The sequence below is a fragment of the Pteropus medius genome, unplaced genomic scaffold (assembly GCF_902729225.1).
Source record: "Pteropus medius unplaced genomic scaffold, Ma_sr-lr_union100, whole genome shotgun sequence".
In the NCBI taxonomy this organism is placed as follows: Eukaryota; Metazoa; Chordata; class Mammalia; order Chiroptera; family Pteropodidae; genus Pteropus; species Pteropus medius.
Genome location: NW_024344378.1, coordinates 17,468,314 through 17,612,492, shown reverse-complemented (window position 1 = coordinate 17,612,492; position 144,179 = coordinate 17,468,314). Strand labels below are relative to the sequence as shown.

General features: G+C 40.0%; 2 protein-coding genes and 1 pseudogene across 6 annotated transcripts in view; 1 reads left to right on the top strand and 2 right to left on the bottom strand.

Moving 5' to 3' along the window:
- The window catches only part of ITPRIP (inositol 1,4,5-trisphosphate receptor interacting protein), a 25,654-nt gene extending 13,736 nt beyond the window's left edge, over positions 1–11,918 (bottom strand). For 2 of the 5 annotated variants that reach the window (XM_039871267.1, XM_039871269.1), the window contains exon 1: positions 11,782–11,918. The gene's annotated coding sequence lies outside the window, so the exon portion shown is untranslated. The remainder of the gene's footprint in view (positions 1–11,781) is intronic. The other 3 variants (XM_039871268.1, XM_039871270.1, XM_039871266.1) reach the window with 2 other exon arrangements.
- Positions 11,919–25,698: 13,780 nt separating this feature from the next.
- On the top strand, positions 25,699–112,933 carry CFAP58 (cilia and flagella associated protein 58). The gene is made up of 18 exons (XM_039871264.1): positions 25,699–25,825; positions 28,718–28,999; positions 31,080–31,228; positions 33,801–33,957; positions 34,858–35,052; positions 37,536–37,673; positions 39,631–39,790; positions 43,213–43,295; positions 46,422–46,613; positions 55,719–55,880; positions 56,558–56,704; positions 62,401–62,541; positions 63,259–63,482; positions 66,001–66,112; positions 68,283–68,387; positions 106,287–106,406; positions 108,807–108,940; positions 112,472–112,933. The coding sequence occupies exons 1-18, from the start codon at positions 25,817–25,819 to the stop codon at positions 112,581–112,583; spliced, it is 2,622 nt and encodes an 873-aa protein (XP_039727198.1). The 5' UTR covers positions 25,699–25,816; the 3' UTR covers positions 112,584–112,933.
- A 9,534-nt stretch (positions 112,934–122,467) lies between these two features.
- Positions 122,468–122,586, bottom strand: LOC120609990 (uncharacterized; annotated as a pseudogene).
- Positions 122,587–144,179: the final 21,593 nt, after the last annotated feature.

The following is a 144,179-nucleotide window of genomic DNA, read 5'->3' as shown; positions in this document are numbered from 1 at the left end:
TGGGCCCTAAATCCAATAACAAGTGTGCTTATAAAGACACAGAAAGGGAGAAAACAGACCAAGAAGAGGAGGTGACAGAAGACGGAGGCGGAGGCTAGAGCAATGCTGCCGCAGCCCAGTTCTGAAGCCACCAGAAGCCGGGTGGGCTAAGGAAGGGTTCTTCCTTGGAGCGTTTGAAGGGACCCTGCAGGTGCCTTGATTTCAGGCTGGTGCCCTCCAGAACCGCGAGAGAATACGTTTGTGTTGTTTTAAGCCACCTAGTTCGTGGTATTTTGTTACCACAGCCCTAAGACTCACGCATCTCAAAGTACAACACATTCTCCCCACTCAGGCCTCCAACTGGACTTCCCACTTCTGCCGGGCACCTCCAGTCTCCCAGCCATCTCTGCCTTGGCTCGTGCTCTGCACCAGAGCCTTGGGATCCCACATTGATGGAGGTCCCCATCCCGGCCTGCGTGGTCCTTTGGAATCTGCTCCTCTGAGCTGTCCCTAATCCCAGGCACCCCAGGCCTAGAGGTCTCCCTTCCCCACTTCAGAGAGTTCCTGCTTCCACACTACACGGGACTGAGCTTTAAGACTAAAGTTTATGGCCTGGCTCCACCCAGCCTCAGGGACCCTCTGGTTTCCTTCCAGCCTACTGCTGCCACTCCAGATTATCGAATGTCTCCTGAACACCTCCTATACTTCTCCACCATTCTTTGCACCATGTCCATGCCTCATGCTTACAGCCCAAACCCTACCCAACAGTCCTCACAGCAAGCCCATCTCGGAAGTGGCTTCCAAGAGCCTTCCTGATCCCTCCCCACCCCAAACTCCCGAGACAAATCCTTCTTCCTTGAAAGGGTGAGAACAAAGATGAGATACTGGTGAAGTCCTCCGAGTGCAGGACATGCCTGGTGCCTTGTGCCGCATCCTGAGTTAGTTCTCTCACTTGTGCAGCAGTCCAGCTTCCCAGACAGGAGCGCAAGGCACTGAGAGGTTGAGCAATCGCTCAAGGCCACAGAAGTAGGATGAGAGCAGAGGAGCTGGAAGCCCCGCCAGGCCTGGGGCTCCAGACTCCGCCATTTCCCCAGTGATCCCACTCTGCCCTTGCATCAGAGTGAGCTGTTGAGTTCCTGTCTCATCCCACTGCTTTGCTCTGGCAGGGCCAGGCATGGCTTGTTTGTCTTGCCACTCTCCAGAGTGCCCGGCAGAGACCAAATGCTCATAGCACTAAGGACATGTGCGATCCCGAAGACCCACCAGCGTGCTCACACTCTGAACGCTGGACACACCCACTTTTAAAAGAAGGCCTGCTTCGACGCCCTCCATTCCTAGGAAAGATGCATTTCCTACACTGAGTGTGCACCGAAGGGCTTCTCTTAACCCCCGGAATTCCCATCTCAGATTTCTCATCTGAAATAACAGGGACGTGCTAACAATAGAACACTGTGCTAACCATTCCCACGGGGAAGCAGCCCTCATACGCTGTCAGACGTTGGCTTGGCGTCAGCTTGTATTTCTCACAGTTTCCCTGTCTGGGGGCCCCATAGCACCCACAAGAAGAGGTAGGGTTGACATCCACGTCAGGGCGGGCATGCCAGGGCGCCTCAAACATGTCCGTCTCTCCCTCCACCTTGTGTTCTCTGCACCTCCAGCCTCAAGCAGAGCAGTGAATGCTCAGGACCTGCACACTTCGCTGGGGGCAGGGAGGGCAGGCTGCAGGGACAGAAGGCAGGTTCCAGACAACAGAGAACACACTGGCTTGATGGGGAGGTGACATGAGGGGGTGGAGCGGGAACCAGAGAGTAAATAAATACAAAGGACAACAAAGGGGACACCCGCCGCCCCTCTCACAGATGAGCTAAGAATGGATGGAGTTAACTAGACTGCCATTCCCAGCAGCCACCTTCCTAGTTATCCCGGGATGGGAACAAAGAGAGACAAGCTCAGAAAGATAATCTGGCTTCTCTGCACAAAGATGGCCCCCAGGGTTTTTCCAAGGCCTCAGAAAAGCCAGTTTCCCCACCCTCCCCACCCTCCCACCTCTTACTCAAGTCCTGGCTTAGAGGGATTCTGGCCCCCACACAATGAAATCCCGGGCTGTTTTCCCACCCCCGTCTCCTGTGGCTTGGGTGGTACCTGACACAATGCCTGGGACCCAGGCCTGGGGAGAGGGAGAGGGGGTAGGGAAAGGGAAGAGCTGTGGGCCTCCTACAAACACACACACACACACACACACACACACACACACACATTTACTCACTCACTCACTCACACACTCCCTCCCACCCCTCCCGCTGTGCTCTGTGCCTGCAAAGATCTAAAACTCCTTTCATCTTAATAAAAGAGAACAGCAAGATACACAAAGGCAAGAAGGGGGAGGCCAAGCCAGTTGTAAAACACTTAAGAGCTTGTGGTCGACCTCTTGGCTTGTTTTCTCTGCTGCAGGGACCTGGGCTAAACAACGGAGCAGGGTATCTGCCTGCCCTCCCACACCAGGACTGCAAAACAATCAGGGCAAACCAGGTCTCCTCCTCCGGGAAAGCAGGTGGCCAGAGACTTGAAGGCCAGGAACAGTTAGTAAAATTACCTCCAGAATCATCTATGACTACAGAGTCACACTCCCTGTGAATTACACAAAATGACAACGACCTGCAACCACGGTCTATAACCACATTGTTTCCCAGACACAGGGATGGAGTGATGTCGAGTGATGCCTATGCTCTGCCCTAGCTTCTACCTGAGGTGGCACCTGGCACATAGTAGGTGTCCCTGAACCAATGACAGGTACACATTGGGTAGCCAGCAAGCAGCCAGCGATACTGCCATGCTCACCAGGACATATTCCTGCCCCAAGGCCACCAAGAAACAGCCAAAAGCTCTTCAGCTCAGAAGCGCTTAACACTTTGCAGCAGCTGAGCTATAGCAGCCAAGAGGCCAAACTCAGAAATCAGAAGGCCTGGGTTTGAATCCTGGCTCTCCAACTTGCTATAACAATAGCACTCACTTATGGCATGGAAGTCACATGGTAGTGCCCTGTAAAGGACACTATATTGGCACTGGTATTGGTTATAAGGCCAGGTCTCCCTTTTGATTTGTTAAATCCTGCTAGGTACATCTTAGGGACTCTTGTGGTAAGAGAGGGTGACTAACAGCCCTACAACATCTCCAGAAGTCTGGGGACATGGCTAAGTTGTCTCCCCTACCCCCTTGTTCTCTTCTAAAGACCCAAGGGGCTGCCACAGAGGGAGAGCAGGCACCTGGGAAGCTCACAGCGACCCCCTCCAGTCTGGCAGCATCAACTGAGAACTCCCCTACTCCTTCTGAGCTCCCAGAAGGACAAACCAGTGTTAGTCTCTGATGCCCAGCGTTAAAGGTATAGGCTTTATAAAAGCTTGCTGAATGAATGGATGGAGTCAAGACTAGGAAAGAACCTTACTGCCTCTACTCTTAGGAGTAGTAATCTGAAATGGGAGCAGAGTGGAAAGTCCTAGATGAAGTAACTTTTAAGATTTTTTTGCCTGGGAGGCACCCTGGGGTCAGAAAAGTAAAGCATCAACAGTGATCAGTACCATGGGAAATGTGAGCAAAATCCCTTCCAGACACAGCCCTGGAGACAGACCACAGCCTCTTTAGGTCTGGATGGCCTTCATCTAACTTCAGGCTGACTCACTGCCAACATTTACCAAGAAAGTGACCCAGGAATAAACCCTGACATCAGCTTATCTGACCTCCTTGCTCAAAAATGGACGGTAAATGGAGGATTACAGGGTTCAGTGCAATTTAGGTAAAAGAAGGAGCAGAGAAGCAACCCTCAGCGGAGTGACGAGCAAGTCCCACTTTCTGAAGAAAACCCAACAAGGCGCATGGTCCTGTCACCCCATGGGAAGGTTTAGTAAATAGCAAGCAACCTACCACATGTATTGAGATTTAGGCATTGTGCGAAATGCTTTATAATAAACCTCTTGAAGGAGACACTACCCCCATTTTATAGATCAGGAAATCGAGGCACAGAGAGGTGAGGCCACTCACTCAACATCTCAGAGCCAGATTCTAACCCAGGACTGTCTGACTTTCAAGTCTGCAGTCTTCCCATGATGCTGCTCATTGACCGGGTTTCTACGAAATATTAGATGTGCACCTATGGGCTTCCTCACCTGTACTGTTTAGGGAAATAAAGGTGACAATTTAGGTGAAATTTGGGCATGAAGCAGGGAATTAGATTTAATGAAGAGATTCTGGGAGTGTGACCTGGAATATGAGGTGGATTTTCAGCCAAAAGGATGGGAAAGCCTTCTCTGCAGTAGATTAGGAAAAGGGAGTGAGAGAAGTCTTCAGACACTGGGCAGTGTGTTTTGGGGTGAGGCTATAGAGAGGAAGCAGCATGGGTGCACTGGGGGCATTCTGGGACAGCACACAGGGGTACCAGGCATCCCCCATTCTCTTCACCTCCACCTCCTCCAGCCCAGGCATGCCGTGGTCCTTTTCAGTGTCTCTGGAACAAAGTCTCAGCAAACAAAGGACCCTTTCATGAACTTCAGGCGGGTCTCCTGTCTGCTACTAAGAAGGCTATTGAAATAGGCTCCCAGGAGAACAGTTTGTTATGAGCATGTGGTTTTGCACCAACAAGCAGGGCCAGAATTATGACAACGCCCTCCCTCTGGTTTGATTCAGGCTGGTAGGAGACTCTCCTGCACCCACTGCAGGAATGACCCGGAAGGAGAATGAGCAGCCCAGGACCACACCAAAGCTGAGCCCCTCTACCTGGGCAAGAGGAGTCCCGCTGTGTTATTTACCTGGAAGTGAGTCATTAGAAAATTGTGAGCTTTGTATTTTTTCTAGGGACTGGCATCTGAGGATCTCAAAGTGCTCTGAATATTATCTGATACTGGCTGCTACTATCCCCATTAAACAGACAGAGAAACTGAGCTCTGTCAGCTAATATCACAGAGTGCATCACAATAGGAAGGCACCTGGAGTTGGTGGTCTGCCTGTTGTCTTCTCACCTCTGACACTTAGATCGTATGGGATTTTAGATGCCACCTTCACTTTCACTGGGCCTAGATGTCCAGCAGAAGCCGGAGGCAGAAAGAGTCTAAGGTTCTTTGAGGCACAGATACCGGTTTGAATCCTGCCTCTGCTGTTTACAGCTCTGCAACTCTGGGCAAGTTGCCTGACCTCTCTGAGCCTGTTTCTTTACTTATAAAACTGCAATAATACCTACCTTGAAGGGCTGTTGTAAGGAAGAGAAATAAATATATGCAAAGTTCCTAAGATGAGGCTTTGCTCAGAGTAGGTGCTCAATGAACAAAGACATTATTTTTTTTTTACAGGCTGTTCTACTTTTATGAACAAAAGGTCATGATGACTAATGTGAGGACCAGATTTATAAACAGAAGCACAAGCTGCAAATAATATCCTCTGCTAACGATACTCTAATTTTCATTTATAACCCTGAAGGCTACATTCATACAAAAATTAGGGCAATTCCTTTAGCCACTGAAATGATGGACATCAGGGAAGCTGTGTTAGAGCATCTGAAGTTATGGCCGGTTACACAAAGCAAATACTTTCATCGGATACCTTCAAGTTGAAAGAAATGGTGATTCTTGTTCGGAAACTCTTTAGAGGGAGAGCTACCACGTCATCTAATTTTTCATCTTTCTTCAGAGCAAGTTCTTCATTTCCTGCATCTTTCACTTGTTGTTTTGGCATTTGACAATCCTTGCTTAGGAATTTCTATCTTAGGAAGAACAGAAGGCATCACCTTATGAAACTCGGCTGAAGCCACAGGTCGCCAAGTTAAGAGCATCAGAATTGCTGAGTTTGGCCTTATAAACAATGCTGTCCCCAGGGTTTCTCTTTGGCAAGACCAAGAAGTCACCCATGGCTGTTGTCTCTAATATCACTCCCAAAGTCTCGGGTATATCTCAGATACCTCTGAATTCCTGCATGAACTACTAGGGAGGAAGGGATTCCACAGGTTTAACTGAACCATCAGGAATTCCATGGGGAATGCTAGAGCTGGGTGACAGGTGACCAGTGAGACCTTGCTTCTCTTTCCAGCTGGTACTAAGTCCTGCGGCAATGGATTCCGAACATTCTTCCCCTGTGTGCATTTTATCACAAAGCTCTGTGTGGCCACTGAATCCCTAGTATAGCACCCTGCCTATAGTAGATGCACGATAAACACTCGTCCAATCAGAAAATGAAGGTTCTCTCTTAGCTTCCATTGTAAGGACATGGGCATCCTTGTTTCTTACTTTCTTTTGGGGGCGAGGGTGAAGAAGAAGGAAGCCACATTTCTGATCTTCCCATCCCTGCTCCAGCGTGCTCTTCCCCTCACCCTTTACAGATTCAGGCTGTAGGATGGGGGCCTAGCCCCATGGAAGCCACCAGAAGCCTCTGTAAGGAGTCACGCTCTTTGCTCCCATTTGCAGATCAGAGTACAAAACAAGACTGTAGCTATCAGCACTGTGCTCTATTCTCTTGGGCAAAATCTAAGGCCAGAAGACCCACCTCTAACCAGCTTACAGCTCAGATGTGGGACCTGCACCCCTCCTTCTTCCCTTTGCCCATTCTCTGAGAAACACACCTGTGGATGTTACCTCTTCTGTGCACGTTCCCATTAACATGCCTTACAGTTGGTTCTTGCTCCTCCCTGTTCACCTTACTTTAAGGTGGAAGTGTTGCCTTGGGCAACAGTGATGTCACCTGCAAGATGCTTCCATTCTGCTGATGTCACGGGGTGGGCCACAGGAATGGAGGGGGATGTGCTTTCTCCCGGAAAACATCACAGGTCCCAAACTGCTGAGGAGGAGCCTACAGACCTCGCAGCCACTCTCAAATCACCCTCTTCCTCTCCCAGAAACCTTTTTACCCTTCTCTCCCCTTTGGATGCCTGTGACAGGCAAAGCCTCAAACCTGACTTGCCCTCTCCCAGTGTTGGCTCAAAGGTCAGGATGAGCAGCTTTGCCCTCAGCTCTAACAAAGCCCATGCAAGGGCACCAATGATCTCCTTCTCACCATCAGGGACAGTCTGGGTCCCTGCAATCTTGCCCTTTGCCCAGACCTCAGAGGAGGGAGCAGTGGCACTAATGAGGAAGCTAGGGTCCCAGTTTGGCAGAGAATGTAGTTTCTCAGTTGACCTCTACCGTCTTCAAGGGCTCATACTAGCCAGACTGCTGGTCTGTGCCAGGCACTAGGCTCAGTCCTTTCTATACAAGCCCTATGAGGGGTTATTACCATTTTGCTGATGACCGAACTTGAGGCTTGGAAAAGTCTAGGCACTTACCCTAATAAAGAGAATATCCAACCACTGGGTAGTGGAGCCAAGACTTAACCCAAGTTTTCTCTCCTTGAAAGCCCACGTGGGTCACCCCTCTTGGCCTGGGCCACTTGGACACTGCAGCTTATTAAAGATGGGCCATGAGAGGGCCTGGACAGAGACCAGGGGGAACCCTTTAAGTTCAGAGAGGCCAGCTGAGCAGGCCAGGTGGCTGAGGGAGCCAAACGTGCACTGCCTTAGGACTGCCTGACCTCCATGCTCTCACACAGGGCTGCAGTAAGTAGCTAGTCCAGGCCCGGCTACCTCCCCAAGCAGTCATTTAAATTAGGAACCAGATTTCTTTGCTCTGTGCTTGGCTTCCTGTTGACCCATCCAGGCCTTCTGACTATCCTCTTGATTTGCATATAGCATGTAACCCTGAGGCCCAAACCTCCAACCCTGAAACTCTATAGTAGTTATTTAACTTCTGACAAATGCAACTCCATGTGGCTGGAGGCTAAAGCTTATAATGCTTTATCATAAAAGTCACTAAATTACAAAAGAGGAAAGGGAGAAATCCTACCAGGTAAACACTGACCTTGAGGCACTGACCAAGGAAGTATACAGAGCCAGGCTGACAGAGTACTGGTCTACCTGGCAGGTATTTCTCCATTGGTGAAAGGGCCACACAGGCGAACAGAGCCCTGTGCTAATGGACATCACTGCCCTTATACCGCACAGCTTCCCCACCCTGCCCTGACTCCAGCTTTGCTGAACACAAGCCGCCTTCTCATCTTTGGTTTCCCACGGGGCTTACCGAGGACATAGGGATCATCCAGTCTTTATCACAAAGTCTCCTTGCAAATTAATAAACTAGAATTCTGATTTGTATGCCTACTTTGGGGAGACTTCTTGAGGTGACACAATGGCCCAAGTTCAAACCACTCTGAAAATTGTAGAGATATTATTTCCCAGTGGGCACAACTGGGGGCCCGACCCGGAACAGGTGAGATGATCCAGGTAAACTCCACCTGCATGGGCACCAGCCAGCCCTTCCCAGAGGACATCAAGATATTGTGAATTCCTCATTAGCTGAGAAGCTCAGTTTGTTTAAAATACTGTCTATGTGTATGGATGTATGCATGCAGTAAAATGCTCGCTCCAGTTAATTAAGTGCTGAAATGTATAATGTGGAAAATAAGTGATCATAAAGATGAAGCTGCGAAGTGGGAGTTTTGGGAAAGGTTTCCTGAATGAGCTTGGGAAGGATGTTGCAGGTGAACAGGAACTGGACAGGGATGTTGGAAGTATCAGGACACTACGTTCAGATGCTCCTCATTTTGTTCCATTCTCTATCTAGGTCAGGGGACTGCATAGCTGTGGCCTTTTCTCTCTGCACCACACCCAGGTGGCACTTACTCATCACCCTCATGCCAAGCCCCAAACTGGATTAGCCACCTCACACCACCCAGCTACTGAGAAGGAAAGTCATTTGATGCTTGGGCCAGGCCTCGCATCAGCCTTCCAGGCCGGGCTTGCCTGCCTCTTTCTTTCCGTGCCTTCTGCTGCCAGATGGGCTTTCTATCCTTCTTCCATCTGAGCTGAGAGTGGGTATTTCTTCTTTTGACAAAGAAAAAGGCAGCTGCTCTTCCCTCCTTCCCATGCAAGCTCTCAAGCAAACCAGCTTTTTAAGCTTAATCTGCTTCTTGCTCTGGGACTGTTCAGTGACTAGGACTCAGCTTCTAGGCTCCCGAACACTTCGCTGTGCCTTAGTTTCCTTATCTATAAAACGGGGGTCACAACACCTACTTTATAGAACTACTGTGAAGATTGAATGAGTTAATATAGGCAAAGTAGTTTTGAAAAAAAAAAAAGGCTGGCAAATAGTAAGTCCTCAATAATTGTTGGTTATCAAGGCTGCTGTGTACGGTTGTGCAGGTGGCACACTGCTCTAGAACACCTGGCGGAGGGCGCTGTGAGGACGGATCTGGCTCACACGCTGCTTGCCCCGTTATGCGCCTTGGCTGTGTCCACTCAGCTGAGACTTCTTTTTCTAAATGGCAACAAGGTGCCATCTTGTTGCCTACAGGGAGCACCTTATTCTAAGTCACTCAAAGTGTGAAGCAGCAGCCCTGGAGGCTATTTTTATCAGCTTTCTGCATTCTCATAGGCTATGTCCTCCTTCCCAGCAAGACTGGATTAGAGGGGGGTCTGGGACCGACTGGTCTCAGCCATACATAAGGTCTTGCTCATCAGCACCCTAGCACTTGCCCCTCGCAGGATACTTCTCGGTTAAAGCCTTCTCCAAAAGCCCTGCAGGCTGCCCTACTACCTCATCCCTCCTGAGGGTAATCTCAGCCCCAAACATCGAGTTATAGAGTCTTAGACTCTGAAGGGACTCTCTCCTTCATAACTGTTGATGGCCACTTGTCTCTGCTGAGTGATGGGCAGCACATTACCTACGGAGGAGCTCTAGCTACTGGCAAGTGCCTTCTTACCTCTAGGTAAGACCCATCTCCCTGCTTCTCCTAACCAGTGACTCTCGGAGGCCAGACAGAGCAAGTCTTTCCTCAAGTGACAATGCTTGAGATTCTTAAAGGCCACAGCCCTGTGCCCTGAGGCCTCTCATCCTTAGGGGAAACACTGCCAGTTCATTCCCTTCTCCCTCACAAGCACAGTTTACAGATACAGGCCCTCCACGCCATCCTGCCTCCCTCCCCTGTACTCATTCCCATTTGGCGGTGCTGTCCACTGCAAGAAGAGGCGTTGAGAACAGGGCTCATGCCCTCCGTGGCCCAACTCTACTTCTCATGGGCTTCATGCCAAGGTGCAGGTCACTGCCTCCCACAGAGACGTGTACCCTCTCCATTGGACAAACTCCCCCACAGTCTTTCTCTTTATTGACCTCAGTGGGTCCAACAGTGAAAAAAACAAAGCAGGCCTCCTCCCAGACAATATCTTCTCAGGTGAGCAATTTTGCCAGAAGCCTCTAGCAAGAAGTTCCTCCGTGAACTTGCCCTAAAATGAAAGTTCACCCACATACCCTCTTCTTTGTTTCAACCGTTGCTGGGAAAGTGACAAGTTCTGGGATGATGGCAGCGGGTTAAAAGTTCAGATCCTTGCCCCCTAAAAGCCAGAGACTGAAATGGCTGCACCTTTGACAATTCTGGAGTTAGAGGATGGCACTTGAACAAAAAGCCTTTCCCTCCACCCAGGAGAGCAGAGTCAGTATAACCACTTCACCAGAAATAAGAGTTATACTGACTCTGCTCTCCACCCAGGAGAGCAGAGTCAGTATAACCACTTCACCAGAAATAAGAGGGCAGAATGGCCTGGAGCAGCAGCAGACACCCAGAATTAGCAAACAAGGAAAGCCATTTAGGCATGTAGGCTGGAAGGAGGACTCAAAAACACAGCCTATTAAATTATCAAAAAGGTGAATGGCAATTCTACCTACCTATGCCTGACACTTTCTCCGGGGTTAACCAGGACCTGTGACTGTCTCCCGCACAGATTAGCTTTACCTGGCAGCAGCCTCTCCAAGGTAGAACTGGTATGTAAAAGGGAAAGGCCCTGGGTCAAATCCAAATGAGGAACAAGAAAACAGAATACAACTCCAAAACTAATTTAGATCCAAAAGACCAGGGCCAGGATCCGCCAGTATCTGGTGCTCTTCTAGTTTTGAAGGGGACCCTTTCTCACACCAGGTGGAGGAGCAAAAGGCAAAGTTTAGTTCCTGAGAAGTTCAGTAAAATATTTCCCTTCCTGGGCAACAGCATTTTTTTTTTAAGGTAAGGAACATTTTGGAAGGAAAGCTCTGCCTTGGGGCTTCTGGGTCCCTTGGGCGGGCAGTCAGAGAGGTGGAGACACTGGGAAAGGAGTTAGTTGGGGAAGGAGTTAGGGGTCAGAGGGCAGAGACTATTTGCAGCCCCAAGAGAAAGTTCTGCATAGCGTGGGGTCTCCTCCACTGGTAGTCCCGAAAGTGGAAGCGGCGGGACTTTACCCGGCCCCAGCAACCTCATAGCTTCACTACCTTAAGCCGAGAATAAACAAGATCCCCTCCTATTCCCTCCTTCCAGCAGGAGAAAGAAGGCGGGAAGGAAGGTAGCTAAAGGGCTGCCACCCCTCGGCCGGCCTTTCTGCCCTAGCACTCTGCTCAGCCGGTTAAAGGAATGGATCATCGGGGCAGCAGGAACAAAGACGTGGTCTTGCTTCGGGCGCCTCCGGGAGGAGCAGCCCGCGGCGGGGGCCTGAGCGGAGAGTGGAACGCGGGACTTCGCGCGGCTCAAGGAGGAAGCGTGAACGCCCGACGGCGATGCGCCGCATCTTGCTACGAGCGCTGTAACGGGGTCTCGAGGGCCAGCCCTAACCTGCGGGGCCCAGCAGGCGCCCGGGATCCCCTTGCAGCCCCTGCGCCCCCGCCCCAAGACGCCATCTCGGGCGCAGCTCCGCCTCGTCTCGCGTCTCCACCGCGCTCTCCCTCCAGCCCACGAGGAGGACGCAGAGCCTCGCGGCTGCTGGCCCAGACTTACGTTTAGCCTCCGCTCTCGATCCCGGTCACGGGGAGTTCTGCGCGGACTCAGTCTGCACTCGCGGGTCCCCGGGCCGCACGCACCGTTGGGGGTCGGCGGCGGAGGGGCAATTAGTGAGTCGGGGGCGGCGACACCGCAGCCAGCTCCCGCCTTCTGGTCTCCATCAGCCCGGCTCTAAAGAGCTTCGGAGTTACTCATTTCCTGGATGTCACAGAAACTTTTCCTCCTTATAAGAACAAAACACCCGCCTCTACTCTCCGCGGGTGAAGCTCCTTAAGGAGGACCGTGCGAGTTAGGGGGACCGGACCCGGAGTCCGCCGCGGAGGGCTGCCCATTGACCGCCCCAGGAACTCCAGAGGGGACAGCAGAACGGGACGAAGACGGGGAGAATTGGGATCCGGCCACTGGAGTAAATTGGGGCTCCTGAACAGGAAGTCGGGGAGGACGCCCTTAAAAGTCGGTCCAGGCCGGCGGAATGGAGGGGGTTAAGTCACAGCTCGCCGACCGTGCGTTTTCCGCGGCGCGTTTTACAAGCCGCGGATTCCTGGGGCCACCTCTTTTGTCCCCTGGCAAGAAATAGAGATCAAGACACAACGCCGTCTCTTTTTCTCTTTTGCAACTTGAATGGATTAAAACAATTCAGATTTTATAGTAAATGAATGCATCCTTGCCTTTTCTCCCGGAGTAACGAGGCACAAAGGAAAATGATGACTTAAATGCTTTTATCTGTAGAGGGCGCTTTAGTTTCCAACGCCTGTTTACAGTTGTGATGTTAGTTAGACCCTCTATTATAGAGAGAGGAAATTGAGGCCAGGAGGGAGGCAGCACCATCTGGGTCGTACTTCACAGGTTATGAAATTCTTAACCTACCACCTTCTCTTTGTGACCTGCCTAGATTCCACAGCCAGTAAAAGTGGCCGGAAAGGGCTTAACTACATTAAGTTGCTTTGAGAGAGTCAAATGCCAGTGAGGGCACTTCGGGGGGAAAATTCTAAGAACACACTGTCCAAATGGTTATCACCATTGCTCCTCAAGTCAGAATAATAACGTTAACGTGTTATGGAAGACTTTGGGCTGGAGTCTGAAAGATAAACAGGCGATGAGGAAAAGTTCTAAAAATAGACCCCTTGGCCTTTGTCCGGAGTTACTGTTGTTTTCAACCTTCGAGCTTCTGCTGCAGCTCATAGCTCCTTCCTTACATCAGGCACGGTTACCGCAGAGTTTTGGGAGCTGGCGGGGAGGAGGGGTGGGGAATGGGGCCATGTGAGGAAACATTCTTGAAAGAACTATGTATTTACAAAATGTCTGCAAGTTGGACGAGTAGGGCATTCAAACCCAAAGCAGGCGAGGGAAATTCCTGGAAGGTGGGGACACAGGACTGAGCACCACTTCCCTTTTTTTCTAATCCTTGGGATAAGAGTTAAGGGAATTTGCTGGAATGCCAAGGTTAGTATTTGGATGCTTTCTGGGTTTTTCATCCTGCGTGCATAATTGTTTCAACAATTTCTAACTGGCTGCATATATTTATTTATGTAACAAACGTTTGTAAGATTTCTTTTTTTCTTTTTTTTTCAATCTAATGATTTCACTCTCTGTGACCTAATGGTCACCTTCATTGGCTTCCCTCTGCTCTCAGCATAAGGTCCACTGTCCTAACCTGGCACATGGGCCATTCATGAGCTGGCCTCTACTTATCTCACCAACCTCACGTCTCAGTCCATGTTCCACACCAACTCCTTGCAGTTCTTGGAACCTTTGCTCCTCAGAATATGATATGCATTCATTTTTGCTCCTTGGCTATTCACATGTGCTCTGCCTTCTGCCTGCAACCTTCGCCCACCTCTTTCTCAAACCTTCCTGTCACTCTCAATACACATACATACACACACACACACACACACACACACACACATATTTTTTTTCGGCTGTTAATGTGCTAAGATGTCACAGCCAGTCTTCCAGTCCAGGGGTCTTCCTTAAACATCCACACCCTAGGTGAGACCCCCAACCCCCTACCCCGCCCCAGGATGTGGTTTCCATAGCACCTTGCGCTTACTCTAGAAAGGGTTTTTAAAAAACAGAAAAGGACAAAGGATTCAACTTCTGGGAACATGAGAGGGCAAGAAGTCAGGTAACCTTGCATTCAAACACAGAAATGCTGGAAAAAAAATCAGCAATTGAAAGGGAGCTTCTCTAGGTATGAGACAGAAAGAGGGAACTCTAAGGCATATGGGGGTACTTGACATGAATATAAGCCCAAATGGCGAAGGACAGAGGTGAGTGCACACTTGGCTTTGGGTTCTAGAAAGGAGGAGAGCTGGACTTCAGACCCCTGCTTAAAGCTTGGACACTGGAAAAGCTCTTAGTGACTGGAGGATGGAGAAAGCAAATATTCCCACTGGTCCAGGGCCACAGCAAGGAAGTTTGTGGTTTTTCTGAGGCTCTGGATGAATTAAAAATGTTTGCTATAGGAACTAAAACCTCTAGCTTGACTATGCCATGCATTGGTATGAGGTCCCAATTTATACTGCCCAGGTGGTGAGGGAATCCTGAAGTCAACAAAGAATGTAAAAGCTGGTTCCAAGGTGACGAATCCCCTTGGCCTGTCAGAAGCAAATGCAAAACCCAGTTGTTCATGCTGACCTTTCACAGAATTAAGAAGTCCCATCGAAGATAAGTTTATAATTAGAAATTATAAACCACCTTTCAGCTGGAACCACCATCTTCCAGTAATTCACCAAAATGACCGACACAAAGGGAAAGAGGAGAGGCACCTGCTATATGTTCTTTAGGCCTTTTAGAAAACATGAGATTGTTCCTTTGGCGACATACATGAGAATCTATAAGAAAGATGATGTTGTAGACATCAAGGGAATGGGCACTTTTCAAAAAGGGATGCACCACCAATGTTACCATGGCAAAACTGGAAGGGTCTACAGTTACCCAGCATGTGGTTAGCATTGTTGTAAACAAAGAAGTTAAGGACAAGATTCTTGCCAAGAGAATTATATACATATTGAGCATATTAAGCAGTAATAAGAGCTGAGACAGCTTCTTGAAATGTGAGAAACAAAATTATCCAAAAAAGAAGGAAACCAACGAGAAAGTTACCTGGATTCAACTCAAGTGCCAGTCTGCTCCACCTAGAGATGCACACTTTGGGAGAACCAATGGAAAAGATCATGAGCTATGAGAACACATTCCGTATAAATTCGTGGTATGATAGGTGTAAAAAAAAAAAAAGACCTCTGATTGAGTAGAAGTGTGGTATTCCCTTCCTCAGAGAAATATTTAAAGAAAATTGTCCTAAAAAAAAAGAAATAATAAACCAAACTAGGAAATGAACCTCATGAGAGACTGGATCAATAACAGGAGGAAAGAACTTGGGACAATAGAACAATTTGAAAGAGACTATAAAATAGTTATGTTCAAAATAATTACAGAGTCAAAATGATAGAATGTAACTGTGAAAAAAGAATAGGCAAATTTGAAAAAGTAGAAATGCAGTATATAGAAATAAGTGTAGTCATCTATATTAAAAAAACCTCAGTGGTTAGGATTTTTTTTCATTAAGGCAGTAATAACATATTATTCAAAATTCCAATAACAATAACTCATTAAAAGGGGGAAAATAAAAGTAACATACTAATCCCATTTATAAATACTGTTTTAGAAATCCTTACTAAAATATTAACACAGATTCCCATCAGCACATGAAAAATATATATCATGAATAGATCAAAAAAGAAAAATTGAATGATCATCACCATAGATGCAGAAAAGCCATTAGATAAAATTCAGCATCCAAATATAAATAAATGCTTTTGCAGCATGATAAAAATGAAAGATGAAAAAGATGAAACTCAGTCCCAAAGCTAATATCATACTTAATGGGGAAATAATAGAAAACTTCATGTTTAAGTCAGTGCGAGATAAGAATATCCTCTTTTACCTTTTTTAAAAAGAAAACTTGTCAAGTAGGAATGTATTTGGTTGCAACTAGAATATCTGATTATAATTTTGCATATGTCTAAGACTACAAGAGACTTAAACAAACAGGGCTTTATTTCTAAGTCTGAAGATAGGTGACCGCTTTGGCTGAACGCTTTGATACTTTTGGGGCTGGTCAAAGGTTATGGACACTTACTGTTTTGATATATATTGTAAAATTGTCCTCCAAAGAAGTTTCACCAATTTCGACTCTCATCAATAAAGTCTTGGAATGCCTGTTTCCCTACATCTTTTTCAGCATTGACTATTTCCTAACTTTAATTTGTTTGTTTCTTTCACAGGTGAAAAAGGATATCCCAGTGTTTTGATTTGCATGTCTGTAACTTATAAGTGAGGCTGAACGGAGCAATATCACTGGCCATTTTTACTTCTCTATTTGTGAATAGGCAGTCATAACTTCACCTATTTTTCTGTTGACTTGTTTTCGTGTGTGTGTGTGTGTGTGTGTGTGTGTGTGTGTGTGTGTGAGTGTATCAGAGAGAGAGAGAGAGAGAGAGAGAGATTGAGAGAGAGAGAGAGTAAACGGAATTTTTCTCATGATTTTAGGTGCTAGATGTGGCTTCAAATTCTACAGTGGAAGGTGACGTGTGACAAACACTGGGCCAACTGTGAGGCAGCCTCACACTATATTACACAATCAGGAACACTGGCAATAAAAACCCAAAAACAAACATGGAGACAGATTTCCTGTTCATCCCCAGCTGCGGTTATCCCAGTATATGGAATAAAATACATGACAATGGGAGAGACAGGAAGCCAATGCTAGTCATTAAGAGTCTGATGAATGGAAAAAAAGAGCATTTTCCTTGATTTGGTCAATCTCTCACTATCCTGAATTCACCTTTGCATGCAATTTCGAGAGATAATAACAAGTTGGCTTACAGGATGTTTCATTGGAACAGGCTGCTTGGCTGAGACCTCAAAAGTATCAGTTGAACAGGACAGATGATTTGCGTTTGGCTATTTCTTTCCTTAAGGTCTGTCCTAGGAACCTGTCTACCGCTTCTAGGAACGTTAGAGCAAGCAGGGCCTGTAGAGATTACTTACCCACAAAATTGAATTCCAGAGAGGTTATGCCACATATTCAAGGTCTTATTTTTGCTTAGAGGCAGCATAATAATAGCTAAAGCTTATACTATGTACTAGGTATTACTCTAAGCACTTTATAAATAACAACTCATTTAATTCTCATAATAACCCCGTACAGTAGATATCATTAGCATTCCCATTTAACAGATGAAGAATTGAGAGGCTAAGTAACTTGTCCAAGGTTACACAATTAATAAGTGGCAGTTAGGATTGAACCAGAAACTTTGACTCCAGAATCTTGCCTTTAACTACAACTTTATATTTTTTTGTTCAAAGTAAATCCCCTTCAAATGCACAGTCACATTGAATTTCTTCAAGAATGAGACTACACTCATTTGAATGTTTTTCAAACTATTTTGAAAACACATTTTACCTCAGAACCCAATATACTTACATACATAACTGTGTTATAATCGAAAGACAGTCTCTTTGAAAACAATCCCTATGTTTACTACATGTGGTATATTCTGTATGTTTCCTCTTCTTTTTTCTATATACATCTCTTACTCTTTTTTGAAAAAAACAAAAACAAAAACAAAACAAAACTGCAGGCCACAATTACTAATGAGTCACATCCACCATTTAAAAAAAAAAATGCTTCTTTAAACCATCTTCTAGCTCACACCACTGTTACAAAAGCTGTTAGTGGTTTATGCATGTTAAATTTCCATCCACACACATTGCTCAGAATGGGAAATACTGTCGGATAATCTCTATCAAGCTTGTTTCTGGTCAGTAGGTATTTATTACTCTCTCTGTAGTTAATGTCTAAAGATGATACACAGAGGCTTTAAAACAAATCACCATGCTGTAACTTGAGGAAAATCTTCGTTCACTCACCCATTCAACCATCTATTCATTCAATAACTATTTGAGCACATACTATATGGCAGGCATTGTACTGAATTAGGAATTGACAAACTATGACTGGGAGGCCAGCTTCAGAGTACCACCTGTTTCTGTAAATAAAGTTTTATTGGATCACAACCATGCCCATTCATTTGAATATTGTCTGTGGCTGCTTTTGTGCTTTGAGGGCAGAGTTGAATAGCTGCTACGGAGACCATGTGGCCTATGAAATCCAAAATATCTCTTAATCTGATTCTTTACCAAAAAGTTGGCAGACTCTGGTATTAGTTAGTGGTGTTAGATTCTAAAATACAATGGTCTCTGCCATCCTGAATGTTTGAATTATCCTGCTTAGCTTAAATTGTGTTTACAGCTCCTTGAGGGAGAGGTGGGAATTGGGGTTGGTCCAGGCTTTTTGCCTCCCTAAAATTGCCTCGGAGAACACCTGTTCACAGTAGATGCTCAGCAGGCATTTTCTGCTGCTGAAATTATTCAGTATATCTGGCAGCAGATATTGGAAAGGAAGCAATCTATCTACAGGGTAGGAAAGAGAGTATATTTCTTTAACATAGCAAAATGTTTCATTTTATAGATGCCTATCTTTGCTGTCATGAGAAGCAGGGCATCAACTTTTACCAACTACCTCTGTGGGGAAAAAAGACTTGGTTCTTTGCCACTTGCATTAGAATGAGAAGAGAAATGAGATAAATGCATTTAATTTTAATTCTTAATACTTCTGTTTGGGGACCTGGTGTGTACTTGGAGATGCCTTTGTTTACCTATCTTAGAATCCTAAATGTTTGTGTTCCAATAGCTTTTAACTTCTCTTAGTCACTAATCACTCCCAGGAGTAATTACGGTGTCTGAGTGCATAAACTTATTGTGTTTCTTTGTTCCTTCTTTCTTTCTTTTTCCCTTCCTTTTCTTCTTTTCTCCCTTCCTTCCTTCCTTTCTTCATCGAACTTACTATTTTGAGTGCCTCTTATGTATCAGCACCATATATATATTAACAAAAAGACTGGTCTTTCCAGTCTTGTGGAAAGACATAAAAATAAACACACAATTACAATATACTGTATTGACAGAGGGACACTCAGATTTTCCAGCAAAACAGAAGAGGAGTGACTAACTGGGAAGACTTCCTGGAGGAGGTGATACTAAGCTGAGTTTTGAAAAGCTCACTGGATAAAGGATACAGACAAGAGACCAGAATATGTTAAGTCTAAAATATTTGAAAATATGGTGTTTTCGGAGGATAAGAGCATTGACCCATCATCAATGGGTCTTGACCCATCATCAGTGGGTCTTTGCTTTGATTTAAAACAATTTTATGTATTCATTCATTTGTTTATTCACTCACTTATTCAATATATTTATTTATTTATTCATTTACCTGTAGTGGGACCAGGTTATGTGGAGCCATTCAGTCTTTTTAACCAATCTGGTTAGATGGTTGGTTTGTATAAGTCACAACTAATTCTAGGTAGGACATCAAACTGTGACCTTGGTCTCTTGGGCAAGAAGTACCAACTAAATGAACTACCCTAGCTAGTCACATCCAAAAGTAATCTGACTGCAGTTGCCATTAAGCCAATAAAATTCCAGGGAGGTGATATATGACTGGGTGGTTGTGACAATGTCATCCTCTCCTGGTAAAAATGATCTCCTGTGGTGGCAGATTGTCCTCTGTTTCCTCCTCATGCCTGACCTTTCAGTCTTCCTAATAAATCTGCCCGAGCTTCATTGCCTCCTCTGGTATCAAGAGGGAAGTTTGTATGAAGACCCTTTGGGAACTGATGTCAAATGCTCCACAAATGTTCTGTTAAGTTAGCTCTGCAGCAGGCTGGAAACAGAGCAGATTAAAGGAATAAATATGGTTCGAACAGCTTTGGGAAGCACTAGCCAGCTGGGACTGTGCTCTGTCATCTAAGGTGAGCATGGGGTCAGCTGATAAATGATAACAATTTTCTGCAACATGTGGGCTTTTAATCTTCCCAATAGCCTGGAGGAGAAATGTTAGATATGACGATCTGAGCAGTTTTTACCCTGTTGTTTAAGGCCCCAAACACAGGTTTTAGATTTTATGGATACTAAATCCAAAGGTATCACAAGAATGCCTGTGCGAATAGGATCTGTGTCGGTCAGGGCTTTTGGTGATTTTTTCTTTTGGAGTGCGGGCAGGTATAAGTAATGGAAATTCTTTCATCCTGACTAAACAAATAAGATGACTTTGTTAGGAGGATGCAAAGTATCTAGCAGGACCTAAGAGAGCAGGTGTTGCGGGGCCTCCTCGGGGACTATAACCAGAATCTGAAAGGGCATCAACTCTCCTTTTCTCTCTTGGGCCTGTGGGTTCCCTCCTCCTCGTTCATCTGCTTTATTCTTCCATTTATGCAGCCTGCCTTTCTCTGCCTCTCCTAAGTTTCACACACTCAATTCAAGGCCCTACCACTGAGTGGCTTGCAACTCTTGGTCCCGACTATACATCCCCAGGAAAAATAATGAAATTGGCCTTACATGGCTCAGGTCTCCACTCCTGACCCTTCCAGCTATAGCCCTGGGGAGCAGGTAGGGCCGTGTAGAACATTTTGGCTTCAGGGAGAAATATATTTCTGGGTGGGAGTTACTGGTCTCACTATTACGATATCTTTACTAGTCTTACTAGAGGATTGTGGGCTGTGTAGACAAATTGCTTCTAGGACCTCTGTGATCCATTAGAGGGGTAGGTTCCTTTTAGGCCACAGTTGCTTTGCATTGAGGCTGGGATTTCCACGTAGGGCAGCATATCGGTGTTTCTTTCTGTTGTTCTGGAATTTCACTTTATATCCTCCCTGGGTGCTGTTGAAGAGGTGAGCACTGTGTACACAATGCTGTTCTTATTACCGAGTCACAGCACACAGCTTAGGCATCCTAGGAGGGTGCTATAGGAGACATTTATATCTGAATTCAAACAGGGAGCTTTACAGAGGTGTTACAGCTCATGATCATATATTCAGGTTATCTGGCAGAGTGAATGGGTGTGTCTGTGGCTGTCCCTGGTCTTTGAGTTTGCAGCCACTTCTTTGCTAGTCTTCCAAAACTCCACCATTCACCCACATCTTCTTATCAACATAGTGTCCACTGGCCCCTGATAGGGACCCCACCCTCCCTGTCAGGATTTTCGCTTTCTTGTCTTGGTATCCGCCCATTGCTATTCCTCATATTTAAAATTCCTTCTTTTTTCTTATATGTCTATAATTCGTTTGTATCATTTAAGGTCAAGTTCAAGGGCCATGTCTACCATGTACTTTTCACTAATAATGCCATCCTTCACTGGTCTTCCTTATTTTAGAACTCATTCAATAGTTATTCACTTAATAGTTACATATTGAGAGGAGTGATTATTTATATTATTTTTATATTAGTTTTTTTGTTATTTATATTATAGTTTTTTAAAAAAATTTATTTATATTAGTTTGCTGGGGCTGCCATAATGAAATTCCACAGGTTGGGTGGCTTAAACAACAGAACTTTGTTTGGTCACAGTTCAGGAGGCTAGAAGTCGAAGATCAAGGTGTTGTTGAGTTTGGTTTCTCCTGTGGCCTCTCTGACTGTCTTGCAGATGACTTCTTCTCATTGTGTCTTTCCTTTGTGTGCGTGCATCTCTGGTGTCTCTTTGTGCGTCCAAATTATCGTTTCTTATAAGGACATCAGTCAGATTGGATTAAATTGGCCTCGTTTTAACTTAATCATCTCTTTAAGGGTCCTATCTCCAAACAGTCAGATTCTGAAGTACTGGGGGTTAGGGTTTCAACATGTGAATTTTAGGGGGACACTATCAGCCCATAACACCAGGGGAGACAAAGGCTGAACAAGACATACATGATCCTTGTCCTCTTGTCGTTTGATAGTCTGGTAGAGAAGACAGATATTAAATGACCATTTCCATGAACACATAATTATTTCCATCGTGGGAAGGTCTAAGAAGTAGAACACGTGGTACTTGAAAAGGAAGTCTCGTGTTGGGGGGTTGGTCAGGAAAAGTCTCCTTGAAGAAGTGAGAAATGTAGAAAGGATGGATAGGCATCAGCCAGGTGAGGAGGGAGGGTGGGGCATTCTAGACAGAGAGATCAGCATTTGTGAATTCTAAGTAGTGTGAAAGAACATGACATATACGAGGAATTGAGGAATCGAGTGTGACAAGGAGTGAGTGGCAGAAAAGTCACCAGAAGTTCAAAAGGATCAGATTACACAGGATAGTATATCTTGACATCTTCATTTCAGTGCTTCCTACATCCTGCCTTGGACTGTTTAAAAATTTTTTTTTTGTAGGGGAGGGATGGCATGAATGTTTTGCTTCTCCTTCTGTTCCTTTGGGAAGAGGTGCTTTCAATTCCTTTATATCCTTCACAGTGTGCAGCATAGGGCTGAGAATATAGCAGGTGCTCAATAAATAAATTAAGTGGGTGTAGTGAGAAATAAGATTGAGAAAAGCACTTTTATTTGTCTAAATAAGAAGCTGACCTAATCTTGGTTGGGTGTTATTCCTAGAGGCTCTAACAGGTGAGGACTTTTGGTAGCATGATGCCACCTAGTGCTCCTTCGTATTACAACAACACAGGGGAGCGGGGTGGTGGGTATTCTTCAGTAATTTGAAAAATTAGAAATGGAGCATTTTATTTCATCAACATAAATTAGTGTATTCAACCACCGATATGCTCATCCATGTTGATGTTTACCTGAATCTCTTTTCTGTGAGCTGAACATCTCAAGTTCCTTTCAACTTCCTGTGGTTCCCTGATTTCCCATGTTTGGGTCTTTCTTTCCCCGCCTTGTAAGTAATTCTCTCAGGTATCAGTGTCTAGATTCCCTGAGCACTCATTATGATCTCTGTTGATATGGCATGTTTTAAATGATACCATCATCTCGTGTTAGAATTAATTGTAGTTTTTTCTTCCTTCCTTTCCTTCAATGCGAAGGGCAGTGACTTTGCCTTAGTCATCTCTGTGGTTCCTGTGCCAGCCCGTGCCTGCTCTGTAGCAGGTCCTTAAAAAAGTGTTTTTTGAATTGAGTTATTATCACCGTGGCAGATCACCTGCTTGTGCAATGGTCTGTTAAAAGATTCCTAGGAAATGAGAAGACACAGAGCCCCACAATTGACACTAGTACTTGATATGGGTGGCCAAGGTCCTCTAGGTCATTCTCTGATGTTATATGCTTTCAAGGAATGTTATGGAGTGTCTCTAGATCATGGTGCTCCCACAGCTGGTGGTCCCAGTGTGTAGTCAGGTTTCCGGTAAATGTACTCAGCAGCCTGAGTTGTGATGCCTGTCCCATCTCCACCTCATTTCTATTAGTTTGGCTTACAGTTCAGTTCAGACTGCTTCCTCAGTTTCAGCTGCTCCCTCTCCCACCACGTGCATGCCATTATGCCTCAGCCATATTTTGTTGTCCACCAGATAGACTGTCTCAGTTCATGAACGATTTATCATTTTATAAATGTTAATTTTCCCCAAATTTATTCATAAATTCGATGAAATTCCAATTAAAATTTCTCCTGAGGAACTTGAAAAACATCCTGAAAATTATATGGGATGATAGAGGTTCATGAATAGCTAATGTAATTTGGATAGAAGTAGGGATGGAGGCCTTGCCTACCAATCATGATGACTGGCTACAAAACTCTAGTAAAAAAATCTGTGGTACTGTCACAGAAACAAATCAGAGTGGTCAGAACAGACCCATGTATATTTAGGAACCAAGATGTTGAAAAGTTTTCTCATTCCATCAAGAAAAATAAAATCAGATCCTTATCTCACACCATATATAAAGGTGAACTCCAGAAGGATTGGAGAACTCAGTGTGAAAAGTAAAACTATGCTAATATAATATAACTATGCTAATATAATAAAAGAAGATGACAGAGGATACCTGAGAATATCTTTATGACCTTGGGTTGAGGACTTCTTAAATCATTTTGAAAAACATAAAAAATTTAAAAATGAAGGGTTACAAAATCAAGGATTACTGTTCTACAAAGGACATTGCAGGCAGTTTCCAGTCTTCAAAAGTAGATTAATGTCCAGACTTTACAGAGACCTCTTGCAAATCAAAAAGAAAAGATCAATAGAAAACTAGGCAAAGGCTATAAATAGACAATTCACAAATAGGGACCCCAGGTGGTTTATGAATGCATAAAGAAATGCTCAATTTCACTAGGAGTTAGAAAAATGCAAATTAAAACAGAAATGTGTTGACGCTATTAGATGATATTGACAGAAATTTAAAAATTGGCTAATTAGATGTCAGTATTTGTAAAGCACTTAGAATAGTATCTGACATTTGTTAAACACCAAGTGTTTATAAATAAATAACCACATGCTTGCAAGAATGAGAGTGGGGGAAAGAAACCCTTACACTATGCACTGGAGTGTAGTGTAGGGCTGCAGTTCTAGCGTACCATCTAGCAGTATTTGGTGAAGTTAAGTACCCAGGGCTTCCATCATGCTACTAGACACCTTTGTGTTATTAGAAAGTAGAATCCACCACTGGGCAGATGGATTTGAAATAAACTCTAGGTAGTCACAGCCTTCTAGATTCATTTTTGACTAGAGAACAGAGCTTTTGAGAGAAAAAAGGAGATATTTTTCTCCAGTAGGGCACATGACAGAGGAAAGAGAGTAGGGAGGACTCTTTTCAGCGCCCCAGCCTCCAGGCTGGGTGTCTTTGTGCAGGACAAGCTGCATAACCAAATGCAATAGCCCCATGCATCCTCTTTGACTTTAAGAATCTCTCTCCTAGGCATGTATTTTAGAGGAATTTGAACACAGGTCTATAAAGAACCATAGGCAGGGTGATCACCGCTGCAGTGACCGTGCTTTTGGAGATGTGGAGGCCGCCTTGGTATTCATCACTTGGGGATGGAAGTGAAATGTATGGATGTCCCATACAGGATAGTATGCAGCAATCAGAAGAGACAAACTGGGATTACAATACCAACTGCAACAGCAATAGGTCCTGAAAAAGAATCCTGAGTTAAAAAAAATTAGAAAATAAGATGATCCCTGAAGTCCAATACTATTATTAAACATTAAAAAAATGCACTAGTAAAAATGCTATGCATTTTTCAAAAATACATACTCAAGCACAGTAGCATGAATGCCAATGGGGCTGATGATGAGTGGATGTGGGGATGGGGCTAAAGGGGAAAAAATGAAACGAGAGGGGTCTTAAAATGTTTCACAAACCGAGGAGTTTAATTACTCCCGCTTACTGTACCCGAAGTTTAAAGGGTGTGGAGGCGAAGCGGGAGGAGGAGAGAGAGGGAGGAGAAGAAAGGGTCTTGGGAGAGGAGCCCCCATGCTAGGCAGATTTTCAGGATGTGGCTCCAAATACATTTTGCCGGGGTGCCTTGAGCTCTGCGCCCTGTTTTTCTCACCACTAGTGAACAAACCCTTTGAAGGCAGGACCTGTGTTTTTTCTACCTTTGTTTTCCCTGCCGGTGTCTTGCACAGTAACTGCTTCGTAAGGAACAGAACTGACTCTAACTGAGATCATTTCTGGTTCCCTGGAACGAGTCGCTTTGTCACAGAGGGCAGAGGATGGCTGCCGGTCCTTCCCTTATCCAGAATCGTCTGATCCACATTTCCTTGTAAGCGTTAGTCTTTGGCTCTCCTTTGCCAGCTTCCTGGTCTCCTCCATCATCTCTTTCTCAGTTGCCTCTTCTCATTTGCTCTCCTTTGTTTTTGGTGTTTCTAACTTCTGCGCACACCTTGGGACTCCGCCCAGCCTCTCGGGGCACCGCCCTCTTATTTTCTCGGTCCCTCCCCATTCAGGACATTTGCATATTCCTCCAAGGAACTTCTTCTGGGTGAGGCCTCAGGGGCTCCTCCCACTTCGAACGTAAGCAAGCGCCCTTACAGGGCGTGTCGGTTGCCAGGCGACGGGAGGACGCGCCGAGCGCAGAGTTTCGGCCCCCGGCGGGGAATAGAAATAACGTGGCGCTGTTTTAGACGCTGGGGGCAGTGCACAGCCCCTTCCTCAGACTCCGGCCCAGTTTCTGCGATCTCCACAGCAGCCTCTGAGGCCACCCCTAGAGAGCGTCAGGATGGCCGAGGTCAGGAGTCAGCGCCCTTCTCTCTGTCGCCTCTCGTTCGACCCCTTCCCATCGTCCTTCTCCTATCGACTTGTCCTCTGTCATAACCACTGATTCCAGTATTTTCCCCCATCAACATCCTAAGCCCACCTGCAGCCTAACCTCACCCCACTGCCCCAGTTGGCTCTGGCTCATTACCTTAGTCATTCCTTTGATTGGGAGCATACCTCCGAGCCCTACTATTAAATTGGCTATGTGCTAGCCGTTAGAAAGTTCATGACAGGCACCCACTCCTAGATTTTGAGCCGTAAGGTGATACCACAAGAGAGATACACATGGGCATATTGATGTCTCACTGACTGGGGGGACCTACAAGAAGGCTTCATAGACATCCACTGTTACCCCTGTTCACTGACCCTTGCCTGCCTGTCACACCATGATTCTCTGTCAACTGTTCACCTGCTTTGACACATCTTCATTAAGCCCTTCAGCCTATCACCACTGCCCTTTGTTACTGACCACTGTTACAATCTTTAGCCTCCATGCACACTCCCCCACATTGTAGTACACCCCATCTTCATCTTCATTGATGAGGGGTCATTCTTGCTACCCTTTAAAGATCCCCTGTCTGTCCATTAGCACCCTCATTTATAACTTGGACATCGGGTCCCCGTTATCACTTGCCATTCACAGTCCCCATCCACCATGATCCTACTCATATCCTTCAAGGCCCCATCAGAGCTCTCCCCCATTTCACTCATGATCAGCTACATAATGTGTGGGCTCAATAAAAAATGAAAATTTAGAGCCCCATTCTTAAAAATTATTGAGTTTCAAGATTTGACAACGGAACACTAAACTGACTGGGGGATGCGGCGCGTCTGAGCAAGGGGCCCTGTGCAACTGCGTAGGTCACATACCTATGAGGCCAGCCCTGGTCCCAGCTCCTGTCACCTCCATCATGCCCCCCACCCCTATTCCAGTTGCTTTTCTTGTCCCCTCTATACGATTCACATCCCCTCATCATTTTGTCTCTTCCGTACCCAGTCTTCTAGTCTCCCCTTCTAAACTATATCTTCCTCTAGTCAACAGCTTCCTTTCTTTATTATACAATCCCTTTCGTACCCTCTATCTTCCTTACTTCCCCAGCTCCATCACTCTCCTGTCTCTCTTATCTCCACACTGCTGGAGCCATTTTGCTTATCCCCAGTACCTACACTCATTCATGTCTCCTTTCTTCCTATTTCTTCCTCCTATTTCTTCTAATTTTTCTCCTTTGACCCCATCATTTGCTTTTGAGTATTTCCTCCTATTCTCTTCCACTAGTCATCTTGATTTATGTCATTCTTCCTCATTTTCTGTAATAAGCCCTAGATACCAATACTATGAAATAATTATTTCCTAATCTCCCTTCCTTTTCACTATCTCCCCTTATTTCTTCCCTCTTTTTCTTGTCACTTGATTTCAGCAAACTTTTTTCACCTCTGCTTTCATAAGTCTTCATTTTCCAATCTGGCCTCATTTTTCACTGCAACTCTCTTTTCCTTTTTCCTTTTCCTTCTCCCCACTGATTGGTATCCATAGCACCCAGAACAGTGCCTGGCAGATAATAAACACTCAATAGATAGGTGTTGAATGAAGGAGCATCACAGTTCCTCTCTGATTAGTTCATGTTGAAACCATGCTGCTGAAACAGATATGGTTATATGCTGTAATAGTGTACATACTGACTGGTTATTGGTCACAGCTAAGAGATAATTTTTGCTTTGCTTTTAATAGTAATATATTTTAAAATAGCAATATGAATAAATCTCTTCTGTTCATAAAAGTTTCTTTAAAACTTTTCTTTCTTTGATATTTTTCCATTTCTGTGCTAAGTGCCAGGTATATAGGGAAATCCTGGTCTGCCAACAAATCATTAGGCTGGTGTCAAATGTTGACGTTAATACCGTTTACAGGGATGGAACCGAGAACATTGCCGTGATATATTTTTCTGTGTGCTCATGTTTAGCATCAACAAGGGGAAAGCTCAGAGCAACAGCAGCTCCATATTTCCTTAATGTAATTTTTCTTTCTTTGTGGAATTGCTCTATTGTGATCTTTGCAATAATCTGCTTTTAGTCAGGAAGAAAACTTCTGGTGAATTTAACATTAGTACTAACATTGTTACACGAAATGTTATAGATATGCTTGTGATTTGACATCTATATTAAGATGTGGACTCTGTTTGGCTTGCATGTCACCTTCAGAAATTTTATACCTACAGCACCTGGTCTTCCTAGGTGGGCTTATATTTTTAAATAATTTGTTGTCCAGCTAAACATGGAAAGCAAATGTGGAAAAAGGCCCATGAGCATTGCACAGGGAGCATTTCAATATACTTATGGAGATGACCTAGCCTAATTTTCTTATGGAATAAAAATGATGAAACACCTATTCCATATTTCAGATGGGTTTCACTGTGAGTATATGTGATATTGTAATATGTTCACCAAGATGTTCTTAAGTCTGACCTCAACATGGCATGGGTTCCCTCTGCAATCCTGATACAGTAAGAAGTAGGGTGAAATGAAAAGAGATCAGGGCTTGGAATAATCATAACAGCTATCAGAATTTATTGAGCACCTACTATTTGTCAAGCACTTGGCTAAGTGTTTAATATGAATTTTCCCATTTGATCTAATCCGTAACAACACCATGTAATAGGATGTGTGTGTGTGTGTGTGTGTGTGTGTGTGTGTGAACTTCATATAGTTGTTCTCTTCCTATCCTATAGTCTTCAAATTTCTGCTTGTCAGCGGATTTTATTCTGCTTGTATGAAGGTCTTTTATTCATGGATATTAACAGTAATTCCTGAATGGTAATGGTGTAAATATTGCAATGCTCATTCCCATGCCTGCTCTTCTGCACAGGAAAAGGGTGATAAAACAGTGCTGGAAGAAACTGCATTCGAAGAAATCGAAAGGGATTTTCAGGAGGTTCTCAATGAACTTTCAGGAGACAAAAGCCTGGAGAGATTTAGGACTGAATATGAGAAGCTTCATGCTATCATGAAAAAGTCTTATGACAATGAAAAGCGTCTGATGGCCAAATGCAGAGAGCTAAATGCAGAGATTGTGGTTAATTCTGCAAAGGTCGCCACTGCCCTGAAGCTGTCTCAGGATGATCAGACCACCATTGCATCCCTGAAGAAGGTCAGTGATCTAGAAACAGGACCAGTGGAGAGCTGCCATAAATGCATCTTGTATTTAAAACATCATCCTTTCATTATTTTGGCAGCTTTGGGCTGGTAGTAAATGAGTTAGTAAGTAAAAATTTACATGATTTATATATTCATTAAACCTAGGGCATAATGTTCAATTTCAAAGAAAATAATTAGCCTGGGTAAATTTCACTATTCAGAAAATAATATAGAACTTTACTGACTTGGTTTCTAAGAAATATTGGCTTAGCAAAAAGAATTAGAGATAAGTAAGTGCAATATTGGGAATCTCAATACGTCTTGTTTTATATAAGATGAGTAGTAATTAAATATCTCATGGTGGTAGCTTGTTAAAGATATTTTCGTATTTCTACTTTTTCTACTGTTTTAGGAGAAATTGCCTTGGGAATTCCCAGATAGTAATATTCATGATATTTCTTCTTAGTATCGCTTTGCTTCTGCCTTGATCCTCCCAGTTCCTCGTAATGAGAGAACAGGGATTCAATCTAGGAGGGTTACTGGGGGAAACATAGCTTTGTTTTACACTTTATTTTTCCATCCTCAAGTGTGGTGCATTATCTTGAAGGTAAAACAAAAATGTTCCATGTTGATGTCAGGGTGATAAGAAGTTAAGACTTTTTAATTTGTAATTAAAACTCTAGTGATGAGAAATAATTCACAAACTTTTAAGATAATTTCCTTGATATCATGCAATTAAACATCAGCCAATTCAAATGAATTTCCGAGACCAGTGCAAAATATGACATTGTCTTAGAAATGACTTTTTTGAAGTATTATTTTCTCCCTATTGTCATTTTCTTCTCTTTGCTGAAAAACCAACATAAGAAGGCTTTAATTAATTTTATGAGGAAAAAACACTATTGTGAAGTTAAAAACTGGAAATGGAAGTCATAAATTGATTAAAATCTAAGTGGTGAAGTTGATTTGGACAAGTCTTCATGTAATCATATTTCCATTTAAATATCCTTTATTTGTTTTACTGAAAATAGTATATATGGTTGCTATAGAAAAACATATCCTATAAACTGACTTTTGTTTCAAATCACTGAATTATGTGTTGTAGTTACTTACCCAAGAGTCTTGTCTCTCTATTGTAACAGCATGAATTTATTTAGTTAAATTAAATACTTTCTTCCACTCATTTTATTTCTTGTCAACATGAAAGTGGAATATTTTTGCCTTAAGCTAATAGGTTTTTACCTGTATAAAGTACTCACATTCCACTCGATGAAATTTTGCAAGAAAATGAAGTGGCAGGGTAAAGCTCAGGGCTGTTGCAATATTTACTGTGCTTTCTTCATTTATTTGGATAGCTATAGTTCTCTTTTAAGTATTTATGTTAATATTCTACATTGCATTTCATAACAGTAGGGAAGCCTTAGCTGCTTGAATCATTGTTTCCATTCCCTGCTGTGGGTTTTGTTTCTCCCCTATAGGCATTTGATGAGAAAGCCTGGGTTTGAGTTTGTGAAAATGGAAATTACCAAGGCTGTTGTGTACAATTAGGTGACAACAAAGACCACTTTGCTATGAATTGTTCTAAGGCTCACATTGTCATCCAGTTGTTCACTTGGAACCTGAGAACAAAATACACTTTTTATTTGGAATCTATCAAGAACTTCACATTTTTGGCTTGGATCCAAGATCATTCCTTATGTGATAAAGCTTATTTTTAAAAAAAAATATCTGGACTTGGAAAGCACATAGACTTTCACTTTTAATTTTGTAAATCTATCTTAACGTTTTTATTAGAAATATCTTCCTAGTTATAGCAGCTCTTGCAGTATGTGAATCTCGTAGTCACACTCATCTACAGGAGAAAAAATATCCTTTCCAATACCCCGCCTAAAAACTGCTGTTCAGTATTGACGAGCTCATGTTGAACAATTCAGTAAGTCAATATAAATTTAATGCATAATTTGTTATATACATTCTTCTTTCCCCATAAATGACTATTATATTGTAGTTGTTTTATTATTCTGTTTGCTTGGTTTATCTTACATCTGGAACCTAGTTTGGTTTTTCTCATTGATGTCCTGTGGCCGACCTAGGAAATTGAAAAGGCTTGGAAGATGGTGGACTCAGCCTATGATAAAGAGCAGAAGGCAAAGGAGACGATTCTTGCCCTGAAAGAGGAAATAGTGAACCTAACCAAACTAGTCGAGCAAGGGTCTGGATTATCAATGGACCAGGACAGCAAGTAGGTATTGCCTTTTTGATACATGTTGGACTTGCCTTTGCAGAGGACTCCTTCAACAGGCAGCCTGGGGCTTGCCAGTGTCTCCTTTGTGATGTAAGACTCTCCTTTCTTGGTTTACCACACATTGTTTTCTGTCTATTGCCATTTTTAATTTTTAATAATCCCTTTCTCCATACTCAAGAACTGATTCATGGTTATATTAAACTTCTGGCTTTATAAGAATCAGTATTACAGTTTCAAAATGAGTAAAGGTTTTAGATTTATTTCTCTCAAACTTGTGTGGAATGGAACTGGCTGCTTTTCTGCCCAGATTTACAGCTCCTCTCATACTCCCCCTACCCGCCATGAAGTTGCATTATCATCCTTCCAACCTCTCAAGTTCTTGGCCAGAAAACAGAGTTGTGCTTCAACCCTGCCACTGCTTCCTCTCTTAAAACTTTGTCTTGTAGATTCAGTCTTCTAAACATCACTTCCATCTTTTCCTCCTCTCTATTGCCAACGCTACTTCCTTGATTTGAGCCTTTCACCCTCCGATGGATTTGGCAGTAGACTCCTAACTTGTCTCCCTGCCTTCAAGAAGACATCTTCCTTCTCTATATCTCCACATACCAAATTTATGATCCTGAAACATATACCTGCATGCTTCCATCTCCAGCATAAACACCTTTGATAGCTACTCATTCCCAAAGGATAAAGTCCAAAGTCTTGAACATGTCTTTCAGGGCTCTTCATAGATCTGCCCCAGTCAGCCTTACTAGACTCGTGTCTAGAACACCACACTTACTCATGCCTCCATACCTTTGAACATATTGTTCTATGCTAGGAATCTTTTTTCCTCCTTATCCACATAGTAAACAACTGTCCTTCAAGATCCACCTCAAGCACCATCTTGATCTCATCACAATCAGCATCTCAGTTCCAACCCCTTCCCCAGCCCCAGACCCAATGATCAAGCGGAAGAGTCACTGTGTTCTCTGTTTCCATAGGTCGCAACATCTACCTCAAGTATGGCACTGATTACATTGTATTGAAATTATTTGTTGATGTGCTTCTGTACTAATTAGGATGTGAATTCCCTGAAGAAAGATACCTTTAACTTCCCTCTAGGAGTCTAGCACTGTTCAAGCTATACAAAACCTTGCATTAATCAGGAATGAGTATATGTTTCCTCAGGCATCTTTAACCAAATCTACCTGTTGGTTAGGTTTCTTATGCTTTCTAGGTGCATTTAGCCAATATTGAGAGATAGTTCTAAGTGCAGGTATTGGGGGAAGCAATAGGAAAAACAAACAAACGATGCGATGTCCAGCATAATGAAGTCTGTTATGAAAGAAGTCAAACATAGTTATAGCAACTATTGAAGAGCCATGTGAGGGAACTGATTCAGTTAGGAGGTGTTTTAATGAGAATTGGCACATGGTTGAGGAGGAGAACTGAAGAAACTATCCAGCCCAGAATTTTATCATCAACAGTGCCCTTAGGTATAGCTTCTTTCTTCACAGTAACCTTAGAATTTGAGGTTTTGTTTCTGGAGAAGAGTTTCAATGTAGTTTTGAAGGTTCATTTATCTTATATCAAAATTGTTGGTAAATAAACACCATCAAATTATTGTGTTTCCAACAGTCATTTGGTGACTGTCAACTGCAAGGGCCTCAAATGCAAGTTGTCTGCTTTCTCAGCTCTGAAGTAGCTGCCTTGCTTTAGACTAATTCTGCTGCACAAGTCACATCAGATATAGCTTCTCTACTTTCAAAATGCTAATTCTGCAGAAAGTCACACCAAATTATATGTAATGGTTTTTGAAATGTGGAAGTAACTGGTTTATAATTCAGATCAACAAATATTATCACATACTCTCTGAAAACTGGCATCATGAATGATTTTCCAAATTTTGTTGTTGGAAACAATTTGTATGGGTTGGATTTCTTTGAGAAACTATATGAGTGAATGGATAGAAAAATGGCAACATGTATTATTTGCTTATGTTTATGCTTCACTTTAGACTTTATAGCTGTAATTAGAGCCCTCCAATGGATATATTAAACAAATAATTTCCTGATTTGACATATCCTTAGGGTTAATTACAAGAGTTGACAATAGCGATACAGTCTTATTGCAACAATTCAAAATAAAATGAAGGTGTGGAAACTAAAGAGTAAAAATCATTCCCCCTCACCAACTCTTCCACCCTAAATTCCACTTTTCAGAGATAATCAGTTAACAGTTTTGTGTTTATTTTTTGGATATCTCTAAAAAAAATGCCTATAAAATACGCGCGTGTGTGTGCGCGCGCACACACACACACACACACACACACACACACACACAGAAGCTGTAATTTCTTAAATATGATGAAAAGGGTTATATTATGCATGTTATTATTGGAACTTCTTTTTCAGTGAACGACTCACAAACAGCTCCCATGTCAGGGCATAAAGATCTTTCTCTTTCACACATGAATAGTGTTCATCCCTGACCCGAAGTTTTCCCATGAAAATGAGCTCAGGGGAAGCTAAGAAGGACTCCCGAGCAGATGGCCGTTTAGTCTGACTCCTCTGTTCTTCTTTTTCAGTATCCGAGATTTGCTGAAGTTCAAAGAAGAAGTGACAAAGGAGCGAGACCAGCTCTTGACAGAAGTGGTGAAATTACGAGAGTCCTTAGCTCAGATCACTGAACAGCAGCAGGAAATGGAGCGATGCAGAGAAGAAGCCGAGCAGACCATCAGTCAGGTCTGCTTTGTCATGGAGGGCACGATGAAGGAACATGACTTTCTAGAAGGATGTTTCAGTCTTCCCCAGTCTCCCTTTCCATCATGTTCCTCTCTCAAATTTACCCCCACTGCCCAAATGAAGCATCCACTGTTCTGTTTGTTTTTATGTTTTATTCTTACGAGAGCAATTTTATTTGAGTCACTCTTCTCAACATTCTCTTTCTGAGAAGTCACTAAAGTTGTGTATTGCTTTACAATTCTGGCCGAAGGAGGTGTCCTCTGTGAAGGCCAGGGTGACCTGCATCTGGGGATGGTGGAAATCATTCCCTTGACCCTTTTCCTTTGTAAGGAGGCCATCTAGCGTGACCCTTCTGAACAGTTTTATATCAAGCCAGAAGTCAAATAGATAATATATAAGTCCCCTGTCTAGGAGAAAACATGAGACTTCTTTGAGCATGAGATAAGAGAAAGGCCTTTTATAGAATCTGGACATTGTAATAAATCTATAGTGCTTTTTTTTTTTTAATAACAGTTCTCATGTAAAAAACAATTTCATATTTAGGGTAATTGGCTACATTTTATTTAGTTCCCATTGATGGAGAATTGGATGAATTCTTTTCATTTTTAACTTCTCTAGAATTCTGGGCTTCTATATTCAACTGGGTTTTATATCATCCTTTGTGGATTTGTTCCCACCATCAGGGAGAATGTTTGGTCTCAAGGCTCTGAAAAACAATACAGAATATTCTCGAAAAGTTTGAACATCGGGGTTCAAAGATGACTGTCGTACAGGAGAAATGCTACTACAGAGCGACCGCCCTAAAAATAAAGGGTCTCAGAGATGGGGAAGCGTGGCTGGTTGAGACTCGTCCTGGCAAAGAGTCCATCTCTTTCCTCCCTGTCCTTTCTTTGTCCATAGTTCCAACAAGAAATCCAGCAACGTCAGAACGAAACTTCCCGGGAGTCTCGGAAGAAGGAAAAACTGGAGAAAGAGCTCAGGCAGATTCAGACAGACATGGACACCAGGCAGACGGAAATTAAGGCCCTGCAGCAGTATGTGCAGAAGAGCAAGGAGGAGCTCCAGAAGCTGGAGCAGCAGCTGAAGGAGCAGAAGGTGTGCTGGGTGCAGGCTGCTCTGTGGGTCCTCGAAAAAACGAGAACGGTGTCTTTGATCGCGGCCCTTTGGGGCATTTTGAATTTTCTTTGGAAAGTAGCAAAAAAATCTCTTCAATAGAGATGTTGGTAACAAAACACTTGGCACTTTGAATGGATCTTCGAGGTAGATATGCCTCCTTTTTTTAATTTTCAGCTCCTAGAGGTTAATTAATTTATTTTTAACCTTTTATTGATGTATATTATGCCCACAGAAAAGTGTATAAGTCGCAAGTGCACAGCTTGATGAATTTTCTCCACTCGAACACATCTTGGTCACCTGCACCCAGCCCAAGAACCAGTATCCCAGAAACCCCCTTGTGGCCCTGTTCAAGTTACTTTTTCCCCTTAAAGGTCATCCCCATTCTGAATTCTAAGCAGAGATTAGTTTTGCCTATTTTTGTACTTCACAGAAATGAAACCATCCAGGATGTCCTATTTTGTGTCTCACTTCCTTTGCTCTATAATCTGCTCGTGACATTCATTTATGTTGCTGCCAGGCAGTTACGGGACTGCACTGTCCAATATGGTATTGACTGGCCACATGTGGCTATTTAAATTTAAGTTATTTAAAATTAAATAAAATTAAAAATTCAGTTCCTCGGTTGCACTAGCACCATTTCAAGTGCTCAGTAGCCACATGTGACTAGTAGATAACCTATTGGGCAGCCCAGATAGAGAACACTCCTGTCATTGTAGAAAGTCCTGTTGGACAGAACTCAATAGAGCATTCATTCTTATAGCTGTATAACATTTCATTGTGTGAACATATCATGATTTATTTTTAATAGGTTTATTTTCAAGTTTCAAGTTTAGGAAACCATACTCAGTCTTTACACATTTTAAATATGGTACTTGTTATTTATTTATTTATTTTTTTTAACATTTCGCCTGGAATAGTGGTTTAAAGCAACTCAGTAGTAATTCTAGTCTCTTTTCTCATTTCTTAAAGAAGTAATTCATGTAATCGAAAAAATTTATTTCTTGAAAATATTTTCTTGGAGGAAGTTTCCAAAGAATTGTCAAGCCATATAGCATTTTTCTATTTAAAAAATAGATATTAGAATACATTTCTTTGTCAGTAGCTTTGTTTTATATAAAGCCACACATAGATAATATATAATGTTCAGTATCCTTGAGAAAAACATGAAACTCCTTTGAACAGAAAATTTGAGAGATTTTTGGACATCACGATAAAACTATAGCGCTGTGTTTAGCAATATCCACGTCTTAGGTAAACAGTTTCATTTTTAGCATAGCTGGCTATATTTTATTTGATAGGAAATTGGATGATTTTTTTTTTTTCATGTTTAACTCTTGCTTGCATGTAAGTCGTATAGCTGACCCTTGAACTACAAGGGTTTGAACTGCGCGGGTCCACTGAGACGCAGATTTTTACCCAATAAATATACATTTGTCCCTCCTTATCTGCTGGTTTCACATCCGCAGATTCAACAAATCGTGGATCGAAAACAGCATTTAAGATCCATGGTTGGGAATCTGCGGCTGGGAATCGCAGATGTGAAGAGCTGCCCATACTATTGTTTGGCCGTCATTTTATATAAGGTACTTTAGTGTCCGTGGATGTTGGTATCCTCAGAGGTCCTGAAACCAATCCTCCAGTAGACAGCGAGGGATGACTATAGTTAAGTTTTGGGGGAATCAAGAGTTACACATGGGTTTTCAACTGTGTGGGAGGCTTGTGCTTCTAACCCTCGCATTGTTCAAGGGTCAACTATATTTTGGAGTAAGTTCTATCCTCTCTTTTTTCCCTTCAGTCCACTTGATATCCTTTTATCTCCCCAGTTGTCTCCCAATAGAAATGGCCCCTTAAAATATAATCTCTTTTTATAAAACCTATCATCAGGGTACGGAAGAGGAAAATCCTGCTGACACTGAGGTCAGGCAGGTAGAAGTCATTCCACACCTGTTCCATGGTTTTGACTGAAGTTAGATTAAAAGGGAGTTGTCTCTGTGTTGGTGTTGGCAAATGGTTCTGTTCCTGAAAATGTTGTAGGCATGTGAATGCAGGATTTGCTTCTGAAGATGTAGCTTCCTAGCCCCACAGCAGATAAAACTCGTTTGAATCTCTAGCTCATTTGCAATGATTATAGCAATTGTTGCGTATGCAAAGCCTGCCAAATGGCAAACAGGCATTAAAATATTTATCCACCACCTGTGAACAAGACTTCCCAAGGCTCTCGGAAAAAAAAAAAAAAAAACCTCTCTGTGTTATTCATTAGGAGTCATTTTCCTCAGCCATTTTAACATTCATCATGTTTGAGTGCGTTAGTGCTTTCACCGGGCATAAAGAACCATTTCCACAAAGACAAGAAAGTGTGGCTGCTGCGATTGTCTCAGGAGGTTTGCGGGGCCTCCTGTGTGGATATGCAGATATTGTAATCAGATTAAAAAGCAATAACCAGCTCCTTCTGCATCTTTCAGATATTGAATGAGAGAGCTGCAAAGGAACTGGAGCAGTTTCAGATGAGAAATTCTAAACTTCAGCAAGAGAACGAACAACACAGTTTGGTTTGTGAGCAGCTATCCCAGGAAAACCAACAGAAGGCATTGGAGCTTAAAGTAAACGCCAAGTGACATATCTGTTCCCTAGCACTCCCTCCCTCATTCCCTATTAATACAAGTTTGTCGTGCAGTCAGAGCCCTTAGTTCTATAACCTATATTAGCTGTGATATATCAGAGACAGATGCAAGCCTACTGCGATTGCTTCATGCCTGGAAGCAGACAGCGTAATAACTTCCATTCTTACTTATAAAATTGCAAACCTGATTATTGATCATATGATTATGCAAATGCTTTCTAAACTGAGCTCAGATGTTCATCTCTGTAATTCAGACTTGCAAGTAACCAGTTGCCTGGAGCTAGAAACTGTTTACATGAGCGAATAGCAAAGAAGTCAGATTATGTTTTATTACGTGTATAGAGAAGGTAGAATAGGAGGGTTGGAGGATGGACTGTTACTATTGGGTATTTATTTCCAGGATTGTAGAAGCTGGATTTTTACTCCCTCCACTGCAAATTTCAAGACAGGCCTCCTATTCTTCTCCCTTTCTTCCTTGAAGAGTGCTTGCAAATTAAGTTTGGATAACAGTTTTATACTGGGATACATATTTTATGCCTATATGAGCCACTTTATGTATATCACTGATTCTGAAAAATTGATAAACCCTACTCTGGTTATGTTAGAATACTGGGTATAAAATGAGTGACTGGTCAAGAATAATACATAGATTTGAGCAGTGAATCATACAGATTTTGCATCACAAGCCCTTTTGAGTATCAGATAAAAGCACATGCGCACACACATATGCACACGCGCACACATATGCACACGCACACACACTTGTTGCACATCTTGTATCTTGTGTTGCGTGCAGTCTCAGAGGTTTCTGGGATGTTTACGAAATCTAACCATGCGGTCTGGATTAATAACTACTGAATTAGAACTTCTTATTGTTCTAATTGAGAGGGAGCCTTAAGTCAACTAATTTGGTCCCTGTAGAACCTAAGGCTGAGGAACATTTTAAGCAGTTCATAATGGTCTGACTTGAAACTATTCTTCATGAGAATGCTGCAAGATGAAGCAGAAACGAAATGACTACTTAAGCCAAAATAAGATATTAGCCCCTAAGGTGAAATTAAAGTAAAAGTACTTCTGCCGTTAATTCTCTCCTTGGATAACATGAATGGGACACCTTGAAAGTTGATATATTTTTGTTATCAGACCCTGAAACTATGGGATTCTGCTTCTACCAATAATCTGAGGATAACATGCTCAGCTAAGTTCAGTCTCTTTATTGTCAAGAGCTGGGGATAATTGCTAACGTTTATTTGCCGAAGCATCACTAGTTGCTTTTCCAGTGAGTTCTAAGAATGGCAAAATTTGAAGAAATTAATTTGAATTTTAAAACATTCATAAAACTTCAAGTATATAGACAAAAATCTGGTGCTTTGCTAGAATTATTGCTTTGGTACATTTTGCCATTATGTAGACTTGCCCATTAATATTGCCCTGTCCACCTGTCTATATACATACCCATAGACTAACATTCTCTGAGGAAGGAGGACCCTTTCTCTAGTGTATGTAATTGCACTACAGTGGCCATGTGGGTCCAAAAGAGTATTTGAGTATTTTACGGCATGTTAATAACCTTCTGAGAGAGATCACTTTGTGAGTCCATGAAAATTGCTAATTGAATACAGCATTTGTACACAAAATCCACACATTTATGATACACGAAACTCAGCATTCTTATCTTGTTTGATTCAGCGTTCCGTTAGTGCCTTGAGACATCAGGTTTAATCAGTCTTTTCATTATTTTTAGTTTATATAGCCACATATTTTATTCAGAGAATAGAGTTTTTCAGTTTCCCTCAAAACCAGTGTGTGTGTTGATTTAATCCAATAGAACAACTTCACACTGGCATAGGAATAATTTTATTTTATTGGTTCTGAGTTTACCATCATTCAGGCTCTGGCCTTTTATTTAGTGGTTAATTCTCTCTCACTAATTATAGGCCAAAGAGGAAGAAGTCCATCAGATGCGCCTTGACATTGGGAAGCTCAACAAAATCAGAGAGCAAATCCACAAGAAATTGCACCAGATTGAAGATCAAAAGGCAGAAGTGGAACAGAACAAGGAAACTCTAAAAAATCAGATCTTGGGATTAGAGAGAGGTAAACCAAGAAATATTTTGTGCTATAAAAAATTCATTTATAAACATTTCATTGGAACTAGTGTCATTTGACAACCCTGGGCTTCATGCATACAAACAAAAATGCCAGATGAAATCAGCAAAACAACATTTAAACTGATAGGTAGGCAACATGGAAGGGGCATGGTTCTGAATACCTTAAAAAGTTATTCAACAGACTGTATTGGCACCATGTAAATCCAGCCCAAAATATTGCTTGGTATTTTTCAGTGGAGTAAATAATCTCTATACTGTTAGGTCTGGGTTCTACATGACTTTTAGCTTTAGTCCCGTTTCCCATAGAAGATAGGGGATAAATTAAAACGAATGTCCCCCATTGGCAGTATTTGAGACAATATTGTACCAAAAATCAGTGGGACAAAAATTAATGGCTTCTAATTTTTCTTCTGTTAGTACTTTACCATGTGGCGAACACTTATTTTACCAGCTCTTACATCGACTTGTGGAGGAAAAACTGGAAAAACTTAAGTGCCAGGGGAGGCTGTACAGCACAGAAAAACCATTAAGAATACAAATTCTGGAATCATGTCTGCCTGGGTTCAGATTCCACCTCCATCATATTTAGCTGCTGGGAGAATGTAATAAACCAACACACATAAAGCATGTGTGGACGTTGCATAGCACATACACAGACGGCTTACTAAATGCTGTCTATTATTACCCAGATATTACTATTTATATAAGTAATAAGATAGAATACTATCTCATTCTGAAAAGAATATAATTGAAAATAGGGTATGCTAGTCAAATCTGGCATGTCAGAAAAAGCTCTGGACATGGGGACAGAGGGTCTGGGTTTGAATTCTGACTACACCAGAGTGTGAGGTAGGGACTCTGCATTCACCTCACGAAGGCTACTGTGAGTTTTAAATCACTGTATGAGGTAACATACCTAAAAGCATGAGAACATACATCGCCTCACTAAAAATTAGGTGAGATATAATCTCAAGATAAGATTATTATAAATATTTGTCATGTAAACCTTTGAGAAGTGTAAATATTTTTCCTTCTACGATGCCAGGAAAAAATCACTTATTGAGGCACAGTTGCAGCTTATCTTGACAATTTTCCCATTCATTCATTCTTTCATTTGGAAAATTGGGTGCCTGTTATGTAAGGCATTGGCTACATGGAGGTCCCTGCCCTCAGGATGGTTACTGTCTAGCACAAGTTTATAATCTAATGTCTATAGTGACAGATATGAAGAAAAGGAACTTCTGGAGCTTGTTTTGTAACTGGCTTAGTGACTTTCAAAACACTCTCATATTTAAATTTCTGTATTTTTGATTGCAATATTTCTAAGTTTTGAGGAAAAAATATCTATTCAGTGTTGAACCCAATTCTTCATCCTTAAATCAGGTTTACAGAAGTCATCATGCTCTCTCTCTCTTCTTGTTATCTTATAGATATCGTTAACCGTTATTTCTCCTTAGGGGCCTCTTCCTTTTGATGTGCCTGATCAAAGAGTGGCATTGGACATAGTGGTTAGGAGGACGAGTCCTCCATATGTTTTTGCTATCACAAAACCCAAGAAACAAAGTGAAAAACTGCCAGAGCTAACGAGAGTTCAATAGGGTGGCGGGTTATAAAATAAATATATAGATAGTAATAGTATTTTTTTCGTTCAAAGAATCAGTTAGAATATATGATGGAAAAGCCTCTTTTAACAATAGCAACTAAAGTAATAAAATATCTATGAATAAAGTTACCAAAATATCTGCAAGACATATACATTAAAAGCGCTACAGAATGCTAGTGAGGGGACTTGAGAAATGAAGAGATATACCAAGTTCCTGAATGAGAAAACTTAATATGATAAAGATACAAATCTGTCTACATTAATCTATACATTTAATATTTCCAATAAAAATTTCAGTGAGTTATATGGCTGGGACTTGAAAACCGATTCTAGAGTTCCTTCAGAAGAATAAACATGATCACAGTCATAACATTCTGAAAAAGAAGAGGGATAAGGGAGCATTTTGTCTTACCAGGTGTTTAAGTGTATTACAAAGTTTCAGCAATTAAATAGTATAGTGAAGATGTCCGAATAAACAGATCAATGAAAAAGATAGAAAAGGCCACAGAAACATCCAAGATTATCATTTAAGATAAAGGTGTTGTTTCGTACCAGTGTACATGCAGTATAGGTTATTAAGAAAATGGTAGCATGACATTAAGCTACTTTTTGGGAGAAAAAGTTAACACCCATTGTAGAAACCATAAAGCCAAGATTGAGAAATTTAGTGAAATAAAAGCTAATTTTTTTTCTTATGTACCAAAGACAATCCATAAAGGCAAATTGACCAAAATATTGTCAGTCAAAGATTTAGTATCCTTATTATATGTAAAGAGTTCTTGCAAATCCTCAGAAAGGATAAACAATTCCTGAGAAAAATGAGCAAAGGGCAAGTGTGGCCAATTTGCAAAACAGAAATACAAATAAATGGTCATTAAGCATGAAAAAGTAGTCAACTTCCCTACTAATCAAAGAAATGTAAATGAAATACTAACATACTGGTTTTAATAATCTATCAGATTGTCAAGGATCAAAGACAATGTTAATACCCAGTGGTGGTTTGGGTGTGGGTTTAAATTGCTATTAATTTTCTGGAGAGAAATTTGGCAATAGAAGAGAAATTTCTAATCTACTTTGATCGAGGACTTCCTCTTCTAGAGTAATAAATAAAGAAGAACTTTCACAGAATTATTGCTTATAATTACAAATAAATAAATAAAATGGAAGCAACTTAAGGGTTAAGAAGGGGGATTGGCTAAGTTATACATTTTCATATAGTAAAATATGGAGTTGTTAAAAATTCTGATGTAGATGCACATTTATAGTATAAGAGGTAATTATTTTATGTCTGTTAATTATAAAAACAAGCTATGAAACAGTATGTATAGTATTTTCCCTTTTGATGTATATATATTTATGTGACTATATATATTTATAATTATATACACACATGTATTTGCATAGGAAAAGGTCAGGAAAGTTTCATATCAAAATCCTAAGTAGACTGTGGTTGATTTGAATTTTTCTTTCTGTTTATTTTTATTTCTTTTTGTATTCCTACTTACTTATATACTCAGATTTAAAAAGAGGAGAACTTTTTGGAGTCAGAGAACCGTGCTCCCAGTCTCAACCCTGTCAACCTCTTGTCTGCAGATCCTTGGCAGGTGGCTTAATCTCTCTAAGTTTCAGTTTCCATCTGTTTAGTGGGATAGGAAGATCTATCTGAGTTGTAATGAAGACTGGGTAACAGTTACTAAACACTTTTATAGCTATAGATGTACAAAGCAGTTTTTGTATCACTTTGTCTCTGGTAGATTCTCAGGTTAACTCTATATTTATTGTTATTTTTCTGCCTTGTGATTTAGAGGTAGAGGCTTCAAAGAAACAAGCAGAGCTTGATAAGAAAGCAATGGATGAGCTTCTGAGAGAAAGGGACATATTAAATAAGGTGAGTTCTTTACAGTAACACTAGGAAATAAATGCCTTTCTTTAGTGCTATAATATCTGCCTATAGCAGGTTATATGGGTAAAGAAAACTCTGAGGCAGACAAAAGTAGATTAGAATAAATAATAGTGCTCAGTTTTCCTCCAAGCAGCTGTTGCAGTCCAGCATTCACTGGCTGTGAATTGAAACCGCATTATCACCTGTGAGCACAAAAGAATTTTGGAGAATTATCATGTAAACTAGCAGAGGATTTCAGAGTGTTTGTGGATTCTGTTTTTATTGCTGGTTGTGTTATTTGGCATCCTCAACTGCCTAAGTTGGTCGAAATTTCTGAATTTGATATCTATAATCTGCAACTTCTGCTAATCCAGAAAATAGAAATGAATGCTAATGAATTTTTAACTTTGTTAGGTATAGGGGTGGCTGGCTGATTGATGCCATAAAACCAATCTCTACTCTTTCTTCCATCTTTTCAGGATTGTTGTAGGTTTTTGTTTTTGTTTTTTTTCCCCAGTCCTTATTTCTCCTAGTTTTTGAGCTCAATATGGCCTAAAGCTGAGAGAAGAGTTGGGAGAGCTTGAGGCCTGGAATCTTCCATGCAAGGCAGGACCCCTCCCCCGACCCTTCCTCTCCTTGCCCCTTCCAGAGGATTCCTTCCGTTGACAGTCACTCTTAGAGATTAACTACTTTTAAAGATATAAGGTAAACTTTCCTGCTCAAGGATTTCCTCCAGGGATGAAAAAATGATCAGCCAGGTGTAGAGTGGAGAGGCTGCTTCCAGAGCAGACAGCCTGATGGCTTTCGGCCAAGACAGCTTTATCTCGTCAAAGTAGGTGTTCGTTCTGACTTTTCATTATTTCTTTAGGTTTCTCAGAATTGAACAAATGTTAACAAAGTAGATTACCCTTCGTCTTAAAGTAGACTATTTAGGAAATCTCAGGAAATAGAAGATTAGATATCTTTGCATGCAGAGCCCTCCTTAAGAAAATCATTGATTTTTTTTGTTTTTTGCATAATCCTGGAAACTTTCTTTATTCTATAAATTTATATGTGTAAACAATATTATTGGATATAGATTTTTAATTTATTTTTAAGATGTACAATATTTAGTCCATTTATATTATATATATATGTGTATATATATATATATATATATATATGTGCATGCGTGCACGTGCGCGCGTGTGTGTGTGTGTGTATGTGTATATATATATATTTTGTGCCATGATAGTACACATATCATGTGTATGACGTTTTTACATTTACTTGTTAGGGCAGGGTATACTTTTATTTTTCTTTCCTGGCCATCGTATTCTTAGTGCCTAGCATAGTGTCCAACCTTCTGCAGGTATGCAATCAAACTTTATTGGTAATACATTCTTTCTTACTGACTTGAAACGCCACCTTTGTTGAATGAATGAGTGACATAGTTTAGGCAGGCAGCTATGTTAATATATTTTGGTTCTTTCAGTGTCATGTTGAAGTGGCGTTGTCTTTGACAGAGCACATGTTTAATTCAATACTTAAAAATAAAGTTGACCTTTTCCATTTTCTGCATTGTCACCTAGGCAAGGTTTAATGTACATTTTACCTGTTTATATTTCAGTGGTTTTCAGACCTGCCTGCAGGTCTGATTAGTTAGAGACGGGGAAGGGACTACGAGGTGTCTCATGAAACCCAAGGATGCAGCTGGGCCTCTGGAACTGATAGGAACCTGGCCTGGCATTCCCGGGATACCCAGAGAGCCCTCTTCCCACCACTAACCCTCCTGCTGAGTTTTTGCTTTATTCTCCTTTCAGTGAAGATTGTCTCACTCTGTTTCCCAGTCCATATGGCAGAAAAATGGCGATCACTAACAGCCCCCAAGTTTACATCTTATACTGAGGGGCAAAAATCTAAAGGCCCTATTTCAAAAGTCCCCGTGGGAAGGGTCAGGTGGTCCATTCAGCTGTGACCGACTCTCTTGCATGAGCATGACTGCACTGCTATTAACTGTGTTTCGGCCAACAGCCTGGCTTCTGGGGTCACCAACCCAAGGTATTTTCATTTTAGCGTCAGAAATCACCAGTGCAACTTTAAAAAGAAATGTCAGGTTCCATCCCAGTCCCACTGAGTCAGAATCTCTGGCACTGAGACATAGGCTTCTGCATTTAAAAAAAAAACTGAGTTATTTGTTTTTATTTTGGTAAAATACACGTAAGATGAAATTTACCATTAGCGACATTTAGTACATTCACAGTGTTGTGCAACTGTTACCACTGTCTAGTTCCAGAATATTCTCATTACCCCCAAATAAACCCCTGGACCTGTAAGTAGTTACTCCTCGCTTACCCCTTATTCCATTCCCTGGAAACTACTAATCTGCTTTCTGTTTCTATGGATTTAACTATTCTGGATACTTATATAACTGGAATTATATTTCATGTAGCTTTTCATATCTAACATCTTTCGCTCTGAATAACCTTCCAAGTTTCAACCATGTTGTAGCATGTACCAGTACTTCATTGCTTCTTATGGCTGAATAATATTCCACTGTACGGATATATCGCATTTCCATGATCTCTTCATCAGTTGATGGACATTTTTTTGTTGTTGTTCGAACACCTGTTTTCAGTTCTTTTGGGAATGAAATTGTTGGATCATATGTTAAGTCTAGCTATCTGTGTTTTTAACAAGCTGGTATTATTTTACTTTATAGTTAAAGCCCTATTACATAATCAGGTTTAGTTTTTCTAAGCTCACAAGAAAAAAGCTAGAGCTGGGATGGAGGTTGACTGTGGGGTCGGCCAGCCCTTGATTCAAATCCTGGCTTTGCCACTTCCCTGTTGTATGAACTTGCAGGCAAGTGGCTTGACTTCTCAGTCTTAGTTTCCTACCCGTAATATGGGAGGAATATAGTGCCCACTTCCCAGGGATGTTGTGGTTATTTAGTGGATTTATATGTGTGTTTAAAGTGCCTTGTGCAAAATTAACAAACACGCTCTTCATAAGCTGTAGAGAATATGATTGTTTATACTCATCTCAAAAACAGTGCATCTGATTACTTTAGGGCTGAGGCAGCGGGGAAATTTAACTCCAGTTCCCCAAACATTTTGAGTAATAAGGCTGCTCCGTTGTCCTTATTTTTAGAATATGCTCAAGGCGATCAACGCGACCCAGAAACAGATAGACCTGGTAAAACTCCACGAACAAGCCAAGAGGAACCTGGAGGAAGAAATTCAGAACTACAAAGATGAGGCTCAGAAGCAGAGAAAAATCATCTTTCAGCTGGAAAAGGAGCGAGATCGGTACATCAGTGAAGCCAGTGACCTTACCCAAAAGGTAGGATACTCCTTGATGTTGCGGAAGGAGCACTGGCACAATCTGATTGTTACATTTCTGATTGTCACGTTTCTGATCGTTACACTGTTGTAAAGATGATTTATTTAGATTTCAGTCTGTGATTCACATAAAGATTTAAGAGGAATGACATTGACCATATAAAAGCTGTCTCAGAGCTGATCCTGGGCCAAACTGTGAAATGGGCAAGGCTTGTGCTTGTCAATTTCAATTTCCCCTTTCCGAGCCCCTCTCTCAAATTCCAGGTTCTCCATCTTTATTGCCCCAAGAAAAGCATCTAACTAAATGACCTCAAATTAAGAGGCAGATGAATACTGGCATCAGCTAAATGTGTCACACATTCAAAGAGCATTTTTATTTTAAAACTATTGTGAACCTAAAACTTCAGCAGGGGTGGAAATCCACAGATTGTGTAGCTGATTCAAGACTGTACTTTTTGTAAACTACTTAAGAGGGAGAAGGCTCAAGGCAATATCTTTAAGAATGACTTCGGAGATTTGGATTTTATTCTTTAATCAGTTGTCATAGCACATTGCCTGCATTAAGCACGAGTGGTTATACTAGTATTGTTTTTGGTGCATTCACAGATGGCAATGAGCAGTGGTTTTAGGATGGAGGTATCGGGGAATGAAGGAAAGTTTTAGCTAAGAGGCTGAGAAAAAAGTTGGGGTGAAAAGATTTATTTAATGAGTTTCTTTCCCCCTAGCAAAGCATTGTCTGCTATGCGGTTTAAACCCTCTCCTCCATCTCCTCAATGAAATCTGCTATAAATTCGACAGTGTTTTCTGACGCTCTTGCATGTTTTGTTTTGTTTTGGAGTAGAATCTCAAAGATGATGACAAGGAGAACAGCAATATTTGAGTTATAAAATAAAGTGGGTAACAAGCTTTACTAAAAGGAAGTCACCTTCTTCCCATTTAGATTAAATAAATGCTGAGCAAATAGTTGCAAAATATAAGTTTGGAGAAGCACAAATGCATACTCTTCATCCCGCCCTGGCTGGACATGTCTTCCATTCACTTGATCCCTAAGTGAATGTCATACTCCCGATTGAGAGCTGTTAGAATACAACATAGTTCTCTTCTGACTTAATCATCTTAGAAGCTCCAATGATTGATTTACTGACTCTGAGAGCACTAGTTGTCAGTTCAGGCACTTGGGTATTCTCTAGCTTTGGCTAGCCGTTAGCCTCCGTATCAGTCAGCTTAAGTTGTAACAAATAACTATCAAATCTCAGTGGTTTATAGAGAAAAAGATCTATTTTTGCTCATATTAATGGGTTAGCTGCCGCCGTGCTTCATGTCCTCTTTACTCGAGGCTGACTCTGCTGGGATGTGTGACCTCTTTAGAAGGAAAACAGTATAAGTTTTCCTGATGCTTTCAGAGCTTCTGCTGGCCAAAGCAAGTGACACAGCTGAGTGTGGCATCCCTGGGCAGGAATACGATCCTCCTAAGGGAGGGGTCTATATGGTGAGATGGTGAATGTATCTGAACATTTAATCTGTTGTAGTCTCCTACTCCTGGTTATCAGTCTCTCTCCATTTCCGGCTGCCATATTGCTATCAGAGCTGGTCTTTTTTTTTTTTTAACAGTCATTTTAAAGTTTTAAAATACATACAAAAAAATAATAGGCAGAGGGAGTCTAGACCAGTTAGAACTGAGGTGGCTGTAACAAAAATGAACACAATACAATGATGTGACCTTATAAGGGGAATGACTAATTAAAATTTCACAAGTCTTCATGTTTGTAATAATATATTAGTGCATAAAATATCAAAAATACAAAGTATGAATTTTCTCCCTTAGGTTTATAATAAACTTTCAAACCTCTAATACATTTACTTTTATAAGCCTTCTCTGTTTAGCAGCACGTGCTGTATAAGTACATCCATATTAGTGTTTTCCATGAGAATTATAGTTTTCATCTTAAACTAGTGACTTGCCTTTTTACCCATAACTGTATACATTTCATTTGCATTATAAGACACTTAAGACTCTTCTAGTAGTAAATTTTAATCAACATATTACACAAAAAGAATCTTGATTTTTAAAATGAACCTTTTTAATATTGTAGCATGATGGTTTAATTGAACATTTGAAGCATAATACAGTAGCTATATTGTACTGTTTAATGCACAGCTATAAGAAAATGTTTGATTTAAAAAATATAAACAAGATGAGCAGTAAAATACTAGAAATAGTGAATGAATAAATAAGATGATCACTGGGTGGTGGGGATACAGATTGTTTGAATTTCCCTTTTGTGCTTTTTTGCATTTTCAAATTTTCTACAGTGCATATGTACTGCTTTAGTATCCTGACCCTCCAAAAAGAAAAAAAAATATATTAATAAAACCTTGCCCTCCCTTTAAGGACTAAACAAAACCCCACTTTCCCAAGGATCTTTATTAAAAGCGATCTCTAACCCCTCTGTACTCGATTCCCCTTTCTGGCAGTTGAGAAAATTCTTTGCTAATTTGCCAGTATTTTTGTGTCTGTTCATTCTACTTATAAGTTCCTCGAGGACATGTCTTATTCAATTTTGAGTTCTTCATGTTACTTATTCACTAAATAGATATGTACTCGAATATTTTTTTAAAGAATGAGTGAAAAGTATAATTAGATGTCTGAATTAACTAGTCAAAGACTTACTTTTAGTTATCTACAGTAAATTCTTCTTCAATAATATATTTATCAGTATGGGTCTGCCCTCCCTTTAAATTCATTGGAAAAGTCTTGTCATGGTGGACAATGTTATCTGAATTGTACTACTATATTTACCTATGAGTGACTTCTGGCGTGGTCTCTTCTTCCTTCTGGGCTGCAAAAATAGTATCAACATTTGCCTGCTGGTTCTTTCTGTATAGAAAAAGAAACGTGAAATCTAAGATGCTGAAAGACCTACGTTACATTTTATTAATTTAGCTCGGCATTTGCAAACGAGAAAGAAGTTGCCCTTTTGTGCTAGAATTGGATGGCTCAGAATCCCAAACCTTTTCTTATGTGTTTATCTCAGTCAACACTTGCTGTAATATTGCTGCATAAGAAACAACCACCAATCTCACTGGCATGCAGTCAGAAGCACTTATTTCTCACTTGCACCTGTTATTGCCTGAGGCGGGGTGGTTGGGTCAGCCGATCTAGGCTGGGCATGCCTGAGCTCCCACAGGGCTGTGAGTTAGGTCTAGCTTTGCTTTACCCGTTTCTTATCCTCCAGGATGCATGGTATTCTCATGGAGACAGGAAGGAGTGCAAAGGACAAGCTTGACCACACAGGCACGATTCATGCTCTCCACTTGCCTAATGTTTTCTGACATCCCATTGGCTATGGCAAGTCACATGTCCAAACTCAACATCAAGGAGAAATAGACTCCTCCCACACAGGCAGTGGTGACAGGGTGAGGGAGGGAATATTTGGGGACCTGTAAGTAATCTACTATGGTGTTTCAGCACTTTTTATCTTCATTTTTTTTTCCTCAGCTGCACTCTAAATTTTACTATTCAGATAAATTGAGATACCAGGAATGGCATCATAAATTGTGCTCTACTATATTTATTCTTTTCTGAATTGTTACAAATTCTACATAAAACTGTTCCTAGCTAATTATTAAATCTGAGGAGCATTTTACATATCATGCACTTGGCTCACTTTAGAACTCCACTTTTTAAATTCTAAATATTAAACTTTTGGCCCTTGCCTCCCAGACATTTTATATGCCAAAAAGCAGTTTTTCACAATGAATCTCTACTTATAAGTTTCTTAGCTCTCTGCTTATTTGCATATAAGTGTCAAGCAAAGCTCTTCTAGACAGAGGTTCCAAGAAATGAATAATAATGTGCTTTTAAGGGCTTAGAAGTAAGTGAGGAAAGCAAAGATCAAAGAAATATTGTTCACTGAATAGATACTTCATAACAAAATGAAGCTCTTGTTTCTTTGATATTTATTTGAAGTTTTATACAGAGCATCTTTAATAGGCTAGAACCCTGGAGAGGAGCTTCAAGGGGACATACACAAATTATAAGATTTTTGTGTTATAATAAAAGAAATGTACTATGGATTACTATTTTCCTGCAGAACAGAATTTGATCCATAGAAAAGTCAAACTGATTTGTTAAGTACTGGCAGTATATAACATGACATTATGTTAGCCTATCATGATAATCTATTACCATTTATTAAATGATCAAATTATGGTATGCTAGGTATCATGGCATAAACATGTATTTTCTCACTTATATTCTTATAATGGCCCACTGAGGTAGATATTATTCTATACCTCATGTAATAATATAATGTAATATGTCATTGAAAAAAGGAAACATAGAAATGCCTCCATAAATTTAAGATAGAGGATAAAATAAGAAAGCAAGAAAAATGTGAAGACTTAAAATTTTACATGCTTGGGCATATAGGTTCTTTTTTTCGGAGAGTGAGTTCTTCGGTTTCATCATGAAGGTGAAGGCATTATCAGCATTCAAATCATTGAGATCGAGTCAGGAAAACATTTGAGAAGATTGTTGTACTGATATTTCATCAAATGCAAGTTAAAGGGTTCCAAATTCAGTGACCTGCTTTCCTATCTTACCTTAGTCTATATGATGTTTTGACTATGCTGCAGATTTCTAGCATGTGTTATTGATTTTTATCTCAGTCTTATTTCTATTGGCAGGTTGTTTTAACAGAAAAAGAAAAGGTAGGAGTAGGTTATAAACTGGGACTGCACCCTGATAGTGTGCTGTAAGCATTTTCTGGGCTGCTCTGAAGCAAGCCTACAAAAACTACGAGCTCCAACTCCCTGGCTGCAATAAAACTTTCCATATTTGGGTGTGATTTATCTCATGAGCTGGTCTGAGGTATCTAAAGTGTAATCAATTAAGCTCCAGCCCCACAGCTGGCATCCCACATTCTCTGATATACCATTTTTAACAAGGGACATTTTGCTGACAAAAGGTTTTGCTCCTACTTAACATCCCACACATTTTATGAATTTTCAGGACTGGAACTTCTGGGTGACATTGGGTTGAATGATTTCCATCAAAACAAATTGAATGCCAGCACACAGAACTCAATGGCTTTGTAAAATGTCTTTTCTCTTAGTTTCAGTACTTTTTTTCCCTCATTGTCATTTAACTGAAATATCTTTGATTTTCCTGGTGTCATGATGGGTTCTCATTACTCTCAGCTTTAAGAATCCAGAAACCAGGTTGTGAATTTGTGCATTGGTGTGTGCAGAAAGAGGTACCCTGCTAGTTGGATGCTCCTCTCCCCCCCAAAAAATGCCCATGGCTGCATCCCTTCTCTGGAGCATTATTCTGTCTGTGAAAAGGGTTATTCTTGTTATAACACCTCTTAGAGTGATTGAAGAAGAATTTTTTCGCTTTTCTCTGATGTGCTGCTTGATATTCTGAATGCTGATCATGCTGTTCAAAGTATCTTCAAATCTATTCATTTCACTGACCCCAAAGAGGGTGATTATGTTCATAGAAAGGTTAAATTTTAGGCCAAGGTAGCATCTTTCTTTTAAAAAAAATCAAGCAAATAACAGATCCAATCATGGATATCTTATTTAGGTTTCACATTAATTCCTATCTTATACATTTTAGTTATTAGCAGTGGCATCTTGAAAGGCTACCTGCTACTCATTTTTAAGGAATCTAAAGATGTGAATCAAAGAAATGATGAAGGAACAAAATTTCTTTTCATTTTAGATCTATGCACATGCTTCATCCCCAGACCTCCTCATCTTGGATTTTCTAATTTTTTTTTTTTTTTTTTAAGGCTCCAACCAACCTTCCAAACCATTCACCACCAAGTCTGCATATCCTCTTATCTTGGGCTATTTCCTTTCCACACTAAGGGGATGATAGCAAATCATAATAATAACAAAAGAGTAAAAACACATAAAATACATTCTACAACTCATCACATAAATTTAGCAAATTGGTAGACATAGGTCATTTTCTCAAAAATATGTACATACATCAAGGTTTGACTCAAGGAGTAGAACGGGTAGAAAGCTGAATAACTGTGGAAGCCACTGAAAGAGCTGAGCGAAAAGTAGCCCCAACACTGTCGCCGAGGGCTGAATGATTCTGAAACGGAGGTTCTTAGTTTCTTTGTGGAAATTATGTAGAATAGCTCTAATTCATTCTTTAAGAATCAGGTAATTCTCAGGCTATATAATTTTTCGTGCGAATTTAGAAACAGTGCTGCTCATGCACTTTGTATTCTTTGGGGTGATATTGATAGGTATGGCCGTACTGACATAACCCATGCCTACTGCAGTGATAAAGAATAAAGATCCCAGGCCTAGGTGAGAGCTTGGGTTTCAAGGTTGGGATGGTTGAAGAGGCAGTTCCCACACATTATGTAAATCCCAAATATGAACTGCTTAGATAAGATGGATAGGGCCATCTTCAGGTCTATTAATCTTCCAGTGTTTGATTCTCTCATAGCACCCTGTGCATATCTCAGTTTACTGGTCGTATCCATTCCTTGATTATCCATTTAATGGTGGAGTCATTCACTAGAGGTGAACTTGAGAACAGGGAATGCCTCTTATTCTTCTTTACATTGCTAGTGCTTTTACAGTACCCGCCATAGATAGGACCTCAATACACGTTCATTGAGTGAATGAATAAAATAGGCGAGTGAATGACTAAGTGAATAGAAAGGTACTCCATTCATTTTTTGAAACTAGAAGAAATCTTAATTTAAAAATAGAATCATAAAGAAATCTAAAGACTTAGATCACTTATGAATATGTATGCAGAATCCTAAATGAAATTCTAGCAAACCAAATTCTGTAGAACATTAAAAGAATCACCCAGTGTGACCAAAGAGAGTTTATTCTGAGACCACAAGGAGAGAAAACTATTGCTGGCGGTATAGAAATGTAAAGTGTTATAGCCATTTTGGAAAGCAATCTAGCAATATCTATTAAAGTTAAATTTATCTATCTATCTCTATATATCTTTTGAACTAGATATTCCACTCCTGGGAATCCAGCCCAATAAAAGTAAAAGCAGAAGTGAAAGAAGCGAAAGGACATATGTACCAAATGTTTATCGCAGCAGGGTTAGGGTGGCAAAAAAGTGGAAACCAAGTTAATACCCATCGGAGGGAAAAAGCCGAATATGTGATGGTAGATCCGCACAGCAGCGCATTATACCACCTTTAAAGAGAATGAATTAGAGCTGTTCTACATAATTTCCACAAGGTATTATTGAGTGATGAAAAGCAAGGTGCACAAAGGTACATACAAGGTACATAAACATTTTGCTAAAAAATAAAAACAAAACCCCAAAAGCAAAACAAAGGAAAACAAGCAAATCTCTGTTCTGTATATTTACTAGTTGAATAGCTGTGACTGATATGACTTCCTTTGACTTCAGTTTTCTTCTTTGTAAAGCTGAGGTGATGGTAATGTACATCTGACAAGATTTTTATGAAGATTACATGAGTTAATATATGTAAAATGCATAGTACATAAAAAGTACCTGAAACATATTAACTATTATTATGATGATGTTACTAGACCTGAATAGAAAGAACAGGTAGAATTGAAAGAAAAATATGGAACAACTTGTGAACCTGGTTACTTTATGTGTCAATGAGGGGCTGATGTGGGTTGAAGAGAAAAGTAAATAAGTCCAAGTAAATAAGGAAAAGAAAACTGTATGTTTTACATGTATGCATTTATTTAAAATTATGACACATGAACTATATATAAAGATATAAAAGTAAAATACTTGTAAAAGGAGTACCGTATGTCAAATCAATAGACCCAATAAGAAAATAAGAGCACAAAACAATATATGCTGAAAAGGCATTTGCTAAAATGTAATCCCATCTCTCCTTGCTTATAACTAAGAAAACTTGGAAAGGTATTTATAGATATAAAGGATAAATATATTAAAAGCCAGCCATCATTAACTCTGAAGGGAAAATAGTACAACTAATTCCACAGGTGGAATAAAAGGGTCTGTAGTGCCGTGGTTGGGGAGTGTGTTGCTCACAGGTAGCCCATACCAGAATCACAGTGAACATCAGCAGGGCGACGGGCTAAGTACTTTTTGACTTTTACGGTTCTAGGTAAAACGCCTCTTCTTCAGAGGAACCTTTCCTGGCCACATTACTTAAAGTACGTCCCCTTCCCTCCATTCTCAGTCACACTGCTCTGTCTGTGTTTTCTTCAGTTGTCACCATTAATTAGGAGAACTTCAGTGAAATGCAGTGAAATCTTCAAATTTTTTCCTTATGTTTCCTAGTTCTATGTACTGTTTAGACCACGGTTGCATTAACTGAATCAGGCTTCCTCGCTACCATTTTTCTTTGTAAGGAATTTTTGAATAAGTTTGTCCACAAAAAATCAATTTCTGTGGACACCGCAGCTGAGTGCCATGATTGTAATTTCTACTGTATGGATTGCTTATTGAAAGGCATTGGCTCACTGGAATTTCGTGTCTTGGTTTTGTATACTTGCAAAAAGAAGGCAGTTATTCTTGCATCTCATCTTTCCTAGAAGTGTTTTGTGCACAATAGAACGCATTCTTCTGAAGTCCTTTGAGTTCCCCTGATGGAGTGAGATTGACATTGGCAAGACAGCATTATGATTGCTATCAACGTTCAAAGGCCACTTTTCTTTCTTGTTGTTAACTTTATAAAGCTGCAAGTGTGGCTGAACAGCTAAGTCATCTCTTATCATTCTTAGTGCTCTGTGTTAAGATCTGTTTAAGCCTGTGCCTTTGTTTTTTTCTTTCTTTCTTTCTTTTTTTTTTTTTTTTTTGGTGGGTGGGGTGGTCAGAAGAGGTTTTCCGAACTGAAAGAATTTATATTTTTCCTCTCTTGTGATCACAAAATAATTGTGCTAAGCCTTCATGCTTTAGCATAACTCTGGAGTAGATAAAATGTATGTTCGTCCCTATTAGCTGGGCTGAATTTCTATGTTGTAGTCCAGTGATTACAGCCACAGATTTTCTAATTCCTGGCATTTCTACTAGCTACCCTTTGATAAAAATCTGTGTGTCTTGAACTGAGGGTAACAAATGGGCTGTTTAACCACCTTCGTATACTTTCTCCTCAAGGTCCTCATGAACATGGAAGACATAAAAATCCGTGAAATGCAGATTTTTGACTACAGGAAAAAAATTGCTGAATCAGAGACTAAATTAAAACAACAACAGAACCTGTACGAAGCTGTGAGGTCAGACAGAAATCTGTATAGCAAAAATCTGGTAGAGGCCCAGGTAAAGAATAACATATTTATGTCTTTACGTTTGGATTCTTCCCATCCTGGGTTTCTATTCTAAGCAGCTTCTATTATCCTAATGGCAGTATTTAGAATAGATCAAGTAAAGAATCCCATGGAATTCATTTGAAATAGAAGATGAATTTATGCAGAACTCTCAGATTGTTTGAAATGGAAATGATACAACTTGATAGGATGTGAAGATCGTGGTCCTGCTTTTAATTATTATGTGGAATTGCCATTCTCCTGTTGCTAATTTTTAAAACTGCTGATAGGTGCTGTGACTCAGAGGGGAGCAGCAGACTCTTGTCATTAAATTGCAGAGCTTCACTTTGTAATCGTTTAGTTATAATGTTTATTGTGGTGCCAATACCTCTTTTGTAAAATGAGGAATAAAGTGTATGTGTGTGTGTGTGCGTGAGCATGTGCGTGTGCGTATGGCATATTCACTATGTATACTTTGCATATATCTCGTGAGAATATTTTGATAATACTATAGAATACTTCGAGGTTGGTGAGCACAATATACAAAGGGATAGCCCAGTCATAATTAGTCAGGAGACTATTATTTTGAGAAAGACTCCCTTAAAAGCTCTTGAATATGTATTTAACTTCCATAGGGATGGTGACGTCTATTTAATTCATTTTCCAACATTTCTCCTTTCATTTTGTTAGGATGAGATAACGGAAATGAAGAGAAAATTAAAGATTATGACACATCAGGTGGATCAGCTGAAAGAAGAAATCTCTGCCAAAGAGTCAGCACTTGTGAAGCTACATCTGGAACAGCAGCGGATAGAGAAGGAGAAGGAAACATTGAAGGTATAGATCTTATAATAATAAGAGTGATGGACCAATAGTCTATCTGACCCACTCGAGGCAAGTTCCACACTCACTGAAGGCAACAAGGGGCAGGGAAGACAACCAAGGCACCAGGAGGATGAGCTCTACCACCTCCAGGTCAGGCTCCCTCACAGGAAGTGCTCCCAGGTGAATGGGGGGAGGAGGCCAGTGGAGATGCACAAGCACTTGGTAACCTATGCTGGCTCTCATCACATCAGCGGAAGAGAACCCAGCAGCTCAGCAGTGCCCAGGAAGTCCTGGAGCTTGCAGGCTTCCTACAATCCCTTGTGCCCGCACCCAACCCTCCTTAGGCCTCTGTAAGGCAATGCTGGCAAGACCCTTTGTTCCTCTGCTCCTAATTGTTGCTTGCTTCATGTTTGCTTCATGTGCAATATCATTAGCTACTGAGCGTCAAGCTTTGTCCTCACTTGACTTGCTCTTAACCAGGTGCATAGTTCACTTTACGTCTGTGGGTCAAGAACTTTGTGACCGCTGCTCCAGGGAATTGCCTCTGACTTTATATATATGTACTAAACTTATCATTTTAAATCTACTAATTCTGAATATTCTCTGTCTACTAGTATAAAGAATATTTCTAAGAATACATATCAAATAATTACACTATTTCAAATCCTTGAACGTTTTACTATACCCATTCACTAATTTCCTTTTCCTGTCCAAGCCAATAGATTTTCCTTCTAATCCATTGACCAAAGAATTAAAAGAGGTGTTTGAAGAGGATGACGCCAACTTTTATTTTGAAATGTATATGCGGAATACTCATGGATGTTTATGACCCATTTGTAGGAACTATCTACAACAAATAAGAGACTAGATACCTTGGTTTCTGTGTATGTTAGCTTTCGAAGATAGGGACTATCTTGAAAATGTGCATCTAGTGTTGGACAGATTTAATACCATATATCCTTGATTGCAAGATGCTGTAGATTGAAATATGCACTCCCAATAATGGGTTTTGTCAATGAATGATAGGTTTTAATGGAAATAGAACTACCACATTAACTTTGAGAAAGATTAAAGTGTAACGAAGTTACCTTTACAAAAAAATGTGGTAATTGATGTATTTAACTGTCTGCGACTTTCATCTCCCAACTCCAGCTTCTGATAAAAAAGGATAGAAAATTCTGCATTAAAATTTATTTACATATAAAGAAGCATGAATACATTTTCTAAAATTTTAAAATGTCCTGCATCTTTGTCCTTACTCACCTTGTTTGAAAGAATAGTTTTATAGAAGGTAGCTTTTCCACCCTGGGGGCCTGTAGTGGAATGGAGTTTATTTATCATTAAATGATTTAGAAGAACCTTATCATAAACATTGCTTTAGCCATGGGCCTCATGGACCCATGTGAGCAAGCTTTGGTGTCTGTAACTTGATTTGGTACACCGTCTCTTTCCTTTTAGAGGATGGCATTGATCCTCATCTCTTATATTCCCAAGTAATGCTCTACTTAAAAGAGTAATTATTACATAACCATAATGGTTTCAAGGTGGAACTAAATGCGTTCTACAAATTTTGCTTTAGAATAAGCAATGTGCTATGCAAAAGAGCAGTTATTCCTAGTTTCTTAGAGTTTGACTTCAGTTAACATTTGTTTCCCTTATGTCCTCTATCACCAGGCATCTACACTTATGGCTTCAAAGAAGCATCATAATAAAATAAAATAAAGGGCAATAGGGCCTTGTTTTTTGGTCCTGGGCCAGCAGAGTTGGCAGCTGGTGCTCATGAAAGATGATTAAAGGGCTTCTGCTCTGGAGAGTCTGTTCTAAATGGGGAATCCTAGGTCTGGGTAGCTTTGGGTCATCGATTATAGGAAGATGATTGCTTTGGACTTACCATGAAACTAGGATATCTTTTCCCGCAGTATTTCCCATTAAGGGAAGAATGAGGAACAGAAAAAGGATGCCAGCTTGATTTATTATTTGAGGTTATACAAGGGTGGCTTGCAATGGTGCTTTGACTGGCTAATTTTGGCCTATCATTAAGCTCATTTGACATTCTTTAGAAAAATATGACAGCTCAAATGCTGAGTTTCAGCCTCTTGACTTTTTTCAGCTTCAAATTTGAATCATATTCCACATAGATCTCTGAATTTCATACATCCGAAGTTTGCAAACCAAAACCCTGGTGGAAAAGGCAGATTTTCTAGTAACTTTGCTCCAAGAGACATTTAGTTTATTATTTTGAGTTCTACAGAGCTTTATGGGTACATAACCCTCCTGGAAGGGCACGGCCTTGCCTGTTTGGTAGACCGGAAGATGGCTGTCGATAGGACAACCCAGTTTACCAATTCTCCAAGCCACCAGACAAACAATTGTCCATAATAGGTCATCCCCATCTTCATTTATCCCCCTCAAAAGAAAAACATTTTGCTCCTTTCATGTTTCTTTTCTCTTTTCAGTTGCTACCAGCTTCTAGTTACTCCTCAGGATTCTAGCCGTTGTCAGCACATTGTGGTTATGACAGAATGTCAGTAGTTCTCTGAAAATGTTGCTGCATCTGTGTTCATCTGCCCATTCTGTCCCAATCTTGTTTTATCAGCACTGAAGGAGCCATCTCATTTGGAGAGTCTGCCTTCCAGTTCTAACAAGCCCCTGATTCTGTCTCATCACCTCCTAATCATTCCACATCAATCTGACAGTACTTTGATTCTTGGTGAATAATTCAGTAGCAAATTCTCTATGTCCAGATCTCAGCATTGCATTAGTGACTGGCTTCAGGGCACCAGATCCTTTAACTTAGTGGACTCTCTAGAATGACATGGATGGGAACTGTCACGGAGAGAGAGAAAGCCTAATTATTCTCGTGGCTAGAAGGCTTCAGGTGGTCCTATTTGTTTTGTTAGATGGAAACAGATGGTTTCAGTGAAACTCAGTGAATGTCAGGATCATACATAAATGGGTGAAATTCCCACAAGTGTGTTTTTTGCGATGTAATTTAAGCCCACAGCCAAATTAGATGATATAAATTTCATAAATACCTACTACAGAACTGTATAATTGTGGACGCAGTGACTAAAAAGTGTGTCCAGCCATCATATTACAAGTAACACTTCGTACGCTTTCAGACTACCAGTAACTCTTTGAGAAATGCCGATAACTTGGTTCCCACCTAGGACATTGTTTTATGGGCATTTGGGTACATAGCAGTTGTTACCATCTTTCCTGGGTGAGACGGCTCAGATTTATAGCAGCTAAATGCATTAGACCCAAGGTATTTTGTTGTTGTTAACATTTGCTGCCAACGTCTAATGCCACATCTTGTTTACAGCTCATAAATTTATGACATAAGGAGGCCGCTCAGAATTTTGATATATTATGAAAAAACACCCAGCAATGCCAAACGCACGAATGGTTTTACATTTCAGACAGATACTTTTACACACTGTTGATTGCATTTTAATATAACAGGGGTTTCATTTTGTTCTGCTGATGGATTCTGATCAGCTTTTGGCACTTAGGAACAGGGAAGTGAATGTTGCACATCTGGGAAAATAAAAGTTTTATTAAGGAAAGCACGAGCCAAGCAGGTATTTTATTGCTGTCTTCACTGTCACCTCAAATGATTATAGAAATAGAAAGACTGGTTCTTCAATCTCTTTCCTAACAGGTAAATTCCCCAAAGTGGTAAATACTAGACCAGATCTTTTCGCAATAAGCATTTCCTTTTGCTTATCCCTGGACCAAAACGTATTTCATGAATGAACAAACAAAATGTCATAAAAGAAACCCTTGGTTTAACAGTAGCTGATTGCATTTAGTTTGGGACATGACACGTCTGTCACTCAGCGTACAGTATCCTCTACTGTTTGGGTAAGTTTGAGGTGTGGAGTTAATGACTCTTGGTCTTCATGGATTAGAGGTAGACTTCATTGAGAGTTGGATTGGCTCACAGGTACTGGCAATTGTGGGGTTTTCTATCATCCCAGTGACATTTCTGGGTGGGCGAAGGTGGGAGTCCCACTACCTCCTTGAAGGAAAAATTACTTTTTCACTGTTATTTGATGATCTGCAAGCCATTGAAAAGTTGAAACCTTAAGACCGTCTTGTCATCTCCCTTGTGATTTCCAGAACGGGTGAAAGCAGAGCTATCCCGCCATTCGTTTGTTCTCGCGCTGACCTGGTCTATGATAACACCTGTCCTACCCATGTTCGCATGGAACCGCTCAAAGACATAATCTTTCTTTTTTAATATACATAACTCTGTGGCTCCCCACTGCCTACTCTCTACAGTGTGTGGCCTTCAAAGCCCTTCCCAGGCGGGCTCAGCTATTTTACCAGGCTTGGCTCCTGCTGTTCCTAACACTGTCATCCGGCCACGTGGGATGCTTTGCTCTCTGGTGAACACATCATGTACTTTATAGTGTGCATGTCATGGTTCACACAAGCCTGACTGTTGGCTGCTTTCTTCCGAACACATCCTTGTCCACTTTAGAAATTTCTGTCAACTCTCAAGGCCCTGACTTGTTTTTCTGTCTAAACCCTAAGCAGAAATAGGAACTCATTCCTGGGTACTCCCTATGTCCCTTTTCACACTGTAGATAGCATTTCCACACCGTAGTATGGTTGGTTATATTTGTCCTCTACAATGGCTAGGGAATCCCTCGTGTCTTGTGCGTCGCATCCTCTGTATTTGGAACTATTACATGGTGATAATAGAGGGAACACAAGCTTCAGAATAAAAAGATCTAGGTTGAAATCTGAAGTCTGCTACTTACTAGCTGTGTGACTTCGGGTGAGTTAATTTGTGTTTCTTTGTCTCTGTAAATGTATTTATAAAATGGGGCTAAGCGTAGCTATGCGAAATACCTAATATCATGCCTAGGATAGTATAGGTCACAAATAGACTTGTGGATATGCAGTGAATGTATCCTTTGATCAGAGGAGTTTTCCTTTTGAAAACTCCAGTCCATAGTCCCCTTTTCCCATCACTCTTAGGACTTCCATGTAACCTCAAGAGCTTCAAGATCTGAGCTCTCCCAGGAAGCCTCCCTGACAACTCTAGTCCTCTCACCTCCTGTAACATCAACTCACTGTCTGTGCGATAATAAAGATACGGAAACATTATTGCCTGGACTTGTTAATATTTCTATAATGCTTATATATCTTATCTTCTCATCTAGATTGGAAGCGTCTTAGGAGTAGGGTCTATATATCTCTCTATATCTTTTTATACCATTACATTGCTTCTGTTCCATCAAGATGTTTTAGAAAACAGACACTTGGTTGTTATCTTTATTAATTTAATTTTTGCTTAAAATGGGCTTTCTCTCTGCAGTTGATATGTTGGTGGTATTAGAACCATTACAGGAGCTGGTACAGAAAGACTTCCCACACTCGTGCTCACCCCCACATACTCCTCCGCACAATTCTTTGTGAATTTCTCCCCAGGTTTAGTCAGTAAGAGAAGTGCTGTTGAATACCAATGAAGCTCCTGCTACACATATGTAGAAAAATGATAGAAATCCCTCAAGGGCACAACTCATAGAATAAACATCATCACCTTAATGTGCATTGCTGTTTCTTTACAGTGTGTGTGTGTGGTGTGTGTGTGTGTGTGTGTGTGTGTGTGTGTGTGACTCTGACTGGGCCCTGCAGTCTTGGTTTGTGCTGTTACAGAGTGAAATTTATTCACATCTTTCACTCTTTGTCAGGCTGAGCTGCAGAAGCTGAGACAACAAGCCCTGGAGACCAAACACTTCATTGAAAAGCAAGAAGCTGAAGAGAGAAAACTCCTTCGAATTATTGCTGAGGCTGATGGGGAGAGGCTGAGACAGAAGAAGGAATTAGACCAGGTAGGAGCACTTCCTCACCAGACCTACAGACCTCATTAGCAGATATAACTGATTCAACTCCTCGCGAATCTTCATTCTTCTCTAAGCTCTTCCATTCAGTCTATTGGAAGAACAGCAGCAAAGTCTCATCTTCTGTTGATTAATTATGAAGTATTCATTCATTTATTCAGGTCATTTTTGTGAGCACTTATTATGTGTCAGTCACTCCTCTAGCCACTGGAGATATAGTGACCAACAAAAAAAAACAAGGTCTATTCTAGTATAATATAATTGCAATTAATAATTACATAATTTGGGGGTTAGAGAATATGCTTTCAGAGATCTGGCAGGTTGAACAGAGAGAGAGAAGTTGGCCAGTATAAGACAGTAAGGAATGGTGGAACTTGGTAAAAGCTAACCCACCATAAAGTCATTCAAATTTAAGCATTTATAAAATAATGGGTTGGAAAAAAACAACCAAACACCTATGGACCGAGGATTATTGGATTATTATTATTATGGATTATTTGTTGTACTTTTTCTCTTTCCAACAAGACTGTAAACACTCATGAGAGGAGTCCGGTGTCGATTGTCCAGCAGGCTTTTTCCAATCCCCCACCCACTGGGTGCCTAGCACATGTGGGCTTTGGCTAAATATTCACTGACTGAATGAATGCTGCTGCCATAATGAAAAGTGATAACGTCCCCTGGTGACCATGTCCTTCCCTACCTTTCTAGGTCATCAGCGAGAGAGATATCCTTGGGTCACAGCTTGTTCGGCGCAATGATGAGTTGGCTTTGCTGTATGAGAAGATCAAGATCCAACAGTCTGTGCTGAATAAAGGCGAGAGCCAGTACAACCAGAGGGTGGAGGACATGAGAATCCTCAAGCTTGAGATCAAGAAGCTTCGCCGGGAAAAGGGGATTCTCGCCAGGAGCGTGGCTAATGTCGAGGAACTCAGGTAATAGAAAACCCCTCAGAACTGAGGACGGGGTAGTCTGTGGGGAGCTCTTGAAATGACCTTGTGTTCCTTTTGTTGGCAATTGAAAGTCTTTATCGACTTATATAAAATAACTTTTTATATGTAGAAATTATTAGCAAATAATGAGAACAACTTTTTCATAATTCAGAATCTGTATTCCGCCTAGTCTATATCACAAAAAATGAACTCGTTTCCTTTCAGAGGAATATCAGCAGGTGCAAAAAGATTTTTAAAAACTTTATTCTGGGTTTTACAAAAGAAGTTTCAAATTAAATCACAGAACACAAAACACTTACAATTCAGAAAAAAATGTCCCCCAATGAGCTCTTTAGAATATCTTTAATAAGGCAGTATGAACGAGATGGAGCATCAATATTTAAATTTAATCCTGGTAACATTTGCACATCTTTTTCTTGGAGTTATATACAGAATGAAGAGGGGGATAATTTAATTTTATCACTATTTGAAAACTCTGTTTCCTTAGAAGGCAGACAAATTTTATATCTCAACTCTTGATTTATCTTCTGCAGCTTTCACTTTAGCTTAGTGTGTCGCCTTCTTGCTTTACATTTTACATATTATATAAGATGTACTTTCCCTTTGGGAAAACATCACAGTGTTTTATATAGACACTTGCAGGAAACCACATAGGTCTGGTGTTTACTCAATAACTATCCTTATTCCCCAAAGACCTGTAGATGAACAGTATCCTTGATGACCTTGGGACAAGGACACAGTTTGGATCTCCTTCTTAAATTAATTGAATCAGAAGATAGTTTTGATATTGAGATTCAGTGATTATGTTCAGGAATAGCAAGGGAAGTTGCCTCCATTAAATACAGATCGATATTCTTTTTTTCTAAGAGTTGCTTGTATTTCAGATGATGAAAGTAATATAAATTCATTGTAGAAAATGTGGGAAATGCAGAAAAAGTATAAAGAAGGGATTAGAAAAATCACTCATAAGTTTACTACCTAGAAATACCATCATTGGCATCTTGGAGACAAATGGTTTCATTCTAAGTAGCTATTGAATGATCTCTGAGACCATTACTAAACTTGCCAGCCATGAGTTATTTTTATTACATACACAAAGGGCCAAATTCTACCCATTCTTAGCCAATATTGCTGGTTTGTAGATAATAGATTTTATTTTTCTTTTCAATGGGAAGTCAACTTAATAAAGATATCGGAGGCAAGCAGGCATGAATTCCAGTCTCAGCCTTGCCACTTACAAGCTGTGCAAACTTGGGCACATCACTTAACTTCTCTGAGCTTTGGACTTGTAGTTAAAATTAAACCCAAAAAATAAACGTAATGTGCCTCCCACAGTCTAGTACAAAATAAGCCGTCAATAATGGTAGCTAATACTCTTCCCCTCTTCTTCTGATGACACTCTAGAAAATAGAAGTGTTAAAAATATGCTTTTAATTCTAAGCAGCTCGTTCTGAGCTCCCTGTTGAGTGAACATCATGCAGTTAATTCTAATGGTTTGTCTTGCTAATGAGGGGAAGTTGTATTATTGGTTTAAATGACGCAATTAAGTAAAAGAGATGGCTTAGTATTAGTAATCTGCATACCCACAGAAGATGAGGACAAGTAATTCCTTATTATCCATCCTATTGCCTGTGTCAGTGCCAGTGCTTACCTCTTCTCTGCCCCACCCCACTCGATGTTCCCCTCCTCCTGTCCCCACCAACAAAGCGTCCTGTTCAGTAGGGTGGCAGCCAGCTGACAGGGTACTGTGGATGGCTGTAGCACATCACCTACTAACTAACTAGAGATTCCTGAAGATTTTAGAAATATGCTTGAGCCAGAGCTAGGTCTTCAGCACTTTTTCAGCCATCTGTGTAGTTGTGGAACATGAGATGAAATATCGGCCCTAACTCAGGGTTTCTCAATCCTGGCTATACATTAGAAATTACCAATAGGACTTTAGAACTTACAAAATCTGAGCCACATGTAAGACCACTTAAAGCAGAATCCCTCTGGGGACTGGGTCAGGGCAAAGGTGTTGTCAAAGCTCCCCAGGTGATTTCCGACCTACTGTCAGGTTGGCCATGCACTGACTAACTGGTGTCAGGTGATCACCTGAGCCTCGCTGTCTTGCAGTCAGGTTCCACACCTTGTGGTGGACTGTAGCCTGTTCTCTCACTGCTATCATAGAGACATTTAGAAGCATTAAAAAGTATATCGAAATCCTCCTAATTCGCTGCTTCTCTCTTCTTTCCATATACTTCTAAATTCCTTGGGTATCCAGAACCATGATTCTGAAGTTCTGGCACTTAAACCAAACAAACAAAAAAGCTAAGGCCGATTGTTGAGCTCTGCAAGAATTGATATCATCTGTGTTTGGCCCAGATTAGGAGGCTGGTACTAGTGTTCACAGGAGTCTCTTTAATTCCAACTTTTTATATAAGATGTATGTAACCACATAAAGATAAGATATTCAAAAGGGTGGAGAATTGTTTTGCGAAAGGAAGTGTGTCTTATTCAGGCAGGAGCTTTTTCACATGCAAAGAGAATTCCTGAAGGAGAGAACACGATGCCGAGCCCTGGAGGAAGAACTGGAGAACCCCATGAACGTGCACAGGTGGAGGAAGCTTGAGGTAACCTCCAGCGGAGCCTTCCTCTCCCCCGCACATCTCTTCTTCTACCCCACATGGCTTCCTCCCTAAAGCACAATGAGAAGCATGGCTTCGTTTAATGCTATGCAAATTGTCAGGTTAAATGTAAGGCCAAATCAAATGTAAACTGAGTTCCTAGAACCAGATGGTTCACTTGGCTTTCATTTAAAGCATCTTGGACGAAACCCTTTCTACTTGAAGCTGACCCAGTGAAAGCTGTGAACTGGCCTCACTGATTGACATTTGTTTTTCTACTTTAAGTAGTTTTCGATCAACCAGCTATCCTGCGGCTGCCTGTTAGTCTTGGATTGTTAATTGCTTTTAGCTACACTGGCCACCAGCATCTTTGACCATCTTTCGGTTGGTCTTTATATCCTTTTATTTCATGCAGGAAATATGGCTTCTGTGAACTTGCCCTCTTTTTGAAGGACCAGCATTGTGTTAGGCAAACGCTTTCTTTTAGGATCTGGGCAATACAACCGAAGTCCTACCGCCCGGTGATGAATACAGGTGTACCCTGTTTTATTGCCTTTTGCTTTATTGTACTTCAACAGGTGTTGCATTTTTTTCTTTTTTTTTTACAAGCTGAAGGCAAGACCTTCCACCAGCAAAAAGATTGCAATGTGCTTGATTTATTGCAATACTGGCTTTATTATGGTTGTCTGGAACCGAACCTACAGTATCTCTGAGGTCTGCCTGTAGACCTCATATTTTATTTTATGATGGCCATCTCTTCTAGTTGTAGCCAGCAATGTGGGTGCCAAACGGGGCTTCAACTAAATGAACCATCAGAGTATTGGGAGAATATAAGTATGTGATACAAGAAAAAGCAGGGCAAGGGAGAAAATCAACCAAGTAGGTTTTTGTTTTCCATTTTTATTTTATTTTTTTTAATGAAGAAAACATTAAGGATAATGCATTATAAATTATTATATAAACATGAGGCCTGAATTTTAACAACATCTAGTCTTGCCAAGTAAATGTGTGCCAGATCTAGTCCCAATATATGGATATCAGTTGGCACTGCTTAGTATTTCTTAAGCAAAAGCAAAATTAATAGAATATCTTCCCCCCCCCCTTTTGGACCCTCCTCTATTCCTCTTTAAATGCCAAGAGGGGTGTAGTTTACAAAGTAACAATAATACGGATGAGTCTGGGGAAGAAGAGCTGAAGATTTTAAATCCATTTATTGTCACATTAGTTTATTACATGTGTTTTCAAGCAGATCTTTAAAGTTTCCAATTCCATGTCAATTTCTATTTAAAAAGCTAGGAAATAAAGACTTTGGGAGGCAGTTGAAAATTAGCTACTGGATTAATTCAAAATGTCAGTACAGTTGGAAGTGAGGCTTTGGCTTAAAGTCTACCGACAGGCTATCAATTTATAAGTGGAGATTTTGTTTGAATTGTACACAGATAGCTATTGAAGAAATATCAAAGTTCCATGGATTGATAACACTGTTTGAGAACTAAATCCATTGTCATGTTCTGCTGCCAATTATTAGCAGAAGTCCACGTCCTGGAAACCTTCCCCATCATAGGCTGTAATGCATCTTCTTGTTGACAATTATCAAAGGAGAATCGTGGGGCTGAATGAATTAGGGAACCCTGTCTCATTCCTACGGAAATAAAGTGATGGTAGTGGAAGCTTCAGAGCATAGTAATTAAGAACCACAGGCTTTCGAACCTGGCATATCTGGACTGGAATCCAGCTCTGATCCTTACTAGTGCAGGCAGACTTAATCCTCTGAGCCTCAGTTGTCTTATCTGTGGCTGATGCTATCTCATAGGGCTGTCGTGTGGCTAAAATTGGATAATATATAAAAAGCACTTAGCATGGTGGCAAAGAATCAGATATCATGCACAGTAGCTATTATTGTTGCTGTTGTTATTAGTATTATTTCTCCTGGTGGAATAAACATATTCATTTTCTATTTATTGGCTAACTAGAACCAATAGATAAGACATCAGGCAAACATTTCGTTTTGATGACCATTCCATCTGTTACACTTTTCTTTTGGTTCCAATTCTCTCTGTACTGGGTCTGCACGTTTGCAGTATATTTTAATAAAACAATAATTATTTTGCATAGGGATCTCAGTGCTTTGAAACCGACGATAGCTCAGCCACTTTATTTTGTTCCCCTTGAACAGGCCAGTGACCCCAGTACCTTTGAGCTGATACAGAAAATTCACACCCTGCAGAAGCGTCTCATCAGCAAGACGGAAGAGGTGGTTGAGAAAGAGCTGCTCCTTCAGGTAGCATTTTCATTTTCTGTACTCATTGAACAAGTGTATTGTCTTAGGACTACCATCTCCAGGACCCTGTTTTCTAGAACTATTTGGCAGTGTTGCATACCCGATTTTCAACTGTAGATGGCAACAGTGACTCACACACAGAGAACAAACAACCTGATTAATTGGTCTTTTATGCTGCCATCACTGATATTTCAAGAATTCTGGAAAATGAGTTCAAGGCTAGGCTTACTACATTGGGTAGTGTGAGCTGCTCCCCTATCCCACCCCCATATCTCTATAGTTTTATCTGTCAGATTCTTTTAAATACTTTTCTTCATGTCTTCACATAATATGAAATGCCATGATTTTGATTTTGAAAATTAGCTTTTACAAAGAGCACAATATGTCCTCTTGAAGATTTGTGAGAGTGAAATAGAAGGAAAGATTTCTTTTTGAGGACTTTATGCAGTGAATTATTCTGGAGCAATCAGGAATGGTAACATCCTTTTAGGCCTATATCTTTGCAAGTTGTCATCACCATCATCACTATTATCATCATTATGCCGGATTCTGTGCTGATGGCTTTAGCGACCTTGTCTCAGTTCCTCTTCACAGTTCAGAGGGTGGGTGTTGTCATCCCCAATCAATGGTTGAGGAAGTCAGGTCCCAGGAGTTTAGTGTGGTAAAGAATGTAAATTCCGGTGTTAGATGGCCTGGGCTGGAATTCTGCCTCTGCCAATTTGTAGCTGTGTGAGGTTAACTTCTCTGCACCTGAGGTTCTTCATCTGCATTATGGGGTAATAATAGAACCTGTGAAAAGAGATGTTGTGAGGACCGAAAGAGGTTAGCATTATGCTTGGCACATTGTTAAGTGTCTAAACATTGGTAATTATTCTTATTATTTCTCATTCTGAAGCACATAAATGATCTCGGCCACTGGGTTACCATTAGTAAGAGTAGGATCTTCTGTCTATGAGCGAGGGGCATTTGCCCCTTCGCTTTACATTCTGCCTTAGAAAAGACTCCTTCCCTGATGTTGGCTAAACAGCAAGTAGCTTTCCAGAGCATCGCTATGCTGAGTGGCCAACAGGGATGTTCCTCTTGTCTTATAGAAGAACATAATGGTTAAGAGGGCCAGCTTCGGAGTCAGAAAGACCTGGTCTTGAATCAGCTCCAATACTTTATATTTCACAACTTGGGAAGAATTACATAAATTTTCCAAATCTCAGTTACTCCATCTGTTAATAACATCCAGTTTCATCATGGGAGGAAGATAATCCAGAGCACACAACTTGGATGTCCTGTTCTAAGGATAACCAGTTAGTGCATGGGCACTGGAGTCTGGCAGTCCAGGGTTTGAGCTGTGGCTCTGCCAATGCCAGCCACAAGTCACGTGCCTAGGACCATGCAGCTGGCAAGTGGCAGGATGGGGACTCGGCTGTCAGTTCCAGAGCCCACGCTTTCTACCACTTCATCACCCTGCCTCTCCTGTTAGTTTTAAAAAGAACCAAATTTTGTGTTTTGCCAAACCTCTCGATTGTAAGTTTGTATCATATTTGTTCAACTTCTCTAACTTTATTATTTCTTTCCTTTTGGTTTCTTTTATTTTTCCTACCTTAAGATTGATGCTCAGCTCATTAATGTTCAGTCTGCCTTTCTAATGTAAGCATCTACAGCTATAAAATGTTCTTTAAAAATTTCTTTAGTTCCTTACCATAGGTTTTGTAATGCGGTATTTTCATTTTTGTTTTATTCTAAATATTTCCTGTTTTCAGAATCATTTCTCTTTTGACTAAGCCTTAAAAAAATATCCACTATTTCTCCTACGGTAATTAAAAGTACCACTTTAAATTCCAAAAATATATACATTTAAATTATTTTTTGTTAATGATTTCTCACTCTTTTTTGCATCATGGTCTGGACTGCATCGATTCTTTGGAATTTTTTGAGACTTGCTTTGTGACTAAGTGGTCAGTTTTTGTATCTGATGCCTGCGTGCTTGTAAAGTATGTTCTCTCTAAATGTTCCAGATTCAGAGGTCTATTCATCAGACCAACCTTGCTAACTGTATTGTCCAAATCTATATCTTTCCTGATTTTTTTAATCTGCCTAATTATTGAAAAAAGTTTGAAGATTTGTCTGTTTCTTCTTGTAGTCCCGTCATTTTTTCTTTCTTTCTTTCTTTTTTGCTTTAAGTACATTTTAGATTATGTTCATAAGTTGAGTAAAAGGTTATGATTTTTATTTCTTCCTAGTGAATTGTTCCTATAATGTTATGCAAGAAGCCTTCTTAATACTTAATGCTTTTACTTACAAAATTGTCTGATAGTACTATAACCCAGAAGTTTTTTTGCATAACTTTTTAATATTTTTAAACTTTACGTGTCCTTCTATTTTAGGTGTCTTTCTTTTTTGTCTTTTTCTTTATTTCTTCTTTCCTTTTTTTTTTTTTCCCCTTAAATATAAACTTATGAAGTGATCATCCTGATAACTCTAGTACCCATCTGACACCATCTGTAGTTAGAACAATATTATTGACTATATTCCCTATGTTGTATTTTACATCACCATGATTATTTTTATAACTGCCAATTTGTACTTAATCCCTTCGCCTTTTTCTCTCATCCCCCTAAACCCCCTTCCCATTTGGCAACCGTCAATTTGTTCTCTGTATCTACAATCTTGTTTCTGTTTTGTTTTTAGATTCCACTTATTTTTAGATTCCACATAGAAGTAAAATCATATGGTATTAGTATTTCTCTGCCTGACTTATTTCACTTAGCATAATACTCTCTAGGTCCATCCATGTTGTCCCAAATGGCAAAATTTCATTTTTTACGGTTGAGTAATATTCCATTGTATGTATGTACCACATCTTCTTTATCCATTCATCTACAATGGTCACTTGGCTCGCTTCCATATCTTGGCTATTGTAAATAATGCCACAATGAACGTAGGGGTGCATAGATCTTTTTAAATTGATATTTTGGATTTCTTCAGATAAATATCCAGAAGTGGAATTGCTGGGTCATAAGGTAGTTCTATTTTTTTTTTTGAGGAATCGCCATACTGTTTCCAGAGTGACTGTACCAGTTTATAATCCCACCAACAAAGTACAAGGGTTCCCTTTTCTCCACATTCTTGCCAATGCCTGTGTGTTGATTTATTGATCATAGCCATCCTGACAGTGGGAAATGATATCTCATTGTGGTTTTAATTTGAATTTCTTTAAAGATTAGTGATGTTGAGCATCTTTTTGTATGTCTATTGGCCATCTGTACGTCTTAGGAGAAATTCTGTTCTTTCACACATTTTTTAATCAGATTTTTTTTTGGTGTTAAGTTGTATGAGTTCCTTATCTATTTTAGATATTAATCCCTTATTAGATGTATCATTGGCCAATATCTTCTCCCATTCAGTAGGCTGTCTTTTTTATGGGTGATTTCCCTCGCTGTACAAAAACTTTAGTTTGATGTAATCCATTTGTTTATTTTTTCTTTTGTTTCCCTTAGGTGAGTCCCTTATAATTAAAAAAAAAAATCCAATTTGTTATCTTTATCTTTTGATTGGTGTATTTAGTCTATTTTTAAGTTTATTTCTACCTTCCTATTTTTTATATTTACCCTCATATTTTTAGTGCTCAAAAGAAATCTGTTCCTCCTATTAGGTTGAGTTTTTAAAATTTTCTCATGTTTTCCCCTCCACCCATTACTTCTTTCTCTTCACTACTCTCTATTCCCCACTTTCCTGATTTATTTATTTATTTATTTATTTATTTATTTATTTATTTATTTTTCTCTCTTTCTCTCAATGAATTTTCTTTTTTTTTCCTTTTTTTAAAAATTTTAAATTAAGTTTATTGGGGGTAACAATTATATAATTTTCAGGTGTATATTATCATTTGACATCCGTATATTCTATTGCGTGTTTACCACCCAAAGTCCGGTTTCCTTCAGCTACCATATATTGATCCCCTTTACCTACTTCACCCTCCCCCTAAACCCTATATTTGAGCCCCTTTACCCCGTCAACCTTCCCCCTCCTCCACTAGTCAATAGTCGTCTGGTAACCACTAGCCTATAGTTCATATCCATGAGTCTTTGTTTGTGCTGTTCGTTTGTTGCTTTTAGGTTTATATCCCACATATAAGTGATATCATATGATTTTCAACTTTTTCTGTCTGGCTTATTTCACTTAGCATGATTATCTCGAGGTCCATCCATGTTGTCACAAATGGCAGTATTTCATCTCTTCTTATGACTTAGTAATATTCCATTGTATATATGTACCACAGCTTCTTTAGCCAGTCATCTATCGTAGGACACTTCGGTTGTTTCCATGTCCTGGCTACTGTAAATAATGCTGCTATGAACATCGGTGTGCAAATATCTTTTTGGATATGGGTTTTCAAGTCTTTGGGGTAAATACCCAGTAGAGGGATTGCTGGATCATATGGTAGATCAATTCTTAGTTTTTTGAGGAATCTTCATACTGTTTTCCATAATGGTTGTACTAATTTGCAGTCCCACTGGCAGTGTATGAGGGTTCCTTTTTCTCTGCATCCTCTCCAACATTTGTTATTACTTGTCCTGTTGATTATAGCTATTCTAACAGGTGTGAGATGATATCTCATTGTGGTTTCGATTTGCATTTCCCTAACAGCTAGTGATGCTGAGTATCTTTTCATATATTTGTTGGCCATTTATCTGTCCTTTAGGGAGAAGTGTCTGTTCAGGTCCTCTGCTCATTTTTTGATTGGATCTTTTGTTTTTTTGTTGTTATTGAGTTGTATGAGTTCTTTGTATATTTTGGATATTAGGCCCTTATCGGAGGTGTTGATTGCGAATATATTTTCCCATTCGGATAGCTGTCTCTTTACCTTGTTGACAATTTATTTTGCTGAGCAGAAGCTTTTTAGTTTGATGTAGTCCCATTCATTTATTTTAGCTTTTACTTCTCTTGCTTTTGAGTTCAAATTCATAAAATCTTCTTTAAGTCCAAGGTCCTTGAGTTTAGTTCCTATGTTTTCTTCTATGCATTTTTTTTGTTTCAGGTCTTATATTTAGGTCCTTAATCCATTTTGAGTTAATTTTGGTGTGTGGTGATAGACAACAGTCTAGTTTCATTCTTTTGCAGGTGGCTTTCCAGTTTTCCCAGCACCATTTATTGAAGAGGCTTTCCTTTCTCCGCTGTATTTTTTTGGCTTTTTTGTCAAAAATTATTTGCCTGTATAAATATAGGTTTACTTCCGGACTCTCAATTCTGTTTCACTGGTCCGTGTGTCTGTTTTGCTGCCAGTACCATGCTGTTTTGATTACTGTCACTTTGTAGTATAATTTTAAGTCAGGCAGAGTGATGCCTCTGGCCTCGTTCTTTTTTCTCAGGATGGCTTTGGCAGTTCGGGGTCTTTTGTTCTTCCGTACAAATCTGATGATTTTTTGTTCTATTTCTTTAAAAAATGAGGATGAGATTTTGATGGGGATTGCATTAAATCTGTATAATGCTTTAGGTAATATGGTCATTTTAACAATATTGATTCTTCCAATCCAAAGACATGGAACATCTTTCCATTTCTTTGTATCTTCTTTGATTTCTTTTAATAGGGTCTTATAGTTTTTGTTATATAGGTCCTTCACTTGTTTCATTAAATTTATTCCTAGGTATTTTATTCTTTTTGTTGCAATTGCAAAAGGAATTATTTTTTTCCACTTCTTTTTCTGATGCTTCATTATTAGAGTATAGGAACACTATGGATTTTTGAATGTTGATTTTGTATCCAGAGACTTTACTGTATTTGTTTGTTTCTAGTGGTGTTCTTGTGGAGTCTTTAGGGTTTCCTATATAGAGAATCATGTCATCCACAAAGAGTGACAGTTTGACCTCTTCATTTCATATTTGGATGCCTTTTATATCTTTCTCTTGCCTGATTGCACTCGCTAGGACCTCCAATGTTATATTGAATAAGAGTGGCGATAGTGGACAGCCTTGCCTTGCTCCTGATCTTAGAGGGAAAGTTTTTAGTTTTTACCATTAAGTATAATGTTGGCTGAGGGTTTGTCATATATGGCCTTTATTATGTTAAGGTACTTTTCTTCTATACTGATTCTGTGAAGTGTTTTGATCATAAATGGATGCTGTATCTTGTCGAAGGCTTTTTCTGCATCTATTGATATGATATGATATGATATGATTCTTATTTTTTAATTTATTTATGTAGTGTATCACATTAATTGATTTGCATATGTTGAACTATCCCTTTGCTTCTGGGATGAAGCCCACTTGATTGTGGTGTACAATCTTTTTAATATATTGCTGTATTTGGTTCGCTAGTATCTTATTTAGGATTTTTGCATCTGTGTTCATGAGAGATATTGCTCTGCAGTTTTCTTTTTTTGTGTTATCTTTACCAGGTTTTGGTATCAGAGTAATATTGGCCTCATAAAATGTGTTGGGAAGTATTACCTTCTCTTTGATTTTTTGGAAGAGTTTGAGGAGAATAGGTATTAAATCTTCTTTGAATGTTTGGTAGAATTCACTGGTAAAGCCATCTGGTCCTAGACTTTTACTTGGTAGGTTTTTGATGATTGTTTCAATTTCCATCCTGCTGATCGGTCTATTTAGATTTTCCAGTTCTTCTTGATTCAGTCTAGGAAGGTTATGTTTTTCTAAGTACTGGTCCATTTCAATGGATTTTCTTAAAATTTTAACTTGCATAGTTAACATCAAGTAAACAAACCTAAAGTTGCTCAATATTTTTATTCTTCTTATAAACGACATGAGGACTCAGAAAGCTTTAACTGCAATTACCCCCACAGTCTTCCCAGATTTAGTCATTATCATTATTATTTTATAGAATCAATAAATATTTAGATTTACTAAGATGTTTACCAGTTGTTTGTTTTCTATTTCTTCATATCTCCAGTTCCTTGTTTCTAGGGGCAAGCTTCTTCCTTTTGAAGTACATTCTTTCCTAGTTCTTTCAGTGATAAGTTTTTCAATAGTTAACACTCTCATTTGCTTGTTTTGAATTTTTTTAAATTTTATTTCGGCTTTACTGCAAATGATTAAGTTGAAATTCTGTTTTCTATTTGCACTTCGAAGATGTTAATTCTTTATGTTAGCTTGTAGTGATGCTATTGAGAAGTCTGCTGTCAATCTAATTATTATTCCTCCTTTTTAGGTAAACTGCCTTTTCTACTACTTGATTACTAGCGCTTTTCTTTGTCTTTGGTTTTCTGGAGTTTCAGAACAATACATTTAATACGAATTTAGTTTTACTTACTATGCTTAGACTCACTCTGTTTTCTGAATCTGAGGATTTCTATGTCTTTGAATCATCTCTCCTTTATTTTTCTCCATTCACTCTTCCTGGAACTCTTATTAGATGTACATTGGATTTTCTCATTCTTTTTTCCTTATCTACTGACCTCTTTGATATATTTTTTTCTCTTTCTCTTGTGTTATATATTTTTCAGCTTTACCTCCTTGTTCACTAAATATTTCTTTAGGTATACTTGTCTGTTAATAACCAAGCCACCAAGATTTTATTTTCAGTGATTTTATTTTCATTTTCTAGATATTATTTTTCACACGTGACTGGTCATTGTTAATAGTGTCTTGATCTTTTCTTATGTTTTTATTCCTTCCTTTATGTCCTCAGTTAATTTAAACTTTTTGTAGTCTCTATCTGATTGTTCTATTATTCTAAGTTCTTGGAGGTCTTTCCTATTGTTTATTGTGATTGCTGATTTTCATTTATGGTGGATCTTTTTCCTTTTGTGTTGTGATTTTGGATTGTGAACTCATTTTCAGAAAGACTTTCTTTATGGGACTTGGGAATGGTCCAGGTTGAGGGTATGTCTCATTTCTTTCTGCCAGGTGCCTAGGGGATATCACTTACTTAGGATAATTTTTTATGTTAAATTCTCACTTTGAGGCTTTCTAGACCACTTGGTAAATGAATATTAGAACCTCAGACCTTTGTGATGGAAGATCCATGGATACAAATTCTCAAGGTAGCCATTTTTTTCCCCCACCCTGAGGCTAGGAGATATAGTTAGGTTTCCTTGTGGTCTTCCTTTCCCAGTGGGTGGATTTCTGTCTATTGTCTCCTTTACACTGGGGATGTAACTCGTTTAAGTCCTTGATTTTATGTGGAGGAGTCTCAGGCCCAGGACCTCATCTTATATCCTCCTGTGGCCATTAAAAGCCAAGCCCTTTCTTCAGTGAGTCCAGCCACTTGTCCAAATCAGCCCTCAAGGGAAAGCACAGTATCTACTCACTGTTCCATCATGCAGTTCAGTCTTCGGTTTTGACACTTGAGGATCAAATTACTTGTAAACTCCATTTTGTGATTAAATGAATGCGTTGTTTTATTCAGCATGTCTAATGCTCTGTGAACTTTAGTTTCAGGTTATTTAGTCTGCCATATTGCCATAAACAGAAATTTCTTGTTTGCTCTAATCGCTAGTTTTCTCATCCATAAAATGGGGAGGATAATAGTACCTACCCACAGAATTGAGTGTGTTAATTAAGTTCAAATAAAGGCTTATCCGAGTGTTTAGTTAGCATTAACATTATCATGGTGATGATTATTAATATTATTAATCACCAAATAGTTTTTTATAGGTTTCCAAAGTTTAATATTCTGCCTCACTCCCTTTATGCAATTCCTCATTTAACCTTTCTCTTGTATGGTTGGAAGGCTTTGTGCCTGCTGTGAGTTTCCTCCCGGAGCTTGTGTATCTCCAGACAACAAGCCTTGTTATCTTGGTGAAGCCCCAGGTACTCCACAGGATTTGACAGTTTCTCATTTTCATCTGTTTTATTAAATTATTAGAGAAATCCTCTGCACTCACAACAGAACATTTTGCAATTAGAAAGGTTTTTGGTTGAATTCTTCTGAGTAGCAGAACATTTTTTTAAATGACTATTTAATCAGTTCATGGTGATGAAGAGACCCCATCACTTTCCAGCAGCAGATATAATAGAAGCCTATTTACCCCCAACAGGCTGTGAGTTCTTTGAGGAAAGTCACTTGAAAATTCATCTCTCTAATCCCAATGACTGGTACTGTACCAGGCACATAGTCAGTGCTCAGTCATGATGGACAGGCTCTCTGCCAGGGCAACTCTGACTTACCCTTTAGGTCTTAGCTTAAATGCTTTTCCCTCAGGGGGGCCTCTTGATTAGGTTTTGTCTCTTGGTACATGTTCCCATACTTTGACTTCTTCATACCACTCATCATACTTGTAATTGATGAAATAATTGTAATTGTGTGTTTAATGACTTTCCTGCTAGACCATAAGATTCACAAAGGCAGTTCCTCTTCATCCCTAGTTCCTCGCCCATAGGTAAATATTTGTTTAATGACTGATTAAATGTTGGAAGAATGGTGGTCCTTCAGTAAATGGTATGCCTTACAGTCATTTAAGTTCTGTCTTTGAGCTCTGAGAGGTTATGGGAATTATTCTTCCTGTTGCCTTTGCATTTTTGTCATTAACTTCTAGCTTTGCAGGAGTTAGAATTTACTGTGGGTAGGTTTATGGATCTCTAAACTCGATTCAAACTGTCAGTGTCCTTTTTGTGTGCCAAGGAAGGCTGATTCATGTGGTGCTCTCAAAGTTCTCCCCTTGCTCAGGGTTAAAATGAAATGGTTCTTGAGCTTGACTTTACAGCTTCAGGGGTAAGATGAAGAAGTCTGTATTCTTGCCAGAATTAGAATCTAAGGTGTGGATGGGAAGAATTTCTTTCCTTTTGCCTACCAAGCTCCTCTCCCCTTGAAAGAAGCAAGGGCAATGCAAGCATACCTGAGATATGCCTCTTTCTGGCCTCTCCTCTCTGTTTTTGCCCCATTATTCCTCATCTCTTTTGAATCCTTCAGTATTAATGACTTCTTTAAAAAAAAAAAAAGCATCTGTAGGATTAGGGAGATGTATGTGCCAAGAGTAACTGCTATCTATTGCCTGGGTATCATTACATCATCATCATCACCATCATCATCATTATCCAAATAATGGCATAAGGCACTATAGCAGTATAATAGAAAGCTCTAGCCTCTTGTGAGAGGCACTTAAAAACACATGGAACAGTCACAGTAGCTGAGACTTGTTTTTTTCCAAGTGCTTAAATATAGGGTAGCAAGCTCAAAAACACTCACCCTCAGGGCCAAGCAGGTAACAAGAAAAAGCAAAGTGAACCTTGCATATCATGATCATGAATGGCAACTGACAGGGGTGTCAGAGTCAGAGGCAAAAGGGAGTGGTGGGGACTGCAGCACATAGGGGACTGTGGGTCCCATCCCTAGGAAGCAGCTAACCCCACCCCAGCTAACTAACTGTAGGCTCGTGTCATCAATCTTTAATATTTTCAAGAATAGCTGAAAATTGTGGAATTTTATATACAGTATACTGAGTTTTAAATATTGGCAACTTTAAGAACATTGCCTGGGCTTCCCAGAAGCATACCTGCTGACCACCTTTGACTGACAGGAAGCTAGTTTGCAACCTCTAGCTTCACGGCCTGGGGGAGAAAGAGATTTAAAGGAACAGCAGCAGCAACACAATCAGCTTTACTTGTTTCAATGACTTTTCTTTGATCTAGTCCTTTGTTATGATTTCTTGATGGAATACAGAGCACAAGAATCAAAAGGGAAAGAAGAGCTGGGGATAGAGAAGGAGAAAGCTTCTGGTAATGTGCAGTAATGAACGATCAGGCTGGATTAGGCTGAGCTCCTCTGAGGAGATAAGCAAAGAGGCAGAGGGGCGGTTATGGGTGAGCTAAATGGAAGATGGACCTTGTTAAGATGTCTTTTCCCCTGCTTCCAATGATTCTGCCTTAATTTGTTTACAAGCTTTATGAAAAGAGCAAGGGTTGCCTCCTGACGCTCTGATGCCCAGGCAGCAGGTATATTGCTGGCATCCATCCGCTCAGCTAACAGTTACTGAGTGTGCCCATGTACATGCCGCCAGTGAGCCTGGGGTTCCAGGCTCACTTGACATTGGTCTTGAAGGACCTCCTGGTTCTATAACCACAGTGCAGCGTGACAAGAGCTGTGATTCCATGGGACTCTGAACAAGAGTTTGGAGTGGTCAGGGGTCTCAGTTTGGGTTCCTCAAATTAGAGACTGAGACAAGGGCTTGGTTTCTGGTAGTTGGGGAGGTAATCTCAGGGAGCTGGAATGAGGGAGCAGGAGAGTGAGACAAGGAAGGAAGGAGAAAAAGCCAATAAAGGCAGAGAGAGAGCTGGTCACAGCTGTGGACATATGAATCCCAGTGTCACTGGAGTTCCTCTGAAAAACTACACTGCAACTATTGCCGAATTGTCCTGTCAAAGGGAGGGAGGCTGGGACACTGTTCGTTGACTCTCTTTCCTCACTGGTTGAAAGTTGCCCTGGGGGTCACTTCTGAAAACTGAGGGTGCTTTACTCGGTTCCACCCCCACCTCTGAAGAAACCCAGGCCAGTAGCAGAAAAGCTGACTCCGCAGGCCCTTGAGGTGGAAGCTGCCAGAGTGTTCCAGGAACTGATGGCTATCCCAGTGTGCCAGGAATTTCAGCGGTAGCTGAAATTTCAAGATGGACTGAGAAGACGAAGCTCAGGGCACTAAAAGTGTCTGCTACAGGAAATGAAGTGTCCTGATGGGTCTCGAAGACTGCCCACCAGCAGACCCTTTCTTCCCAGTTTACCCATTAACTTCTCACCTGAGTGGTCAATTGCCAATTCAGCTTTAAGAAAGGAGTGGCCATTTTCTCAACTAAGTTCTCATTTGGCCTCCCCCTTCTACCTACCGACTGCCATTCCAGTTGTTATTCAGTGACCAGAAGACACAGCCATGTCATCCTGTGGTTCATTTAAAAGATGGAATCCTGATTTTATTCTAATCACATCCATTTTTTATTTGAGTGCTTCCTGTGTGCCTGGAATTGTGCTTTACCCCCTGCACAGACCTCAGTGGGTGCTGGTGAGCACTTAATGAACAATAGCTCCCCAGATGAGGGGTGAGGGATGAAATAACCTATGATTTACCTGAGGAGGTGGTGCAATTTGGGGGAAAGGAAACAAATCTGACCTCCTAGAACCTTAGCACTGGATTATCTGGGCCGGAATGTTCATTTTACAGATGAGAACACTGAGACATTTTTCTTAATATGTACACTAGTGACATATTACTAGAAGGGTGAATTATTTTAGGAGGTTATATGATGCATGGGAGCGCACTGCCTAATGAAGAGTGACACACGAAAATGACTTAAGTGAGAAGACTGCTTTGGTGGAGTTCAGACTTGTGTCCCTTTAGGAAATTGTCATGTGCATTCTTGATTGCTTCTTGTACCTAGATGTCTAGGGAAAGGGTCTGTCCCTCGGATAAATAAATAATGAATAAGCTGAAGAGGGCTGCTTCTTTGTTTGCTTCTGGGTCTTGCCCTTTCAAGGTGAACTTTCTCTCTAATTTAATTTTATGACTGACTGGATGCAAGTCTGGTTTATTTAACTGTAAAATGGCTTGAATGATAGGTGGATTTGCGTGGATCTGCATGAGTTATTAGCTGTGCAGGGGGAACGAACCTCATATATAACACATTTTTGGATAATTCTTTGGTAAGGATCTTTTTTCCTGATCTTCTGATTATCTTTGATTTATTGAATGTTTACAATATATTAGACATTGCTCTAAATGCTTTATATATACATATAATCTCATTGAGTCATTGTCACAGCCCCATGAGATAAGAGCTGTTACCTTTCCCCTTTGCGGGCAGAAAACATGAGGCATGGAGGTTGAGAGACTTGGTCCAAGGCCACACATCTGGCACCTGGTGGATTCATGAGTGTGACTTCTGCAGTCTGACTCCAAAGGCTCTTCACTGTGGAACCCATGGTCACTGATTTATCTTGTGTGGACCATCTTGGTCACTGATGGGGGGAATTCACCTTTCTCACTGCTTCTAGGTCTTAGCACCTGTGTCATTGGTATCACCTGAGAGCTTGTGAGAACTGCGGAGTCTCAGGACCTCCCCAGGCCTACTGAATTAGAGTCTGCATTTTCACAGCATCCCTAGGAGTTCAGGACACCAGTTCAGTCAGAGAAGCACAGGGCCCCTATGCTCACCCCTTTCTTTGCTGCAAAGCAAGAGGTGTGGTTCAAGAAGGAAGCCCCTGACGTCTGGTTACTAGGTGTGTGGCCTTGCCTCGTTACCTAACCTTCCTATTCTTCGGTTTCCTTCTCTGAAACCTAGAGCTCATCATCTCATCAGCACCCCTTGGTTGCTGTGAAGATGAAGGGAAAGAGCTGCATAAGGCACTTAGCAGAATGTTAGTGGTCAAGAGAAATGGCCGATGCTCAAAAATTATCATTATTTCTGGTTTGGAGCATGATAACCTCATGCTCTGGTCCTCAGCTCTCTTGAACTGCAGAGACTGAGAGCTAAGAAGGAAACTGACAAATGAGTGCATCCAGGGTTTGAGGCATATTTTAGGGCCCCACTAACTCCCAAAGGCCCCATCAACTCTCATGTTAGTATGACAAGTCTAGAATGTTTCTTTGTTGATGGAGACATGAAAACCCTTGATTCTGTTTGATGGCAGCCTGGATGGGTTTGGCAGAAGCTGCAGAGTTTTGAAGAGAGGAAGAAGATGCAGAAACTGCTCACATTTATTGCATGCTGAGTACATGTCCAGCCGCCCTGTGCTAAAGCATTTTGCTTTCACTGTATCCTTCAGGAAACCCAGATAAGAGCGATGCTATTATTGTTTCCATTTTACAGAGAAGGGAACTGAGGCTTCAAAACAGAGCTTGCTAAAGAGTTTACAGCAAAGAAATGCCAGAGCTGCAATTATAAACCAGGGTTTGATACACTATGGCCTGTAGTGGGCCATATCTAGCCCACTGCCTGTTTGTATATGGCCTACACCAAGAACGGTATTTATACAGTTAAGTGGTTAGAAAAGAATCAAGAGAAGAATAATATCTTGTGACATAAAAATAGTAGGAAATACAAATTTCAGTGTGTTCACAAATCAAGTTTTATTGGCTCACAGCCACATTCATTCATTCATTCATTGTCTATGGCTCCTTTCATGGTACAACAGCTGAGTTGAGTAGTTGTGACAAAGACTATATGGCTATATGGTCCACAAAGTCTGCTACTATCTGGCCATTTACAGAATGATTTACTGACTCCTCTTATAAACCTTAATCACTGGAGTCCAGAACAGAGCCACTCACCACTATTCTGCGATGCCTCCCAAGTCACTAAACATTCCATTTCCATGACTACCCTCCTCCCAATTCTAAAAGAATTGTTTAATTATTAAAAAGCTACTTTAAGATATGAAAGTAAAATTCTAATATCGTGTCCCAGCTGCTAGTGGTGTAGCCTACACTAAATGTAATTCTTGTCCCCTCTGTTAGCGGATAACTCAGTGATTATCCTCCTCAAAGCTGAAATTTTTGAAGATGCTCCCTCACTAGAGTGGCTGAGGGATGGAAAGGCACAATGGAAACTGAAGCTGTTGACTAGGAGCCCATCTGCAGGTTTTTGTTCTGTTTTAAAACCAAGGGGAAGAAAAAGGAGAGGAGAGGAGGAAATGCTTTCTGCAGAGTCTTGCTGTTCTCAGCAAAGAATATCTGAAGTGTGGCAGCTTTTCTGCTGCCACCTCTTCCTGGGACTTCCTGGGGGGGATGCTGCTGTCTGGCCTATGCTCTTCATGTATCAGGGATGATGGAAGGAGCAAGTGGGGATGGGTTGTTCCCAAAACGGAAGGCTGATGCCAGCTGTAAACAGAGATGTGCGTACGTCCATGTGGCTGGCTTGCGAGGCACCATATACCTCTATCCACTTGGTTTGGCTAACACAGCCTTATGTGAACACTCTGGGGCGGGGGGTACCTTGCTCATGATCTTAATAGTGACTGTCATGTCTGATGAACATGTTATCAAAGTGCTTTTCATACATCATATCTCAGTGGTTCCCAAAGGCTGATCTGGGGACTGTGAGAATCTGTACGTTCCCAAACATACGTGTTCACTGGTGTGTAGTGAAGTGAACACAATTACTAGGTAGCATGAAGCCACTTTTACGTTTCAATTTTGGGGACTGCTCTTTTTTCTGTTCTTTTTTTTTCTTACTTTTGAAGATGTAAAATGTTGTTTAATTTTTGAAACGGCATTCTCTTAATTTTTTTCTTGTGCATTTCTTTCCTTTATGAAATAATTAGAAGAGCTTTTAACAATTTCCTATTTGTCAAGAGTTACTGGAGTTTGAATCTTGGCTCTGAAACCCTGGACAGGTTACTTAACCTGTCTGTAGTAACTCAGTTTCCTCATTTAAGTGGAGGCAATCATGCCTATCTTATGGGGTTGTTTTATATGTAAAACATTTAGAATAGTCCCTGGCCAGAGCATTACATTACACCACATTAATATTATCTGTTAGTCTTTTTCATGGTTAAACTTAGCAAACGAAATTAGCAAGACTATGCTGGTGCTAAGTTTTTTTTTTTTGGAGGGCGGGGAGGCACTGTTCAGGTCCAAGAAATCTAAAATCAAGAAACTACTACTTTATCTCTAAATCTTCACAAAAACCTCATTTAACAAATCAGGAAAATAAAGGTTAGAGAGATTTATGGAGCCTCAGAAAATGCCTCCACCATTGCTGGCAGCCCTAAGAAAAAGGATGGTTGTGCAGGGTTGTCTAGGATGCTCTGGTCCCTATTAGGGAAATAGGCTCTTCATATGCAGATGTTTGGGGCTTTTCTTAATATCATGTTCAGCTTCATTTAAGATGAATAAGTTTCTCAACCTGTGTCCCTTCCCTTCATACTTGCTGAGGTATACTTAATGTGCTCGATTATCTCATGCCTTCTCATATTCCTTCTCACTTGTTCTCTGTAAATGTGCCAGGAATAACTTCCCCTAATGTTAGAGTCTTACAAGCATTAAAAGTTTCTTAAAAAGAGATTGGCTCTAATAGGCTCGATTAGGCAGATAGAGGTTAAAAACCAGTCTGTACCTTCAACCGTAAATACTTTAAAACACTTGAATTTCAGCTAGCCTGAGGACATACACAGCTGACTGCTGGGCTCAATCCTGGATGTGGTTAGGAAGGGTTTCGTTCATGTTATATATTTTGAAACAAGTGGTTTTCAAAAGGAGATATCGTGATTGAGTTTCTTCTCCTCACCCTTGTTTTCATCTCAGTATTGAGTCAGGGTCGAGGTGTTTTAAACTGTCAGAAATTCAGGAAATAGCAGGTCTGATTCCAGAGCTTTTCTTAACAGACAGATGCGAAGTGTGCAGTAGATATTGAAACTCTTCCGTCTCTTCATGGAAACAGCTTCTACACCCACGAGGAGAAAGGAACATCTGCCCGACTTTCTATGTATTTTCCAGCCGCTTCCAAGATCCCTTTTCCTGCCCCACCTCCACCCCCACTCCCTTTCCCCCAGACGGAAAGGGAGGAATTGCTAATCTGTTTAGCACAGGCTCACGAAAGACTTGGGCCTCTGATTGCTGGTGGGCCAGGCTGTTGTGTATTAAATAGCTCCTGCCCTGAAGCTCTCTTGTTCTCCTGGCCTGTTCTGTGTCAGAGGTCAGCAGGCCAGGGCAAGAACCACAGTGTCTACTGTCCACCCTGTTGCCTCTGTCTTCAACTAGGTGGATAATCCTCATTGGGTCTGCTCTGCCTGGCCATCTAAGATTCAAGAGAGAAAGAGTAGGTCTCTTGGTTCAGTCAATTCCCCAGCCCAATGGACTAGAGAAGCCTTTCATGGGGGTGGTATGTGTGGTATCAGGTAGAAAAACGTAGTTATTAAGAACTCTGACTCCTGAGCAAGTCAGATTTGAGTCCAAGCTCACTCAGAACATTGTCTGAGCCTGAGCAAGTTAACTCCCTGAAGCCAGTCCTTGATTTGTAAAATACAGATAATAATACATTTCACATGAGGTTTTTGTATAAATTAAGTGAGATAATCTTTATCAAGCACATGGCCCAATGCTTGTAATTAATGAGTGTTAGCTGCTGTAATCATGGTATTGCACTCAGGATGCAGATTTTTAGATGGATCTCCACACTAGTAGCTTATAAATGGCTTAATGTAGCAACTCCGCATTTCATATGTGAGTTCATTTTCTGGAATGATTGCTAGACTCACCCATCCCGAGGGCAACCTCTCACTTTCCCTCTCCGGTGACTAGTTCTTTATTTGGTGTGCTCATGAAATCAGTTAGCTTTTGCTATATAAACCAGTCCAAAACTTGGTGGCTTGAAACAGTAATCATTTATTCGATCATGATTCTATTAGCTGGCAATTTGGGCTGGGCTCAGCTGGCCAGTTCTTCTCTTGGGCTTGCCTGGACTCACTCATGTTTCTGCAGGCCAGCTGGTGGGTTGCTAGGACCCAGTCAATCTAGATGACATCATTCACATGTACAGTGGTTAGTGCTGGCGGTTGGCTGAGGTGAGGGGAGTGACTGAGCCACATGTCTCCACTAGGCTAGTCCAGGTTTATTCTCATGATGACTGTCTCAGGATTTCCAAGAGCAGGAAGAAAGGACAAGTCCCAATGGGCAAGCACTTTTTGAGCCTCCATTTGTGTCATGCTTGCTAATATCCCAGTGGCCAAAGCAAGTCATATGGCCAAACCCAGAGTAAACGTGGGAGAGGACTGTCCAACATCATGGATACAGTAACCATTATTGCAACAATCTACTTCCTTTATTTGTTGAGTTTTAGTGGAAATACTTTGCATTTAAGCATTCAAGTGGTATAAGATTTCTTTTTTTAATCCTTTGTCAGATATGGTATTTTAATATGCCTGGCATCTGGTCCCCATCCTTGCATTTTATTGCTGACATGTTTTTCTTTTCTTTAATCTTTTATTCCCTTTATTTGAGAAATTATAGTTTGCTGCAGGACATAGTTCTTTTTATAGGAGGAACAGCTGTGATGTCATAATCGAGCACATCTCCTTAGGGATATTCATTTATTCCCATGCATTTGGATCCACAATCCATTTGTTCATTTCTATTTCGGTCTTTGACTTCATAGTGAATTAGAGCAAATATGTTAACCAAAAATGTATTAGTTGATAAATTAATCTTTAAAAATGTTCCTTTTTTTCTTTTGATTTCTATTGAGCTCTAATAGTGAGGGAATGTTAAAAAAAATTAGTAATCTTTCTTTCATAAGGGTCAGTTTGAATTAAGTTTCAGAAAACCAAGTAAGAAGAAGAGTTTCTGATATCATAAACTATTAAAGTTGTTTTTTAAATAAGAGCAGTGTTTAAGCTCATTTTTTTTAAGTGAAAACAAATAGAATCATATGACTAGTAACTGAGAATGGAAATAAAAGATTACTTAGAGTCCAAACAAAACATTTTCAATAAAGAATTTCTCGGTGGAACATTTAGGTTCTTATTGAATCTGTACACAATTATATCTTATTCCCCAAACAGAACAGATTTTCTGTGATAAATGTTTTTGGACAGCAGCAATATTCAATTCACTCCATTTCAATATGCAGATTTATTTGTGAAATTGGAAGAAAATAGTTGCCAACAAGAACCTGAGGGAGTCCTATCTATCTTTAGCTGCTCTGTTGGTGTTTCACCCAGAAATATCTTAGAGATAGAGGTGCTTCTTTTAAGGATGAGAAAAACTGCAGCTGGAGCAGAAATTAATTTGTATTTATAGTCCAAACACCTACATGAATCCTTAATCTGCTTTTTTTTTTATGATTTTAGGGGAATTTATAGAATCGTTTAGATTGGAAGAAATCTCCAGTGGGTCGTCAAGTTCCCTCTCCTTATAATGGCAGAACTGATTTTATTATCCTTAAAGCAGCTCTGATAGATGGGTGTCAAGTCTGGCTCATGTTTCATGCATTTAAAAATGTATATTCCCTACTCGGAGTGTATTTAATGTGTAGGAGACAGACTGAGAGCTGCCTATATGCCCTGGAGAACTTTTCTGAGTTCCTGACACGCAGTCTCCTCTGGAACAGATGCCAAATATGTAGCATATTTAGCATTATATTGATGCCATCAAACCCAGTTTGCTTTTGGCTTCTGATAATTAGAAACATTTTTTCCCTAATGTGTATAAGGAGCCCAGTATGCTTTCTGTTCTGAGATGATAATGGAAGGTCATTTCTTCTTATGTCCTTCTGTCCTGCATACCTCCGGCGACCTCCTGTCCCTCCAATTAAGAAAGCCTGCTTAGAAGATCAATTCTGAACCAAAAAGTATTGGAGGTATCTCTAATATCTGCAGAAGTTGGTGAGACACAAAGGAATATAAGACATGGTCCTTACCTGCAAGAAATTTCTATTCTATTTGAAAAGATTCTTGATTTATGTCTGGGAAGAAATGAGACTGGTCTTTATGAGCAGTGTGTGAAAATCCAGACCATTACTTCATGGTTCCACTTAGCAAACAATACCCAATTATGTATAATCACATTATATTGGATACTGATAATAGCGAGTACCCAATTATGCAGTAAAGATGCTCTCTAGGACAGTATATAATACGGTGTTTGTTGCTTAAAACAGCTATTAAGTGCCAAAGGGGTCAGAGCAGGTGAAATGAATAAGAACTGGCTTCTCCAGGACAAAGAAGATGCGATTGGGTTGGACTTTAACATGTTAAAATGACTCATTCGGACGTTGCCTAAAAGTATGTGTTGAAGATGGATGGGATAGCAGTAGAGAGCTCAGACCTAGTTTTGAGCCCTGGTTTTACCAGTGACCAACCTTGTGACCTTGGGCAAGCAACTCACACTCTCAGAGCCCAGGTGACTCCAACTCCACAGTGGCGAGAGTAACAGTACCTGGTTCATAGGGTTGTTGTGAGGATCAAATGAGATAACTCATTGAAACTGCCTAAGGCAGAGTTAGACAGGCAGGATGGTCAGAGGTAACTGCATGTGAAGGTGATGGTATCGGTGTAGGAAAGGCACTGTGGAGGCTTGTAGGTAGGGTAATGGAACATTTTCTCAAAGGAGGCCAGTTTGAAAACAATGAAAAGGCTGAGGGAAGATGAAGAGTTAAAGTTCTGAGATGGGGTGAGTACCTTTGGGGTGTGAAGAGGGGGTTGAGCGGTAGGGACCTATGGCTGGCTGTTTTGTGTTGGGGAGTATCTTTGGATATGTTATGTTGGTACCAATTATATAGGTTTAGAGACCAAGGACAGGCATTAAACTTGCTCCAGTAGACAACTATGGACTCTAAATTGTGGTAATGACCACAACTCCCATGGCGGCAGTCACGGCTTTCGAATACCTATGGTATTATTGTATGTGTCATCCTGTGATGGGTCCTTTATTTTATGTATTATTTTTAGTTTCACAATAATTTTTATTATTTATGCAGCAGGTCAGTTTTACAAATAATGAAGCCAAGGCTCAGAGTGATTAAGTAATATGGTCAATGTCACAGAGCTGACTAGTGGCAGAGTGGAGCTCGAACCCGTGCAATCTATGGTGAGAGGTGAATTCTATATTCTATCCCTGGTTGGTTGGCCATCCAGGCCTATGTTCTGTAAGTATTGACCAGTCAGGAGTGTGACACAGTAAAAAGGACAAGGAGGCAAGATCGAAAGGAACATGGGGGTCAGGGACTGGGGCTGAAGGAGTAGCTAAGAGACGGCTATAATTTGGGCCCAAGTTACTGAGGATATTGATAAGGGACAGGTACTGGGGATGAGGAGAAAGGAGTAAACACATGAGATCTTTAAAAAGTCCAACTTATGAGACTTGGCAGTTGAAGGTCTGTGAAGGTCAAGGGGGAAGAGTTTTTCGTTCTGGTCAGTGATAACTCCCAGCTTGATGCGGCTGATCCATTGCCTTGGGGCCCCTTGACCACACCACACTCCAACTCCTGCTTCTACTCCCCTGACATCTGCCCACCGCCCCCCGCTCACACACACAGCTCTCCAGGCTGAAACTCGGAGCATGAGACTTTTTAAACCTTGAACAGAAGGCAAAGCAAAACAAAACAAACAAAATAGAAAAAGTAAACCCGTGTCACATAAAGGCTTCAAACAGTTACTAACATAGAAAAACTAGAGACTCCAGTCATCTTTTCTACCCGTCTTCACTCTTCCTGGTTGTGTCTCTGGTAGGGATTGGCAGTTAGAGTGAAAGAAGTTGTTTTTACCATTATGTTTTCCACTTGGTTACCGCTGGCATGTTAGAAAGCTGTTGATTTTTACACGCTTATTTGTTTCCAACCCTTCATACTAAATAGCTTCTCAGTTGATTTTCAGTTGACCTGCTGTATAAATAATAAAAATTATTGTGAAACTAAAAATAATACATAAAATCAAGGACCCATCACAGGATGACACATACGATAATACAATAGGTATATATAATCATACCTTCTCTAAGAGGTCAGAGGTTTCCTCTTCCTTTCCAATAATTATTTCATTTGTTTTTATTTCCTGATTCAGCACTTTGTTTATAATATCAGTTATTTAAAAAAAAATTAGTTGGAATAATCAAAATGATGTCAGATTTTTCAGTACCTGTAGGAAGGAAGGATGGGAATTCAGAGGGGGCTAAAGATAGAGTGAATGGCCAGGAAGCTACTGCAGCAGAATCGTGATGTCGTGATGCCAAAGGAAATTGAAACAGTCACAGGAGAAAATGGACTGGCCTTGTTATCGTAGGCCTGGTACGAAAGATGACTCTCAGGCCTCAAATCCAAAGCCTGATGGTCTAGTCGATAGTGACCAGGAACTTGACTCTATTATTAATAGATTTTGAAAGTAATTGCAATCTGTTCCTCTGAAAAGAGGTGAGAATATGGAAATTAATTAGAATTCTCAGCTTATAAAGAGTTCCAGGAACGTGGGTTTAAAAGAAATTAGCGGGTATCTTAATTTTCTTCCGTATGGCCAGGGTCTGACTCTTAATCTAGATGGAAGCAAAATATCATATAATAATTACAATTTGTGACTGTTTCTTCCAGTTGACAAAGCAGTTTTACATACATTGTCTCATTTGGTCCTTGCCAACTCTGTGAGATAGAGGATAATGGAAGTATCTAACATTTGTCTAGAAAGTTACATTTTGCAAAGCACTCCCGCCTGTACCTCGTTTATGCTCACGCCCATTGATTTCTAACATACACTTAAAATGTTTATCTAATTATAGTTCTCTAAATGCAGATTTTCTTTTCTGTCTTTGTTAATGAAATTCCCCACAGAAAATGACCATCCTTGCCTTGTCTAGGCACTGAAATTCTCTTCATTTTCCAAAATCCTTTTCAGGTATTATGTTTGCCCCTTCCACAAGAGAGAGGTGATAAATAGAGGTGGAATGGAGAGAAACTGAGCAAGCTAACTCAAGAAGGGAGAACCCAACCCTGTGGCCCTCGGGGGGAGGGGTCCATGTGGAGGAGGGTTGACCAGAAGTCCCCTGGGCAAGTCTGAAGATTATGGAAACTTTGCTTTGGCTTTGTCCTCTTTGGCTTTTTTCCCAAAGTGGAGACAGTGGAGAAAGTGATCGTGCGAGGGTATGTAGAGGATGACATTGCGTGTGGAAACACATGCTCCACATTCTGCAGCTCCTCTCACTTCCCTTGATTTTAGAAGAAGGAAAAGGAAAGACCATTTGGCTGTCCGCTAGGTCCTTCAGTGAAATGTGTTCAATTTTTCCAATGGAACTCAGGAGGTAGTCTCACAGGGGCCAAGGGAAGAGAGAATTTCAAGTGGGGAGTAAGTCATCACTGTTGACATCCACCAAGAGAAGTAGAACTGAGGGAAGGATGTAGCCACAAGGAAGTCACATGCTGGTGTCCTTTGAGAGTCCAGTTCTGGGAGATTGTTGGGCATGGAAGCCTGGTTGCTAAGAGCTCAGAAGGAAAGAGATGGTGAGAGAATGGGGGCAGTAGATTTAAGTTACTCGTGTCAGAAATTTGGCAACGAAAGACTGAGAAAAAAAAAATTAAAACACACACATAAAACACTAGCATTATAAAAGATTCGAAGAGTTTAGAAACACACAGAATAAAACATCCAGGCCCCCTGACCCTTTTTGTTGCAGCCCCATTCCCTGAGTGTAATGGAGTGACACGTGCTCTTCCAATCCTTGATAAACAGTTTAGAGAGAGGGGGTGAAATTGATGTTGGTGTCAGACATCAGTGCAGAGAGTAAGCCCAGAAGGCAAGGAGGAGATTCAAGGTGGATGTGTATGTTTGTGTGTGTGTGTAGGGGTTTAGTATGTGTGGTTTTATGTGCATAGCTCTAGGTCTACATGTTTATTCATGCTCACATACCAGGAGAGAGGATGAAGGCAACCAGCTCTCATTTGACATGGAAGAGGATTTATGTAGTGCCAGTATCTCATGACGAAGGTCAAGAACTCTTAAGACACCTTCTATCTGTTTAGATCAGGTCATTTGCAGAGAGTGAGTGTGACCGAGCTGAAATTGGGTTCCTGAGGAGAGAGGTAGGAGGAGGTTGCTGAGGAGGTGATATCCACCTATTAACAGAAATAAAAATGAGAATTGCTGAGTAGGGAGAAGGAACTGTCAATGTGCTAGCTCGAATTTGTAATGGCCCCACTCCGTAAGTTCTGCAATGCCTTCCAGCAGCACTGGGTGGCCTGGGAGCTGAGGAATTGGACAGAAGGAGATGGGTAGTACTGGGACTGTGTGTGGCAGGCCAGAAGGTTGATCGGGATGAGGGAGTTGAAAGTGTAGGGGGCTCTGGGAAGTCTGACTCCAGGGTAGAGGTGTGGAGAGCAGAACATTAAAGCCAGGAGGAGGCTAATGGGCTGAGTGGAGTGGGAGGGTTGAGTGATTGCAGGTCCTAGCGAGGGCAGAGAATGAACTGAGAGAAATGATACGTTAGGAGCCGGCATTCAGGGAAGGGAGACATGAAGTTAGAGCATGTAAAGCTCGCTCTTGAATTAATGACATTCATTTAACCAGCTATGGAATTTCAAGTGTACTATTTCAACCAGATAAAAGAAAGAAAAAAAAAAAAGCCAGTGCATATCTCAGTCTTTCCGATCCTATTTTCCAAATTTGGTTACCAAAAATTTCTTGTTATTTAAGGTCTCCTTGGTTAAGTGTCATTTCTGAAAAATCAAATGGCACCTCTTTGGAGAAGTCTGAATTCCTCTTTAATATTAACTATTCCAGAAGCTCTCTGACTTGTGAAATCCTTGCATTCTGCAAGGTCTGATACAATTTGAATTTCTCCTAAATAAAAATTGACTCAAGGTATATTTTTGTGCCATCCCTTGCTAATGTTTTATAAAACCTGTTCTTTTAATCTGTTGAGTTATCCATGTTAACCCTTTAGCTATGCATAGAATTACAACTCTTGGCTTTGGCTGGTTTGGACAGGACACAAAATACAAACTTATTTTTTTTTCGCAGCCCTTCCTTTTCGTAGAGTTCTGGCTTTGCCCTCCCATTGTCAGATCCCCCTCCCCACTCAGGGCTGGGGAGGAATCTGTCCTGCCAGACTTAGTTCTCTTGGCTTTTAAGATACAGAATCATGATAACAGTGAGGGATGGATAAACAGGCAGCACATGAAAGAAGTTTTTCTAGGCATTGTGAGGTCAAGGATGTAAAAGTGGCTGCAGGTTAGGAGAGAAGGGATTTTAAGTACTGATGTAGATATTTTCCCTTCACAGTAGTTGATAACATGAAGTTATGAAATTATATTTTGGTAGCTTTCACTGACCATGAGTAGAGAACGTAGGTCTTAGTGTCAATACGGTTACACTAGAATCATGACTTTTCAGTCAGGAGGACTGCATTAAAGAGGACTGTTAAATAACGTGAGCCGATACAGCAGTGATCCACGGAGCAACACAAACATTAGGAGACCGAAAACAAAAATATCATTTCTCTGTGGTGGTTGTTTTTCACATTACCTTCTCGCGTGCTTGCTTGCCTTTTCTTTCTTTCTTTCTTTCTTTCTTCCTTCCTTCCTTCCTTCCTTCCTTCCTTCCTTCCTTCCTTCCTTCCTTCCTTTCCTTCCTTCCTTCTTCCTCCTCCCTCCTCCCTCTCTCTCTTTCTCCTCTCTCTCACTCTCTCTCTCTCTGAATCCATTTTGTATTACAGAACTTAATACAAAATTTTCCACTTCTTTAAAGTTTTAAGTACCTTATGGAACAATTTGTGTAAGGTTAATTTTCTAAGTTGTCAGCTCTACAGCATAATGACTTCATACTTTTTTTTTTTACCTAGTTTTATGCCATTATTTCTATAAAGAGGTGATTGGTTTGCATTTAGATTAGGCAAATATGAAAACTGGACTTTTTTCTTTCTTTCACAATTTTAGATCTAAAACAACATTATTGCTCTATTTCAGTGCTGTCCAATAAAAATATAATGTGAGCCCTATCTGTAATTGTAAATTTTCTGGTAGTCACAATAACAAGGTAAAAAATTTGGGTGAAATTAATTTTAATAACATACATTGCCTAACCTAATTTATAAAAAATAATGTCATTTCAACATGAAATAAATTTTGGAAGTTGTTAATGCTATATTTTACTTTTTTAAAATGCTAAGTCCACAATATCTGGTATGTATTTTATACTTAACCTCACATATCAATTCAGACTACCACATTTCAAGTGCTTGATAGGCATATCTGGCAAGTGGCTATGGTATTGATCAGCACAGGTCTGTTTTATGGCCATGATCGCTTGAGTACTAGCTTGACTCTTAAGTTCTTTTTGATTTACTGAGCATGTTTATGTAATCTGAATGATTGCACTCATGGGATTGGCAGAGAATTAGTTATTTAGATGAGTCAGTCTTTCATCATTCATTTTTTCTTCACTCACTCATTTATTCAATTAGAATCTCACTTCATCCTATACACTAAAAAAATTACAAAAGTTCTAGAAAAAAAATCAAATTTCTATATTTTCTTCGAGAATAGGGAAAGCTCCCCTTTTTTCACTTGAGGAAAAGTGTTAATGTAGTAAAGTAGATTATAATAGAACAAACATACCTTCTACTCACTCAAAATGGTAAATAGTAATGTTTGTCACATTTATTTCAGATTAAAAAATAAAGTAAGTAGGTCTTTAGGATTGGGTAAGACCTCTCTGTACCCTTCAGAGTCCCATTTCTTTTCTGCCCTCCATAGAGGCACCAACTATCATAAATTTGAAGTGTATTTCTTCAGTACATTTTAATGCTCTTTCTGCAGATTGATGCATCTGCAAACAACATAGAAAATTATTTGGTGTATTTTACATTTATACATGTGGTATTATATATACCACATGCATTATTATTCATTTTTCTCTTTTTTTTTTCCCCTTGGGAAATATCCATGTTGATACACATGGATGATATAGGTAATTCTGTTGTGTATCTCTACTATATCTATTATTTATGGTAAAAATTTTTTCTCCAAACTTTCACTATTGTAAAAGCTATTTCAGTGTGCATTCCTGTACCAATTTCCTTGTACACATATGTGAACATCTTTCTAGGGCATGTGCCTAAAGATAGAGGAAAGACTTTCTAAAGGCAGAAGTCACAAAGGAAAAGAGTGATAGCTTTGTCTACATACAAAGTTTAGAACATCACTGGTACAGCAGAAAACACTTTAAAAATGGAAAAACGACAAAAGTAAAGATATTTACAATGAACGTGGCAGAGAAATGCTCAAAAACTTTCATACATAAAGAACTTTTATAAATAAATTGAAAAAGATCACTTCAGTGAATAAATTGGTAAAGATCATAAGCAACCAATTCCTGAAGGAAGAATATGAGTGGCTAATAAACAAAAATATGATTAATATTAGTAAGCAAAGAAATGAAAATTAAAAGAATAATTATCCTTTTTTTTTACCTATCAGAATTGGCAAAGATAAAAAAGATGATGATATCTAGTGCTAGCAAAAATTTTGGGGTACTAGGCACTTTTATATACTGTGGGTGGGGTTTAAATTGATGTGAACTTTCTAGAAGAGAGTTTGATAGTAGGTATTAAAGACCTTATAGGGTGCAAACTCTGACTCAGAAATTCTACATTAGGATTTAATCCAGAGAAAACAAATCAGTTGTATAAAAATATGTTATACTGAATGTGCTTATTATAGTGTTATTTATGTTATATATATAGATGGACCAATGATGATAATGTATTGTGAACTGAGGAATATGACTCAGTCAACTTAAGGTTAAAATATCGAACAATGCTGTGATAACACCAAGGGTGCAGTTAGGTTGAGGAAATTGGAAAGGCTTCCCAACAGAAGTTACTTTGAGCAGGATTTTGATGGACGAGGAGGTTTGACAAGGAGTGGAAGGTGGGAGTGGGGGAAGGGCATGCTAGAGAAATAAGTGGACAGTGCAAAAGCAAGGAGGCTTCAATGAACCTAGTGGATGAGAGAGTGACAATGACTCAGGATAATGGACATACAGGGAATATGAAAGGGAGCAAAGAGAGGATGGAGCCCTCTCTGCTCTGAGCCCATCCTGTGATCTCCTGGTCCTGTTACTTTGTAGGATTTAATTGCAATATTCACATCACTTGGCATTATTTCAACTTGTAGAATTCCATCAGAATATCGCTTGGTTTAAAATTTAATTTGGCTTACTCAAAACTCTGCACTATTTCAAAGAATTTTCCATGTCAGTGAGATTTCCTAGCTGCCTTTCATTGGCTCCATTGCATGTTTTAATAACTTGGTTGTGTAAGGGCCTTTCTTTATGTAGCTGTCATCGTCAATGTACAGTTTGCATGGCTGCTGTATTCTCTTCTGACCCTTCACTCTCTCTAGTTTGGCTGGTGACTGAGAATGGTAGAAGGAGGTTGTTCGACAATGGACTTGAAGAAACTGAGAGTGTGCTAGTCCAGACTTGGAATCACCCTGGCCTGGGTTAGAATTCTGGCTCTGTTATTTGTGGGTGTGTGATTTTGGGCAAATTACTTAGCCTTGATGAGCCTCAGTTTCCTCATTTGTGAAATGGAGCTGATGTATGAGGGTTACATGGATAATGTCCATAAAGTGGTTTTTGGAGTTTGTGGTTTGTGCTCAATAAATGTTAGCTATTATAATTATTATTTTATGAATAATTGGAATCATTCTGCCTTCTCCTGTTAGTCTGCAAGAGATCATTCATATTATAGGCCTCATTAATTATTTATGGTTCTAGAACTTCCCTTATATTTCCTACTTCAGCGGCACATTGGAAAGAGGAAGCTGGGAGCTCACTGTCTGGCTTGATTCTTGAACCCAGGCTTTAAGGAGAGAAGGATAGGAGGCTTCAACGTCTTCTTTGAAGTTAGACAAATTAGACAGGGCCTGAGGAAGGAGCCCGTTTTAGGACCAAGGAATATGTACTTGATTGAAGCATGCCCTAGGCTCTCTCTCTCTAGAACCCCAACATTCATGCAGCCTAGTTCACTCACACCTGAACAAAAGAAGCAAGAAGCAAGGATGAGAGAGAGAGAGAGAGAGGAGTCCACTCATCCATCCATCTACGTATCCATTTATCTGTCCATCCATCCAAGGGAAAGAAACATATTGGCCTAGCCAGGCGGCCTTTGCAGATGAACCCCTTGAGAAGTAAGGGACCATTACTGATGGAATCTCGGGGGCCTTTCTTTTTAGGGTTGTCTCTTCTCTTTTTCTTGTGGTAATATTTGTGTCTGTTTAGAATTGCCATCACAACATATTATTGACTCATTTGTCTCTTAGACTCTAAATTCCTTGAGAATAAAAGTATAGAAGTAGGATTATGATCTTTTGGAATTAAGTTTGCTTCATAGCTCTAGTACTAGTGACTTTGGTCAATTAACCTATTTCTCCATGTGTAAAATGAAGTTACCCACTGATTTATAAAATTGCTGTAAGGATTGAATATAATTTATGAAAAGTAACTGACATATAGTAATTGCTTAATAAATGGCAGCTGGTGACAATGAGAACAACCATGACAACAGTGATGATGATGCCAGAGTGTAGCTCAGTGACTGGTGCATCTATCAGCATGTATTGAATGGATGAATAGATGAATGGTCGGGTGAATGAATGGTCAAATGAATGTACGTTTAAATAGATGAGTAAACAATTCTCAGGTTTGTTGTGATGAGTTATTGAAATAACACATGCATTAAGCTTAGTACCATTCCTGACACATCCACAATACCTGTTCTATAATGAGAGCTGCTGCTATTGCTTCTGTTACTATTTTCCAGTATTCTTTGCCCAATTCTGCCAAATTGTTCAGGAAAGGGAATGTTATCATCATATAAATACATTCACTAATGAATTTGCCATTTATGACTATTGCCTATTCAGACATGCCTCCCAGCATTATGTGACTAACTCCTGCCCATCTTGACATCATTGGTCTCTCTTTTTCAGTAGGATTGTTCAATGTTATTCATACCCGGCAGGGAATGCAAACACAATGTAAAGCAATTGTAAAGTTGTAAACTTTGCAAAAGATGCCAGATCTCATGAAATCAATAAAAGTGATATTTTAAAAAATGCTGGCATCATATATAAAGACAATGACAAATCAGCATCTGGTGGAAAAAGAGAAAATTGAACAAGTATAATTGCAGATATCTCAAAAAAGAATGTTTTAAATATCAAAGGATTAAGAGGGAATTTAAAAAAAATTAATGAAAGCTTTGAATATTTCTGATAAAACTAGTCTTTTAAAAATAATTGGTCTGAGTACTTAACTAAGATACAAAAAGCATTAATCATAAAAGAAATTATGGATAAATCTTACTACATTAAAATTAAAAATGCCTGCTTCTCAAAAGAGGTCATAAAGAAAGCAAGGCCAATTATATGTATATTTATCTATTCAGAATATATAAAGAATTACAAATCAATAAGAAAAAGACAACTCAGTAGAAAAATGGGAGAACAATACACATGAATAGGCATTTCTCAGGAAAAGAAGCACAAATGGTGAATAAACCTGAAAAAGGGGCTCAACCTTATTTTATAAGCAGGGAAATTAAATTCATGCCCACATTGAGATACCACCTTACTATTTCTGGAGAGACAAAAGTTAAAATGTCTGTATTAGTTATCTGTTGCTCTGTTACAAATTACCATCAATTTAGCGGCTTAAAACAACATACATTATCTCATAATTTCAGTGGATCAGGAGTCTGCGTATGGCATAGCAGGTCCTCTGCTTAGGAATTCCTGACAACACTAAGCAATGGCAAGGATGCAGACCAGTGGAGATTTTTATTAAACACTTTGGAAAATAATTTTACGTTATCTTATAAAGTTGAACATCCATTTATCTTTAAGATACAACAATTCCGATTCCACTTCTAGGTCCACATGTTGGAAGAATTGTACCTGTGAACTAGGAAATATGCACAAGAATGTTTATAGCAATATTGTTGATGAAGACAAAATTCTGAAAACAATCCAAATGTCCACCAACAGGAGAAAGAGTACATTGTGGAGTTGTCATCCAATAGAATGAATGACATAAACAGAAACACACAACACCATCAGTAAATCTTAGAACAATCCTGTTGAGTAAAACAACCAAGTCAGAGAAAACTAGGTACACGAATATATTTTTATAAAGCTCAAAACAAAACAAAATTAAATTGTAGATATATACTAAAACTATATGAAAAAATCTATCGAATGGTGACAGGATTCAGAATGGTGCTTATCTTGGCTAATGGTAGCATTTGTGTAGGCACAGGGATGGGATGGAGAAGGAATACGCAGATTCTACACAACTGATAATATTCTATTTCATTTTATTATTATGCTTTATAGTTACCAGTGCAATATGTTCTTTTGTATGGTTGTTTTATAATAAAAATTTAAGAAAAAGTTGTATTACGAAAGTCAGATATATGAAGGAAGTCAATTGTACTATAATACTGTTAGTTATGTCAAAACCCCTATTATTTTAATAGATTATTTCTTCTAGTAAGTATATTATTAAATTTAAAACATAAAGTTTTAAATAATAAGACAAAAAACCTTTTTATGAGTATCGGATCAGTTTTTCAAGGAATAAAATCTCATTCAAATTTGTTTTTTACTGTATCTTATAAATATTGATCACATTGTAAGTGGATTGATTTCAAGTGACTTTATTAAATTTGTCTGTTGATTGCGAGCCCCTTCTCTAATTCATGAATACAAATATTATTGTTTCTATGATTATTCTCACCAAGATCCATCTAAACTATTTCCCTTGCCATGGTCACTCAATGGATATCATTTTAACCTTTGAACCTACCCACACATCACACATTTCTGGAATCTCTTTGGCGACCTGGTGTTACTCTGGTTTTTTTTTTTTGTTGTTGTTGTTTATGGCTTAGTTCTTTGTTTTTCCTCAGCTAAATAGTAAGCTCCTTTAAGTTTTTGGCCTTACTTATTTTTGTATGAAACTAGCACAATGTTGTACATAGTACTAGTACTAAATGAAACCTAGTCGACTTGATTATCTAGACATTTCATTACAGGCTTAAGAAAAATCAACAGTATCATTATTTAATATGTGCAAGTTCTTCACGTACATTCAGTTGCTAGGTAAGGTCAAAGGTGAAATAAGTCGACAGTTTGGGTAATGAAGTTCAGGCTTGTCTAGACAATTATATACTTTGTATAGGATTTCATAAACATATATTTGCATTTGGAAATAAAATCCTTTCCAAAAAGTTCTCTCAAGAAAGTTTGTGTTGCTTATGTCAGAAAGCACCAGAAGCATTTTTCATATTGTTACAAAAATGGTGAAGATTAGTGCATGCAGATTTCTCACATGCCTCATAAAACACTTAATCATGTACATCGGAAGCCAAGAACCACTGTGTAACCAAGTAGTTCCCTGCTCATAAGGAACTCAGCTGTGTAATTCTGTTTCATCCCCAAATTCAACATCTCCTATCCTCTCCAAGGGGCTTTACCACTTCATGACATAATAAACAAGATAGATCCAGAGTTCAGTTTAGCCGACACTTCGTTATAAAGCTAATAAACAAGAAATTCCCAAGATATTAGCCATTATTTTTCCCTTTTCTAAAGCTAGATAGAAATGTAATATGTTCACAGAGTTTCTGATTTATTTTCCTGTTAATGAAAACAGGCAATTCTAGATGAATTAGGCAGTGTTCTGGAGTTTCCTTTATGTAGAGAGGAAAGCAATTTTGCTTAAAATTTTAAAACTGGTTTTCGTCTTTTGTTAAGAATTATGAATAGGGGTGAAAGGATGGAAAAAGGACTGAAACCAAGCAAAGAGGCAAAAAATGTATTGCATTCTTTAAGTGTTGAAGAGTTATTTGTGCAATTAGAATTTCTGTGTTTAAGTAGGCTGTTGTAAAAAGTCAACACATTATTAAGTTGCAGGCTGTAGTTTAAGAGTTATGCTTGCATTTTTCACTCTAACATGTATCACTATGCACATGCACACACAAGTAGAATTTTCAGAGCCAATTAATTAAATACATCTGCAAGTCTTATGAATTAAAAAGTATTTGAAACCACTCGCACTATCAGAAAACCACTATAAACATTTAACTAAGAGATCAAAGTTGTACAACGAGTTATTTCCTGAGTTATATACAATACAGACAATGAAAAAAACTTAGCTCAAAGGTATGAAACATACTACTGGCTCACTGGGGTGAATTACACAAGCTCTGCTAATTGGAAGATGTTGCCCAATGGTCTTTTTAAAGTAAAAGTTCTCAACATAAATATATCTTATCTTTGTTGATGTGTTGGGCATAGTTTTATGGGCATAGTTTGCTGACAATATAAGTGCAAGCAGCAAAGTGACTGAGCGCCTGGAATGAGTAGAGCACAATAGTAAGTATGGAGGTGTATAGAAAGATCCATCGTGATTCTGACCTTAAAGGCTCATAATTCAATTCGATAGAAAGAATGAAACCATAAAGAGTAAATACTGAAGTAACAAAAATGGCATCTGTTGACATTTGGAAAAGAGATTTTCTGTATATTCTATGAAGTAGGCTTTTCTCAGAAGCATTGGTTATGGGATTAAAAAAAAAATTCATTTTATCTTGAACCCACTGTGTGAGCTAGAGCAAAGGCAAGACAGTGTCTCTTTCCTTGGAGCATGTGATATCCAAGCATGTTAGTGGGGCTTTGGTCCAGGTGGGTGTAATTAAGTGTGTGCCTTTGAATTAGAAGGGAAGCTGCCTGTTTCACCTGAGTTAGCTAGTTCACAGGGTGAGGCGATTATTCCCAGCATTCACCCAGGCAAATTGATGAATTCAATGCACTGGCATTTGCCAAACACAGATTCAGATTAAAAAGGAATAAATTAGCTCCTCTTAGTTACTGCCTCAAGTAGGCGAGCTGAGGAAGAAGAGGTATTAAGGTGCACATTGAACGTGAACTACCTTCTGTTTTCAGCTGAAGTTGCAAAGCAAAAGAGGGAATGTAAGCACAGTGAATATAAAATTGTAGCTCAGTGGGGAATGGAGTTCTGTGAGCAACTCAATTTCTTCCTCTGGATTTTACCCAGAATAGCACTGGCTCTTATTTACATAGATAGTTCAGAATGTAGACTTTTAATTTAGTCAGATAAAATACAAATACCTGAAGTCTGAGTGATTCTGTATCTGAGTTTCCAATATGAGGCTAGAGACTGTCACCATTCGTGACAGCATTATTTGAAACTAATACTATAATTAATTTCTTATCACTATACTCAGCCAATATAGGCAATGAGCCATGCTGTTATCCAGCATAAATTGGCAGAGTCTCTTGTAACAAAAGAATCTGTAAGTATGTCTGACAGTCTGTCCAACTGAGAGACTGGGACATCTAAGAAGAGAACATAATTTCAAGGATGGACATAGTATGGTTAATGCTTGCAAGACGTGATCAGCCAAAGAGAAAGCTAGTCTCTTGACGTTAATAGCCTAGCCTTTTTCCCAGTATAGCTGTTCATAAAATAATTTAAAGAGTGAGGCATGCTACAAAATTATATTGATGTGCTTTATGAACAAACTCTGAATAAATAAATGCCAACCTGAAGATGAAATCTTTTGTTGGTGGGGAAATAATAAACTATTTATGATTTTCTTATGATATTTCATTGACATATGGTGCTTCTAACCCAGTGACAAATTAATTGACTTGGTTTAAAAAGAAATGGAGGCAGCTTAATGAAGAAGGACAGGATATGTATTACAAGGCAGCTGGTTATGCCACCGCTGGCTTATGGAGACAATATACATTGGACAGCAAATGAGTCTCTGTTGCATAAGATAGATTCTCTTTATAATAGAATTGCATGCTTTGTCTCTAAATGGGGTTATTATACACACCATTGCACAATGTTTGAAGAGCTTGGTTGGCCCTTGTAGAGGGTTAGGAGAGAAATAAATTGGAAAACAATCGTACTTAAGACCTTCAATCCATCAAACACTCCATATTTATCTAAATTACTAGCACGTTCTCCCAAAATACAAATCTGTATGATACACATAGCTAGAATGTTAATGCTGCCCAGCCTTCGCTTTGGTTTTAACAGGTTTTCCGTTGTAAGCATAGACTAAAATTCATGCATGTTGGAGCCTGGCAGGGCATTTCAACCACTACCCACTGAGTCTCTTTCCCTCTGCTCTTTATACATTCCACTGCCTTAGTCCCTGAGGTTTCCTTTGACATTCCTTCCACCCATCGTGAACACACATGCTTCACTTGTCCTGGGTTATTTAATTCTCAGGACTTTTTGACTTTGAATACTCAGGCAGGTTCAATGCTAATTTACTCGGTTTCTTCACTTTTCTTCACTCTTGTGGGCCCTCACTGTTCAGTCACTCAGTTATTCTTTAGAATAAATCCATTTCAATTCATTTTACAGCCTCAAACAAAATAACCTAGGAAGTTATAGAAGACGACAGGATAAGTGGCAACATTGTTCACCCTGTATATGAAGAGTACGCATCCTATCAGAGGACACGGTCGAGGCTCATTGGGATGGTGTAGGTTAGGAGAGGTGAGAGCCGAATCCTGCTCTTCCTGCTGAAACCCTCTAACCTGGCTTTGAACCTGGCTTCATTTTCTATTGATGTTATCGTGTAGCCCTTAGGAATTATGTAGCTCAATGTGATTCAGATTCTCTCAAGGTTATAACATGTTTTCAAGCCCCAGAGCGGGTGTTGCATGGGAAAAGTGATTCTCGAGTATGTCATGAGATTTTTGACTTTTCAAGGGACTTTGGACAAACCGTTCATTCCCACTGACCTTGGGATTCTCACCTACGTGGTGAGGTAACAATATTTGCTTCTTCTAGCTTTTTTTTCTGTGTCTCTTTCCTCTCTTCTTCCCAGGAGCAATTGAAAAGAATTACACCTATGAAACATTTGAAGGTTCTTGGAGTAAGATGGTCTTTTCAGTTTAAGACAGATTGCTTCCTCATCATTGTGGGGTTCTTTACTTTTCAAGTCTTCCTGTATTCCGATATAGGGAAAGGTGAGCTGCAAGAGATGGACGAAACAGTTTCATGGACTTCTCCACATTTTTATTACCCTCTCCAAATTGAATCTTGAAGCCTTGTCAGAAGTGTTATTTTTTCAACAGAGCAGGCGTTAAGTGGTTATAGAAAATAAACTCACCTCCCGATCTCTTTCTCATTGCTTGCTATGTCCATTTACTGGGAAGATTATATTGTCGGGTGTGACAGGAGGTGCTGTACAGCAAAGGAAAGTCACCACTTTGTTATTTGATTTGTTGACGTTTTCTTCTTTTGTGTGGGCTTTTGGATTTTCTTGTCATTTCTGGAATTATTTCTTAAATGGCGGCTATTATGTCGATACGTGTTTTTCCAGAAGCTTATTCCATCCAACTAATTTTTAAGTTGCATATGCTCTTCTGAAAATAGAGCCATGCTATTCATAATGAAGTTTCTATAATTTGGCTGGGGAAAAGGAAAAAAACTAAGACAAATGGTAACAGTGACTAGTTAATGAATATCCTTTTACCTATTTTTTAAAATGACTTTTATGTTCTTTGGCAAAAAGATCATTTGATGACAATGCTGAGAATACTTAGTTCTAGGTAAAAATTAGTTTCTATTTGACTGGATGTTTCATTTAATGAGAGGGCTTTTACTTACATTTTTTTACTTTAACATAATTACCTTAAGAAAATAATATGTACAGAGACAAATAGGTAGACACACTACTCTTTATCAATGTTTGTTCAAATTATTGCAGTTTAGAGAAATGGGAATGTAGAATTGAGATACCTTAGAATAAATCTTTACTTGTATGTGATATTTTTAGTTCAAGGATCTGAAAACACGTTATAAGCAATTAAACTTTAGGGTACAAATGAGAATTCTATATTGTTCATTGGTTAAATTAAGTTACCGAACCGTGATTTGCTTTGGGTTCCTAGGAAGTCCTTTTAGTTCTACAAATGTGCATATCTGAGTTTTCCTGGATTTTTACCTATTCTCTCAAATCATTTCCAGATCTCTTTTCTTCCCATGTCACATTTCCTAAAAGATTCACTTTCTTTACTTCCTACTTCTGATTTCTTCTTCAACTTCTGTGACGTTTGCTCCCCAAACGTTCCTGCAACCTTTCTGACTACGGTCAGTGGTGCTGTCCTAACAGCCCACCCCAAGGCCCTCTCCTGTTTCTTCTCTTTACCCCATTTGACATCCCTGACCACCCAAGTTATTCCTCCCTTTTAAAATGTCTGCCTTTTCTTGGCATGGGGGATATTCAATTACTCTCCCTGTTCTCTTTCTCTGGACCTTTCTTACTTACCTCCTATGCTGCTGGCTCTCCCCTGTATCTGCTTGTTTTGGTTCATCCTATAAGCCATCCCTGATTGGTGGATCCACTCGCATGGCTCTAGTCATCACCCACATTCATCTCCAGCTTGCTCTTCAGTTCTCAACTCCAGGACTACATTTTCCACTCCTCTTCTAGATGTCCTACAGGGCCTCACGCTCAACAGATTCCAAAACGACTGACTATCAGGAGCGAATGCAGTAACAGTTCCCTTCCCCTTCCCCCACACTGTCTCCACTCCCAGCCTCCCCGCCTCCGTTACCATCACCCGGTGGCCCCCACGGGTCCACGTTAGAGATTTCAGAGTCATCTTGGCACCTGTTGCTTCCTTCATTTCTCTGACCATTCACCAAATCCCACCTCAGAAATGTCTTCACATTTGCCTGCCTTCCATGCTAGTTGCCTTAGGTCCAGCTTTCTTCATCCTTCGCTTGTCCTGGTGCCCTGAGCAGTTTCCTCATTCTGTTGTTCTCTGCTTCCCTGCTTGAGTTTTGCCTGTGAAGACAAACCCAGGTGTGGCTAATCGTTGGCTCCTAATTGCCTAAAAGATGTGGCCTCAAACCACATCCTGTGTGACACATGACACAGTCTGGTCCCAAGCGATGAGCCCAGCCTATTCCCTCTGCTTCTCCCTCCTGTTCTGTGCACCTGCTGACCTTGACTCACCACTTTCCTGCTCTATCACTGAACCTTGGCCTAAAAAGCTCTCTTTTTCTCTCTCTGCTTGGGGGAAACTCCTACTCATTCTTCAGGGAACAATTCAAGTGACATTTTCGTGAAATCTCCTCCCACTCTTCCAACCAGAGTTAATCACTCCCTGATTTTACCGGCTACCACACATTGTCGAGATCTTCTATCGCCGCCCTTGTCTTTCAGTCATGTGATCATAAGTTTAGGTACAGAGGGACTTTCTCTTCCTCACCTGCCCAGTTATTTGTATCCAAATGCTGGGCACACCCTAGCCCCTTGATCAGGGTTGGTTTGATGCACGATTGAATGAATCTACAGGTGAATGTAATCGGCATGAGCTGGGAAGTAACTTAGGACGGTCCCAAACCATCCCGACCACGCCGCTCAAGGCACTTCTCTTGTCTTGCTGGGACTGTTGATCTCTGCTTGTGGTTGTGCTCCCCACCAGGAAAAGGAGAAACTGTATGTGGAACTAAAGCACATCCTGGCCCGGCAGCCAGGGCCCGAGGCTGCGGAGCAGCTGCACATCTATCGCCACACGCTGCAGGAGAAGACCAAGCAGCTTAAAGTAAGTGGTAGCCTCTGCGCTTTTCTGGCCGAAGACGGCCACATTTTGGGGGACACACTGGACAAGTCCTTTGCCTTGGCACAAAGAGCTGGTCTCGCAAATGGCCATGTTCCGCCGAGGTCAGCCTTTTTTAGCACTGTAGTCCCAGAAGGAGCAGGACAAGCCTCAGAGCTCTACTCCTCTGCTCCTAGACTAATAGACCCCATGATTCTCCCTTTTCTGAAAGAGAGAGGTGAGCAAGCGAAGAAAGAGTTGGGGAGAGAATGATGGCAATGGAATGGAAATTTGGGGGGATACGGTTTTTATGGATGATCTCAAGATGATTTAGAGGACTTGGAGAGTGGGCAAGAAGAGAGGAAACATGTTAACACCACTGCCCACTGAAGCAGACCACTGTGCCCGAATCAGATTTCTGCTATTCCATTCCACCTGAAATAAATGTACACAAAGCCCCAGCCCCCAGGGCCTTGCTTCAAGGCCATCTGTCAAATAAATTGCCGTGAAAGGGAAATAAAATCATGCAGGAATCCTCTTAGCATAAATTCCCTTCTAAGTGGCATAAGAACCTCAGCTGGGGCGATGGAATATTTTACTATTACACATGCCTTTTTTTAAAGTTTTCTAAGAAACTGTGCATTTCCATTATATTTTGAGCTTTACCTCCTAAGTGAGTACTCCGAGCTTCTCAGCATGTCAGGGAAGTCTTATACACACACATGCACAGAATGTGACACATGCCCACTGAATTCTGGCACTCACCTGCACACTGAAGGTAATAATTGTTGCCTTTCTGCCTGGGGTAAAATGGTTGCCTTGCTACTAATATAGTACTAATCCTTTCTCAAATACATTGTAAAATGGCATTTTTTTTTTTTACTTAAAAAAGGCAGATGAAACAGAAGTCTAATTAGAACATTAATTTTCAACTTATCACTCTAAGTATTCATTTCACATGTTCATCCTGAGACATAATTTGATTTTTGCATGAGGCGTAATCTTTTGATTATTTTCATCCTGTTCAACAGTTGAATATTTCAAACAAAATAAAAGCTTATTTTCTCAGAAGTGAGTATAGACTAGAAAAGCACTCGTCTGTCTTTACACTACTGTCAGACAGCCACACGTAGCCCTGGATTGCGTTCAGTGGCTCAGAGGAGCCTTTTGTTACTTTAACCCTTTATTTCGGGAAATCTGGATTTTTGCTCTGGGTGAAATGTGACCATTGGTGGAAGAGGTTCAGAGGTGGATGGTACTGAGCCCCTTGGCCAGTTTGTCCTCATTATCTGGATTCTTTGTTTGTTTGTTTGTTTTTAAGGAAATCCCACATTCATTGTTTGGAAACAAGGATTTCGTTCCTAAGAGTTTAACTATTAAGACAGGTTTCATTCCAACATGAAAATCATATTCTTTAGCTCATGATAGCATAGAATCATTTTCACAGCAATTAAGAGGAAAGAGTTCAGAAGTAGATGAACACTCAAAGGACAAAACTCCTCCTTTTATACAAATTTTTAAAATAGTGAGCAGGAGGAAAAACAAATCCGAGTCTGTTGCATGCCCCTTAGAATGATAACCTTCCTTTTCTCCCCTGGATTTTTTGTGGGGAGGGCCCCTAGCTTTGGCATGCTTTCCACGTTCTGTTCAAATTAGTAAATTCTCACTCTTTCTGCCCAGCCTGCGACCAGTAACATCCATCGAATGCCACAATGGAAGAGGCAGATAATCAAGCTTCCTATCACAGCCCCTCACATGCATTAGACTCTTGCATACACATGTCATAGCTCCCTGATTCTTAGAGGAAAGTGTCCCAGTGCTGGGATAAAGCGAGAACCTGTGAATAGTCCCAGAGAACACAATAACCTGTGAATAGTCCCAAAGAACACAATAAAGAGGTGACAGGCATTTAGCAGAAAATACAAATTGAATTCCTCCTTGGTGTGGTGGTGGCAGGAGGCGTCCAGAGTAATTGTGACTATGATCCTCAGATGAATCACACTCTCTAGTGATGTCTTTCTTGAACGCTTTTTAAAAAGGTTTGAAGGGCAATTTTATACTATATGTCTAGGAGTTTTCCTGTCACTGCTCACAGTATTCCTTGAAACACATTATACCATTTATGGGTAAGCCTGCTGAATGTGTCCTGATAGTTCTCCTTTCCAAGGAGGGGAATGAGGTTTCATTTAAGTTTGTCCCTGGGCCACGAGTCTTTAGTGCTCAGCCAGATTTTTACCTGGACACAGAGCTTGAACTGGTAGAAGCGTGCAGATTAATTTGGACTGAGCATGGCTTTTTACCTCTAGCCTCACTAAAGTAACCGGCAGCAGGTTAAAAAGATTGTTCAGAAAAAGATATTGTCTCACTGCGTACCTTCTGTTAATGCCGCTCTATTTGCCATGTTAGGTTTTGTCTTCAGAATTGAATATGTATGAATCACAGAGCCAAGAATATAAGTACGAGATCGAGAAACTTAGCAATGAACTACTGAATTTAAAGAAGAAATACCTCGCTCAGAAACGTAAAGAACACATTCAGAAGTAAGAATTAGTCAAATGTTCTTCTAATTGTGTTGTACCTATTATCTGCTGATGAGGAAATATGTGGTGGACAGTCACAGAGTTGCAGATTTCACTGGGGTAAACTAAGTCACAGGGTGAACAGTTGACATTGTACAGGTGCTCACTGGGTATGTATCAGAGTAAGATCAGTGTCACACAGATACTGAGGCCCTTTGTTTGGACCCTAACAGGGATCCATTAATATCTGCTCATTGGTGGACCCAATGTGGAGCAGAGAAAAATCTAAGATAATGTTTTTCCCACATTGTTCTCACAGTTTGGAGATAATCGCGCCATAACTACGGTTGTAAATGAGCTTCACAGTCAGCCTTGTACTGGCTGAAGCATATTCACATTTAAAACCATAGGTAATTTTGCCAAGGAGTCTGGGCTTGGTAAGGCTGTTCTTTCTGTAATACAGCTGTACCACTGTTATGAGGAGCATACATGAATAATTTTCTCCCATGTTTTAGATAAACTAACTCTGAACCATCTCTGTGTCTAGTAACTGACTTCGGTATCTGCTGTGGGGTTTCGATGTGAGTCCTCATTCTTCCAAGAGATGGTAATGCTGATGGCAGGTTAACATTTGGGTTTCAGGATGCCTACGTGTCAAAGAGTAAATGTTCTCTTCACTTTGTTATCATTTGCCTGATCCCAGGATAAGAGAATGGGCCCAAATGAATCCATAGGTTTGAACTTTGGTTTGGCTCTGTGGCATTGCCTAAATCACCTAGTTCATTCTATTGTGGCTCACATTATGGGTTAAAAGTCAAATCTGGTGTTTCATCCACATGGGAATTTCAGGGATGTGATAATAAAAGAGGGTGTGAATGCATCTGCCTATGATTCATTAGTAGCAAACAGCTATTTAAAGTAACTGAATGCAATTTTTTTTTTTGCCAGTAAGTATCTGCCCTTCTTGTAAATTAGAATATTCTCCCATTCCACATACTGCTAAAAATTATAGCAAATTTAGGTGAGACTATCCTAATGTGTGGATCTGACAACTATCTGATTCAGAATTACTGCTAAGACTTATTAAACATGCTGGTTCCCAGGCCCCATTTCCAGATATTTGGATTCAACAGGCTTTGGAGGGGCCTCAGAAATCTGCAGTTTAATCACACTGCAGGTGATGTCCATGCACACTGAAGTTTGAGAATCATGGATATTAATGATGTACATTAAATGAATATTGGAGTGGAAACGCTGTAGTTTTCTTTTAGGACACTAAAGTCGTGCTTATAAAGTGTCAGCATGGCTAGTTTCCACGTGAGGTAGCTGTCTAGCTCAGTGGCTTTCAAGCTTTTTGATTGCATACCACATCAATAAGACTTTTTTGAACTTGCAGCCCTCCCAGTATGTATGCATATAGTTTTAGAAATTAAAATTTTATTTTAGCATAGTCTTTTTTTTACCTATGCTAATTTTAATTTATAAATTACATGCAAATGCTATTGTTACTTTGTGAGTAATTATTAGTAAAGTGGGAATTTTAATTTTTAAAGATGCAGTGTAAATAGAATCTCTGTCATCTTCTTTCACTTCCCAGGGGGTCATCTTCCTCTTCTAGAGTTGACGTGTCTGTTTTGGAGACCAGTGCTCATTTTACACTGTTATAAACAGCTAGCCTGGCTATATCGTTAATTATCTTTCGAGAGCTGATTATTAGCTTTCCTGCCTTGGTTCTGGGCCTCGTCTCCTTGGACCTTATCGATGCCCCTCCCCCAGTTTTCTGGACACAGAGCACATTGAGTCAACAGAGGGCGCCCCTCTGTTGGCTCAGTGCTTCCCAATGGCCCATCCTTTGGAACTGGACTGCTCCAGCCATAGGCCACCTGTAACTCCTTAAATTTAAGTAAATTACAGCTAAATCAAATGAAAAATTCAGTTCCTTAGTTGCCGTAGTCACATTTCCACTGGTTAATAGCCACACTTGGCTAGTGAACGCCGCATTGGGCAGCCTAGATATAGAGCTTTCCATCATCACAGAAATTCTATCAGTGCTGCTCGAGAATCTGTGCCTTTACGTGCCCTGTTCTTACCTTTAAATGCTGATTACTTCTAGCTGCTCTGACCTGATTAGAGTGTCACTGGTGGTTCCTTTTAGTAGGGGATCCATAAACTGGAGGTAGAGAGATGAGTTCATAAGAGAAGTACAAAAAAACATATTAAAGTTTTGAAGGAAAATAACCTGAGGCAAGTACAAAAGTGCTGAGATGGTTCAGACTGGAAAGAAGAAGGCTGAGGGGAGTCATTATAATGGCCTATAATACATGAAAAAGGTAATATAAAGGAGACATTATTCCCATTAGTCAGCTTAGGCCAAGTCAGAAGCATTAAGTGTAAGTTCCTTCAGAGAGGAAAATTTGAGTTATTTAAGGCAAGAGATGGCGGGGGGGAGCAGCCTGCATCAAACAAGTCAGGAGGTGGACAAATTGCCAAAGTACTTGAAGGAATCCTCTTTCTGGATCCACTCGAAGCTAAAGCTTTTGTCCTATTTATGGAGGTTTTTTTTTTTAAAAGTAATGAAATCAGTTCTGCTAAGAGACAGTTGGACTGATGAATCAATGCTCTACAAGTTCTTTCCAAATGGAATAATTTAGAATAATCTCTGTGGATGTTCTCCCCACACATGTGCTGTGTGAAATAGCATCTCATATCATTTTTACCTTTGTGCTTTCTTTCATTTTTCTCAAACACCCTTTGGTCCCAAACATGCTTTGGTCCCAACCTGTATCCACCCACACGCCTCTGACTCCCTTACCCCAGACCCCCAGGCTGAGTTAGAGTTTGCAGTTCCAGTCAGATTCGTTTCCAAAAGGTGGAGTCATTTTCCTAAGGTAAATTATTCCTACTTGTCAAATCTAATTGGTTTTGGTCTTAGTAGTTTGCTTAATTTTTATTTTTAAAAAGAGATTCCCAAGATGTTTTCCATAAGACCCCTAATTACACAATAGGTAATTTGTATAAATTTAAGTTACCTCTGCAGGAAACCTGAATGAGTGTGTGTGCGTGTGTGTGCGCGCGCGCGTGGGTGAGTGTGTGTGTGAAATCTTTACGTTTATACTGGTATTTTGGAATATAAAAGTTGGTAAATGATGAATTAGTCATGGAATATAAAAGTTGATAAATGATAGATTAGTCATTATAGTTGTGCCAAGAGAAAGATTCCTCTGACTGATTTTTTGGAACTGAACTAGTGTTTTATAAAACAGGAAGATGGTTACAAGTCAGAAGGCTTCAGTCCATAGTGCTTAAGTTAGAATGAGGTCTTCTGTCCATATTTAATCAACATTAGGAGGGCACGTTTAATTGCGTCTTTCCCTAATCCTGTGTGTTATCAGTGAACACCTCATTAGATTTTAAACAACCACCTTGGCTAAAACCCGAAGCTTTAATCCAAGCAGTTTTCAGTCGTTAACTCACCCTAGGCACTTAGAGAACACCAAACTTAGAAGAGGAAAAAGTTGTTAAGGAGGTTAATTTTCACCTCCTCTCTTACAGAAACAAGGACAGAATATCCATGGATAACGCCTTCTCACTGGCCAAACCAACTGGCCCTCGTTTTACTGGGGGTGGATTTCCCCTCAACAAGTCATCCCAAATGAAGTCCTAACTTGAAGTTGCTGGCTGGGTCCAGTTGAACAGCTCATGAAATTTGCTCTGGAACATTTTGGAGAAATCTCTTTCAAACCCCTTCGATCACAGATATTTAGGGAAATCAGTGCTCAGATTACAGGATGGAAAGAAATGCAGAATGATCATAGTCATGTAGATATACGAGTGATGAAATTCTACTTGGTCCATGTGGATATTAACAGATTGTAATTATATCTGTTCGATTAGGCTGACCCATAGCATAAAGCAGGTCTTTTGTTACTACCACATTGATCGATCTGAAATGCACCACATCTAGACATTTTGTGTAGATGAAGCTTTGGATCTTAATTTCTCTATCATAAACATTGGTGCACTTGAAGTTTTTATATTTTTAAAAATATTTTTGAAATGTGGTACATTCTTATTAATAAGGATATATTTTAATTATTCCTCTCTAACAAGTCATTGCATGAGATGAGAAAGAAAGACAAACTCAAGCAGTTAAAAACTGTTTTGAGAATAATTTCTATGTGGAATTTCTTTTCAGGCCTGGGGTATGAAAATCTATTCCAAAGAGATGTGCTAATAAATACTTCATCATAAAAAATAAAAAAGAACCTTTGTAGAGATTTTGATCTTTGCTTTTGTAAAGTAATTAAAGATTAAAACTACTTTGAGAAATGTATAACATAAGGGTTTGATTGAGAGGAACTGAGACTGTAAAATGAGGAGTTTGGGCTGGAGTTCTTTGAAGGGCTCTCCTTTCCAGACCTCACTCTTGGAGAACAGAATTACATAAGACAAGGATCTGTTTGGCTTCCATGATGCAGGCCAGCATTTTGAGCCACTGAATCTATTGTATTTTCACTTTGTTGAAGCCACAATTATGTGGGCATCAGTTCAAAGTTCCCTCGTTAAGAATGCTCATTCGATAATACTGTGTGAGAACCCTTTAGCCATCTCTCGCACAGTAACTAGACTTTTGTAATTTTTCTAAGTTATTGAGGAATAAAGAGCTCAAGGATGAGCGAGGACAATACAAGTGGATGTTCCCATTTGTGTTTTAGGATCTAAGTTTCTATTGAGAGGAGCAGGAGACGAATGACCCCAGGGTGCTTGTTCAGATTATACAGAGAGGTGGGATTTTAGAGGGATCGTCTACATATTCTGCTACCAGAAGTAGACTCCAGGCAACAATGGCCATCAGAGGGATTTGTTATGAAGTGATCAGGAATCCCAGTATTTGTGGGGAAGTGGGACAGGGAAGGGAAAGAAATGAAGCTAGGGTGCAGTATCAAGTCAAGTTCTATGCTGGGAGACTTTGGGCGGGTCTTGCAGGGGGCTCTGGAGACAATGTAATCATGTCTCAGAGTATTTCTCAGGGTTGAGCGATCTGGGTATTTACATCCCTCACGCCGTTAGTTTTTGGTCAAGGACTACTCCGGAGAGATCCTGCTGGTTCTTTCTGCCCTTCGGCAAAGCAGGGTCTGGCATCCTGGGCCCTCAGAAGGACAAAGAGATCACAGGTGCTGACTATTGGAAGGGAAAATGGTTAAAAGCTTGGGGAAGTGGACCAGGCAGTGTTATCCTCTGCTGCTTCTCCCAGATGGTCCCAGAGGGAGAATTACAGATGGAAATCAATGTCCAGTGTAGCTGGCGACTCTGTGGTGAGGTGTGATCATCGACTCTTTGTGTACTGCACTGGTGTGTGGAGGAAGGATATGGACCCTAGAGAATTTGCTGAGAGCACATTAAACCTAAAGAACCACAGTGGGGCCATTTCCATTTTTGAAAATCACCAATGTTATCTTCCCTCAGAGCCAACCATATTCTGTTTAGAAAAAAGACACTTGCAGGTAAGGTAAGGCATTTATGACACCTGGAGAAATAAAACCCTGAAGAAATTTTCCTATCTGTTCAGGGATATTCTGAAGTATAGCGATTTCTCCTGAGTCCTTGGGCAACTTTGTAAGATATTCACCTCTCTAAGGAAATGGGGCCTGTGATTCTTGATCCATCCTAGTATGGCAAGAACTCCAGGGACGGATGCTGGTTCACATCTTGACTCATCATAATAATGAGCTGTTTTGAGGATTAAATGAGTTAATGAATGCAAGTGTAGAACAATGTCAGACACAGCAGTTTTTAAATACATATCTGCCATTGTTGTTATTACATAAGAGATACCTAATGTTTTGAAATTAGAGAATAAAAGTTGTTACACAGTGCTTTATTATATCAACTATAAAGGTGATTCTAATGATTATTTAGAAAGTAGATGACACTAACATGTCCAGATGAAGCAGAATTTGGTCATGTAACTTAGAGCTGAATATTTATTTAAAATGCTACATTTCTTATAATTGTGATCTGGAGATAGTTGCTTCACCTTCAGAAGTCAGAGCTTTAAAAGAGAAAGACCCCTCGAGCTGCCATCTTCTTGTTTTCCTTCATGTAATTGGAGCAGGATGGTCAACCTCTGCTGATGACAGAGTTCCCATGAGTCAAGATCGTATGAGCTCTGGGAGCTGACACCGCAGCTCTGTGGGCTCGATACGCTTGTGTTCAAATGCAGTAGAAGTAAATTAAGGCTAGAAAAGGTGGAAGATACTGCCACTGCCTCTTATTTGCTGCACAATCTCGACAGCCCTGGGTGTTATAAGCAATAACTATTTAGGCGCAGGTGTTACCACTGTAGCCACAGTACAAAAATGAGCTGTTAAAAACACTGAGATTTGCAAATCATTAAGGATAACTGTGATCTCACAGTGGGCTGAGGTGCTTTTAAAATTACAAATTTGAATTGCACTGTAAAGCAACATTAGGAGCTTGTACAGTAGCATCATTTTACCCTGGGGTTTTCAAAGTTATGGAAAGGAGTCATGTTGCTAAACCAGCCATTGACTCTTGACTGGGCTGCTGGGGAGCTGGTATGGTTTCTCTGTTGATAGAGAGAGACATGATAAAGGGACTTCTCTGGTCATCATTTACTGATCATAGCTTCTCAGTGACTGCTCTCATAGCCAGGTTTTTATTGTGCTTACCTCTGAAGAAACTGCTCAGAGCAAAGGTTTGTTGCTGCAGTAAGCCATAGAAATGGAGGTAGTCATGCTAGGGGGAAATGGCAGCGGCTCTCCTTGTCATGGGCTGTAATTTTGCTATAAAGTTTTTCCAGGGTTGATAATTATCATTTGATTTCCTGGTTTGCTCAGCCAGATTCTGAAGTTTGACCTAAGCCATGATACCCTTTCAAAGATACTATATAATGAATTTTGAGCTGTATGGCATTTCAGAGCCTGGACAATTTGAGAAAAGGTATTGTCTCTCTTTTAAACATAATTAATTACATGGAAATCTAGTGGGAATAAGAGCAAAGGGAGGGCATTTTAAAATATTTAAATGGTAAAATAGTTTAAAATACATCTCATTATTTTCTTTGTAGTAGATGGGAAATATTTTTATAGCATTATCCATTTTTAACTTCTAATTCAATGCTGTTTTAGTATACCATTTCTCATATCTATTATTTAAAAGTTCCATTAAGGTTTTGAGATCCATTAAAATTTTATAACAGTATGAGATGTGATAGCAACAGGGTACTATTTTTCTTTTTTATAATTAAATATAGATTTTTTTCTTATTTTAAAGTACCTGATTGAAAATATGGACAGACAATTAGAAAATACAGATAAGCAAAAAGAAGAAAGAGATCAATAATCCCACCACCTATTGATAAGTTTGTTTTCCTGGGCTAATATTTGTCTCATTCACATGCGTTGGCTATACCAATTGTTCATGCCCACCATTTGTTCTAACTGGTTGGTGTTTATAATTCTCAATTGTTAAGTATTTTGAGTATCACCGATAAAATACTGTTTTATAATTTTGAATGTTTTTTTATGGACATTCAAAATAAGTGTGTATAAGTATATTTTGTTTTTAAAAATCAAAGATGTAATTGGGATATAATTTACATATAATAAAAGTTTTAAGTGTACAGTTTGGTAAGTTTTGACAAATGCCTATGCCCACGTAGTCACAATTACCACTCCCCGCAAAATGCCCTTAGGCCCTTTGGCAGTCAATATTCCCAAGCTCCATCCAGCCTATACAATGATAGATCTGTTTTACATCATTATATATTAATTTTGTCTTTCTTAGAATTTCAGATAAATGGAATCACACACTATGTACTCTTTTGTGCCTGACTCTTTTTCATGTAGTATAATGTTTTTTTGAGATTCACCCATGTCGTTGTATATATCAGTAATTTATTCATTTTAATTGCTGAATAATCCATTATATCGACATAATACAATTTGATTATTGATTTATCTGTTGATGGGAATTCAGGTTGTTTTTAGTGTTTAGCGATTAAGAATAAACTTGCTATTAATATTCACGTACAAATCTTTATGTAGACAGATATTATCATTTTTCGTGGGTAAATATTGAGCTATGAAATTGCTGGAACAAGGGTAAGTGTATATTTAACTTGATAAGAAACTGCCAAACTGTTTTCCTAACCGATTAGACCATTTTATATTCCTACTAACAATGTGTGTGAACTCTAATTTTCCCGATCTTTGATAATATTAGGTATAGTTAATATTTTTTAAGCCATTCTGTTGCATATACAATGATATCTTGTTGTGATTTAAAATTGTATTTCCTGATGACTAATATTGTTAAGCATTTTTTCATGTACTTTTGGTCATTCATATGTCTCATTTTGTTAAATGTTTCAAATCTTTTGCCCATTTTTTTTATCTTCTTAGGTTGTAAAAGTTCTTTGTATATTCTGGATATAAAATCTTTGTCAGATAAATGTATTACAAATATGTTTGCTCAATATTTTTCATTTACTTAGCAGCGTATTTTGAAAAGCAAGCATTTTAAATTTTAATAAGGTCCAATTTACCCTTATTTTTCTTATGTGGTTTGCATTTTTCTTGTTTTGAGTAATTTTTGCCTACTTCGAGATAGTAAAGATTTTTTAACTGTTTTTCTCTAGAAGTTTTATTATAGTTTGAGTTTTTATCTTTGTATTTATGATCCATTTAGAGTTAATTTTATGTGTGGTATGTGGTTAGAGTACAGATTCATTTTTGTTCTATATGGATATCCAGCAGTTCAGCACCGTTTGCTGAAAAGACTGTCATTTTCCTATTAAATTACCTTGGCACATTTGTTGAAAACCAATTGACTATATTTGAGTGGTTCTATTCATGAAATCTCTATTCTCTTCTGTAGTTTTATATCAATCTGACTTGATAAAAATTGCTCTATAGTAAGTCTTGATATTGGAGGGTATAAAATCCTAAACTTTTTTCTTCTCTTTAGAATTATTTTTATTTTAGGTCCTTTGAATATTTACCTATAGCTTAGAATCAGCTTATCAATTTCTATTAAAAAAAAAGCCTGCTGGGAGTTTGGTTAGAATTGCATTGAATCTACAGATCAATTTGAGGAGCATTGCCATTTTAACAGCATTGAGGCTTTTGATCCATGAACATGGTATATATATATCCCCACTTGGATCTTTTAAAATTTTTCTTAGAAAGCTTTTATAGTTTTCAGTGTACAGATGTCACTCATATTTTGTTAAATTTATGCCTAAGTATTTTGCATTTTCTGATATTATTGTAAATGGTATTTTAAATTTTATTTTCCATTTGTTCTTAGTAAGCAGAAGTACAATTAATTTTTGTATATTAATTTTGTATTCCACAACATTGCTAAATTCATGTTTTACAGCTTTATAGAATTATTTAGGATTTTTTTATGACTATAATCATGTTTTCTACAAATAAAGATATTTTTTCTTTGTATCCAATCAGTATACTTTCTATTATTTGTTTGTTTGTTCAGAATCATCATACCTTCACTGACCAGGACTTCTAGAACAATATTAAACTGAAGTGGTGAGAGCAACATCTCTGCCTTTTTCTTGGTCTTGTGGGGGAAAGTTTGAGTCTTTCATCATGAAGTATGAGGTTCGCTCTAGGATTTTCATAGATACCTTTTATTAGGTTAAGGAAGCTCCCTTCTATTTATTATTTGCTAGAGTTTTTCATCATGCATGGATATGGAATTTTATTAATGCTTTTTCTGCATGTATTGATATGAACATATGTCTTTTTCTCTTTTATTTTGTTTACACAGTGAATTACTTTGATCCTAAATATCAAACTAACTTTGCAATCTTTGGGTAAACCCCACTTGGTCACAACATATCATTTTTATAAATTGTTGAGTTAGATTTGCCAATATTTTGTTTAGGACTTTTACAACTATGTTCATGAGGATTACTGGTCTGTACTTTTCTTATAATGTCTGTCTGGTTTTGGTATCAAGGTTATGATGGCCTTGTAAACTGAATTGGAAAATGCTCCATCTTTGCTATTTCCTGAAACACTTTGTGTAGAATTGGTATTATTTCTACCTTAAATATTTGATATAATTTGACAATAAAGTCATCTGAAATGACAATTTTTCTTATGGGAAGGTTTTAAATAGATACAGGGCTATTCAGATTTTCTACTTCATCTTTTGTTGCTTTTGATAATTTATGTCTATCAAGGAATTTGTGTATTTCATATAAGTTGTTGAACTTATTGACAAAGTTGTTCAAAATATTCTTTTACTACCCTTAACACTGCTAGAATCTGAACAGATTTTCTCTCCTTTTTTCTTTATGAAAGTCTAGCCAGGAGTTTATCAATAAAATTCTATAGTATTTCCAAAGAACTAGCTTTTTGGTTTCATTAATTTTTCTCCACTGTCAGTTTTTTTTTCCATTGATTTCTGTCCTAAAACTTAGTATTTTCTTACTTCTACTTACTTTGGATTAAATTTTCTCTTCTTCTTATAGCTTCTTAAGGTAATTGATTTTAGCTCTTTCCTTTAAAAAAAAAAATATAGTCATTAAAGCTATATATTTCCTTCTAAGATCTTCTTTCAATGCATCCACACCTTTTAGTATATATGTTTTCATTATTATTTGGTTTAACTACTTTCTACTTTTTTTGACTCATGGGCTGTTTAGAATCATGATTTTAAATTTCCAAATATTAAGTGCTTTTCCAGATATCTTTTTGTTACCGATTTTTAATTTAATTCTGTTGTCATCAGAGAATATATCCTATATGCTTTGAATCATTCCAAATTTATTGAGACTTGTTTTATAGGCCATGATATGGATTATCTTGGTGCTCGTTCTTTGTGTACTGAAAAAGAATGTCTTTCGCTTTTGTTGGGTGTAGTGTTATATAAATGTCAATTTAATCAAGTCAGTTGCTAGTGTTTTTCAAGTATTCTAAATTTTTACTGATTATCTGTCTACTTATTCTATTAATTACTGAGTGGAGTGTCAAGTCTCCAGATATGATTGCAGCTTTGTCTATTTATCTTTTACTGTTGTGTTTTTGCTTCATATATTTTGAAGCTTTGAAATTAGTGCATAGACATTTAGGATTATGTCTTCTTGATGAATTGACCCTTTTATTATTATGAAATATCTCTCTTGATTCCTGGTAATATTGTTCATCTCAAAGTCTACTTCACCTAACATTAATATAGTCGCTCAAGCTTTATCGTTATTAGTTATCGTTATCATATTGTATCTTTTCATATTCTTTTACTTTTAAGCTATTGATATCCTTACATTAAAATTTATTTATTGCAGGCAAAATACAGTTGGATATTACTTTTTTCTTTTTAAGCTCGGTATGGCAATCTTTGCCCTGTAATTGGAGGGATTACATCAATTATATTACATATAATTACCAGTATTATTTGGCTTAGGTCTACCATCTTGCTGTTTATTTACTGTTTGTCCCACCCATTCATTGTTCCTCTTTTCCAGTCTGCTTTTATGCTGAAAAATTTCCCCAACTTTATTGAAGTATAATTGACAAATAAATTGTAAGATGTTTGTAACTATACAATGGGATGATTTGATATACAAATACATTGTGAAAGGATTCCCCCCTTTGAGTTAATTAACATATTTACCTTTTTTTGAAGAGGATGAGAACACTTAAGTTATACGCTCAGCAAATTTCAATTATTTGATATAGTATTATCAACCACAGCCACCATGTTACACATTGAATCCTTAGACTTTATTCACTTTATAACTAAAAGTTTGTTCCCTTTTACCAGCCTGTCCTTTGTTTGTTGTTTTATTGTTTCTGGTTTGTATTATTTCTGATTATAAGTCTGCAGTATTCTTATCTTTGCTTCATTAAATTTAATGTGTCCTTTGCTTTATAAAATTTGTCTTTTAAAACTGATTTTTAGGATTTCATTATAATGTGCTTTGGTGTGGTTTTCTTTATGTTTATCCTGCTTGGGAGTCATTGAGAGTCTTGCATCTGTAGGCTTACCACTTTAATAAAATTTGGAAAAAAATTTAGCTATCATTTCTTCAAAAAAATTTTTTTGTACATACCCTCTTCCTGACATTCCTTTTACTTTTATATTAGGCAGTTTGATAGTGTCTTATAAGGCATCGATTCCTCTATTTTCAGTCTTTTTGTTGTTGTTTTGTGATCCACTATGGATAGTTTATATTGCTGTGTCTTAATATTTTCCTAATATTTCCTTGTGCAGTGTTTCACTATGATTAAACCCCATTCAATAAATTTTTTTATTTCTGATATTATGTTTTCCAGCTTTAGAAGCTTAATTTGCTTAACTTTTATATCTTCTCTCCCTCCTCTCTATGTTCATGCTTTCCTTTATATCTATGAGCATATTTACCACATTTTTTTTTTGAAATCTCTGACTACTAATTACATCATCTCTGTAATTTATAGCTACTCCTATTGACTGAATATGTCTCCTGGTTTGGGTCACCTTTTCCTGCATCTTTGAATACCTGGTAATTTTTTATTGGATGCTAGATATTGTGAGTGTTACACTATTGAATGTCTAGATTTTGTTGTTTTCCTTTAAAGAGTAAGCAAGTTTGATTTGGCAGATCGTTAAATTGCTTGTAGATTACATTAGAGGCTTATTCAAAAATTTTTAAATTTTGACTTATTTTTAGATTTACAAAAAAGTTTCAAGAATACTACAAGGAATTCATTGATACTCTTCACCTAGATTATACAATTTTTATAGTTTTACTACATTTGCTTCATTTATTTATCTCTTGTTTTCTGAACCCATTTAAGAGTAAGTTGTAGAGATGATGTCTCTTTATTCCTAAATACTTCAGAATATATTTTCTAAAAATAAGGAACTCTGTTACATCACTCCATAAAATCAACCTCAGAAAATTAACAGTATAATTAATTAACATTTAATTAACATTAAAGTCTATACAAACTTTAGTATAGACTTTATTGAGATTTTACAACTTGTCGCATTTATGTTCTCCATAGCAAATGAAAACCGAAATAGCATATGTTACATTCAATTGTCATATCTCTTTAGACCTCTTTAATCTGGGACAGATCTTGAGTCTTTATATTTCACGACACTGGAGGTTATTTTTCAAACTTAGTTCAATTTTGTTTAATGTTTTCTTATGGTTACGTTTAGGTCATTCACCTTTGGCAGAGATATCACAGAAATGATGCTGAGTTCTCAATACCGAGGCTGAGTACTCAATATCAGGAGGCAGATGGTAAGTCTCATTACTGACCATGTTAAGTCTGATAATTTGCTTAAGGTGTGATATCTCTCATGTTTTTTTACTGTAAATTTACTCTTCAAACCATTGTAACTAATAAATATCTAGTAGGTAAATAATTTGAGCCTATGTCAATATTCTTTTCTCAATTTTACCCCCTAGTTTTAGCACCATTGATGATTCTTTCTTGAATCAACAGAAATTATAATATTTTGCCAAATGGTGATTTTCTTATTCTATCTTTTTTTTTTTTTTAACGCCTATAGCACCTGGTATTCCTAGGTGGTCTCCCATCCAAGTACTAACCAGGCCCGACCCTGCTCGGCTTCTGGGATCAGATGAGATTGGGCACGTTCAGGGTGGCATGGCCATAGACCTTATTCTATCATTTTGAAGCAGGACAGGGCAAATTTCCCCAAGTTGGTGGAGGGAAACCAAGCCCTGTACCAAGAGAAGTGAGTCCTTTGGTGGAGAGTGTAGAAATAATTCAATACACACGCCAAAGTTAGAGTCGAGAGGAAAGTTTATTAGAAAAGGGGTAACAACCTACGGACAGAGTGTAGTCTCCTCTCAGAGGCAGAGAGTGAGAGAGACAGTGAGAGGGACAGAGTAAAAGAGAAAGACAGAGGGACAGTGAGAGGGACAGTGAGAGAGACAGTGAGAGGAGCCAAGAGTGACTTGGAAAGGCAGTGGGAGAGAGAGACAGAGAGTAAAGGCACAGCGAGGGACCCTGAGTGTTCCAGGAATTCAGTTTATATGTCATTCTTAGTTCCCATTTCCTTTGATATGGACATATAGTGAGGAAAGAGAAGGGTATGTAATGTGAAAGGTAAGAATATGTAGTGTGAAAGGCCTGCTGGCAGTTCCCAGCCTTTAATCCATAGATTCCAGCATGGTTTTAGCCATAGGGATGACTCTCTTGGTTCCTGTTTTCCCTTTCACAGGTGTGAGGAATGGATTGTTGGTAATCCCAGTAGTAATCTTCCTTTGTTATGAAGGTGTCTTCCTGGCCTGGCTGCAGGGCTAATCAGCATATTGCAGTCTCTGAATGTAGCTTGACTACCATTTTTAATTTTCTTGCCTCCTCCCTACATTAATTTCTTCCCCATTTATTAGCTGGCTCTTTACTGGTAGGAAGAATGTTTTCCTTCTTCCTTCCTTTCCTCCTTCTCTATTTCTTTCTTTCCTTCTTTTCTTTCATTTGTCTTTTCTCCCTCCTCCTTCCTCTTCCTTCTTCCTTCCTTCCTTCCTTCCTTCCTTCTCCTCCTTCTTCCTTCCTTCCTTCTTCCTTCCTTCCTTCCTTCCTTCCTTCCTTCCTTACCTTTCTCCCTAATATTTGTATTTTCTAAGGTATTTGTACAAACAATATAGCTGTAATAAGTATGAGAACTGAAAAATGAACAAAAAGCTAGAATCTGAGCCTTTTGACAAATCGACTGTTTCCGTTAAGATTTCTCATTTAATTGATACAATGACAATTGAAAGAATATTAAGTCAACAGTTTTGAGTTTCAACTGTACATATTTATTGTGCTAAGCACTTTAGGAAATGTAAAAGTGTCCTTGTAAATTTTAGAATTTTTGAGTTTTTTTCTTCTTTACTTTTTAATTCTTTATATATTTTTACCCAGTTATCCATTCTCCCTTTTACTCTGTCAAGCAAGAGAGCATGTCTCTGCTTTTCTCTAAGGCTGATTCTTCCATCTTTGCCCATAACCCTTTCATGTCTCATGGAATCTCGTAAGTAGATAGGATTGCATAGGGATTAAGACCACACAGTTTTTGGGACTAGATGGACTTTCGAATTTGAATACAAAGGCTTTCAATTATAGATTTTTGATCTCAGGCAAGTTAAGTCACCTCTCCAGTCTTTGGACTCTCATTTGTAAAATGGGCATAATATCAGTACTCATCTCATAGAATTGTTATGAGGATTATGGGAAACCACATGTGATTATTTGCACAATACCTAGCACACAGTAAGTGCCCAATAAATGTCACCTTTAATTATTATTATCTGAAAGTCATCTCCTTGCTCCTAATAATAGCCTGGAAAGTCCTAAAATATTATTCTAAGCAGTCAGATGAATGGATAATAAACATCATGAAAACTGCTTAACTGCTGTGTGAATGGATCTGGTCAAGAATCCTCCCTGGACTGTGAGGCTTTCTATTATGCTCTTTAAATAGGTATTAGAAGATTGAATGGCTATTGAAGTATATCATGCCAATTCTGTCTCTTTCACCTAAGTGATTAGTCTTTTTTACACTTAATTTGAGACAATGCCAGGAACTCTTTCCTCTAGTTCCAAAATAACACTGTTTTCTTCTATTTAAAGGAAGAGAATGCCTCTTCCTCCTTCCCATTGTGGTGATGCAAGGAAACTTAACGTGTCACAATAACAGTAATAGCCACCATCACGAAGGCTTTTAAAAACCCTTTAAAAAAGCCCATACCACACCCCAGAATCATTGGGAGAGGAACCTACATTCTCAAACCTGGTTGCACATGGGAATCACTTGGGGAACTTTCAAAAATACTGATGTATGATTTTATTGGCTCTGGTGTGATGTGGGCAAGGGATTTTTTTAAAGTTCTCAGGTGGTTCTGATGTCCAGCCAGGCTCAAGAATGGCTCCTTTACATACAGTATCTCCTCCTTGAGAGAAGCGCCTCTTCGGACTCAACAGAGCCTCACTAGTGAGAGAGGAAAGCGGCCTGCTGCCTCATGGAGCTTGATTTTCAGAGGCAGAGTTTGAACTGATATGCTTCTTTGACTAATCCTATCATGCCTCTCATCTCAACACTGAGGTTTTCTTCAATCTCTGATGGAAGCATCAGCTCCCAGCCATCCCATTCTCATACGGCTCAAACTGACCAGTATCCATGCTTTCTTTTCCTTATTGTGCCCTCTGAACTCTGACATATGATCAGCTTCAAACCTTTTATTCTGACTGGAAATTTCCCTTCTTCCTGTCCTTGCCCTAGTGGAGACTTGGCTCACTCCCTTGCAGCCCTCTTGAGTGGAGACTTTTTCTTTCTTAAGTCTCACATGCTCCGTGCTCTTCAGGCTGAGCACACGGAGTAGGTGTCATCCTTGCTCTGCATTTCTACTTTAATTCCTATAATTTTCTCCTTCAAAATATCAGTATGTTTGAAGTTTGGCCAACTGGCTATATCAGCCACCAACCCCTCGAATTTTATTCATTTGCACGCCCACCTCCTAGGCACTCTCTTCATGCCCCGAAGGTCTTAGCTTAGGGCTCACCACTGTGTGTTTTTTCATGCTGCTACTCTCACTGCTTCCCGTGACCTCGGCAACTATGTGGATGACTCATGCAGTGCCCTGGGCTCTTAGTCCCTGAGTTTCTCACTTCTCACAACTTTTATTCCCTTCCACTTCAAGTTGTCATCCAATAATTCCACCAGTCTTGAAATCTAGATTTTAAATATTTTTCTTCCTGTTCTTCTGGATGATAGGCTCTGGAATAACCAACTGTTGCGAACAAGAAAAGCAGTTACTGAAGTAAGACTATTGAGTGTGTTTGTGTCCTTCCACGAGGCCAGGTTTATGGAGTGGAACCTTCTCGGATAAACCAATCAGGTATCCATGCAGATTGACACATAGCACACAGAGAGAGGGAATGTACAGAGTCTTACGTGACAGAGCGAAGGGATAAAAGTCCTTAGTGTCTCCAAAGCGAGCTCTGTGGACTGGCGGCGTGGAAAGCTGTTCATTGGTCCCAAGCCAGTGGCTATGACAGGTCAGAAGGTCGGAATCTTCTGTCTGTGACGCTATCGGTTAGGCCTGAGCATCGTCTCTCTCAGGTGTTCAGTCTACATGGACCTTACAAGGTGGGATCCTCATGCTTATCAGCTCCTGAAGATGGGACTGATGATTCTGTGGGTTTGGGTGGTCAGGTTACACCCTAAGGGCGTTCCCATTATGTGCCAGTTGACATTACTGGCAGTTGTCATGGCTCCCATGGAGTCCATTTTGTAAAGACCAACAAGTCCTCCTTTCTTTATGCTCAATACACCAATGCAATAGTTTTCCAACATCCCTGGGCCCTTCAAACTTAGAATCCATGACTTTGTCACTATTCATGTCTTTTTTTCCTTTTCCTCCTTACATGGCTTACATTTTATGGCCTGCGATTACTATTCTGCTCTGCTGTAATTGACTGTCCAGGCTCCCAGCGTGAGTGTGCTCCATCTGCCATCGTTTTACCGCCTTTCCCCAGCCCTTCTGACTTGTAACTTATGGCTTATTTATACTTTATTGAAGGAAGCCATAATCTCCCCACCAACAAATCTAGAAATCCATTTGGAACTTTGCCTGTCTTCACTTCCCTCCCATTAAGAGGTGAGATGTGTCCCCACTTCTATTAAAGGCCAACCTCTCTCCTTGTGCTCTGGATCCCATCTCCTCAGTTTCTTGAGACCTCGTGGTTTCGGCAAGTCTTATTACTTCTTTCCTGCATCATCAGTCTGTCCTGCTCTATAGGATCATTTTCATTAACTTATAGGTATTTATTAACATGACCATTAAAACCACCAACAATCTTCCTTAGTTTTACATCCTTCTTCAGCTCATACCTCAATTTCTCTTCTTTCTTTTCCAGAAAATCTTCTTAAACCCATATTCTATCCTTGGTTCCACTTGCTCTTCAACTTTCTCCAGTCTAGCTTTAGTCCCCAGCCACACCCCTGGAAAGACTCAAGTCAGTAGAACGTTTCCTGTCCTAATCTTATGCAACACTCAACAACATTTGATTCAACTGACTACTTCCTCCTCCTTGAAACACTGTCTTGTAGATGTCCTCCAATATGAAACCATCTTATGTTTTCTTTGTGATTAGATTGGAGTTCATTTTGGGGGGAAGAATACCATAGAGGTGAAGTGCCCTATTAAGCCCTTCATATCAGGAGGTATATGACATCACAAGAGATGTTCACCTTTATCATTTGGTTAAGTTAGTGTTTGCCAGGTTCTGCCACTGTAAAATTACTGTTTTTCCTTTTCCATACTGTTCTTTGGACATGAGTTACTAATTCTAGTGCAACCTCAGCCTGTGAAGGGACGGTAGTTATTAAGTTCCACTAAGGAAAATATTTTTTATCCCAATTTTCAGATAAATAAATTGAGGGTCAGAGTGGATAAGTGAATTTCCTAAGGCCACACGTAGATATATGACTAATGATGTCAGATAATTACCTAGGTAAGCTCCAGGTGAATGCAGATATATGCTCTTAGCAAGACACTTAACCATTTCTGCAAGCTAGAGTGTAGGACTATAAAAATAAAAAAGGGATCCCAAACAACATTTGTCATTGTCATCTAACCACATACCTCTGGTTCAAAGAAGAGAAGGTTTAAGAAAAGCATCTTCCAACATGTTCTGTAGCTTTAATCTGGCTTTCAGATGAGTTTCATTTGGCCCACATGGTATTTAAAATTATCTTCTGACTTGCTTGTCAACTTTGAAAAACTGGAAAATTTCACCTACAAGTCCAGATTTCATGTGTCTCTTGGAAATTAGAAAACTCTGGACCTTCACTTATCTATAACAACAGTCATGTAGAGCCAAGTCACTGCTGGTCCCCTTGGATGAGTCATACTTTGGTTCCCCCCAGTCCTACGAACCTTCCTGGTGTGACTTTTGGCTTTTGTGGCTATTTGTGCCCAACATTCATACTGATCAGATTGCTGTCTCCAGTTGTTTGAGGGGTCACCTAGTTAGGAGGGGAGCTGACGTAGGCTCTGGAGCCCCCTGAGAATGGAACCAGTATCAACAACCCAAGTCGTAGGAGACAGGCTCTAGCAAATGTGTGGCAGCAAATGTAAGTCTACAGCTGTTTGCAACCTGGCAGTGCAACAGATTACCTCAAATATGGTGACCGTCTCTCCAACTGAGGTGTTTAAGGAGAGGAAGAAGGTCATGAATCAGGCTATCAAAAGCAACAGGATATGTGCCCCAGAGAAAGCCTAGAGCTAGCACGTTGGAAGAAGCACTCCCAACTTAAACATTATGCAACCCCATTTTCCTGAAGAATTAATAAACTTAATGAAATGGCGATTCTACTTATAAAGGAGTAATTATACCTTATAACTGATTATATACAGAAGACCACATTAAAGCTCCCAATTTAAAAAAAATATGGGAAGCAAAAACTAAAGTGAACTGATTCAAGTATATAACCTCCAAGGATGGTGAGAAACAGGGCAGAGATGTAGGGAGAAAATTGGGTCATGGGAGAAGGTAACTTGTGTTTTTTTTTCACATAGAGAGGGCTGTGAGCCATGATGGAATGATCTAGTTATATGACTAGTGTGCTTATTGCTAAGAAAACTGCATGCCTGGATTGTTCTGATTGAACAGTCTTGGCTTTCTTGTAATAAAAGGAAAGCCAGGTGTTATATAAATTTCTGCAACCTCATCTTAACACAGCTTGCTAAAGATGGTGTTTCAATCTTTTTCATTGGGAGTAGGGTCTTATGTCGACTAATAGTAGTGTGGCTTTTGGTTTAGGTAGTTGAATACTTGAGAGCTAGCTGTCTAGTTTGTGACCATCTGAGCTTGTTTCATATTCGCCTTGAGTTGCAGGGTCAGCTTTGGCTGCCTTGCTGATGTTACACATATTTATATTGTTACAGAAAGTCAAGTCGTTTGTTATAAAGCTGTTTATGTTTACAGATGTGAAGATTTGCTTGTGGAAGCGTTTTGCCTCTGATTTTTTTAATCTATGATGAGGCCTTGGAAAACTCAATTGGAAATTGTTTTGGGACATCGTGTTAGCAAATCAAGACAGGTAAAGCATCCTGTTCATCAGGTTAGTTTATTACTCTAATGGTGATACAGACATTAATCTCCTCGGTGTGAGCGATGTTTGAGATGAGCAAGAAATGCTTGTAGCAGCTAATTATATTTCCCTGTTTTAATTACCATGTTAAGTGACAGTTTTGTTCACACCTTGTTGTTTTTGTTAAGGAGAAAGGAAAAGGACAATTTTGTGCCATTCTCTGAAAATTTAGAACAGGAATCTTGGCTCTTGTTCTTAACAGATTTTAGATCGAAATAAGAAAAGGAGAGAATGATTCCACTTGTGCTTGGTAGCTTAATGGAAAAAGAAATTAATGACTTTCATCTTATTTTGGCTCAAACGCCTACCTGAGATATGATTCGAAATGAATTCCCTATTCTCGACTCCTTTTGTCGAAGACCTGGAGATTTATCGATATCTCTAGCGACAAAGAGCGTCGCTCAGTACAACCTGACACAGGTGCTGCTTTCTCCAGAGAACTATCACGTGTCTTCTTAGCTTCTATAGATTTAAACAGGATTTATACTTCATAAACCCAAGTGTGTTTCCAAATCCTCTTGTTATTGTAAGGAACAACAACAGAGAAGCCGTACCCTCAGTAAGCCAGTCTTGTTTTCTAAACCTCTAAGGAAAGATTTGTACTTTCCCCAGTCTGAGCATTAGAAGAAATAAACCTATTTTGGCCAGCACCCCTCCCAGCAAGCAGGATCTGAGAACAGGCCCTGGGGCCCTGTAACTTTTCAGGCATTGCTGCGAAGGCCTCGGCAGAGATGCCAGAGTGAATTTGTCACTACCTCTTCTTTTTTAAAATCAGCGGCAACTTATGTTTATGTTTGTCTTTCTGGGACGTTGGTGTGTCATGCTGTTATCCAGTCAGAGACATTTTTACTATTTCCGTATGGGATTTATAACCACAGCGTTTATTTCCCTGCTGACGTTTAGAGTTCCATTTTAGAATTATGTCCACCTGACTCTTCAGGAAATTTCCTCTGAAGAGGTTGTATTTTAAGCCAGAAATGGCCAAGCCTGTCCAGAATCCATGGCTCATCTGCTAATTCCTATGCAGTGGAAGAAAGACTCTTTAAGTTAAATTGATTTTGCTCTTTCAGAGTTAACTCTACCTTCTATGTTTCATTTTTGTTAGTTTTTCTCACTTAGCATCCCTTTCCATTGCCTGCATATTAATATGTAGTCGATGCAGAAAATGTGGCACTTGAACATTGCACAAGCTTATCATATGTGTGATGCCCGTGGGCGTGCACCTTGTGTGCAGATACCATTGGAGGTTATTAAGAAAGATGCATAGTGGTAAGGGAAGCAGGTATGGGATGGAGACAAGACAGACTTGGGTTAAGCTCCAGCTCTTCCAACTACTAATTTTATTCATTAATTCTCCACCTTCAAAACTCGTAGGGGACTACTTGAAATAGTACGTATAAACGATAGAGGAATGGTAATATAACGTAATAGTACATGTTAGTTTATTTCTGACTAAGAGCTTGGTAAATAGATTCAGAGTAAATAGATTCCTTGGTAAATAGATTCAGAGTCCATGTGAATATTATATATGTAGCTTGGTGTTCAATTATTTAATAGTCTCACATCTGAGAAGCACCAACATCCTTTTAAAATTGTATTCCTTATTTGATCACAATCCTACCTCTTCCAAGATGAGCCTGGATATAAAAGTTTAAAATACTTTTGACCAACATATATGGCTATTGCCATACTTGGGTGACAAAAGACTCCATGAAAAGTTCTGTACTATACCAAGGTACTTTGATCCTATTCAAAATATTAAGGTCTAAGTTTAAGCTATTTCAAAGATCTGATAATTTCCACTTTTATTGCCAACACAGAAATGGCTCTTTATGGAGCCCCTGGCCCCAGCTGGAACATTTCTGCTGCTGTTCGCAGGAAGAGCACGTTCTTTTATGCTCGGCGTAGGTGGTCACTGATTCCATCAAGGGACCACCCTCTCATGTAGATGACAGAAAATGCACTGGCTGCTAATGAGTTACAGCTCTGTGGCCAGTGGCAAATGTGTCCAGCCATCACAGGACGATCATGAGAAGGCAAATTCTTTCATCCTCCAGGGCCTTGATGCTGCCTTCAGGTTTTGCCTAGGAGGCTGATGGTTGGGCCAGCACCTGGTAAGCAGATTTCCATGTCCAAGACTCAGAAATGACTCGATAAGCTGGTATGGCTGAGTATTATTCTTATGGAAAGGCGCAGCCACTGTTCTCTTCTTAGTAGCAAATTGGATTTGGGAAACCAGTTCAAGTCCCAAGAGGGCTGCTTGGTGCCTATAGAATCAGAGTAATGAGATTGAGAAGCTTTTAGCATTATTTTTTTTCCTTTTTAAAATTATACATGCTGTACATTTTCATTGCAGAAAGATCAGAGAACATGATATGCAATAAGAGGAACTAGGAGTCATACACACCACTTAGAGATAACTATTGTTAACATTTTGGTGTGTAGCCTTATGTACTTTTTAATGTATCCTTACTGAGACTTGCAGGCTCTAGGGCTTGAGAATAATTCATTCTTTTAGAAACTTAGAGCCCCATAAGAGCAATTGTTTTTCATATTTTATTTTGAGCATGGGCAAGAAGGAGAAAAACTTGTTTCTGTAAAACTAACACTTTTCCTAGATAAACGACTGGCTGGTTGGTTGACTGGATGAATGGATAGAAGAAAGGAGGGATGAATAGATTAATGGAATATTTGGAATGAAAATACCTTAAGTTAACCAATTCAGTGCATTTTGAAGTTAGATAGCTTTCTTTGGGTAGGCAGGATTTTGTCTGCTAGCATCCTGTCCCTGGGGGAAACTCCTCTCCCCCTACTTGATGTGATCTGGTTAATTGTCAAATATGCTTTGTGTCTAGTATCTCCAGATCTTCTAGACACAGGAGTGAGCATATGACCCAGTCTGAGCAAATCATTTTCTTAAAACCCCTTAAATACCATGATTGGTCCAGGAGGGCAAGAGATCCAAAGAGGGCTAACCAGAACTTTTTGCTGGAATTGATATATGAGCAGTAGGAGAAAAAGTCTCTTTGTACTGAGGTAGCTCAACGGGGAAAATGGGCAACTGGGGCAGCCTGATGCTTTCTCATTTGCCGTGGCAGAGAGCCTGTCTGAGAGGATAAACAAGCAGTGCAGAGATAGATGTCGGGAGCCAGGGCGAGGGAGGGAGAGGGGGAGGGAGAGAGGATGGTGAGAACATTCTTTCATCAATGAATTGACATTGTTTGAGTCTTTGGACCCAGCTACCCTTAAAATTCCAAGTAGTATTAGCCAACTTTCCTTTTTTTCAATTAATTAATTTTTTATTGAGGTAACATTGCTTAATATTATATGATTCATGTATGCAATATTATAGTTTGATATCTGTATACGCTATAGCTTGCTCACCACTGAAGGTTTAGCTTCCATCGTTCACCATATAATTGACTCACGTTACCTGTTTCACCCTCCCCCCCATCTCCCTTCCCCTCTGGTAACCACCAATCTGTTGTCTGTATCTATGAATAAACTTACCATTTTGTTTAAGGTAGTCGAAGTTGGTTTTGGTCAAATATAACCAAGAGTTATAACTACTTCCCCAGCAACTTGGGAACAGGGTCCCTGTCTCACTTTGTTTGTAAGCACACAGTGAGCACATGCCTGGCTGACTCACTATCATCTCTTCTTTCTTAGGCTCAGAGTGTAGCTTTTCTCCTTTTCATTTTGCTTTGAAAACTTCGGCTTCCAGCTATGCATTCACTGTGGTGATGACAGGCCAGTCCCTGGGAAGAAAGGAGCCCAAAATCCCTTTTGGAGATCAGCATAAGGTAGAACCTGTGAGTTCTCTGACAGTCGATGGGGTCAGGTGAGTAGGGCAGGCCCCATTTTGATGAATATGCCTATAAAATGGGATTCTGGGACTGACCTCCACTGAGCTCAAGCAACACAAAGATAATTGACCTTTGGAAACTGCTTTTGGCAGTCTTTTTATTATTTTTATAGGAAAGTCCTGCAAACCAATTATATCTCACAATGGGCCTTTTATGGTGCTATTAGTTTAATGCAGCTTTCAGAGAAATTAGTCCTCAGGGAGCCTGAAATTGTAAAAGAAAAAAAACAGCCCTCCATGGACTTATTTGACTTTTGGACTAGCAGGAAAGATGATTGGTAGCACTGCTATTCCCCATGGTGGCCTTAGCATTTTGAACCGTCTGACCAAGGTACCAAATTCTTATTTTGGGCCCTTGATGTCTACCCCAAGCAGAAAAAATAAAAATAAATTAAGAAAAAAACAAGACAGCTCTTTAAAGATTTCAGTCTACAAATCAAAGAGTGTTTCTTCCCGCCTCAATCTGGGGTTAAAGAAGAATGGGAGTGAGAAAATTAAAACAGCACTTCTGTTAAAAAGTCTGGGTTTTTCCAAATGTGAAATTACAGATGTCTGCCTCAGATCTTCATGTTGACTTCTGCAACTCTCGCCTTGGTCACAATTATTTGCAGAGGGACAGTTCTGAGGCCAGTGTCACAGGATCAGGTGGTAGATTTGTGCTGAAAGAGAGGAGGTACCATCTCAGTGAAATCACTTTGCTCTGGCCAAGGGATCAAGTGCATGGGGATCCTGCAAAGCAGAGTAGGGGTAAGTAGAGAAACTAGAAGGTGACAAGAGGACCAAGGACTTGCAGGTGCCCTTCCATTTTCTGGGATCTAATCCTCAGGTTGGTTGGCCCACTCATCCCTAGAACAGGGAAGGGATAGGGGCAGAGGGCGTGAGTGACTTGCCCACAGGAACTGCTTCCCCATCAGCCCAACCCTTACCTTTGACCCCTTCCCCAGATCTAACTGTCTCTGTGTCATGTGGTCAGTAGCCAGGCTGCACTGGGGAGCTCACAGTCCTTCTATCCCCCTATAGCTTGAGGACGTCTTCTGTGTTCTTACATTTTTTTCCCTCCCAATTATATTTGCCCTGGCTCTGACCTCGTCATACACCTGGGCACACCCAACCAAAGCTTTTTTCTGCAAGCACCTGAGACTGCCTTTGGGTTTCCCCTGGCTGCAGGGGGAGCTTGCTTAGCTTGAACAGAGGGAGGGCTGAAATGCTGGGACTTACTTCATGCGGGAGCAGCCCTCAACTATTCATGTGAAGGAGTTGATGGGCAAATACATTAGCTTCCTAGCACCTCAGAGTTGGGTGGGACAATTCTGAGGCATGTTGCACATCATTTCCCGGACTTCCTTGGTACAGTTGAGCCCTAATTTTCCTAAACGGTAAACTTCTTATTACGCTCGCTGTATTGCTTCCTTCTTCAGCTTGTCTCAGTTCCCCACTCCCCTACTACTGCTTCCCAGTCACCTCTCAGATAAACTACTCACACTCAGCCTTGTCTTGGAGCCTGCTTCTGCTGCTCTCAGCCTAAGCCAGACCTCACGCCTTGTTTTCTGTCTCTGCCCTGACTCTTTCATCTTGGATCTAAGATCCGACGTGGCTTGTCCTGTACTGCCATGAGCTCTTCTTGCTCTCTTCTTTATTGTGAATTTATATGACTTCTTGGGTCATAACTGTCTTGGGCTCCTCTGAACAATGACCTAGCTTGACCCCAGGACCCTCCCCTGGCCCATGTAGCTGGTATTTCTGCTGGTTTTGGCTCAATCTTGAGTGGAAAGAATGGAATCTCATTTTTAAGGGAGGAAGGGGAAAGAAAGAAAGAAAAAAAGAGAGAGAGGGATAGAGAGAGAGAGAGAGAGAAAGAGAGAAAGAGAGAAGGAAGGAAGGAAGGAAGAAGGAAGGAAGGAAGGAAGGAAGGAAGGAAGGAAGGAAGGAAGGAAGGAAGGAAGGAAGGAAGGAAAGGAAGGAAGGAAGGAAGGAAGGGAAGGAAGAAGGAAAGAGAAAGGAAAGGAAGAGAGAGGTTAGAAAGGAAAGAAAGAAAGAGAAAGAAAGAAAGAAGAAGAAAGAAGAAAGAAAGAAAGAGAAGGAGAGGAAGAAGAAGGAAGAAGAAAAGGAAGAAGAAGAAGAAGGAAAAGGAAAAGGAAGGAAGGAAGGAAAAAGGAAGGAAGAAAGAAAGAAAGAAAGAAAGAAAGAAAAAGAAAGAGAGACCCTGAAAGGACCATACCTTGGGCGTGAAACGTAGAGCTGCGTCTCTAGAGAGGTACCAGGGTCCACAGGGAGCTGTGTTCACCACCCACTGGGGCCACCCTGTGTTCTTTTCATTGGTTTTTGGTCCTAACATTTGAGACGGCCAACAGATTGGCTTTATTAGAAAGTGGGGCCAGGTCCCTCTTTTCTTTCCTCCCAACTGTTCCCTTTGGAAGCAGCGGTGTTTTGCTTACAAAGCAGATAGCTCTGGCTGCAACTGCTGCTTGTATGACATTGTGCAAGTTGTTTAATCTCACTATAGCTCAGTGTTCTCATCTGAAAAATGAGGCTCATCATGTAAACCTTATAGGACAGTTGCGAGGAGTAAATAAGAAGATGTGAAGGCATTTAGCAAAATGCCTGGCACGAGATAAAAGCTCAATCATTGCTAGCTGTTATTATTAACTTGGCATGTATTGCCTGGTTCTGTTCATTATCTTTTGCTGTTTTATATCCCTGAAGGCAGGAAGCACACAGTAGCATCTTTCTTCCTCTTGGTGTCTACAGCATGTGTATATAGTAAGTGCATAAAAAGATCCATGTGTGGGGTCCAGGTAGGGTAACATCCTAACTATCTAATCCTTGCTCTTTTTCTCTGGACCTTTCAAGTATGCTGAAGCTTTGTCCATTGCAGAATATTCCAGTTGCATAGAAGCCACCTGGTCTTGCAGGGTTGTTAAAATACCCTTCTAAGCCATGGGGCCACCCATCCTCCATTCCTAAGGATGCAGCCCCATTATGATAAAACCGTTTCCTTGGCAGCCTCTCTTTGTCATGCTTAAAACCTAAAGACAGTGCTGGGGCTGGTCCCCGGGGGAAAGGCCAGTGCTGCAGTCGGGTATTTCATGCTCTGAGGTGCAAAAGTATTTAAGCTGAACAAGTCACTTAAATAATGGCGTTATCTGCTGCTTCCCCTTCAATGTTCCAGACAGATAAAGATAAAATAGCCAAGGTAATCCTGGAGATGGAGTGTCTCTGGCAAACGATCTGAGCACAAAGACCATTTCCAGAGACAGATGGAGTGGAGGCTCCGGTAATTTTTCTCGAATCGTGTTTAAAGTGGCACAGTCTGAAAACCAATTCAGCAGGAGTGTGCTCGGAGGGTCCGGGGCCACCTGAACTTTGAAAACATTAAAGCCCAGCGAAGCTCACCGGTGACAAAGAAAGGAAGCTATTCCCCAAATAGACAGTGTCGGTGAGGGGAACTTGATGGTTACCCCCTGGGGAATTTACACAGCCCTGGGTGCCGAGTGCGGTGTGTAATTACTGGTGAGTCGGGCAGAGCGGCCATCTGGGCTTGGCGTGATTCCAGGGCCTGGGAAGAGATGGCGCAGATATAGGCGGGATCAGCTGAGTCCCCTGGGAGGCTTTCTCATTCATAATGTGGTCTGTTTGGCGACATAGAGGCAGTGGATTCTAGGAACTGTGGAGTTTGAATGTGCCGGCAGAGTCCTTGGGCCCAGTGCCAGCTCTGTGGTTGGGGAAGCAGTCGGGGACGTCCCTTGACTCAATCTCAACCTGCTAATGAAGGGAGGTAATGGGCTCTGAAGGTAAAATGACAACGTCTTATGGGACACTTTGCAGCCGCTGAAAACCATGTTGTAGAAAATTCTAATGACTTGGAGGAAGGTTCATGATAAATTGCTAAGGGAAAAATGCAATCTACAAAACAGAACGCGAGTAAGCTCTGGGGATTTGTTTACAAAATTACATATATGCACACATGCAAAGAAAAAAATGACTGAAAAGACAGATGAAATGTTATTTAAAATTTGTTTTTCAATCTTTAAATCTTTCTACATTTTCCAAATTTTCTACAATGGGAATGTATTTCTTTTGTAATGAACAAAAGATATTAAGATTATATCTTACATTCATATAATATTTGTAGTTTCCAACATTTTTTACATATATCCTTTTATTTGACCTTTATAACAGTTCTGTGAATTATATAGAAAAGTTATTTCCATTTCATAGATCAGGGAAGTAAGGTTCAGAGCAAATTAGGAGCTTGAATAATGCATTGCCTGGCTTATAAGTCACTGAGCCAGGGCTAGAGCCCAAATTTCGTGTAGTCTAATTTTAGTGTTCTTTCCACTGTATGTTGGGAGTTTTGAGACAAGCTCATGAACAGTATATGCCCGCTCATAATTTAGATCCTAACTCACATCACCTCCCTAGGAATGATTACCCTGATCCCCTAGATGAGACCAGGTTCCTTTGCTATGTGGTCTCAGAACTTAGTTAATTCTTTTCTGTGCTCTCATACAATAACTACTAGCTACCTGTGGCTATTTGAATTTGAAATGAAGATTATAAAAATCATATAAAATTAAACATTTGGTTCTTCAGTCACATCAGTCACATGCTAAGTGTACACTAACCATATATGGCTATGCTGGCTGCATCCATGTATATATCCATCATCACAGACAGATCCAGGCGGGGCTGTTCTGGATCGCTTATCTCCCTTTATGATTGATTACGCATTCATTTGTTCAGTTATTTTTGGATTCATGTCTGTTTCCTGCAAGAAATTGTGAAGTCCATGAGGGCAAGGGTCTGATTTGCTTCCTTCCGTATCCCCAATGTGTAGTCCACTCTTGACACATGGAATTTGCTCAATAAATACCTGTTGAATGCTTTCCACTGCTTTAGGACGAAGTCCACATGCCTTGGCATGGCTTCTCAGGTCCTCCATAAAGCAGTCTGGTCCCCCTCACCAGGCTCCCTCCAAATACTCTCTTCCTTGTTGCCAACCATCTTGTCGCCTCAAATCTACTCCTGTTTCTTGGATGTTCTACACCCTCTTACCACTGAGCCTCCACAGTGCTATTCTCTGTGACTAGAGCACCCTTCCCCTACCACGACTTCTCCTGGATGACTCTCATCCTTCATGTCTAAGAGTTAAAGAGTAAATGTTCCTCCAGGCAACCTTCTCTGTCTAGGTTAGATGCTCCTCCTATGTGCTCTCAAAGCACCCTGTACTCCCCCCAACCCCCACTTAGCCTACTGTAATGTAATGGTCTCTTAAGGTCTTTATCTCTCTACTTAGATTGTAAGCTCTGGAGAGTAGAGGCTGCATGTGTCTTTTATTCACCATCGTATCCCCTGGTGCCTAGATCAGTTGGTCAAAAAATGTTCATTGAGAACCCACTATATGCCAGGACCATGCTTGGCACTGGGCGTACGTTAGTGGATAAAAGAGATATGGTTCTGAGCTTGAGGGGCTTCCTCAGTCTTTAGAGCCTTGAATGAATAAAAGACAGTGGCTGTATCTGATGAGATTGTCCTGTCTTAGTAAGCTGATCCTGGAGCTATGAAAGCAAAGTCAGGGAGGGTATTGGAGGGGTCTCTGGGACAACTGGTCTCTAGTCTCTATACTCACTGGGGCAGTGATTTCCCTGGCAGGATGTAGGGGAGAATGGGTAGGGGTATCTCCCAGGGAACGTGTGTTTAAATGACTAGGGACGGGAATCTTTTGAGATTTTAAAACCTTACTCCCTCTGAGAACCACTGGGAGTGTTCCTGATAATAATAGCCATTGGTTATTGTGTATCCAGTGTGTGTCATTTAGAACACCACCAGCTCTAAATGCTTTACACACATCTTGTTAATCACCATACATCACGGTACAATTATCGTCCCCATTTTACAGATGAGGACACAGAACTGTAAAGCAACTTGTCCAAGGCCACCCATCTAATCATGAGTGGCAGAGCCAGAATTTGAAGCCAGGCAGCCAGTCTTCTGATATGTGCCCTTAATCTCTGAACTAAAGCCTGATGAGAGAGTGCTGCATGTCACAAGTGGGTTGGGGCAGAAACAAAAGAAGATTGAGAACCACTCAGGTGGATAGCTGGCTCAGTACTCAGAGATCCCCTCTACCCCAGAGGCTCGTGTTTTTGAGCTTACTCTGAAACCATTCAAGAATGTTCCCGAGCCGGTTAGAATCCAATGCCAGGTTTGGTGGTCCAGACTGTGTGTGAGATCAGAGTGGATCGAAGAACAAGGAGGGAAGGGTGGGCGATGAGGCAGGAGGACTTTGGCGGAGCTGGTTCAGAGCTTGGAAGTTAGGCACAAAATGAATTTCTCTACAATTCTGCAAAGAGCTTGAGCCAATGGTCATTAATTTTACATGGAGTTACTGAGCACCTACTGTTTTCTAGGCATTGTGCTCGGTGCCAAGTGCGTAATGTTTGCAGAATACATCCAATCCCTGCTTTCATGGAGACTGATGAGGGAAATAGACAGCAATCAGATAATTGAACAAATGAGCAAATAACCATGAAGGGAAATAAGCAATCTAAAGGAAAGGAATATGTTTCTTTGGGAAACATGTAAGGAATGGCTCTTGCTGGGCTGGCTGTGGGTCAGGGCGGGGAGGTCAGGGAAAGCCTCTCCAAAGTATCACAAGCTGAGATATGGTTGATGAGTTGGAATTCATCGCTTAAAGGGATGGCCAAAGGGTTCCAGGGAGAGAGTTCAGCGCATGGAAAAGTCTTGTGGCAGGAAGGATCTTTAGGAAGTCCGGGGGGTGAAAGAAGGCCTGCAAGGCTGGAGGCAGAGCACAGCAGGAGGGCAGCTCTGACTGAGCTGGACAGAAAGCCTGGGGCCAGACATGCGGGGCCTGAACGGATGGTGACCGCACATCTTAGTTTGGGGAGGACAGTCCTGGCTGGCTACTGTTTCCCGTTGTTAGGAATAGTGTCCCCTTTTCTTACCAACACTGTCTGGGTTTGAATGGCAGAATATAGGGTCACCCTCTTAGGCCTTATTAAGGATTTCATTCTTATCCTAAAATACGGAAAGTCACCATAGAGTTTTCAGCAGATGAGATCCACCCCAGACAGGATCAGATTCAAGTTTCTTAGATAAGTCTCTGGCTGCAGTGAGGAAAATGCGCGGGGGACCTGGGGGTCAAGCAAGCAGGCAACAAGCCCGTTAGGAGGCAAGTGCCACAGTGATGAAGGAGAAGTTGTCTTTCGTGACCAGTGGAAAGGACTACTCCCCACCCCTCCACCCTGCCAGAAATTTCCAGAACTCAGGTTTAAAGGAGGACTCTACTCTTCGTCCATGAGTTGGCTGGGTTTAGAACTCCCTGGTGTCTCATTGCCAGGGGACTTGGCGGCATACAGCCCCAGGATGATTGGGATCCCTCGTGGGATTTCCTGAAAGGTCAGGTACTTCATACCTGTTCTGAAAGAAAAATACACATAAGTCTCTCTAAATATCACCCATAGCCCAGCTAGCCCATGGCTGAGGGCTTCTCATGGGGGCCATCTGTCTAAGGTGCCGGCTGTAGGGATAGTGTGTTGTGCCAGGGCTGCTCGATGGAGATTGTGGGCAGGAGAGGTTCTGGTAGTGGGCACTCATTTTCTTGGAGCCTGTCTTAGATTTCATGTGAGGCATCGGAGTCTGCGTGGGGTGATCCAAAACCCACTCCTTCGTGGCTGAGCTCTTTCCTCAATTTCTCCCTGTCTCTGTCTCTCTCTCTTTCTCTCTGTCTCTTCCTCTCCCTCTTTCCCCCTTTCTCTTTTCTCTCCCCACCCCCACAAGCATTTACTTTGTTTTTTAAATCTGCGTTAAAGTTCTCTTATACTCCACCCTCTAGCCTATTAAAATTGCCTGGGCTTAGCAGCTTTTTAAAAAGCATCTCAAGTCTTTTTTCTTGCTTGGTGAAATGAAAACAAAATTATTCCAGTGGAACGCTTTACGTTAGGTGCAATCTAACAAAATGGCTTACAAAACTGAGGGCTCATTTGGAGGGGAGAGAGGGTGAGGGAGGATTAGCAGATAGAGCACACCCTAGTCAGGGCTGCGACAAAGAAGCCAAGGTCATGCATGGTAAATGCCTCAAGCAGCTGGGGTGGCATCAGCATAAGTCACAATATGAATTGATGACTCTTTTTAGTGTTTTTATTCCCAAATTCATTTATTCATTCATTCGTTCGTTCATTCATTCGTTCGTTCGTTCATTCGTTCGTTCATTCATTCGTTCATTCATTCATTCATTCTAGTCCCAAATTATGAAGCTTTTTAATCAGGTGCCTCTCTTCACCTCCTTTTTTTCTCTTCCACCTCATCCCTCCTGCTCTTAATTTTTTTTCCCCCTTTACTTCAATTTTTTGCTGTTTTCCTGGCCCCAGTCAGGGGCTCCACTTTCTCTGATGCCCACCCACTATGTATCTTTGGGTTGTAAATGAACCGTCACAGCAGGAAACAAAGTTTCTAGCTTTCTCCACATCAATGCTGGGGCTCCAGCTGCTGGGAGTTTTCAGCTCAGCCTACCTCTAATAGGACATGACTAGCTCACAACAATGACAGAGGCCCCTGGGGTGAGCTATCCCCAACCAAACTAGGTAGTTGCTGACTCTGAAGTTATGACAAAGTAGACCAAAGGGAGCCTCTGAGTCTCTCTCCTCCAGTGCTCCCAAGTCACAATAGGAACTGAAGTCCAGACAGGTGACATGGGGAATGATGAATTTATGCACTCCAGGTGCCAGACTCCCGATCCATTGCTCTTTTCCTATTGGAGAAGAAACTGAGTCTCGAGGACAAAACCATCCTGTCCAACTCTTGTGGCACAATTCTAAGGATTTCATAGAACCCTATAGGACCCTTGCTCTTTGTCTTCTTATAGGGCCGATGGAGGGTAAAGATTTGCCTTGGAAAGTAGCTAAGTATGTGTCTAGGGATATGTCGCAGATGACCACAGGGCCAGGCAAGAAATGTACATGAAGATAATGCCATAGGGAATGGCGAGGACTATGGCGAATTGAAGACTGCCAGACTCAGCTGAAGGAGGCACCTGCTACCAAGTGAAACCCTGAGGCAGTCAGATAAAAAATTCTTGTGGGACCTGAGTTCAAGCTATCCTTACGTGAATGGAGGATGGTCTCTGGTCTGCGCACATCAACTAGTCTGGGTGATTTGATAGGGGACAGGGTGGTGGAGGCAAAGAACATGAAGTGCCGAGATGAGCATCAGCCCTTTCTCTGGTGTTTCCTTGTCTGTCACTCGCCTTGAACAACTTTCCTCTAAAGGAAAAGAAATTCCCCAGAATGCTATGGAGTATCAATTTGAAGAGTAGGGGTGGGGCCGAGTTTAATGCTGGTGGAATGTTCTATCTGACTCAGACAGCAAGGGCTTAGGAGGGATGTTGTAGGACCTGACAGTCTCCCTATGTCTGCCTGAATTTTAAAAAAGTAGCTGCCCCATATTGAACGCTGACTATATACCAGTCATTATACATTAGATCATTTAATCCTCACAGTGACCATATGGGGTAGATGTTATCTAATTTAATTTTATGGATGAAGAAATTTGAGGCTCAAAGAAGTTAACTAACTTGTTCAAGGACACCTAGTAAGTGGCTTTCTCTATCACTATGCTTTCCTTTCCAGAGCATTACTCCCCGGAAAAACAAAACAAAACAAAACACGTGCATACGCACACGTACACACACCCACTCTATATACAGGTACATACAACTTTTAAGAGTTATTCTATTTTGGTTCCTAAGGCTCCTCAAAAGAAACCTACTTTCCTTTCTTGCATAGTTTTTCATTAGTGATAACTACCCTTGGATGAACTCACCTTTCCCATGAACTACAGTTTATTGGCTTGGCAAAGGTGTCAGCATGGGTTTGGCTGTGGCTTTATTCTCTCTCCCAGCACCCAGAAAAGAAGTATTGGTCCTGGGAAACAACCTCGCCTGTCTTTGTGGCAGCTAGAAAGCTGGCAGCCGGCGAGGAGCAAGCACAAAACAAGTCAGCTCCTTTTCACTTCTTCCTGTTCCCTTTGGGCCTAAGCCAGATTTTCTGCTCTCCCTCCTGTCCTTTCCCCCCATAAGAGAATGGGATGGGCCTGCCATCTCCTAGCACTTTGTCCCTTCTTCAGCTTCAGCCACAATCCCTGGCACAGGGTCAGGCGCTGGATGGGAGCTGCACGCCCACTGGCCTGAGTGTTTGACTATAGTCAGTATATGCCTGAAGCTCAGGAGAGAATACGTGTTCTATTTTTGTAAAAGAGGTACATTTTATTTTTTATTAAGCGAAATCAGTTTGTGTGAGAGATCGTGTGTTGGCTGGGAACAGACATCCCCTAGAGTTAAGGGGAAGACTATTCTAAGGCTCTGGGCCTGCTGGAATCCAAGTGAAATCTGGACCATTAGCCACAGGAAAGGTAGGAACCGGGCTACTCCCAGGACAAGAGCTGCCGCAGAATTTCCTGACCTGTCATTAGCGCTTCACCACTGCTGTGATTCAGCTAAACTCCACTTCTGATTGCTCCCATCTGTAGCCGAATCTCCACGTTTCCATTTTAAATTCCCCCACACGGCGAATCAAAAGCCATCACATGGGCAAGATGGCCATTATTGACTGAATTGGCTATAGATAGGGTACCCTAAAATGTTTTGTGTCCCCTATCATTTTACTACAATATTATTATTACAGATCAAATGCCCAGAAGGGGTGATTCATCCTTTTCATTGCTTGTCCCCAAATGCCACTGCTCTGTAGTTTTAAAATGAAAGAAATTTTAATTTAATTTTAAAAATCATAATATATACTTGCTGCTGCTGAAGCCAACTGAGTTCCCCTCCATGGGACAAAAAAAAGAAAAAAAAGAAGAAAAAAAAGGAAGATGAAGAACTTGGGAAGAAATCAGAGGCAGAAAGTCAGGTTTCCATCCTGTTGAGAAGAGGAGATATCAGGGTTTAGATCCAAACTCAGATCACAGACTGTCCAAATTTCTTTTGGAAAAAATGATGATAACAATGTAGAATGAAGAACATTTTGTGTGTGTGTGTGCAGCAAATCTCTGAAACTGGAATAATAATGTCCCTGTCACACAGGGCAGTGACTGGCACATAACAGATGCTCAGTAAATGATAATCGTGCTCATCAGCTCCTGAAGGCAAGGGTCACCATGTACCTATTACTAAGTGCAAACTAAAGTTGTTTATCTGAATAACCGGTAAGTGGCTTGCATGGA

Coding starts and splice junctions, on each gene's coding strand:
- CFAP58 (XM_039871264.1), top strand. Junction 35,053..37,535: donor AGCAGCTGAAGGAGCAGAAG/GTGTGCTGGGTG, acceptor TGCATCTTTCAG/ATATTGAATGAGAGAGCTGC. Junction 66,113..68,282: donor ACAGGTGGAGGAAGCTTGAG/GTAACCTCCAGC, acceptor CCCCTTGAACAG/GCCAGTGACCCCAGTACCTT.